The sequence below is a fragment of the Amblyomma americanum genome, chromosome 5 (genome assembly GCF_052857255.1).
Source record: "Amblyomma americanum isolate KBUSLIRL-KWMA chromosome 5, ASM5285725v1, whole genome shotgun sequence".
Classification (NCBI taxonomy): Eukaryota; Metazoa; Arthropoda; class Arachnida; order Ixodida; family Ixodidae; genus Amblyomma; species Amblyomma americanum.
Genome location: NC_135501.1, coordinates 179,201,655 through 179,345,833, shown reverse-complemented (window position 1 = coordinate 179,345,833; position 144,179 = coordinate 179,201,655). Strand labels below are relative to the sequence as shown.

The window sequence follows — 144,179 nt, the reverse complement described above, 5'->3', positions numbered from 1 at the left end:
GCTTCAAGATCCGCTTTCTAGGCTCTGAAGCTCATGCAGGCCGCGGAACAAGTTGCGCGCGCTGACCGGGCTGACAAATTCGGTTCGTGTACATAGAGGGTGTTCCACCTAAGACTTCCCACAATTTTTAGAAATAGTCTTTTTGAGTTAGAAGAACGATAATTTTTCCATAGCATTGTTAACGGTGTTGTACATCAGAAAACATCTTGAATGTGCTAACTAGCAGGCTGGTTAACTAATATTGAATTGTTAAGTTTTTTACTATTACTGATAGGCTCCTTAATTATTGAGCGACGTCAAGCAGACAGTAAGTAATATCCATATCAGTTTATAGAATTTCGAAAACGCGCTTACCCTCGGCGCTGCGGCCTTACAAAATCTAGCTGCATCGCGCCAAAATGCATGCGCTTTCGAGAATATTGCAAGCAAAGCAAACTTTCCAATCCACGGAACTCTTTATAAGGCCACAGCGCCAAGGGTAAGCGCTTTATCGAAATTCTGAAAACTATACCGCGTGATACACGCCTCTTGATAATTAAGGAGCCTAAAATAATTAAAACGTTAACTATACAAAATTAGTTTAACAGCCTTCTAGTCAGCACGTCTTAGCTGAATTCGGGTATACGACAACGCTTGCAATGCAATGCCGAAAAAGCGCGCTTTTAACTCAAAGCCTATTTTTAAAAATTGTGTTAAATTTTAGGTGAAACACCCTGTATATTGTATCGTGCTCTAAAACAAAATGAACCAACTTTTTACTCCTATACCGTGAATAATACCCAGGGTACTACGCAGCCCACCAACCCTTGCCCCTCTAGGTTCATTGAAAGGAAAAAGAAACCGAAATGCAGCTCACAATTTTCAAAGCCGAGTATTTTTGAAGGACTGAAAAGAAACGGTACGAAAGCAAACTGACGGACGAAAAAAAAAAAAGACGCCACATATATAAAAAAAACGTGAAAGAAGCGAAGTAAAGCAAAAAAATAATAAAGCAGCTTGAGAGACCGTCAGATTCTAAGCCCACGATGGGAAGTCGGAAGGACGCAATTCTTTTGATCTACCCACGCACTGCACACAGCTGCGGAATTCGGCTCGCCTGACTGGAACAGCCGTCTGTTCTGAAAGGACACGAGTTTGAGATGCCCGATGCAATTCCTTCCCGTCTTCTTTTTCCTTTAATTCTGCCTGCATGCTTTTTTTTTTTTGCAGGGGACGTTTTTCATTGCTGTTCTTTTCTAGTGATCCACTTTTCTTACCCCTCGGAACTTCTTCGCGTCAGAGTCCTGAAAAGACCGCGGCAGCGTCAAAAAGCCTACGTACTTGTGGCACGGGTGGACGAAAGGGTGAGACCGGAAGCGAAATTGACCTTTTCGAAAATTAGGTTAGCCCTGCGTGCGCAGAATGTCGCCCCAGGCGTCGTCGGACGCGCCGAGTGTGTTGAAAGGAACGCTTATTAAGTTGTTGTTAAACTCATTTGCCGCTAGCGGAAACTTGAAACGACGGACCAAGCGGTATACGAGATGCGTTCAACGAAGGGAAGTGCGACTTTGGACAGGACGTAATTAAGGGTAAGGGCGGGTTAAGAGCTGCTATACTCGGGGTAAGCGTTTTGTGGCACTGAAGCAGAGGCTAGGCAAGAAAGGGAAGGAGACGCGAATTTACAGTAAACGAGGTAGCCAACTCTCCATGGAGTTGGGTAAGGTAGCCAAAATTACACCAATTTCATTGTCTCATTTGAATTATGGTGCCACATACGTGTTACACGTGTCAAAAATGTGTCTCGTATGAACTCGTATATATGTGTCAAATATGTCGAGAAATATGCCTGGTATGAACAAAACGCTTCATACGAGTTCGAATATGTCATAAAAGCATCTCTTATGAACTCGTATAGGCTGCATTGGAGTTCATTCGCGTTACAAGTTTCTCGAATGAATACACATGTCCTGCTCAAGAGTGCATGCGTTTCAAATAAAAAAAATGACTTGCGAATTCGTATTTGCCCCATACACCTTCACAAGCGTCACAAATGGGTCTTTATGGACATATACAGGGCGCTTCACCTAAGACGCTACACAATTTCTAAAGATAGGCTTTTTTAGTTATAAGGGCGCTTTTTTCGGCATAGCATTGTCAGCGGGGAAGTACATCAGAATAGAGCGATGCATGCTATCTAGCAGGTTGGTTAACTAATATTGAATAGTTAACTTTAAACTATTACTGTTAGGCTCCTTAATCATTGCGAGGCGTGTAGCCCAGCGTAAACAATATCCATATCAGTTATTAGAATTTCGAAAACGAGGTCACCCTCGGCACTGTGGCCCAACAAATTGTGGCTATTTCGACGGGTAACGTGCACTGGATAGGTTGCTTTGGTTGCAAGCTTCTCGAAAACGCATAACCGTTGCGCAGACACCGTTGCTCCACAGTTTCTATGTGAAGTGCTATGTGCTATGTTGCTACAGTTGCTATGTGAAGTGCGATGCGATATATTATTCTGAAACTGGTAAAATACCACGCTTATATGAAACTCGGTATTGACACGCAAGAAGCATTGATGGTAGCTTCAGAAGCTACCATTTACCCGCAGTGTTCACGAAGCCGACGGTGAGAATAGTATTCGGAAGGAATTCAGAATATTGTCCATAGCGCCAACAAACATCCGATTTCGAAAAGCTTGCAGGCAAAGCAACCTCTCCAGTGTACGTAACTCGTCGAAATAGCCAAAATGTGTTGGGCCACACCGCCGACGGTAAATGTGTGTTCGAAATTGCAAAAAACTGATATCAATATTAATTACGTTGCGCTACACGCCTCTCAATAAATAAGAATCCTAAGATTAAAAGCTGAAAACATATATTATTAGTTAACTTATATTAGGTAACTTATACTAATAGTTATATTAGTTATTAGTCAATATTAGTTAACCAGCCTGCTGGTTAGCGCGTCTTAGCAGTAGTCTGATGTACTAGACTACTTACAATTCTATGCTGAAAAAAGCGGTCTTCCAACTCTGCAATACTATTTTTAAAAATTGTCTAAAGTCTTAGGGGAAACACTCTGTATATACGACACACATATCATACATATACACGAGATTTTTCGATAGGGCAGTGGCCCCGTCTCTCTAACTATACCCCCTTGATCCTAACGCACTCGTAGCCCGAGTGCAGGACAAAGGCCTGTCTTCTTTTCTCTCTTGCCTAGCCTCTGCTGCGGTTCCACAGAAAGTTGACCCCGAGTATAGCAACTGGGAAGTTTCAAAATCATGCCGCAGCTGACAACTTCGCGCCGGCGCATGACATCGCGACTAGAGAAAAGTCAACTCAAGAAAACTGGCTCGTGCGACATTTATAAATTAAATGAAAATGAATGAAACAACAAAGGTCAGAAAGAAAACTTGCTAAAATTAGTCATCTCGATGTCGAAAAAAAAAGGCTTTTTTATCGATAAATGCCGCCGAAGGCTTCCGTATGCATGAGTCATGCCAGATTTTTTTAATGGCCGCAGCTTCCAAGATCGCTCTGTCGAGTCTTGCCTGCCCCCTGCCAATGACCACAGCTTTCCCGGGTAGCACTCCGGGTAGCACGTGCTTTCCTTGCAGGTCTTACAATGCCGTGCAAGACTGGCGCCAACATTCGGTTTCAATGAACAGTAGTACTCCTATCGCAATTTAACGTTAAGGCACAGGCCTGTCTGTCCAATGCAAACGCTACCAAAACTGAGCGGCTATACTTTTAAACCACTGCCGTGCCACAAGGGTCATACTAACTAGACAATTTTTAATGTTTTGCCTTGAAGCTTCCGATGACCTAAACTTTTGTTCGATTTTGCTTTCCCGCCTTTTAATTTATAGTATGTACATGTATTCTATTAAGAAAGCCAGCTAATGAACATTAAAGGACTCTGAGAACGAAATGAAGTCTGCAGATTATTGATCTATTATCGCGTTCTAATGACAGAAGCTTCTTTCACTGAAAATGAAGCTTTTGTGAGCTGAAAAATAACCCAAAAATCACAAGCCTGCATCGCCGCCTCCGACCCCTTTCCTAAACAGACTGCAATGACGTCCAGGCGCGGTTTTAAAGCCTCCATTATTCTTATTTTACATTAACGACATTACAAGTAATCTGTATTTCACAGTGTGTTTGTTCGCCGACGAATGCGTCATTTACCGGAGCATCACTAATAATAGACACACTTACCATCTGCAATTCGACATGAAACTTGTGGAAGATTGGTGCGCAAACTGGCTTATGTCCTTAAACGTTAATAAAAGAACTAATCTCATTTCATCGCCGTCAGACGTATCCTGCTCCTAACTACACCCTTCGCGGTTCCACGATCTCCCACGCATCTTCATATAAATACTTAGGAATCAGCCTAACGCAGGATTTATCTTGGACCACTCACATAATGAACATAATCAAAGAAGCTAACCGTATTCTTGGTTATCTAAACCGCAACTTCCGTTTAGCACCTGCTTCCGTAAAACTGTCCGCCAATTTAACTCTTGTCTGTCCTAAACGTGAATATTGATGCTCAATCTGGGACCCCCAACAAAGTAATCTAGCCAAAACCCTTGAGTCCGTCCAGAGCCGCGCGATACGACTCCTATATTCCGAGTATTCATCATACGAGCGTAATAGCATTGAAAACAAAAGCTAACCTCCCCAGCCTTGAATCCCGTCGGAAAATAACCAGACTCTGAACTTTCCACAGGTTTTATCATTCCCTTTTGAGTCATTCCGTTATCACCCCTGCACACCGCCTATCACTTCGCATCAGTCATCCGAAAGCTGTTCATGCACCTCGAGCATCCACTTCTGCGCATCTGAAATCATTCTTCGCCCAGACCGCTAGAGGCTGGAACAACCTGCCCGCTGAAGCTTCCATCCGTCCTGGCCTGGAATCTTTCAAATCATTCATCAATGACCTAATTAAATGATATGTTAGCCCACCGCTCATGTAATGCGCCTAGTGGGCCTGTGAGGTACTAATAAATAAATAAAAAATAATAATAAATGAATAAATAAATAGGGTTGTAACTCGGATCTTTGAGGCTACGTCACACCGCCACCTACAACTTCGAGACACTGATCACAGAGTTCATTGTAGCCTCGATGTCATTATCTGCAAGGAGAACTCTAGTTTGGGCTATTTGGTTCACGATTCAGAAAGAAAACGGCGCGAAGTACGGGGAAAAAGAGAAACAAACACGACAGGACCAGCGCCTACGCAAGGTGTTGCAACAGAGTGGCGAGAAAGTCAAATCTCGTTATAACGAAACACTTTATGAAGAAATAATGGATATAACGAAGGAATGATTACCCTTAGAAGCTCGGTAAACACGGGCTATAACGAATTTACGACTACAACGAAGCAAGCGTCAAGCCCCTTCAACTTCGTTTTAACGTGGTTCAACCTATCCATCTTTTTTTTTCTAATTGTAATGAGGAATAAATACGTCTTTCGCTGTTAAGCTAACGTGAACAATGGCTAAACGGCTGACAGCAACACATTCCGCCATTGCCGTGCCCTAACGTGAACAGGGGAACACCGAAAATCTGTCTTTGGGGCGGGAAAAGGCGGGAGCCCCGACATTCCCGAGCAGTATAGTACGGATGGCCTGTAAATGGCTCTGCATGCACATCTACCTCCCGGCGTCCTATAGCATGCCTTGCTCCTGTCCTAAAAATAGCCCTCCCGGGCTGCCGGCCGGGAAAGGCGACGAGACGCAATTCTGTCTCGGAATCTCCCCTCTATTGGGGGGAGCCTGGAATGCTTCGGGCGCACGGCAGCTCTAGCCGGCTCGGAGCTCCATACAAATGGGAGAACAGCGGGCCTCTACTAGTTGGGTCTGCTCTGGTGCCTAATATCACTCGGACATCTTATAAAATAGTGAAAGGAACGAACATGCTTTATCCCAGCGCGGCAATTACATTAGGCATCGGTGGCATTTAAAGAATCCCTGACGTTCCGGCTAAGCGATAAATGAAGCGGACACGCGTAGAGAAACGCTGGTCTGGACGCCCCACCTTGTGATGAAGATTACTACTAAAAAGTTCCATCTTACTGAAAAATGCAGCCTAGCAGTAAACAGAGCTAGAGCGAGGTGCTCAGGCACGAAGCTGTTTTCACGCTAGATTTCAGATTGACCTCCGAGTTGGCCATCGCATTGTTGGTTGTTGCAGGGCTTGCTACATTGCTATCTGCCAATAACGATGATGGCAGGCAGACATAGGCATGTATCAATATGGCTTGGCTCGCCATGTATCATGGAAGAAGGGGAAGGGGGGGGGGGGGGGAAGTGAAGACGAAAAGTGAAAGCAGCACAAGTGCACTGATCTGTGGATTGGTTAAAATAAATACGTTTTGTTGACAGCCCTGGATTTTTGAAGCCTGTTTTGTACATTAGTTTCGTTTGAAATGTTAAACTAGATCTAAAGTAAGGAAAGCCCCTCGCCACGAGACAAGGTGCTCGTTATGTTCGCAAGTAGTATGAAGAGAGAGCAAGTCGCTGGGTGCACAATGCAATTTATTAAGCACAGGTGCAGAATTTTTCCAGCCATTCTGCTCCATTCTTTTCCACGAGCTCCATGGAGGAAGTTTTCAATTTACTTTCTGATAAACGTCCATTCCAATGATTCAAGAAAAGGTCAGCCTCTTTGCCAATGCAATAAATCGACCGGCCGTCCCAACCGAGGGGCTGACTGCAAAATATTGTCAAAGTCCTTATTCTAGGACGACCCCAAACGGCCACTGGTGACCGCAGATGAATCACCGTTTCTTCGTTAGCAGGGAATCCCAGTGGTTCAACAGAAGCGACCGCGGGGAGTCGCTGAGTGACCAGAAGTTATCTGGGTGCGAGCAACCTTTGCGCTGACCAGCAACCCTCGAGTAGGCGGGCAGGGTGGTCAGTGCGCGACGTCCTCGACCGCCCTGAGCCCCGACACGTCCTTGATGTCTCCGAACATGCTCAGGTGGGTGACCTCGTTCACCGGGAACCGGTGCTTGACCTCGTAACCCTCGGCGTTGGAATCCGAAGTAAATGTGTTTACCCAAACCTGAAGAAAAGAAGCGCGCCTCGTGCTAGTAAAGAGAACGTGCCAAAACTGAAAGATTTTCACAGCGATACCTGCGCTAAGAAGGCTCCCCATTGTGTAAGACCTGGTGGCGTCAAAAAATAATACTGACGCCATGAAATCACAGGACCAACATCGGGCTGGTAGAAGTGATGAACACCAGTAAAAGTAGAAGGAACGTACGAAAAAGTGATTTTCTATCACTTGCGGCATCAAATAAATGTTCATTCATCTCGTAACATATTTGGGCCAATGACAGTAGGGACGCAGTATTAATGACAGAACAAAGAACACAGGACACAACAAAATTTCCCACAGCGCTTACGGCGCCACTGCCGCAAGCTACTAAATAAAGTTGTCGTTATAACACCACGTGGGCGCCTTCCTGCCACTGCTAGTGATGATACAGCATCTGAGAAAAGGACACAAAGGCCACAATACGGTAGAGCTGTGTATTGTGTTCCCTGTAGTTGAAACTTGCGCTTTAGTGCGCTACCCACATGTCCCAGCCGGTCTCTATCTCCGCAAAGTAGGAAAATGAGTAATAGTTCAAACAAGTCCATGATTTTTGGACAACAATTTTGAATATTGGGATATTGTAAGGTGCTTTTATGGAAATATTCAAGGCTATGGTCTATTCTCCCGACTCGCAGCAAAACATTTCTTTTAAAGTTTTTCCATCCTTCGCATTGAGCAGTTAGGGCTGCCTTACGAAACCAATGGGAAACGATTTTGACGCTACCAAAAACGTTAATACAAGAAAAACGCAAGGCTGCCGAGAGTATATTTCGTAAATATTGATTGTTATAGTGAAATCTTACAATATATGAAAACTTGCGCTCATAAATTACATCCGGTTGAAGAATGCTTTTGTATACAATTATTGGATATGTGGCATCACGAGTTCAGGTCAGAGCGGCGTACCTTAAAGCTGTCGGCGTGACAATCAGCTCGGCAAGAGAAGAGGCGATTGACCTTGACCTTGATCTGGTACCCGGCTCCCTTGTTGGCATCCTGGCCATCGTAAACGAACACCAAGCCCTGCGGGATCTGCACGTGGATCACCAGCAGAGCGTCCGATGTCGGCTCGCCGCCCTTTGCCAGCATGACCTTGAACCTGCGGGCGAAAGGACGCGGGTGAGAGTAGTGTCTTAAACAGAATAGGTGCGAGTGGTATATGCTTTTTTAAAGGGAACAGCCTGGTAACAGGGCAACGTAGACGACAGAAAAAGGCACTTAACGAAGCTGCGCACAATGTCTGCCGGCTTTCACCTTTCTATTGCAAGGGGTACAGTTAGTTAGGTTTCCGTTTTTTTTTTAGTGAGGGGCGCCACGATCATCGCCACAGCAAGTTGTGAGTTTTAAAGCGCCACGACTCTGAAATGTACTTTTATATTCATTATGAATCTCTCGCTGGGTTTAATTAGGAGACTTTTACATCCCATATTTAAATGTTCTGTATCAGACGAGCAAAATTATCTATAGGAAAACGATTTCTGCGTGCCCTGGAAGATATGCACAAATTTGTATGTTCTTTTTTTTCGCGTTGTATCCGTGTGCTCGCCGTGCTGTTCCAGCATGGTTCCCCTATTTTGCGCATGAGTAATGCATTAGACATTCGGAATCCGCATAAAATTCAATATGACGCATGAAAAAAACTTTCCGAATTACAAAAATCTTCGCGCAGGGCTTGTCGCTAGGCCTGCTCAATTATTTGCAGATTTCACAACCTTTAATGCATTTACCCTCGTTACTAACATGCTTACTCCTCAAACATCGCTAACAGCGTTCTTTGGCCCAATAACCTTCGGAGCTTTAACCAGACAGGTTGCACACTTGGAGAATCACAACATAGAGAGGACAGGATTTGCAGCAGGCCCCTAATTCTGCTGAAGCACCTTTGTGTGGTATAAATCTCATCATTAACAATACGGTTTTTAGCTCACATGCATTACCCGACCATGCATCGCACAACTTGAAGCTTTTTTCAGATTCGTCGTGTAAAGTTCTCGCAACGTTTTGTGGACTACTCCTGGAACTCTCCCGGGAATAACCTACGTACAAGCAACAATAAAAGCCGATCAAGCGAATCACCGGCAATATTTCACGATGAAAATAATGATCTAGGACACACCTCTCGTGCTGTAAATTTCCTGGCAGTAAATTTCGAGTATATTGCAGAGTTTACAATGCGCAGTGTTAAAATCTTTTTTTTTAGCATAGCTTCACTTCCGCGCCCACTTTGCTACACCCTGTCCTTGATGAATCGCTAAAGCCAACGGAGAGGAAATATCACCATAACTTACGACAACTTGTAATCCTGACATAACATCTCATCAATTTATTGCCCGTAATGGAATCTGTCCGCGCATAATGGTCGGAGTGTCGAGCATTTCAGGTTTCACACTCACTTGTAAGTGCGCATAATTAAGCTGCGTGCAACAAAGCTACTGGCCCAGCGAGAGCAGCAGCAAAAAATTTCCGGGACTAGGGCTAAATATTTTACTCACTCCTTGGCATGCGGCAGCGGCGTTCCCTGCACGTAGAAGCAGTTGTTTGGTTCGAGTGTGATGGACCCCGACACTGGAGGTTGCTGCAAACGGCAAAACGGTGTTTCAAAGCGATATCTACCCGAAAGATGCTCTCCGATATCAACGGCGTATACGATGCGGTATGCATAACAAAAACAAAAAAAACACCCCATGTACATTTGATGTATACAGACTACATTTCACACCTGGGCCAGAGTACCGCATACCTCTAACAATAAGCCACACGGACGACAATGCGTCGAAGCAGTGTTTCATACATTCCTTAACACCTACGCATTTTACAAGGATAGCAAGTCGTCCTCACTGCGTGCGAGTCGCTACGCAGCAAAAAAAAAAAAAATCATTTATTTCATTCTCGAGTAAAGGAAGCTTTACTCTGAAAACTCGATAACGGCATAGCCATGCCGGAATGAAACACGAACATGCATATGCCATACTTTTCAACTCTGCAGCCAGACATTCCTTTACAATTTGTTTATGATATATTTCAATTGACTTTTTTGCCTTTAAACATGATTCAGGCTAGTTTTATACTGCAGCTGAAAGCACGATGTTGAAGTTTTTAATTTTTTTGCCACGCGCCGTTCGCGTTTCATTCCGGCCTGACTATACGTCCCCTAAGGAAACCCCCAACGCAGCGTTTGATACAATAAACTGTAAAGCTGACATTTAGGCGAATCGGTATGTATTCATATTTCCTCAAACGCTCGACAAGGACGGTACGAAACGGAAACCACAGACAGCGCTTGTCTGTTGCTTCCGTTTCGTAAAGTTCTTGTTGTTCTGTCAAGGCTATATGAGGAAACCGGGAAACCTTGAAGTGTAAATAATAATAATAATAATAATAATAATAATAATAATAATAATAATAATAATAATAATAATAATAATAATAATAATAATAATAATAATAATAGATTGCTAAGTGCCAGAGCTAGGCTGTAGGCTCCTAACTACGTCGCAGTCGAGGGCTCCGATTTACGTTCCACTGCGTAAGCTCTCTAACGCCCACCAAAACCTTACGGTTACATTTACAATGTTTTGAGGGTTTTGAATGCGGACTTCGCGGCCTGTATTGGAACTGACTACCTAGTCGCCTGGCAACAGCCCGTGTCCACGGGATCCACCCCAGCTGTGGCAGTTGAATTTAGACAGAGGAAAGGCAAAAATACTGGTATACGCTTAAGTTTCTGGGCACGTGAACGAAGTACAAGCGGCCAAAATCGATTGCGTTATCATGATCGAATATATGTGTAATGAATTCAGGTGTGCCGCCGGGTGCCCATTTGTGATACAATGGGCACCACCGTTCCCCTTGCCTGGTGCTCCGCTTATCTGAGTTGAAATGCTTTGAAAGTGGATAACTGGCCCAATTTTGTGTAACGAAAAAAACCTTACGCCATGACGCTCTTCGGCCAAAGCTGCCCTTGCGTCATTAAAATTTGGCGTCATGATCATCAATAAATTCAAGTGGAAAGCACAGGGCAGAAACACGTCTTCAGTAGGTGGAGCGGTTATAGCGAAAAAAGTAGATCTCTGGGCGCTTTCAGCATCGTTGTACAAATCGACTGGCATGGTGCTCTTCGGCCAAAACTGGCCTTGCGTCATAAAATTTGGTGTCATGATCATCCATAAATTCAAGTGGTGAGCACAGGGCACAGACACGCCTTGAGTAGGTGGAGCGGTTATAGCGAAAACAAGTAGATCTCTGGGCACTTTCAGCATCGTTGTACAAATCGACTGGCTGTGAATAGTTCCGAAGCCTCGGCTGCAAAAACTCACCATGTTATGGTACAGAAGTGTTGCTTTCTGCACGTTAGGCGGCTTGTTGTTCCAGTGCTTGGGATGCTGCAAAAGAGAAGGGCCGGCGGAAACCTCATTGAAACCACATGGACAGCGAAGATCACGCAATCCCGTGTCTGACGCAGTCAATCTGAGCACATATACAACGGATCGAGTTGTAGGTATCAATAGAGGCGCTACGCGCCCACTGTTTCTATGTGTTATAGTGTGGTCACGTGGTAACTGTTTTGGTCAATTTGATCTTCATTGCAGACAGACGCGTTCCTGACAAACGTTAGTAAGAGCTGACGCTTTTAAAAACGCTTTGCTCGCAAAGCTATTATGCAGCAGCACTTGCAAATGTCACTGTACGCCACGCACAGCGCAAAAAGCATAACGCAAAGCAGGAAATCCGGTCACGTTTACATTAAAATAACAAATTCAGCCCTTCCAACCAAATTTCCTCCGGTTTTTATCTTTTGATTGTTCTTCCTGCGCTTTGTTCTTTGCACCATTCCGCACATACCGCAAAACTGCTCCTTGTTTTCGCTACAGTTTTAGCGCAACAAGTTCGTCGTCACGCTAAAAGTGCTTTCTTCACCTATAGGCTACTTGGTTCTTTATGATGTTCGCGAGGTGTTCCGAACCTATTTAATCAATGACCCACAGTAGGCTCGTGAACAACAAGCAATGTTGTCTAATTGCCATCTCGCCTTCCAACGCAGCCTTAATTCTCGTGCTGCTAAGAAGTGACCTGTGAGCACTCGGGCCGCGACTCAGGGGCAGCGACTTACGCTGATGGAGCAGACGTGAAGGCTCTTGAACTTGACGTTCTTCTCGAGGCACAGGTTGTGGCCGATGCCGTAGAAGACCTTGTGCTTGTACGGCGGGAGCAGCTTGCCGTTGACGCTCATCTGGAAGTCCTCTTCGGCCACCGAGATGTCCACGACGAAGGGCTGGCCCTGCTCGAAGGGGAGTTCCTGGTCCACCTGGTCCTCGAGCCAGACGCCCTCCTGCTTGGTGCGACGCACGAGCTGACGCTGCTCGGCGAATTGCGCCACGACGCCCAGCAGAACGTCGTCGTGGACGTCGTGGGAACGCAGGATGTTGATGATCATCCTGCGGAAGCGGCCATCCCGCGTGTACAACGTATGCAAGTGTAGCAGTGAACGGTGCCCAGCTTCACGCTATGTTGGACGTCGCGCATAACACTTCATGGTATTTAGTTGATGATTGCTGTTAGAGTTGTAGTTCTGGAGCACAGCTCTTTGGCGCCCGTTCATGCGTTCCCCGTAATCAGAGTAGGCGTATTACGGCGCGGTTCAGGTGTCCAACCATATATGAGATAGATACTGCGCCATTTCCTTTCCCCCAAAACCTATTATTATTATTATTATTATTATTACTACTACTACTACTACTATTATTATTATTATTATTATTATTATTATTATTATTATTATTATTATTATTATTATTATTATTATTATTATTATTATTATTATTATTATTATTATTATTATTATTATTATTATTATTATTATTATTATTATCTAATAATAATCCACCAGAGAAGGTGTACAGTATCTTCTGCGACCAAATAAAAAAGTTAGAAAATAATTCAAAGCACGTCGTAATAAACAAGCGCAGGAAGGATTACAACTGGTTGACTGCAGATATAATGCGGGCCATTTCCTATAGAGACATGCTCTGGAAACGGTGTAAGCATGCCTCAAAAAATAAACACCTACGTCTTGAGTACAAAACCGCACGAAATAGGGTAGTTGCCTTAATAAGATGCACGAAGCGCCAGTACTTTTTAGAAAAATTTCATCAGTCGTCAAGGAATCCCGCAAAAACATGGTCACTGATAAATTATCTTCGTGGCAAGAACGCTGCATACATTTCCCCAATCTCGTTTTTTCCAGGCGACTCGGTCGAGGTTGCAGATAAGTTCAATCAACTGTTTGCACTGGCTTCCGAGAATGCATCTTCTTGCCAGGCCGTCCAATACACGCTTAAGGAATCAATTTCCGAGCGTCCGCTTTCCTACCTAGATTTTCAGAAAATGAACTTTTCCAAATAATTTTCAGCTTTAAGCGCAATAAGCCTCCTGGAATCGACGGCTTATCTGCGAACCTGCTACAAAGGAACTTTGCAGCATTATCCAATATCCTGCTCTTCATGTTAAACAGTTTTCTTGATACCCCGCTTATCCCCAAGGAGCTTAAAACTGCGATTGTTAAGCCCTTTTATAAAGGAGGAAAAAGGGATGACATCAAAAACTATCGGCCTATTTCAATCCTACCCATACTGTCTCATATTCTTGAGAAATTCCTTTTGAAATCCATGGCGTCTTTCGTTGAGAAATTTTCAATTCTGTCGACTCGACAGTTTGGTTTTGTGTCCGGTCGTGGTACGATAACCCTTCTAGAAGAGTTCTCTGATGAACTGTTTTCGGCTTTTGACCAAAATTTGTTTAGCGTTGCTTTATTCCTGGACATATCAAAAGCTTTCGAGACAGTTCATCACGGGATTCTTTTACAAAAATTATATTCCGGTGGTTTTAGAGGGCCATTTTACGATGTCCTTAAAAGCTATCTCGCCGAACGATCACAAGTAGTTGTCTTAGACGAAATTAAAAACGCAAGTGGTAAACTTCCACTGAAGGCCGGAGTTCCTCAGGGTTCTATATTATCACCTGTTCTTTTCAATATATTTATTAATGATTTATCTAGGGTTGTTTCAAAAGGTTTAATATTTCAATACGCTGACGACACTGTTCTGCTCTCAAAACATATTTCTTACAGCATGGCTGTCTCGAATCTCCAAGGTAATATACACAAAACAATGACTTGGTTCGCTGATAACCATTTAAAGGTTAACACCTCAAAAATCCAACTCGTTTGCTTTAGATCCCCTTTAAAATTAACCGCTATAAACGCGTTAGTTTTTCTACACAGTCGCAACTGCCATTCCTGTCGATGCGTGCCAACTACCTACGTGAACTCGGTAAAATACCTGGGAGTATTCTTCGACAGTGATATGTCGTGGCACACTCAGCTATCACATGTTTGCGATAAGCTCAGGAGCGCTGCATGGTTGTTTTTCAACATCAAGTCTCTCGTACCGTTTCCAGTAAAAAAAATGACAGCACATGCTTTGGTCTACAGCACCCTTCGATATGGGATTACCGTCTTTGCTTTTTGCCCTACCCGATGGCAAAACCGCGTGGATTCTTTGTTAACGAACATACTGAGAAATCTAGCCTACAATAATCCGTCACTCAAAAATCATAACATCTTCTCGGCGCTTGGCTTGCCTTGCTTCTGGTCTTTGTTTGTACAAACTGTGGTGCTACGGCATTTTTGGTTCAGGGATTTTAAAACGTGCTATACAGCCCCCCGAGGCCTTCGTAATAGTGTTCGCTATGTAGTGCCGCGATCCTCAACAAGATATGGTGAAGCTAGACGCTTTGTTTACGTGCCGAAAATTCTGAACGATTTGCCAAATGAGGCATTCTCGATTCAGTCAAAAAAGGCATTGAAGAAGATTATTTGTTCACTCTAACGCGGTTTCAAGACCTGTAAAAAGTATTGGTCTTCACCTCTGAAATATGTTCATCTTATCTTATGTGTATTGCTTCTTGTCTCGTGATTTGCTCCTTGTTTGTGTTTAGCCTCTTAACTGTTAATACCCCTGCATTCACCCTGTTATGCGTCGAGTGAATATTGCACACTCGTCCGCTGATTTTGCCGGGCCAAGTCCTTCAAGCCATTGGTGGCTTTGACAGGCCCGTTTCTTGTACTTTGAATTCTTTTGTGCAATAAAATTATTATTATTATTATTATTATTATTATTATTATTATTATTATTATTATTATTATTATTATTATTATTATTATTATTATTATTATTATTATTATTATTATTATTATTATTATTATTATTTAGAGGCCCGTGTGCTGTGCGATGTCAGTGCACTTTAAAGAACCCCAGGTGGTCGAAATTTCCGGAGCCCTTCACTACGGCGTCTCTCATAGCCTGAGTCGCTTTGGGACGTTAAAGCCCCATAAACGAAACCAAGCTATTATTAATTATTATTATTAATTATTATTATAATTGTCGGCCTAACCGGTTGTCCAAGTAGCAGAGCGAAACGTCACATGGAAAGTGGGTGTCACCTGACAGGTGACATGTGACAGGTAGCAGCAGAGCGACTGCATGGTCAAAGGAAATGAGACTTGGCCTCTGTGACCGAACTAAAGACTGAGAATTCAGGGCCCAGCCCGCGATCAGACTTACACAACTAATTCCGATTCTCTTGGAGAGACTAATCTCCACTGCCTTTGATTCGTGAAACAATCGAGATATTTGATGGTGTAGATATAACAGTTTACTTCATCATTATTAGCCACAACATCATCAATCCATTACATCAAGCATCCATGTCCCAATAGCCTTATTTGGCGCCAGCGGTAGTGGCCTTCCTAGGCCTACAAATGGCCTAATATCGGCTCACCAGTTCAGTCGGTTCAGCCACCAGACGCGGTTCCCCCTCTTGATTACTAACTCTCAAATAAACAGATATTGCCTACTGGCATTACAATCAATAAATCTTTGCGTGCTGTCCAAACACAGCTTGTCTGTAATGCTCGCTGTACTGGACAAGCTGCAACCATTTTCGACCACTAGTATTTTCATTTCTAATTGCACCGAAGTATAAGAACACAAGCATTTCTGCGTTTCGCCTCCATGGGAATGCGGCTACCGCTGCCTGGATTGAATCTGAGTTGTGATACAGTAGTGTAAACTGCTCTGCTGAATACTTGTCATATGGAAATCGCGGAAAGGCGCGCGAAGACTCTAGAGTAAAAAAAAAACGAGATTACAAAGCACACAAGAGTAGAGCTCGAGCTCTGCGAGCCTGGGAAAAACCACACCCGTCAACTTCAACTCGTGTAGTGAATGCTGCTGCTGGATTAACGCTGTGCGCTGTTTGCTCCCCGTGCATAAGTTCTTCGCAAGGCGCGTGTTTGAACAGGCTGACAGGTTTTGCCATTCTCATCGGTTTCTAAGTAGCTTTATGAAAAAGCAATGAAGCATTAAAATTAGAACATTTTTGTGCAGTATAATTAAACAAGGCTCTGTACTCTATATAAATTTTATATTGCGTAGATATGAATTTCTAGACCTCAATTATGAAGAATTGGTTGAGAAGCTCGACATGAGCATAGGTACCAGTTTCAGGAATTTACTGTCGCATTTTAGCAATCACGCCCGTGTTCTCAGGTGAGCGAGGACTGTTAGGGAAAACTAAATTTATCACTGAGGCATGGCGCTCTCTCATTTTTGGGTTTGCCTGTATTGTCAAAACAAGCTGTGTACTTGGCTGCTAAGGTGAAAAGAGCTGCGGTAAAAAGAGTGGGGACACGAAAGAACAGCACATATGTCCGCCGTGGTGGCCTAGTGGTTATGGCGCTCGGCTGTTGGCCCGAAAGACGCGGGTTCGATCCCGGCCGCGGCGGTCGAATTTCGATGGAGGCGAAATTCTAGAGGCCCGTGTGCTGTGCGATGTCGGTGCACGTTAAAGAACCCCAGGTGGTCGAAATTTCCGGGGACCTTCAATACGGTGTCCCTCATAGCCTGAGTCGCTTTGGGACGTTAAACCCCCATAAACCAAACCAAACCAAACCAAAGAACAACACACATAAGTACAGCACGCGTCAAAACAGCTCGCCAGAAAAAACGGCACAGCGACAAAACAGCACAGTGTGCCGTTTGTTCCCTGTGCAGTTGTGTCGCTGTGTTATTTTTGTGTGCCGTTTTGACGCATGTTTTTTGTAGTATGCTGTTCTTTCATGGCGCCCAAAAGAGTGAATATACGCGCACTAAGTGGAGAAAAGCCCACTTGTATGATAGCACGTAACCTTGAAATACATGTAAGAGCTGAATCTTCCTTCCATGTGAAGCTTTGAAATTTCCCGAGATCTTTGTGATAAGCCAAAATTGATATCATATCTAGCCCGTAGTGAAGACAAAGTTATTTGCAGAAAACTTCATTTCTACTCGTTTAAAAGTGCCCTATGCAATATGCGCTCATTTAAAGGTGCCCTTAAAGTGCATTGCAAGGTTGATTTCTTTTTTCATTAGTAGAGTATATCATCACCAACTTATTTAAGCGTTCAAAATTAACTGATGCTTTATTTCGCTCCTCAGTTCACGACACGAATCGCTTACTGTCTTGCATACGTTTACTTTTCGTGACATTCGCACACATGCATGCCCTTGTATAATCTGAGCTTGACACATGATAGCTTTTGATGCTTATGTACTAATAAACTCAACGCAACAACACTTTTTATTTATGCTTGCAAAATCTTCGGCAGATCCTTTTTTTGTGATAATGAGTGACATAGAGACGGCTTCGTCCTGCGGTGTTTTAATTTTTTGGTTTCTATTTGCATGTTGATAATGTTGACGCGCGAGGTAAGTTAGTCATATATGCCGATAATACTAGCATTTTTTTTTGTTTCGGACAACAGTACAGAACTGTTTCAGCACTTAAAACTGACAACAAACGCTGTCATTTTTCGCGCCAATAAAGACGGGATTCTTTCACAGCTATGACCTACTCTAAAGAATTAGAGAGTAGAAGCACTTAGCGATTTTAGAACACTGGGAATCATTTACAGGATTCATTTTTACAGAAACAATGTCAGAGGGACGGCAAAAAGAAAACATATCGTCAAGACATGCAACGGTGAATATTATGGTATCCTTACATATCTCTCGCTTTCTGTCTGATTTAAATTATTGCAAACTTGTTTTGGATGCAACCACAGCGCCTAATATGCAAAAACTCGGTAGGTTAAAGAGAAATGTTATGGAGTTGTTATTCATCCTGCATGGAGTTCTAACATAGAACCACCAATAAGAAAACCCTGGCTTTTTTACGTGTGCAAGACACGTGTGAATAAAATCTGTCTGAGATTAAAGAAAATAGTAGAACAGAAACATACTATCGAATTTAGTAAAATTAGCTATTACAAAGCCTTCAAGACATTATACACGAGAGCCAGAAGACTGTAAAGTTGATTTCTGCGGAGCAAATTATACATTTAGAACACTATAACACGGTATTCATTTCCTCTTAAAATATCTATTTGTCCAATAACACGTAAACTTAGAGCTAACTACATGGAAGCTAAAGGACATTTTTCTAACAGGATAACACATGCCTTTCATTTTAGTAGATTTGCTTTTTGGATGTTTTATTCTCTCATTTACTACTATCACTGATGTGTTTTGTTGTTATTGCATGCTACTCTTATGATTCTTTAATAATACTTGCCTTCTGACTTCATATTTGAACGCATTCTTTTATTTCCTGCAAATCATTTTCTTCTGAAGCGAGCCTTGTTCATTGTCTTTGACAATGGCTATGTGAATTGTTAATTTCAAGTTTTGAATTCTGTTGCAGAGCATCTAATTTTGTCCATATTTTCACTTTTGATTAGCTGTTTTGGCACACGTGTGCTGCCATGTGACATTTGCCGTTTTCATGTAGAAGGCAAAGACCAGGCAAGCTACTCCTACAGCTTTTATCCTAGCCTCCTCATCGTTCATAGAAACTAAAACACCTATCTTCAATAATTTTTTTTATTTAATCCGGGCGCTCCATGAATGGTGCTAAAAACAAAGGAGAGGTTATCTAAAACCAGCAGCCTATGAAGAACAAAATATTAAATATATAAAAGTCTGCAATACTTTCATGCGCTAGCGAAAAATAAAACAAAGTTTACAACACGTCCAACACCAAATCTAAACAAAATTTACTAATGCGAAGTAACCACAGTTTAAGAACTGTTCAATCTCAGTGAAATTCAGTGTGAAATAAGCACTAGATGGCAATGGTTACTGCCGATTTGAAATTGTGATGTGCGGAAGCCTTTACATGGTTTAGTATTGCCTGAATTTTGTAGTAATACAGTAATAATAACAATAATAATAATAATAATTGGTTTCTGGGGAAATGAATAGGCGCACTATCTGTCTCATATATCGTTGGACACCTGAACCGCGCCATAAGGGAAGGGATAAAGGAGGGAGTGAAAGAAGAAAGGAAGTGAGAGGTGCCGTAGTGGAGGGCTCCGGAATAATTTCGACCACCTGGGGATCTTTAACGTGCACTGACATAGTAATACAGTCCAAAGTGAAATTCTAGCTGCAGAAGCATACGCTAAAGTAGGAACCTAGAACGACTTGGGAAGCTAATCTTAAGCATAGTTTAGGAATTCGTTGGCTTGGTTGTCGGCCTCCTTAAGGCACGCAGGTTGACCAAGAACGCCCCTTTCCTATTGAAAACGCATTCACCATTGAAGACAGTTTCAGGAAAACAGAAAACTGGGTTAGCTGTTCATTTTCTACTTTGCAAACAAAACAGGCCCGCAAGCCAGGAGGCATCCAGTTTTAAAGTTTCAACCCTTCCATCCTGCCATAAAATCACTCTTCTGGATCAAAGAATTTGTGACGTGATTCTCTGTCGGAGAAACTCATTCTCTCTGCCCTCATATTTTATCCCGATTATAACAGGCTTTCAAATATGCCATTCAAAAATATTACTGATCACAATCACTACAAGAAAACCTCAGCCGACATCTTACAATGAGGACGCCTTCTGCTTTGCTTGATTTCATGCTATCATTCACTTCCTTCGTATTTTTGTTTGTCTTTTATTGCCCTCCAGCCACTCGTCTCTAGAGCCAGGAAACTTGAGTGTGTGCTAGATAAATAACTTCTTTATTCATCATAAATAAATATATTAGCAAGTAAACTTTTATTTGCCAGGAAAAACTATTCGTGCAATAAATATGGCATTCAGGGAATTATTTTATTAAGGGAATATTCTAGTTTAAATAATTATGTAAAACTATTTCATTATTGTACTGAATATCTTAATAAATGCTCCATTCCATTACTGTGGTAGTGCATAGGGTATAAAGTATTTCCACCTAAATATTTTATATTACATCGTTCTTTAATTGCGATAAATATGTCTGTATAGATTAATAAGAAATGAATACATACAACTGAGTTGTGCAGTGGGAACGCAGACGTTCTGCCCGAAAATTGCGGACGCACAAGTGAGTTATACTTTGGAGTGAAAACCATAAAAGTCATTTACGCAATAAAGGGATAAAGAGCACCCCTTGGAAATGAATGTTGAGGACTCACTTATCGGCATCGGCCGCGACGCTGCCTTCCAATGTGAACTGATAGCCGGCCGAGATCTGATGGCCGAGGGTCACGTGCAAGTGGTCTGGCTGCGAGAAGGAAAAAATGGGGGGCGATTGAAATTATTAGGATTTAAAAAAGCAGATTCCTGAAAAGCCTTTAAAAATCTACTACACCTGTTGCCAATAAAAAATTGCAGTAAAACATTATCACGTAATATTCTGTAAATGAACATTATCATGCACTGATTATGGCAAAATCTTTATGAACGAGGAAGTTGTGGAAAGGTTATTAGCGGAAAATAATCACCGTTAACTTCTAACCTGCAGCGACAGGGCCCACACTATGGGATTTTATGTCTCAGAAAAACAGCCCCAGTTTTCGGCACCGCATTTTAACGATTTGTTGTCTTAATGCTTAGTTGCGGAGAGGATTCTTAATTTAGTTCAGAGCCGACAACCCTCTCTGCATGCATCAATTCTACATGTGAATAAAGATTCATTCAAATTCTGAGCCCAGGTGAAGGCGTTTGCACATGAACCTTGCCTTGTAAAGATGACCTTTTCATATAACCCATCGTTGGCGCATACGGCCTTTGCCAACATGGCCTTATATGATGTTAACAAGTGGTGGTCGATAACGTTGTCTAAGAACACGCTCCATGACATCGACTCCTTGCTCACATTTGCGGTCATATCTCGGGCCCAGCTCGATGTAGTCGGATACAAGTCCTTCACTGGACCCCCTCAAAGGACCCCCTTCCAATCGAAGAAACCCCTTCCAGTCAATAGCTTCACCGGATTCTGTTGAACCTGCTGGTGGGACAATGCAGGGAGTGGCATGGCAATGCAGAGAGGGGGCTATGCCATGAAATGCAGGGAGGGTACTATGCCCTTCCATCTGCCACTCCCTGCGTTGTCACTCCAGCGAGTTTATGAGAACCGGCCGACGCCATTGGCTAGAAGGTGGCCCTTTGACGCTGAAAGGCATCTTTTTACTTGACTTGTATCGATTTCATTTAGGAAGGCTACGAATAATGGGGCTCCCGGTTAGGATATGAGACAGGAATGCCGATTGTACGTAAGAAAGCTACTCAGATAACAACCGTTTCAGACAGGTTCCCGTCCTCACGAACATGGGCTCGGTGCAATAAACACACGCTCAACGCCACTAATGATCCTTGACTCACACACTTTACAGAGTTTTCTGCGGCACGTAAGAACGTGAAAGTGTTCGCGTTGCTCACCCAGGCTTTCTTGAACACGCTGACCGAGCCGGTGAAGAAGTCCCCATGCAGAGAGAAGTACATGACCTTGTCCAGGGGAAAGCCGTCGCGCGGTGGGAAGGTCAAAACCCGTTCGTTCACGATCACCTACAGCGATGGGAGAGAGTAAGGAGAGAATCTGTACACCCTTTCGCGGAGAGGTAAGAGGTAGCCGCCATATTGACCAATTAACTGTGGTAGACACCTGCCAACACCTGCTTGTTGAAGAAGGCGTTGAGGTACAGACCTCGCTCTGGGCCCACAGCCCCAAAGCCAACACCTCAGAGTGTCATGAATATGATCAAATACTTCTCCATTTGTTTTTTACAGACAGAGCACAAAAAACACAAGAATGGCAAAGAACAAGACCACACTGGCGCTTACTTTCAACTACACGCTTGACTACACGCTGACGTCAGGAACCCTGCTCATTGACATGTCACGAAGAGGTAAAGAGCTTCCGCTTCCACAGTGCTCGCATGAGGTGCACGCCATAGGCCAAAGAGAAATAAGGTAACTTTTTTTTAAAGACCTATAGGCTTGCATTCATCTTTCAGGTCTCAGCTATCGCAAGCCTGGAAACGTGCAAGAATTATTTCATTCAAGAGGACTCCGGTCCGGAGACGTGTTTTGTTTAATGGTATAGCGTTTACAGGGTCAACTCTCACTTTCCTAATAACAATGTTATGTGCAACCTCTGTAGAGACGCCCTAAAGAGGGAGTTGCATCCAAGTAGTGAACTGAGAGCGAAAGTTCTGGTTACGCGCTAATGTTTTCTGCTTCCGTGAGAATAGGAGGTGATGGAATCTTTGCTCGTTGTTTCTTCATGGCTGATGCGTTTCATTACTTGTTTCATTCAATGCCTGTTCTGAAGTCTACCTTACTGATTCACTTGTTTAATGAATGTATTTGTAATGTGCAGCTTGTATCCTTCAATGCTCGTTCTGCAGTCTACTTTACTGATTCACTTCATTAATGTATGCATATGTAATGTGCCCCTTGTTTCCTTCAATGCCCGTTTTGCAGTCTACCTCTCTGATTCACTTGTTTAATGTATGCATGTGTAATTCGTAGCTTGTTTTCTTCAGCGCCCGTTCTGCAGTCTACCTTACCGATTCACTTGTTTAATGGATCCATGTGCAATGTGCAGCTTGTTTCCTTCAATGTCCGTTCTGCAGTCTACCTTATTGATTCACTTGTTTAATCTATGCATGTGTAATGTGCAGCTTAGTAAGGCGCCGGCTTTGTCAAACGTAACCAGGCAACGCGGTTTGCTCCCCAGCCGTATATTGATGCCCTCAGGGTTTTATAAAAGAGGCGCTGCCTCAGGGCTCCCCTAAAAGTAAAAAGGGTCTCGAAAGGCTGAGACAACGGTCCTCAATGCCTAACCCAGATATAGACCTTAAAATAGGTGTCAAAAGGTGCTCCGCGACGCGGGTAAGAATCAAACCCCGTTGTCTGGTAACATTTTACAAAGATGGTACAGTAAAGGACAAAAGTTTAAGGGGTGTGCATTTGCGGAAAATTTTCAGCTTAGTCAGGCAAAGTGGCTCATCGAAAAGCCTTGAATCATGAGAGCACTTGCATGCTTCATCTGGTAAAAATAATACTAAGTAGGCGGAGAGGAAGTGCAGAAAAAAATACTTTCCGAGAAACCGCGCACGGTAAACTTTTGACGAAGACTACGGAATTTTGTTCGTATATTCGTGGTAAATCTATAGTTCTGTATTAGCTAGACAATACCTTTAACTGCCAGACACTGATGGTCAGCCTCGATTTTGGTTTCATTAAGCAAATTTATTTACGCGCTCACACACCATCGTTTACCAATGGAAGCTCTACAAGAACCTTAACTTCGTACACACGTACACACAAAACAAACAAGCTGTTCATAATTGCAACACACAAAAAATAAACTCTGCATAAAAACTCTCCTCTTCGGGACCATGTAACGGCAATGGTCAAAGGTTCTTACTCCCAGGATTTTTAATGTAACCACGTTTTTAGGCCTCTGGTCAACTGATTATGACGTGTTCTGCCCTTTATTACATGATTGTGGGCGACATTTCACTTTCCAGTAGATATCATAGCCGAAAGCAGATAACATAATTCCTTGTGACGTTACTTATTTGTTCCGCCCGGTACTAACACTATGACGGGAACCCACTATTAACTTCCGATAACTCCTGATGTGTCTAGCACATCACTAAGATGCAAAACTTCGAGCTCGTCTTTGCAGGGCAGCCCGGCAACTGCACAAATCAGAATGCCGTCTGCTACTCTAGGCCTAACCTAGTGAGGCTCTAACGCAAAGTGCAGGTTACGGCATTGGAACTCTGCCAGTGAAGGTGCGGTAAAAGCTTAGCGGACCAAAAACTCGCGCGCACTAACCATGACTGCGCGCTACTTCAGTGACTTCAATGTCACAAAAAGGAAAGAATTTAACGTTAGGTTAGAAAAAAAATAATGAAGTCACATGTTAGCTTTACCGTCCACGGAGTTTGTCATCGCACAACGTAGCTTGTGATGAGCGTTACCTGTTGAAGCAAGGCAGTTCATTTTTAGACGGCCAATATGGCGCCTTCGATTTCAGTTCTTTCGTTGTCATTACCGTCAGCAGAGTGGACTGATGACACTGCCGCACGCGCTTAAATCGATACGGCTCATGGTACACGCAAGCTCCATGCATGGTTGAAAGAGCCGCGAAGAAACCACGCACTGCATGGTGGTGTTTCTAGACCCCTAAAAAAACACCCAGCAACAAAAATTAAAAAAAAAGAAATTCATTAGGACCCCGGGATGCTAATATAAGTCGCAGGGGGCACGCTGTTTTGTAAAACACTAGTCCATAGATGGTTTTGCGATTGACTCATTAAACTACGGAGAACCTTTCCATCAAATTCATTAAGCTACGAAGCATCAGCTGTTGCTTCTGCCCCGTTGATTTGTATATTTTACATTCGCTGGTTATCTGCTGCGTCAGCGAAAAGATAGGGCTGCTTTTGGTTGCCTGGTAGCATTTTTCAAGTTTAACTTATCTTTCTTCTCTATCCTCCGTGACCGCCTGTCCCTCATCCCACCCTCTGGTCCGCCCCCGGGAACAAGGCGACGCCGCTGCCACTAATGGTTTTCGGCTGCCGAGTTATCAATAGCTCGGACATCGGCGTCGTACATTTCCGCGAATTGATCGCGTCCTGTTCCCCAATCCTGGCGCTCGCATTTTTAGCAGCCGTTCTTTTTCCCTTCGTTATCCCTTTTCCTGCGTCTATCGACCTACCGAAATGAGTACTTAATACCGCGACGAAAGAAAAAAAAATGAAAAGGAGCAAGAAAGCCGTGGATCGATTTATAACCGCATAAGAGTTCTCGAGCTTTCTTTTATTCGGTCCCTGAACAGAATGTTGGAAGGAAGACGAAAATGTCGTCTGAAAGAGGAGGTTGAAAGGAAAAGGACAACTCAGCAGGCAAATGCCGGGGAAAGAGGCAGAGGGGGAAACGCATGGCGCAGACGACGGCAGCCATATTGCTTAACAAATCGTGCCTGACGAAGTGCAATCCCTTCCGAGTCATTAACCGGGCTCTCTCGCGTGCACTGATTGCGAAGAATGGAGGAGGAAGGGGGGGGGGGGGGAGCGACTGCGGGGGGAGAGAGGGCCGACGGAGTTTGAAGCAGGTTATTTCTTGATTTCTGGAATGGGCCTAGGTTCTAGGCTTCGCGAAGTGCACGTGCATTCCAGGCGAAAGCCAGTACATCTTTCAGTCACTCGTAGCCTCTTATTGCATTGTCCGCTTCGCCTGCCTGGGCTGTGACGTCACTGCGACGGCGTTAAATCCGCAATCGCCGTTAGTATCGCGATAATCTGCCTTTGCCCAGTACTCCCCTCAATTTATCACGTGTCTTTATTATAACAGTTGGACGCGAACAGAAACCAGCTGTCCGATTATATCGATTAAAATATCGCTGCATTGCTAGAAGTAAAACCAGGGAGGTTTAGCATTGTGCAGGGATCATTGAATGAAGCACTTCCTATGCAGGAAGAAAAAATCGCCGTTGTACGTCGTGGCAAGGTCCCGTGAATACTTGTGAGTGATCAACTGAACCACCAGGCACATGGATCCATGTGTTTTTCTACCCCAAACCCCTTTACACATACCGCTGAGGCTACCTTTGTTACATAACACGAACCCTTCAGGTTTTCTTTTCCGCTTTTGCACATTCGGCAAGTATAGCCCCCAACGTTATGCAACGTTTACTGTAGTGAGATGCCACAGAAGTAGTAGACATCACTGGAAAAACCTACATCAGCAGATAAAAGTTTGTGTAACGGCGGATGTACTACAATGGACCATCGCGTCATTTTCGGCTCAGAGAGAAATATACTGTGCCAACGATTTGTCCATACATAAACCTTAGATATTGCCTGCAAGGCGGATCTATAGCTGGTCTTGTTTCGTTGTCGAAAACGCTAGAAACAAGTTATGTTCAGCAAACGCAAGCGTTGCGGTGCAACGGGCGTTCAGCATTTCGATTCAAACTAATTTATCTAATCCTTCTTTTCAGCAACTGAATCTGTGATGCTCTTCAAACGCTTCACTTCATTTATGGCGAAAATTTGGTCGTCACCATATTATAACGTTCCAATAATTTTTTACCTAAGGGACCTCGCGGACACTGCCTGCGGAGGGAGGAATGGTTATTAAAGGGGTTCAGACACAAAGTTTTTTGGTGTCCGTTTTTTTTTTTTGCCTCAAAAGAGGCCTACGAGAAAGTGATCACGAAAATGAGCTGAAAACACCAGTGCGCAAAGTCAATAATTAATTACAAACGATTTCGTACCCGCAGTTATTGTCTCGGTCGGCACCGGCGCTGGCGTCACTCGATGTGGGTGGAAGTCAGAATCAGAATCATGTTTATTTATACAAGAAAGAAATACTGCCTTGATAAATGTGTGCAGAAGGTGGTCCCGTAGTCAGCGACTGTACTTTGACCTCCTTGGCGAGCGGCACGCGGACAACATTCGAAATCAGCAAATTATGTTCCACCCAACGCATGCAATTGAAACTTGCTAGAAGGCATCTCGTTACGCCCACGAAATGATTCATGTCGTTTGTTCCCTTTCAAAATTTTACATTTGTACCCCTGTAACAAAAATATACAACTATGAGCTTGAATCGAAATATTTTCAAACTTGCATGGGACAAAAAAAATGGAAAAGTATAAACGCTAATTTAAGGAACAAACTATCTTTAAAAACAAAAACTTCGTAAACAAACACAAGTTTATTATGTATTCACAGAATATTCCAAAACATGAACGCTATTAGAACTGCAGTGTGTGTGTAAACGTACGAACTAATGATATCTGCCCGATCATTATTTTCAGGATTCTTCCCGCCTAAGTTGTGCCGAATTTTTCTGTCAATTGATATTTCTTTCGAGTTTCGATTGTTACAAAACCGAAACATTTTTTCGTCCTATGGATAATTACAACATATATTCCTGATTACTTTTTAAAAAATAACCGTGCGGAAAACGGGGACTTCAAGGTTAGAAAACACAGGACCAGCGCTAGATAATATATAATATACAAAAATATTAAAAATCTCGCGCGTGGAGACAAAGATTCGTTGTCAGCAGATAAGGCACCATGTTTACGTTTCGCGCCCTCTATTTGAGTTGCTTAATTGCAACTGTTCGCGTCTCCCGTAAACTACAGAACAATGAGCTCTCGTTAGCTGAAGCTCGCGTTCTTTCAAAAAACTCCGAGATCAGACTGAGCCAGCATAACCTCATAACGGAGAAACGCGAGGTTGCAATCTACAGAACGAGCAGTGAAAGAACAAACGCCTTTCATGCCGAAGGGCGGAACAGAACAATAAAACCTTCGCGTTAGCCGCCAATCGATTCATGCGGAAGGCAGCTATGTAGTAGCTTCATTCTGCCGCAGACTGATGCGCCCCCACTCGGCAACGCTGTCCATCTCACTTCATCCTCTTCCTTTCCTGCCCTGACTTCCCTGACTGAACTGCGCGTCCGGAGCTTGATTTATCACCCGACTGCTTCCTGTTTACATCGCATTTCCTTTCTACAGATTACGCCGGGCTGTTTGCTTCTTTTCCTGCTTCTTATGACTTGCTCCCTGCGCCGTTCGCGTTGTGGATGACCGATTCTTGGCGCTCTTTGTTCCTATAGTTTCGTATTCCTTTGTTGCTACGCTGCAGGCGCTGCCAGCATTGTTCGACTGAGCACTGCCGCCTGCTTCCAGTGTTCAGTAAATGCATGCAGTGTTATTAAAACTACAGCTGTTGCCGTCTAAATTGGACGGAGGAGGAGAGTGTCAATTTGCAGATATGTAAGCAATTCATAACCGGCTCGCGCCTGTCTTGTTCATGTAACACGTTTTTGTACATGGCAATTATGAAGACCTTTCTATCCAACAGGTCAGTACGGGAGAGGACGGTACATTTTCAGAGCGTTTCATTCTTGAGAAAGCCGAGCACACAGGAGTGGTAGGGAGTGTAAGTCCAGCGTGACTCTAATTTGTCCTTAGTGGTAGTGGGACCCCAATTCAGTGCTTCCAGGGTCGGAGGAGGACGCTGTTCTACTGGACATGACATCGATGTCAGCAATGTCACATAAGGGCGCAAAATACGCTTCACAATTTCTTTCAGGCTCGGCGCGAACTCAGTGAGGGCATGATCGCTTGTCAGTGCGCTAATATGGATAGCAGACCAACCGCATTGGGAAACAACCTTTCCCGATTGGCACGCACTGATTGGCTGGCCGATCACAACAGCACAAACGAGGTGGCCGCCGCGATGGTTGCTAGCGATATTTCACGTAGTACGCATCAACAGATTGGCGAGTTTGATGGCTGCTTAACACAACAGAACCCACGTCTACCAATCCCTGCATTGCACCGTTTTTTTCTCAGGGGATAATGCACAAAAAAGAGACAGTGCCGCGGCTCGAGCGTCTAGCCACTAACGGGACAATGAATTAGTTTTCTATGGCGCTACGCCAGATCCGTCCTGGTTTGTTGCGACTGGAGGCACACAATGAAGCTGTCACTGTCCACACTGAATGTGATGCAGTGCAGAGCGCTGCGATGGATGGAACCGTCTTGAAAGTTGAAAGACGCTTCGAGCTGCGCTTTTCCTTTGTGCTATGCGGTACTAGACAGTGGTGACAACACTGCTATAAATATATCGCCGCGAAGCTAGAGAGGCAATGGTGAATTGTTTGTGCCACCGCTCTCTGGTAGCGTATAGACAGCGCCAATGCACAGCAGATTTGTTCTAGCTTTCTTTAAATGTCGAAGTAATACCGCATTTTATTTATTTATTTATTTATTTATTTATTTGTTTATTTGGTGCGTTATTAGATATTTTTTACTGCGAGCTAACAGTCAGTCACGCGACTTAAATTTTAACGCCTTCGACAATGAGCAGTTTCTATGGCTGGAAATTAAGCGAGGAAGAAGAGCGACCTGATTAATATTGTACGTCAAAAATCTCAACTAATTAAAGCTTTATTTGGTCGCTATAAGGATTCTGTGTGTCTGTCTGGGTGCGGCGCCTAGCCTGTTCTTCGCCAAGGAATCAATAATGTCTTCATTTTTCACCTCTGTTGGGGAACTTTACTGTGCGGTAGTCAAAGGCAGTAAAGCTTCGATATCTCAGAACCGTGCCATACCTGCTTCTTCTGCGGCGCTACGGCTGTAAGCACACTGCCCCGTTCCCTAGAGTTGCTTATTATGTTGTTGACAAATCAGGGGATGTTTGATCACTGATTACGTGTGATAATACGATAGCACGCGCTGGCGCTGGCTGGCGCTCTTGTGTGTCTTCTGTCCATGCGGCACAGGGTTGGCAGGCGGCAGGTGGAGACTTAGGAGGAGGGGTGAAGAAAACGGTTAGAAGGTGTGGCCGGTGTCGCGTCACGTGTCCTGGGGACCTGACGATCTTATCCAACAATTAGCGATTTTTATGACAGACCACAAGGTGAACAATCATCAATTTTCATGACAGACCACAATGCCGGTTGTTATTCATGATGAGGTTGCTAATGCGGATAGGGAGAAGAGGTGCTGGCAGGTGGCAGCTGGCAGGTGTGGCTCGACCAATCAGAGCATTTACGACAGGCGACGCGACCAACCAGCTAGTTTTATGAGAGACCACAATACTGGGTTTTTTTTTCCATGATGAGGCGTTAACGCTATCACCTTAAAACATAAAATATGGTCATGTCGTGCGGGCAGTACCTTGATGTTAGCAGGCACTGGCGACGCCTATGAGACGGGCAGTCAGTAATGGTGGCGCCCCTGGGCAGTTAAGGAAGTTGCCGCGACTGAAGCGATATTTAAGCTAACTTCGGACCAGACTGCAGGATTTTACGCATGGGCCATCAGGGGAGTCACATAACATCACCTTGGCGCTTCCGTCTCCGTAGGCCTTGACGCGGCAGCAGAGGGCGCCGCCGGCCGCCAACGAGGCGTCCGAGTTGGCCACGTCCTCGCTGGCTTTGTTCTGGTACGTCTTCAGCACCACGTTGGGAGCCGGTTGCAGTGAGGCGTGTATGAGCAGCGACACCTTCTCCAGCGTCTTCGCCTCGCGAAACTTTATCTCCAGGCTGCGGAGAAAAAGTGTGCGTGAACACCTGATGATGATGATGAATAATTTAAATAGTGCAAGGGTAGATTTGATCAATGAGCACCACGAAACGATCAATTTTCTTTGCACAAGGTGGGGTCAAAGGCCCACTTTCAAGTATTTGAGCTCGTAAAAGCCGAGCACCTTGCCAAGCGAAAGCTTGTATACCCATTGTATTACCGGTGCATGCCCGGTGGCGCTGGAGATCGAACCCAGCCAAATATCGCGTGGTATGGGTAAACAAAGGGCATATGTACACGGAAAAGCACCAACAGTCTCTCATAGAAAAAGGGCGAAGAGATGTCGGGATAATGAAACATAGGGCATTGTGGGGTACAAAAGGTTTGAAGTCCTCAGAGGTATTTGGAAAGGAATAATGGTGCCGGGGCTTACTTTCGGGAATGCCGTTCTATGCTTAAGGGCTGAAGTTCAGTCGCGATTGAAAGTAAATCAGAGAACTGTTGGAAGATTAGCACTAGGTACCCACAGTAAAACCACAAACGAGTCAGTACAGAGGGATATGGACTGGGCAACGTTAGAAGCACGGGAAGCTCAGAGTAAAGTACTATACGAAGAACACCTGGGGAAATTGGACGATGACAGGTGTGTAGCTAAGATATTTAAATACCTGTAGAGAAAGAGCGTTGACACACAGTGGCGGAAACGAACTAAAAAGCTGGCCAGTAAGTTTGCCAGAGACGTGGACGGAGAAAGAAAGAGCATTAAACGACAGGTTAAAAACTTCGAAGGTAAAAATTGGATAGATTCAATAGAAAAGAAGCATAGTGTAGAACTATATCGATGCTGGAAAAGGCAGATCAGGAAGGAAACGTTTTATGATGACTCAAGAGGCAGTGCCCTCCTCTTTGAAGCTAGTTCAGGGTGTCTTAGAACGCGCAGATACAAAAAGAAATTAAACGAAGAAGACGACACATGTGCTGTGTGTGGTAAATCTGTAGAAAGAATTGAACACCTCATTCTAAAATGTGATGGTATCCATCCCGATGTCGATGCAGGCACAGTCACTCTTCCTGAGGCCTTAGGGTTTGGAGATAAAAATAGTCATGTAAATAAATCTGCAGTGGAAATTAGAAAAAAAGCGATTGGGGGATTGGTGGCTCAAAAGCAGAGAGGTGACATAAGTTTTAAAGTGTAGGAAGACGTATTTTAAAGAAAATGGCGAATTTTATTAACAACTTAGAGAAGGGTTAAACAAAACTAAAGGAAAAAACTGAGCATGGTGGCAACTACCACTGCCCCGTTTCAAAGGGGACACTCCTACCTTCCATCCATCCATCCAGCCCCTTCAGCATGCGAGGCGGATGCTCAAACTATTAGGCCACCGATACGATGAGAATGGGTCATATGCGGTATATGGGACCTAAAGGGACACTTATGAGAACTTTAAAATTCTGGTCCCCCGTGTCTACTGCCCTTTCTGGCTACGCTCATGTTTGTCCTGCAGAAAAACACGCACGTATTACTCAGAAAATTGAACTAGAATTTTCCCGCCACACACTCAAATTCGGGAAAACTCGCAGCAAGCGTAAACCTGGAGGTTTATGTTGGCGGCTCCATCTCAGCCGATACTTAGGAAACTGGGGTGGCCCCCGCTGTCTGAATGCTTAAAAATTGTATTCTGAGCTCCACAGCGAAAGTCTAGTTCCATGGAAAACGTCGCGTGCGTTAGATCAAAAGGAGACAATGAGGGATTAGCATTACATCTCTACGCTCAATACGTAACTTGAGAGTTCTTGTTCAAGAGGCGCTCTTTCCTTTACCTGTGTCTTATCTTCTCCTTTTGGACGTACCAATGAGACTGCAGGTTTTTGCATTTTTTTCCAGTCTCACTAGGACTGAACTCTGTTTCGTGACGAGAGGCTCACCTCTGAGCCTGCGGAGCCAGCAGTCCGAAGATATACACCTCAGTGCCCTCAGTCATGTTGCCCGGGATGAGGAAGTGATCGGGCGTCACCTAGAGGACAATTGACGGTAAATAAATCAAATGTTGCTACTGAAAGGCATGAGGAAAGTTCGCTGCATCATCAGGAAATATACAATCTCGGAACAAGGAAAAGAACAAAGTTTAGCGTGAACTCACTGGAACGCGGTAGTGAATACCGTCAACTTGTCGAACCTTATTCAGCATCTGCACAGCGTCCATCGAGGGAGTCTGGCCGCTTGCCAGGAGACCTATGGGAACAAGGGACAAAACGAAAAATTCATTTCGAGGACCCAAAATTTGTCATTTTTTCCTCTCGCAAAGATTTTTAAACGCCGAGGGTTTTTTGCGATGATATACTCCAGATTTTCAATAAATTTGTATCTTTGCGATGTTAGATTGCTAGGTTTACAATGTTAGATTGAAAGTAAATGCATCACCTAAGCTCTGTGCTACGCACACGCTAAAATATTTATTGCTTAATAACACGGCGCTTAACGTCATATTAGTTAACCTGACCATTTTTAGCAGGTACACCCGAACTCGCTTATTCAACGTCGATAATCGTCATGGCGATGATCATGATAAAGACAGAAAACAGTTCAAAAATTTACTCGGATAATAAAATTCGTTTGAGCGCAATAATAAGCTCAGTATTATTGGTATGCCATGTTTAAAATATTTTGTAGAAAATATTGTCTCTGCTTCTGAAAAGTGCAACTACGAGTGTAACCAGAAAATCACATACTAACACACAAACCGAAGTCCTTATAGGGTATCGGTAAAAACGTCGCCTGCTGCTTCAGAAGTGGTAGAGAGACGCCCCATGCAACCAGTAAAAAATTCGATGGCATCTGTGTGAACAAGAATTTTCTTGACTTTCTTTAATTGGTCGACCGTAAAGTCAATAAGGTTTCCATGTACTCAGTTTCCGTGACTGTGCTGTACTTTATCCCTGGGACGATGTTAAATTCATCACATTTACATATTCTGCTAAGCTTGTCATTTTGCATATAGCGGACAGGATTCTCTTCAAGCTCAGTCAATCGCGAATGCATTTGCCCCAAAACTATATCGGTTACAAACCGATCACATTTTCTTCACTTGTTTCAGGGTACGAGCTCCTCTAAGAAAGGGTTGCTTTTTTTTCTTTAACCAAAATGCTCTTTGTTCTACAGGAATGGCAGTAAGCATCGCGTAAGTTCGGAAGGAAACGTAATCGCCAGAAGCATTCAAGAGCTGTAATTACATTTTAACGCTTTTCCATTTCATTTCGTAGTAAACAGGAAGCAGATCTTAACGCCTCTCATGAAGAGAGATCTATGGCGAACAAGTTGACTACGCGACTGAAGCGGCCGTTGCCATTATGGAGTGTATCCCTCCGTCGCCCTTCAAAGCGCATTGCGTTATGAAGACGTCGGTGCTTTTTTCGTCCTGTGTTGACACTGAGCTGCATGGTGCAAGCATCGGCCGAAACAGCTGCATCGGCAGCTTGAGTTTCGTAAGCGGGGTATGACGCGCTTTCGACGGGACGGCGATACGCTTCTAAGATGACAGCAGATAACTGACAGCGCCACCACGATCTTTCCGCATTGAACCGTTGGCATCACTCAGCCTTCACTATAGTCACTGCACGTGCAGAAATCCGGATGTTGTCTTAAGGGAGGCCTTCGAGCAGTACTCTTGAAAAATTCAGGAGCCCGGGTGAATATCTTAAAGCTCCAATACTGTACTAAAGCGACCGCTCAGGTTTTGATCGGTGCTGTTTCAGATATGCAATAACCGCAATCGTCGTGCAGCTTTCGTCTTCGGCACAACACTAGCTAAGCCAAATGCAAAGCCAGCACTTCCAAGTCTTCTCAAGGTGGATAAGCACGCATTAACAACGGGGAAAAATTTGGTTTTGAGGAAAGGAAAGGCGCAGTAGTTCACTTCTTTTTGGGCACCTCAATCACGCCGTGAGGGAAGGAATGAAGAAGGTTAGTCAAAGAGCGCAAGAGGTAATTTCGACCACCTGGGGATCTTTAACGTGCACTGACACCGCGCAGCACACGGGCGCCTTTTGCGTTTCGCCCTAATTGAAACGCGGCCGCCGAGGTCGGGTTCGAACCCGGGTTCTTCGGGTTAGTAGCCGAGCGCCCTACTGGTACTTCTGGTACTTCTTTCTATGCAAAGCCCCATTGAGAATGAGACAGGGCCCATTTTCCATTCTCAATGGGACTTTGCATGGAAAGCTGAGGTGCCAGTGTTTATCCCGCCGTGGTAGCTTAGACAGTTAGGGCCCATTTCCCGCGGGTTCGAACCCGACCCCGGCGGCAGCGTTTTGATGGTGGCGAAATGTACAGCCGCCCGTGGGCTGTGCGATGTTAGTGCACGTTAAAGGTGCCCAGGTGGTCGAAATTATTGCGGAGCCCTCCACTACGGCACCTCTTTCTTCCTTTCTTCTTTCACTCTCTCCTTTATCTCCTCCCTCACGGCGCGGTTCATGTGTCCGCCGAGATGCGAGACACTGCGTAATTTCCGCCCCCCCCCCCCCCCTGAAAAATAAACACTTTTGCAATTGTCCATTTCCTTTCTTCACCACCTCGACCTGTTCGGCAGTACTCACTCTCGGCGCTGGCCTTCCTAGGCGGAGCCGCCTCCGGAGGTGGCTGTTCTCCGGCAGGGGGAGCTTCTGCTGCCGGAGGAGGTTGTTCCCCTGCAGGAGGAGTCTGTGCTCCTGGAGCAGGCTGTTCCGGAGGTGGCTGCTCCGGCGGCGGCTGGTCCGAAGCTGGCGGAGCGCCTTCTTCTTTGGGGGTGTGGGAACCGCTCTCCGGCTGTGGCGGCGGAGGCATCTCCGTTGCCGTCCCTCCTTCCTCAGCCATTGTTTTGCCGCTTTATCCGGGTTTCTAAAGGACCTGAGAAGAAAAGGTTGAGAGAGTTAACACCCTAGTATCTCTTGGGCTGCACTTTGGCGCGCCAGGCGAGTTTTATACCTGCCAGTCAAGCCCTCTGAAGCTTTGGCTGGCATTTTACGTATATTGTGTTTTTGATTGCGCAGAATAAATATTGTATTGTATTGTAATATACCTGAGCAAAGTGCGGAGACCATTTTTCTCTGTGTGTTTAGTTTCTCCTTTGCAGCGACCTCTGGTGTGAGCGCAGGAGTGTTGGCAAAAACCAAATACTACCACAGTTCCCAACCTCTGTCGCGGGGAAGGAGTGAGGGAAATAGGTGCAGGTCTCTCTGCACTAAATGAGTACTCGAACCTAAAACCCCTAGATCATACGACCACATAGACCACATCCCTGAAAGTGTCCTCTCCATGAACAAGTCGGCAAGCACTTTAGACTGCCATGTTCAGCACATCATTCGACTAACCGGAGTTTGCAGCTCACACATATGACGGCGACGCCGTTTTCTGCGGGGAAAGACATACTGTTGTGATCGGATGCAAACGATCGAGACTGACGTACCGTTGAAATATAAATGTGTGATATGCATATCTTACTGAATGAGAATAAATTTTTTGCGGAGTTGGTCTTGAGCTCTGCTTCCATTGCTGTATGCGCTGTGGGGTGGTGTACGCAAGCACCGGCTCGACTAGTTGCTAAATGCGCAAACACACGGGGCTGCAACAGGCGGCTTTGAGCACCGGCAAAAGGAACATTTAGAACTTGGAAAGAAAGAGCAACAGGACGCTGGATACCTTTATCAGCGTATGACTGCATTTTTGGCTCTAGAGTTTAAGTATAGTTGAATCTGGTCTTCGCGGTTCTCTTTATTCGCTGGTAGTACACGGCGCTGCACGACGCAGTGTGTAGTAAAATTTTTCTGGATGAGTTGGTGCATATTCTTCGGTAAACGTTAGCACAACATAAAAAAATTTACGTGAAAGGAAGCCAGGATGACGCGCCAGGGCGAGCGCGTCGTCCTATCTTTCCTTTCACCAGATTTTTTTTAAGCTGCGCTAACGTTTACTGTAGAATATAAATACATATTTTAAGAAACTTTGAACAAGGAACAAAACAGGTACTTTAACGGGGCAAGGTGGCGCTCGCCACCGCCACGAATCAAAGGGGATGCCAATACAGTCCATCCATCAATGCCTCCTTGGACTTACTGTACTGGTCACGCGCCAAAACTGCATTTCCGGAATACGTTATCTGCTGCTGGCAGTTCTGGCGACAGATGGCGTCGTCATTTTGTCGAGGAAGAATGGAATAGAGCGATATTCTGGTCATGCCTTCCGCCATACGCAACATGCGGTATAGATACTGACATACGGCTCAACCTCTGCAGCTGCCGTATACGCTAATTATCTTTCTGTAGGCAGAAACGTGTATGTAGAGCTACTACACTAGGCTTGATCTGATTTCCCCGCACAGTATTAACGTCAAATATGCAGTGTCACGTAATGTGTACATACCGTCCTCGTTTCAAGAGTCCAATTCGCGTTTTTTGTCACGGCGCTTAGCCACCTGCATTTAATTTGGAATTGGGTTAAATTGAAATGGTAGCAGTGCGTAACAAGACAAGTACACTATAGTCGCATACAACTTAAGCCTGCAGTGAAGCTCCGCCCACATTCGGGACTGGCGCACAGAATTCCTCCGCCACAAAAAAGTAGTCCGCTTGTTAAAAATTTTTCTCGTTTCCTAAACAAGAAACTAATTACAATAAAAAATTAAAAGCTCTAGATTTTTTATACCTGGATCGTTTAATAAAGTAAAACATTAAAAGCCCATTTCGTTTACTGCTGTGATTAGCAAGCGGAGCAATACAGGGCGCCGCGGACCGTGGCCCAGTGTTAGCAACTGCCGTTTTTTAAGTTGTATCTTAATGTAGATGCTCTTCCGTTCAATATTTATTGTGTTTGCATAGTGTTTTGCGACCGTTGCTCTGATACCTAGCGTCCAAGTCGGTGTTTACCTCTTGAAGAGGAAGTAGTGTCGCCTCAAGGCAGTGAACGCTGGAGCTGAGTCAGCACATAGTGGCGCTAACGAGCACAGTGAAGAACTTAAGCCTTTTGTACTTGTGTCGAAGAGTCAGAAAAAGCGCACTTGTATATCTCACTGCACAAGCAATGAAGAAATGCACGTGAAGCGAGCGTCTGTCGTCGCCGATGCCAAACAAATGTTAAGGGTCGCAAGGAACGTGCTGACGGCAGCCTCATTAGACCCAGAGCTCGCTAGTTTCAGGCTCGTTAGTAGTACGGCAGGTCATGCGGAAGTAATCAGCGCAGTGAAGGGCGCACTTAGGGGGATGTCAGCGAAAAATTATAGAAGGTTGAAATTGCATCGATGAACGAAGTGACCGGAGGAAACTGCGCCTTGTTCTGACATACTCAGCCGCTAGATGGCAACACCGCACTAAAGTCTGCCCGGGTTACCGTGGTATACATTGAGGGAGCGCCAGTTCCTCACTGCGTCCTAATATCCGCTGGGCTGAGAAATTAACTGAATAGAGAGGCAGTGTAAGTCATTACGGATGACTGGCGACGTTGTTCTATGCATACACTATAAGCTCTACTCCAAGCGAACTATGCTGCATGCATTTCAGTGAGTTAAGCGTGTCTTAAATGTTAGCATAAGCACGTGTACCTAAAGAGGACGTGTACCTAAAGGGTATTTGGAAAATCACTTGAAAATTAAAGACATCAAAGACTGCTTACAGCATCAGCCACTAAGTGCCTCATTTGTGACGAAAGCTACAGTGAACTATAGCATAGACAGGAGTACATGGTAGAGAGAAGGTGGTCAGATGGTTCTTGATAAACAAAAAGCGAAGAAGGGAGGGGAAATCCTCAGGGTGCTTGCCAACGTTTCGACAAGAGGAGCCAGACGCGGACAAGTCCTCTTGTCGATACGTTGGCAAGCACCCTGAGGATTTCCCCTCAATCGTTCACTTTTTGATAATAGCATAGACAGTGTAACGGGCAGGGGTCGCCGCCTGATCCCAGTGGCGTCCACGGCCCACTTTCAAGAGGACTCAATCATAGCACCGCCAGAAGCGCATGGTTTCGCCACGGCATTCGAGTCATCAATCTTTGCACCCAAATCACCTTTGGTCCATTGTATGCGTAACTGAAAAAGAAAGGTTTAGTCTTTTTATGCGTCCGCCACGCGGCGAGACGGCCGTTACCAATTGTTTGTAGACGGGGTCGGCAAGACATTCAAACGCGGTCCAGAGTGGGCGATTGCAGCGCCGCCGCTTCGTTCGCCAGTGGTGGGTTCAACTGCCCCAATGCTAACCATTGCAGTACAATACGCTGTGTCTTCTAGTACACTGTACATAGGTTAAATGTTTGGGGATCAATGTCATGGATCCAAGATTGTCGCCAAAACGCGTGTAAGACAGAGCGAAGCGTCAGCTTGGCTCAGCATGTAAGACCTGCTCAAAAGAAGCGGAGTGGATGAAGAGACAAGATACTGCCACCGATCGCAAGCATTACCGTCTAGCTTTTCGTCCGGTCTCTGTTGAGCCAACGATGCTTGAACTGTAGCCCCAGCTTTGCCAGGAAAAGGCCTTAATGGCGTATAAGCAAGCTTTACTAACGTGACAATTGAAGAAATGATTCGAGAAAGCTATCACACAACGTGGAATCAAAATGGAGCTTTTAGCGAGGCAATCTTCTCGTCTTTAATTCCAAGCGCAAGTTCTTTAGTGTCTGTGTTTAAAAAGTGATTAATTCGTAATTTAGATTCAGATGCGTGCATCACTATTATTGTATCTGATTTAAAGATACGAGAATGCCTTCGTTATATTGGCCGATTATTCAAGGAGGCATTTTTCCTCAATGCGGCACCTTCTATTGAGGCGCTGATATCAACGTAACGAAAGCCGGCAGCTGAAATGATATTTCGACAGACAAAACCTCCACTCCATATGCACAACTCAGATTTTCATAGCGATGCCCGCTCTGCAAAGGCGTCAGACTCTCAGCACAGCAGTTAGTAGGCTTGGACGAGCTTTGATTAGCTCTGAACTGATCAGCACTTGGTACAACTTCTGCAGTGACTCCGGGACCGGAGTATTTTTTTATGATACAGCATTTGACTTAATATCGTGGTATTTCGCGTCCTGATTCTGTCATACCTTGTGATGTCATAACAACCTGCCCACAATGAAATTATTGCGATTAAATTCAATTTCTACCTACCCATCATGGCACGATAATTTAAAACTTAAAAGCAAGTAGGGAGCGCGCTAGCGTGAAATGCCGAGACAATCATTTTTGAACAAGTTCTCTGCGCACTTACTCACCGCATGATTAGGTGTGTGCAAATAAAGGTACGATGACAGAGACAACATTGTGTATGTGGCGAAAGAACTGAGACACAGAAAGTTGTACCAGCAACATTTCTTCTAATGTCGCATTCCACTCTTAAGGTGTCTTAAGTCTCCCCGTAATTTCTTTCCAAAGTGCCTTGAGTAACTCAGCTACTTCAGATATTAAGCCGAAATTCAGCTATAACGCAAATATTTTCCTGCGAAGAAACTTAGAATTCTAAACAGCAGTAAACTAAAATTACGAATCCAGCGGTCTTCACAGCAGTGCTGCTGTATAAGAAATGCTTTTCAAGCCTATATGAGTCAATCTATGCTTTCCCTCCATGGCACAGAGCAAACTATGGCCACAACGATAAACCACGAATTTAAGAAAGGAAATTAATTCGACCGCATTGCACTAACAAAGACTAGATGGTTATACATGACTTAAGGGTGAACGCTGTATTTGGGGAACACGACTTAATGCCACTTTAACCGCAATGCATTACGGGGTCTTCCCCAAAATTACAAGCCCCCGCGGTGGCTGAGTGGTTATGGCGCTCGGCTGCCGGCCCGAAAGACTTGGGTTCGATCCCGGCCGTCCCAGAGTGTGGCTCATTTAAGCTTCGCGCTCTTGCCATTGTGTCATCTATGTTTTGTGGCACGACATCCACTGAGGTACCCCAACCTCAAACTACCAGCAAGCTATGAAACAGTTTGTATCAAACATTCGAACTCTACCAGCGCCATGCCTAGTTCCACACAGCCCGGCAACGCTAGGAAGGGCCCTTGAAAGGGAAACGATCATTGAATGAATCGCCAGTCACACTTGCCTTCACGTCAACGACGCTGACAAGCCGACCAACTATCCCGAAGTCGCCGGGGATCCAGGCTGGCTCAGCGTCGGGTGGCAGCCGTGAGCGGCAGGGCTAGCAGCAGTCTCGGAAGGGCTGCACCACAGGCACAGACGTGGTCCAGGCCGGCCCCTTGTCTTAGCGGGGCCGTGGCCTCGCTGCACAAGGCTTGGGCTCCGGGACCGTCCCGGCCGAAGGCGGGTCAAAGCCTGAGAAAGCCTCGACTCTGAGCCCGCTTCCGAGGAGCGCGATGCGACGGGCGCTCGTGCACCTGCTGTCTCCTCGCCGTCGGCTTCGTCTTTCTCAACTCTCCTAATTGCCGTCGGAAAATCTTCGGCTTCGCAAGGTGCCATCAAGTGAAGACTCTTCCCGTCAAACTTTCTTTCAGCCTGAAAGCAAGGAAACTGTGCGCCATTTTCAGAAAAGTATTTTTGTTGCGGTTGGGGGTGTTATAAAGTGGTGAATAGTTCGTAACGATGATGGAGGCATCATCATCATCATCAGCCTGACTACGCCCACTGCAGGGCAAATGCTTCTCCTATGTCGCTCCAACTGAACCTGTCCTGTGCCAGCCGCTGCAACCTGTATCCCCACAAACTTCTCGATCTTGTTTTTCTCACCTGACTCTGCCCCCGTGCTACAATAACACCAATTCGCCTATATGGGAGTGAAAAGGGAGTAAGATGTCCTGTATCACACTCCCTTCAATAAAATGTATTGCGCTAGAAGACAGCATACTCTCTTTCTACTCCTTTATGTTCAGAGTGTAGACTTACGTTTCTAGGAATCAACTTCGTTGCCGGCCCTAAGGGACCATTCGTTATTTTCTCTTCGCATCACATGGCCTGCCTATGTAAATTGGTTGATCTTGGCTTTGAGCTATGATATCATTAACTCGCGTTTGTTCCTTGGCCCACTTTGCTTGCTTCCTCTCTCTCAAAGTTACACCTGTCACTTTCTTTTCCGCAAGGAACCTGCACTGCCGAGGTGGCAGTCTGAATCTGACACGAAGCGCCGTCTGGTAATAAGATGAGCTATCACACAGTAGGACTGAGCAGGACAGCCAATGGAGGTTGGTTAACGTGATCGCAGGATTGTCACAGTTGTCTTGCGTTTGCTTTCGCTGCTACGAAGAGCAGCTTTTTAGAGATTGGTTCAATAGCACAACTTGACCGCCACGGCTTCCCGCCCACGACGAGTCACTAAAGCAGCCGCACTTTGATATGCTGAAGGGAAAATTGTCAGCAGATGCCGAGCACTAGATTACGTGCCGCTTCGCACTGCCAGCTGAATACTTGCTGCATGTTCTGGCGTCGCACAATTGGATACCATGATCGCTGTTACTTCGCCCCGCAGAAGGACCTAAGGTCGGGAGTTGTTTTAGAGCGAAAGCCCTACTCCTCCCGTCCAAAGCTGAAGGTCATATGGCTACGAAATTTGACCTTCAAACCAAGAGGAGCGGAGGCTTGGCTCTGACGTCATGCCACGTGACTCGCCATGCCTCGCCACAGCTGCGCTCGCTCACCTCGCAGCTATCGAATCACGTGACTCGCTGCGCCTCGCCACAGCTGCGTATGCGGAGCCTACGGCACTGTCGCAACTGCCGGAAATCGTGTGGCGCTATATAAAAGCGTCTGGCATGGGCTTACCTTCACACAAAGTCATGGATGAGCAGCGTGCCGAAACTAGAACTTCTATGATATACCGTTGCCGTCCAAGCCAAACCCCTGATATGCTATAAATCTCAACCAAAATACCGCAGCGGTGGCCAAGGGGTTGAGCATCCGCCTCGCATGCGGGAGGTGCGGGGTTCGATCCCCAGTGCCGCCGGGTACCCACCTGTGATACATTGGGTACAAGCTTTTCCCTGGTCTGTTACTCGGCTTATTTTCGGGTGAAATGCTTGGGAAATGGGTCTTCGACCCTGGAGAATTTGAAAATATCTTGTGCCATGGCGCTCTTTGGCCATAGATGCTCATGCGCCATAAAAATTCATCATCATCAGTTTAACCGAAGTTGAACCATGTCTAACCATGCTTAAAAGAGCTTTCGCTCGTCTTGCTATGTTCAGCAGGGTTGAAACGCCGCTATTTTTTTAATGAATCGTGAACAAAGATTTGCCTTACCTTTAAAAGCGCGCGCAATGCATACCACCGAGTAGCATAGGCATGCCGAGTACTAAGGAGAATATTTGGTCTGTATTATCCAGTTCCGTTTGGAAATAAAACAAGGTGATGAAGAGGAAGAAATTGAAGACAAAACCAAATACGATGGTCACAATATTTGTTTTACTCGACGAGTTTGCCATTTAGGAGAGGTTTAGAAAATGAGTTGTGAAGGTAGAATACATTTTAGTCCACTGTAAACAAGAAGCCCGCTGTGAGAGGAAGCAGAAATTCGTTAAGACATCATAATCTACTCCGTTTATGGCGGACTGCTCATTCCTCCATAGTTGCTCTCACTTTCGACGTGAGCTTTCTATTTGCCCTGAACTTCAAGCAACCTCTTCTTCCGGCACTCTTTCTAGATTCCATACTTGCCTTCGCATGGAATAAGCTTGGCTTCTATACGATGTCGAAACTGCGTCGTCTCAGCCAAGCTGCTCTTCATTCCGCAGTAGCTCCCGCGAACCTCGGGGGCAATAAAGCTCATTCAACGATCGCGAAAGACAACAAAATACAAAAAAACAACCGATGAATGAGGTGAAATAAACGAATCATCGTACCCCCCAATCACCGAAATGCATAGCGATTTCTTTGAGCCCATAACGCAAGCGTGTCCAGAGGGGCTTCACAAGGAAAGCCATCCGAAACGACGAGTAGGACGACAACAACAACCTCGACGTCTTCCTAATTCGTGAAGCGCCCTCTCGCAATAAGTGAAGGCCCCGCAGAGTTATGTCTGCTGCTGCGCGCGCTGCGGACGACGGGCGAATTTACGTTATTCTTCCACACTAGTACGCCTCGTATCTTCCTTTCATGCCGCATCTGCGAGGCAAATGTAGAGGGCGCCACGAGATGTCCTTCGCTTGCTTATTCCTCGCCACTGAGTAACGGAGAACACTCAAGCCACGCTGGCCAGCGTGCAACATCATCCTTTCTTTTTTTATTTTTTACACTCATATTCTGAAGGTTAGATACTGCGTGTCCGTCCTTGAGTGCGTCGCGAGTATTATTCTTGCTTTTACTCTGTTTTACTTTTTAGGGCGAATGGTGCGCACTTTACCCGAGCAAGCCACCCGTCCATCACGGACTGGGACACTGTGGCCTTGAGTGGCGTCCCGCAAAAAGTGCCCTCTAGGATTTGTTACGAGATTTTCAATTCGTTCCTTAATGCAGCCATAGCTTTTGTGCTCGTCTATTAAGGATATCGGAGTGTAAACACTATGTCTGTTAGCTGTGGCGACGGTTACGACGGTTTTGATGACGGCGCTAAACGATAACGAAATTGGCTTTCAAATCATTTTGTGAATACCCCTGTCATTGTTGTTGTGCGTAATCGCTTTCTTCCGTTGGATACTCGGCCGCTGTCCTAAAGCAACACTGAGGAAAACTCTATTCAACTTTTCTTTTAAGTAAAGATCTAATCTGCGCCTCTTTCTGATTATGTTGACGGTCGAGCGGCAAAAGATGCATTTATTGCCCATAAAATAGGCTATAGTATTTCCCCGCCGCTCGATTCAAACTCATGACGTAAAGGCCGAAAGGAATTCTGGGGTTGCCGTTTGGAAGTGAATGGCGGTGTAACCTATTCTGAGCTTTACAAGAATCAATAACTGCCTTGACGCATAGCAGTCCGCTTCGTGAAACGGCATGTGGCGCCACCTGTGTTTAACTTTTTTACCTTTTCTAGCTCATAGACACTCGTTGTTAGTGAAATCAGATTCTATTTCATTAGAACGCGATGATGCACCTATACAGGTGAACTTCAATTTGCCTTCAGTGTTTTTTAAAGAGGATTATATGCATTTTATGTAATCCATGAAGCCTGAACGACTTTAAAACCACGCAATAGATACAGTTGATATTTAAGCGCAGCCAGGGGAGTTTTATTTTTGTTGCGCCCTTGGAAAATGGAGCATGCCCACGGGGGGCTCTGACCTCGCAGAAAAGAATTCAAGGCAAGAATTCAAAGAATTAATTACACTCTAAAATAAAGGATAAAAAACGGATCCCTTTTATATAAAGAGGAGTGCGCTAGAGGCTAGCTTACTTCCTTTTTGATCCCATACAACTGTGTTCCTATTTAAGGTGTAGCTAGAAGATTTTCGGAGCAGATGACCGTAGAAGATACCACTGGGGCCTACTAGAGGCTCAGAGTGTTTTGGTTTATTCATCCCAAAGACGCGCGCTCAATACAAGAGCCGCTTTTCCATGACATTGTGCGGAGCTCATATGAGGGATTTTTAGGGCCGTTATTATCCCATTGATGTCTAAAGAGAGTGATTTAAAGAAGTTCTTGTCACATGACGTGCAGATATAAGCAACATAAAAGGAAGTGCTGTTTTAGCATGCTGTCAACGACTGAATCCAATAAGAGTTAGAAGAGAAATTATTTTTCCTCATGTAGTTATCATATGTGGACGCATCATCTCTTTAATGCCTCTTCAAGGTTTAATTCAGAAATAAAAATAAAACTCAATCTTTAGCGCCATCTATCTCCGTTAACTGTTCTTATCGCTGTTCGTGTTTTATTTTTTTGTGCATGCAGATGCGGAGCAGACATCCTCGCTGTAGTCTCCCTCTCTGCGATCAGCTTTCAATGTGAATAGACATGATCCTTTTAATTTTTCCATTTTGATACGCAGGCACGCTTCATGGGAGCAGGGAAGCACTTTCCAGAGCGCCTTTCCTGTGTAAATTACTTTTTTTTCTGTTTTCCTCGAAACTTCACAAGGACTGGCTCTCTAAAACTTCGTCTTAAACTCTCAAGTCGTCAGCTGTCTGTGCTGAGACTTGTGCGAGCCTAAATCATATTAGGAGTTCAATGAGTGCGTTGTTCTAACCTTGACAGGGAAATAAACGAAGTGTACAAGGCGATCTGAAGGTCCATATTGCAAAGTTTTTAGTTTAAAGTGTTAGTCGTTTAAGTGTACATTGCTTTAAACGAGAGCAGTTATGCTGTCCGCTTAATTCGACTGGTTGTTAGAATCTCGTTATTATTATTATTCAGAAAAACGCCTGTCTTTTCTCAACCCCTGCAGGTAGAATGGAAGAATGTTGTGCAATTTTTAGGTCTCAAAAACTTTTGAAAATGTAAGGTCTTACAAGCATAATCTAAGACCATTCTGGTGTTCTTCTTCAGCTGAAAACATTAAAGCCGTGATTATGAATCTAAATTCTTGCAACGAATTAAGGGACCTCGCCCATTAACCTGAGCCATGAATGTAAAAATAATTTGAAACAAAAATTAGCTTCAATATTTCCTTCACTTTTAAATCTCGATGTTCTTGACAGTACTATGACGGTTTTACATTTCCAAGTGCCTGAGCAAGCAAAAATAACTGTACTGGTGGTGTACATTATATGAGGCACTTAGTCCGGATTACGTAAACAGGGTGCCGCTGGTTGGAAAGTTTACGTGGTTCTTAACAAAGTAGCATATATCATACGAGATAGCAGGAAGAGAAAATATATTGCACAAAACTTGTATTCTGAAGATTTTTCTTTCCCTAGTGAATAAAACACGTAATCTCAAGGTCCAAGTGAAAAACATTACGCAGCGAAATAGCGGTCATGAAACGATTTCCCCTTAGGAAATCTCCCTCCCGAACCACCCCCCCCCCCAAAAAAAAAAAAAAAAACGCCTGAAAACAGTCTAGCTCTGATGGGCACTGGAACTCAGACGTTCTCGCATTCATAGACTCGTGTGCACGCAGATATGTCAGGACACACTTGAGCACTGAAGTGCGTTAATTAGACAGCTATCGTGTCTCTAATAAGCGAGCATGTGGGGAATGCTCAGAGACCGCCACTCCGGTTTCTATGGAGTAATCTTCATTTTCGTCTGCGAAACGAAAAGTTTCGTTTGCTCCTTCCCGTTCATCGTCTGCTAAAAGTTCTTTGCACGCAGACAGCTCCTTGCGTCACACGTCAGCAGACGAACGCATCGGCGAGCACGGCAAACATCCGCCGGAAATGGACGCGTGAAAGGAATGCGAACGAGAAAGGAAAACAAAAAATGTAAAGAGAAAAAAAATAGTGCAGGAAGATGGGAAGAATGGCGCGGAAGCGAGACTTGGGGCAATTTTAGTAATTGCATTGCGTCAGGAGAGAGGCGTACGCCGGGAATATCGCTGGTTCCGAAGTTGCTTCGCCACTACTCTGAGTCCAAGTGCGAGTGTGAGTCGGCAGCGTGTACTATGCCTTGGCGTAGATTAAACGTAAGCAGCCGAGTGGCACTAACCCGTCCACTCTTATTCGGGCGGAGTCTTCCGAGTGCGGATTGCCGTTGGGTCCAATTAGTCTTGGAAGTCGCAGCATCAGACCCTGCGTTCGCTTCCTTTGTGCTCTTACCGTTTTAGTTACTGTGATGGCGATGTTTTAATCTTTTTACTCGTAGATATAAAGCACATGTTATAGTTAGCTATATGTTTTCGGGGTAGAAAAATATTTTCTTCCGTGCAGTAATATCAGTGGTCGGGGATATTCGGAAACAGGTGAAAGGCGTTAAATAGTAAAATGGTTAAGAAAGCTCTACTAAATAGCTTTCCAACTTTTGCAGCGACGTCCTTGTTACCGGCTGCTGTTACTGTAATTGTTTCTATACATTCTCACGGCCACCTTCAATGCTGGCTATTACTAAAAGTCATATTAGTGATGGATTTTTCAAAAACGCGATTCTGCTCGGCGCTACGATACAAAAATTTTTGCCCCCCCCCCCCCCCACTTCCCCACTTTTTCCTGTATGTCAACATCTCTGCTATTTCACGCCGCCAGCCATATATTTCGCTCCACAATGGAAACCGTCTGCTCACAGTGTTCAGTTTTTCGTCGCGATGTGGCGCCATTAATGGGGAGCGGTGGCTGACGTCACAGCGCCAGCTGCTGGCATGGCTCTCGAACTTTATAAAGCGATGGCTTTATAGATGAAAGTACCACCACATGTCTCACCAGCTCTTCTCGAGGGACATCTTCCCCAGCTCTCTCTGCCTTTTTCATTTTCTGTAGCAGGCTTTCGGCAACAGCCGTCACAAGCGAACCAGGGAACTCAGCTGAAGACAGCCAAGCCATTTGGTTCTGAATACTTACCTTATACTTAACTTATCTGAAAACTTATCTTATAAAGCATCGTGTAAATGAGGGCATGATTTCCTGATGGTGAATTCTAGGCAAAGAAAACGTTTTCATATCCAAGACGAAAGGCGAAAAATGTTATTCCTAATCTTTGCTTATTGATGTGGCATATTTAATGAAACACTTTAGCGCCTAATTTACAGCCTTTGTCAAAAGTATAGAGGCCAAAGGATTTGCTGTTGGGTCTTGCAGTGTGGCTCACTATGCATCACCAGCTTTCCAAATCTCTTTAAAGTTGGGGATTTAACAGATACTGCAAGAGCTCCACTACATGGCTTAGAAGGGAGCCTTTCGAGCTCTTTATTTCTAACAAAGGCCGCAGGTAATGCATAATGACTACGTTACAGCATGGTAATGGTGCAGCAGAAGAGACATCAGTCGAAGTTGTTGCTTTTGGGAACTTGGGAAGGCAGTCAAGGACGCGTCGAATGCGGGAAGCTGAAGATATACTGCCGCCTAGCCTGAAGGCCTAACCATTGATCGTTAGTCAGCGAAGTCGTCTGTCTGCATTTGTGTCCTGTGTTCAAAGTGCTGTTGTCTGCATTTTGATAACAGAGATCTCAGTGTACCTTCGCAGTTATCATTCGCCCCAATTAAAGCACAGATTAAGACTCCTACGAAAATTAACCTCGTTCCTGTAACATTGCCTCCTAATGAAATATTCTGCGACCACTCCGCAAATGGCTACCACCTAAGAGTTTAGTACAGTGCCCTTTTGCATGTGTAGTGCTATCTGTGTAGTGCATTCTTGTATTTTTATTCATAGCTGTTTGTTTATTTTTTATTTTATTCTTGCAATACTTCTATTTAAAATTATGCTTTCAATATTATTTCGATTCAGGTAACCCTTAGTTTCCTGCTATTTTTGTTTACTATCTTTTCTCTTGAGTTATTTGCTTTATTACATGATTTTAATTAATATGTACAAATGTGTTATCGTTGCTGCCATCTTACTCTGCATTCTACCTAGTAAAAGCGATTCGGCTGCAGTGCTTCACTATAGGACCTCTTTCTGTGCGTACTTAATATGAATGTACTAATCTTATGTGGCCAAGAAACCTGAAACCACAGTTAACGTAATTTCAAACTTTGTTCTTCACGCAACTAATAAAACATTTCGTATTCGCCGCTATTAGGCCAGCACAAAAATGACAGTAAAACTGTATTAACGACCAAAAAATAACTTTATTCATTCTTCATGTATACATAAGAAGGTCATTACCATGTTTAGATTAATCTCATCGGGGCAGGGCATTTTTACGCCCACTTTCTTTATTGTCTTCATTGCCGCTGTCCACATTATTGCGATAAGCTGTAATGTCTGCGCTTGAAACGGGCCATCGCGTTGCTTTAGTGTAGACACTATATATGTACTGGTATAGTAAATGCAGATTTCGCCATCGGCCTTTATGCGCACGATAAACTCCTACTACGAACGTTAACAACAGCGGGTGCTTGAAACAACGCATATCAATACACTCAAAAGCACACGTCCACTTAACACTTCGAGGTGTTGCAGTTTAACAGGCTGCCTTTCTAAAGCAACACTCAAGATAAAGAATAACTCAGCTTAGTTTATGAGATGGCCCATGCAGCACAGAATATCGACCCAATATTGGAGATGTATTGGCAAATACCGGCCCTACCAAGGACTACCAGTTGACAATATATTCCAAATGTTAGGCCAGTGCATGTGCTGCTAGGGGTGTCGACAACGTTCCCGATTTTATTTTTTTTTGGTAAGACCAAAACTCGGCACATGTTCGGAGGTCAGGATGCCTCGATGCCTCAATGTTCTCCTCAAAAAGACCCCGATTGTTAACGAAAGACTGTTAACGATGTTAAGATGTGGCAGCCAGTATCGATCGCTGAAGAAAACTCCCCCCCCCCCCCCCCCCACCACCTCTTGTCTTGTGCGGCGTCCTCTATGGTAGCAGTCTAGTGTCATTCACTAAGCAATACTATTCCGCATTATTAACAGTGTGCAAACAATAATATATGAGCGCGTGGGCACGCATTAAATATAAATATGGCGGCGTCCGTATAGCGTACAACAGTAACATTACTTCACATTTAAGTTCCCGGAGGTAACGACCCAAGCTAAAAAGTAGCAGTTCAGACGTCTTTCTTGATTGCTGACGATGAGGGAATATTCGTTTTCTAAGCCATAACAGATAATACGTCTACGCAACAAAATACGAAGAACAGATTTGTCCTGTATACGACCTAAAATCCAAGGTTCCGTCTGAAACAAATTCAGAGCACGTTCTTTTTTTATGTTTTTGCCCTCTCATGTAGAAATATTAATCAAAGGGCATCCTGCGTTCAGCCACTCCAGTGTCTAAGGCCAAGCAATCGCACAAGTGCCATCAAGTTAATTTTTAAACACTGACGGCTGATGCGGAGCGTTCCGGTTTGAAAATTTTCTCATTTCCATCGAACAACGAACTGCATACCACATTCAGACACCAGCCTGCATTAGCCATATGTTCACCCGTCCTGGTTCATCTTAAGTAATGAATTTGCTGTAGCTCCAGTTTCTAGTCAAAATCCACAAAACTGCGGAGCACATTCCAAAATATTCCTGCTTTCCCACGGCGATGTCGATGCTGTACAATACCAGCGCCTTGCCCTAACACCTACCGGAGGCATTTTATTCCGCTGTACCCCATAAACATTATTTACGGTTTACCGGATTTCTCTGACTGTGTTCGATTCTTCTTTCATCACCCCACAGCACCGGTGTACAGTCTCTGTCAAATGTATAGAGCTCAAGGGGTCTGCTTCTGAGCCCTGTAGCGCGGCTCCGCTTGCATACACAGGAACCCAAACCTCACGAAGGCGGGAGGAACTTGAGTCCTCAACCCCCCCATGCTGATGGTTGTCAAATGTGCTCAACGTGCCCGCTACACGGCTTGGAAGCAAAGCATTTGGGCTTTGGGCTATATACCTTATGACAAAGACTACACGTTTTGTACTCAGCATGCTTGAACAAAAAATTAATTGAATGTTCCCGCATCCCCAGCTGCTTAAAGACGTCTGCCTGCGCGCCGAGCAGCTTATACAACTACGCGCCACAGTGCAGTGTACAAAATTCGCAGCGTCAGCAGCGACGGCGAATGACATCAGGCGAAGACGACGCGGTCGACGATGAGCGAGCCGTCGACGCACACGTAGTCGATGCGCGAACAGTCGAGCCGGTGCGGGAAGTCGGCCAGGAAGCCGCCGTTGACCAGCACCCGGTACTTTTCGGGCTGGCAGTGAACCTGCGCGAAAGAACACCACAAGAACCAATCAACCACGTGTTAGCTTTCTGCTGGTGCACACTGCAGCGGGCCTGGTCTGAAAAGGGCCCCGACAAGTTTCAAACTCGAACATAGGCCCGAATAATGCTACTGTTTCGCTCTTATTCTATCAAGTTTTAAAGATATCTATTCTTGCGGTGAACGTTAAGGGGACAAAACTGAGAAAGGGATTCTTAGTCATACCAGGGTCTTTTGACGTTTTCCAACTGGCCATTACACTTAGGCATTATGCTAAGAGTCTGACATATGAGCCTTCCCAGAATGACCGCGCCTTGGCGCAGCGTCGATGAAGAGCGTTCTATTTGGGAGTTGCATACCCAGAAATTCTGGACAAAGGCAATTCTTAAATGAGTTGTTCGTGAACAATTTTTTCGCATATCCTAAGACTGCATGATAACAATCAGTATAACGGCAGTTTCCCCTCAGGATTCTTGTAGTTTTCTGACTTCTTCGGTCACGAAACTTTTGCGGTCGTAGTAGTTTTGCGACCGCAGTAGTTTCCCGACCGTAGAACTACTACGGCCGCAAAACCGCTACAGTAGCAAAACTTCTGCGGCCGCAAATCTAATCTACTACAGTAGCAAAACTCCTACGGTAGCAAAACGTCTACAGTCACAAAAACTTATACGATCACAAAGCTTCTACGGTCGCAAAAACTTCTAGTCACAACACTTCGAGCGAAATTTTAATGACCACTCAAAGCACCAGAGGAGCCTCTTATATCTAGTTAAAGTACTTCTTTTTCCCGCCATCACAAGTTCCCTCTATTAATAGGAACCGGGCTGCGTGCCTCGTGCCGCACCTGTATTTCGAAGGGCGACCCCTCAGTGAAGGGGAACTTGTCTCCGGTGACCTGCACCTCTTCCTGCCACTGGTCCCGGTCGCGGGAGTTGAGCACCACGCTCCGCGGTTTGGTGTCGAAGCGCGGGTTCAGGTGCAGCCCTACGTCCGCGGTGTCGCCCACGTCGGTCTGCAGGTTCACGTAGAACCTGACGACGGTGATAGAAGAAAAAGAGGTGGTGGACGTGAGGAACAGGGGAGTTCGGAGACAGGCATCAGAGCCGCACGGCCGAATTGAGTATGATCTGTAAGACCGTTAAATTTGTTCTTTTACCAAAGATTACCCTAATTGCATTTAGTGTTAAAGGTAGTCGCGTTAAATTTAAACATTATTGAAATCGTTTTAAAACTAATTAATGCTGAGATAATTCGAAGATTTTTTTTAGGTGTAAGCGGAAGGTTGTGATGGCTTGCCTTGAATTACTCGATGTCATAAAGCCAATTGATTTACTGTAATTTCGTTAAACTTATGTCGTAAAAGTTGTGTTCATTACAAAAGCTAGGCGGGCGAGTTGGTGATACACATTCAAAAATAACACCGCGAAAAACGGATGTCCTGTGTTTGTCTACCATTCCTCCCCGTTTTTCGCGCTATTATTTTTGAAAATGCTCATTAGATCTCTGCGGCATAGTGTACGAAGATGACCTTCATACTGATGGAAACAAAATTTTGTGCTTGAAAATATTTCCATTTATGCTTCATGACCTCCATAATTCCAATCATCGCTTTGAAGCCTTGGCTCAAAATAAGTGTCATATATACGAATATGATACATGTCAACGGTGTTTTATAGTTGTATTTCAGGGATCATAACGCTAGGGCACCGAACCAGCAATTGCAGACTTTATCAAAAGCTTCTACGCCTCTCTACGCCCGTGAGTGAAGATGTCGCCATGCCACGTAGTGATATAAAGAGTGCCCGTATAGTCATGAAAAATGTTTGTCAGATAACGATGAGACTGTTCCAAACGGACATACCTGTCAGGTTTCGGTTCAACCACACCGGTCACGATGACCAGCCGGCCAGGAGCCATCACTTCGGGGAGTCTCTGGCACACCGGTTTCTCCTGCGACGCAAAGAGACTTATTCACTGCAGGCACAAATCATCTTAGGCTGTCTCCCACCTGCCGTACGTATATGATAGCCAACAGAAGGCATTGCTTCATGTAAATTCTCTTTGCTTTCAACCAAGGTTGCTGTATGTTGAATTAAAATAAGGTAAGCATCGCTCCACAAAAGAGTGCATTGCGTAACAGAAGACGCACGGATCTCTACAGCACATCTGTTGTCATTTGTTCAACGCGAAAAGAGGGCAAAATCTCCGTTCTGTTTTCTTCTTTCGCACTGAAGTAATGAGTGCTCAAGGTTACTTGATTATTTCTAAAGGATGACCTCGCTGTCTGTACACTCTAATGAATGCAAAATCTTATAGTCACCTTCATATTCTACTCCTAAGGGAACCTACAAGGTCTGTGAAAATGAATAAATCTGTTTTTTTTTAATTGGTTTTGAGGGAAAGGAAATGACGCAGTATCTGTCTCATATATTGTTGGACACCCGAACCGCGCCGTAAGGAAATGGATAAAGGAGAGAGTGAAAGAAGAAAGGAAGAGAGAGGTGCCGAAGTGAAGGGCTCCGGAAAAATTTCGACCACCTGGGGATCTTTAACGTGCACTGACATCGAACAGCACACAGGCCCCTTAGCGTTTTGCATCCATCAAAACGCAGCCGCCGCAGTGTGTTTTGTTCAGGCAGCTCCACTTATACCGTTGTTTATTAGGCACGACAACTTGAATAACGGTTCAAGGTTGAACTTACCGGGCATTCTAGCTGCATCTTGGGCTCGTAGTAGGTCATGGCCTCGGACATTAGTTCCGGCACCACGTCACCCTGCGGGAGGCATTAACTATGCGTCAGACAAAACTGAAGAGGAAAGAGTGAAAAATTCTCCGTAATAGTATTGATGTTTTAAATTCAATATGTTTCGCCTCCGGTGTGATTGGAACCACTTCTCATAAGCAAGCACGAGTGCAAGAGCGGTGCAAGAAAAAGGGTGCAGCTATTTTAATTCTATTGATAGTTTTATACTTAACGAATGCTTTTAGGTGGAATCGACTAAGCAAAAAGTAATTGAACCAGCTGCAGATTCCAACAACAAGGAATCATGAATAGAGGCAATATTAAGTGCAGGAGAATAGTTGTAGCTAGCTATTTAGACAGAGCTGCATGAGTGCAAAACAAGCAAAGAATTCAAAGCATGTCTTTACACAACGCCCACAAAATGTACATTGAACATCTTTCATAGTGGCAAATTCACTTGTATTTCAGCCCTCGATCGGTATCACAGCGGGGAAAATAGTTGTGTGAGTCCGGAGTAAGTTAGAAAAGTGAAAGCACGGTGATCTGGCAGAAGCATTCACTCGTCTTATCTCTCATCTAATACTTTCAGCAGACCGAACGTATTTAACGTTGCTCATGCAGAAAGCGTACTTAAACCTCACTGATGTTCATTTAGGGCCGCACACAAAGAATTCGAAGAGCACTGCTCATCTCATAAAAGACGTTAAAGTGTAAGGATTGGCAAACTAGAGTGTGTTCCGCAGACAGTACTCACCACTTGCAAGACTTCCTTGGGCGGTTCCGGAGGCTGGTACAACGACCAGTTGTCCGCCGCTTGCCGCAGAAGCTCAACCTGCAGGGAAAAGAAAATACAGTCGGCGTGAGCATTTTCTTCCTGCGCCTGGTCTAGATAGTCTTGAGCTGAACAGCGAAATACAGAAAGAAACGTTCGTATAAATATGGTAAGTAGGCAGACAAAGCCAAGACACTCAGCTCATCGTCATCTTGGCAAACAAAGAAGCATTTTTATTTATTTCGAAATGTACAGGAATGTGGAAGCAGAGCGTCGAACAAGAAAATGAAATTAATGCAGAGACGCGATCAAAGAAGTGACGGGCTTATACCTAAACTAGTGATTATTATGGTACTGCTTAAGAATGAGTCCTTTTCAGTGCTTCTCAGTTCTTCCCTTCTTTAATTTCGTAGTACTCCCTTTTAAGCCTTTTATAGTATTTATTTCCTTATTATATTTTTCATGTCACATAACTTTCTCTTCGAAATTATCTCGGCGCTATTGGATACTAATTTAAAAGTATGTTCATTAGAAGCCCCATGGAGCCAGACTGCGTCGTCGGTCATAAAATACGCCCATTGGCTGGATGGAAGTGAAGTTACCACTTCCCACTGACTGCAAATAAGTGACGTTACCAGACGGGAATTGACGTCATCAAAACGGACAAGTCAATTCCGGTAAAGGCTTCAACAGCTGCTAATACTATCGCATTACCAAGTAATTAAAGCGTCGTTTACCGCTCGCTCCTTCCATCATCGTATTAAAGAATACTTAATTGATTTTCCGTGTAGTTCACATGCTTGAACATTAACAACACGCGTAATGTTTTACTTTGTATTATGCACTTAAGTTGACACTGCTATTACATTTTGTTGAGTTTTTATTGATATATTATTGGTACCGTTGATTTTTTGTTGGTTGCATGTTTTATACTATTTACTTGATAAACTGCTCGCCACTGTCCGCGAATTCACCCCGATTTCTTTGCTCTAGGAAGTCCCCCCAGCAGTCGTGTACTATGGGACCTCGTTTTGTACTGATTTTTTTGTATTCGCTATTATTTTTGTACGCTACCAGATAAACTTGATCTTGAACACAATGAATTGGGTGTCTGTAATTTTTTCTGGCTTTTTTTCCCACTGCGAGCGATGGAGCGGCGGCGCGTGAAGGCAGCAAGCCTCCTCCCACTAACCTCATTAAACATATTGACCATTCGAAGCCTGTGAAAGCGAGAACCCCGACCTCTACAGGTCGGAGGTCAGCCGGGAAGAGAAAGGAGAGGAAGAGAAGTGGGAGCAGCACTCACGTCGTCCGCCTCGATGTGCACGTCGTTGACGACCACGTCGCCTTCAACCACGAGGTACTTGACCTTCTTGAGCACAATCCGGTGGCCGTAGTCGGCCACGTGGTTGCCGTCGATGCTGATGCGGAAGCCCCCTTCCAGCGCGTGCACGGTGAGCTCGAAGGCGCTGCCCGGGACGAGGGGGAAGGGGCCCTCGCGTTCCTCCTCGCCCCACGAACCCCCGCGTCGGGTGTTGCGCACCAGGGCGCTTTCGCCGAAGCGGGGGTTCAGGTGCAGCGCAAGGTCGTCCTCCGGGCCCAGACCCGTGGCGAGGTTTAGTACAAATCTGATGCGCGGAAAAGAGGGGAAAAAAGATGAGAGAGGCGTGAACATGGGCCATGTAGATTTAGACCTCCCTACAAAGTTTACAATAACACAGCTAGCGCAAAGACAAACACGGACAAGTAAGGAAATACCACAAAGCGCTGACTTCAACAAGACTGAACATGACTTCAACAAAGTTTTGTTGAAGTCAGCGCTTTGTGGTGTTTCCTTACTTGTCCGTGTTTGTCTTTGCGCTGTGATATTGTAAGCATGTAAACAATTTGTAAGCAATTTGTAATATTGTAGGCAATTTTACTTCAACAATAAACGAATTAATTTAAACACCCTCACAAGCCAGACGAAGGGGAGTTGAAAAGGTAAAGGGGCTTTGAATTTGACTTCCACAATAAACGGATTAATTTAAACATCCTCACAAGGCAGTCGAAAGGGAGTTTAAAACGTAAAGGGGTGTTTAATTTGACTTAAACAGTAAAAAGATGACTTCAAACCTCCTCACAAGTCAGTTGAATGGGAATTGAAACGGTAAAAATGTGTTGAATTTGGCTCAAACAACAAAATAATTAATTTAAACCTCCTCACAAACATGTTCAAGGGGAGTTGAAAATGAACGAATGAATGAATGAATATAAACCTTATTACAAGCGAATTAAACCGCCTCTTTTCTCCTGAAGCGGTTGCGCTGAAGAAAGCGGAACTATGTGTAGTACAGTGAATATTCGTCATATTTGAGCTTGATGAAATTATACTAAATTCTAATTCGGACATAAAAACTCCGACTAGCCGACTAAAAATCTCATATGCATGCTGCGGGAACATTCCGTGAATGACGCTCTTTTCTGAATGGGAGCGCAATATTCATAAACCTCGTGCGCCCGAAGTTGTGTGGATTCGCTGGCGGCACAACTCGGCGACTTTCTCGATTAAGCACGCTCGGCATACTATACGGTGCTTCACATCTCATACGACTGGCGAAACCCCACAAACCTTTCTTCTTAAGGACATCCCCATTTACACTGGCTCGCTCATGACCTTTACGCATTCCTAATGCGGTAATCAGATGATAAAGAAGCGCATAACGCGTTTTAATCTCAAAGCATTCTGGAAAGCCCCGTACATGACGCTGTCCTCTCCTGGGTTTAACGCACACAGTATGACTTCGTCTCGCGTGAAACCAGGGCAGCCGTGTCTTAAACGGCACTGAAGCAAACGGCAACAAACATTTGCTCGCGTGGACCCGTCGTAACGAGTCTGGACTTTGGACTGCCTCAAGACACGCAAGGTCCACTGTCGAAACCCTGCCGACGAAAAGAAGCGGCAAAGCGGGCTCAGGGACATTTTTCGGAGTACCTTTTGCAGCGGCCACCGATGTTCTTTGGCATTAAACGAGGTGGCTTCTAAATATGAGCTTCGCGCTATACTGGCGCGCGTCTGTTTACATACTGTAAAGTTCATCCCAGACTAGCGGGTAAAGGCCAGCAGCCTCCCCTTCTGGCTCAGTAATGGAGCGAAGGTAATTCTAAGTTTCTTTAATTTTTTCTCTTTTGTACTAGACACATGTTTTAAAGTTTCGTGGACATCATCCGCCCTCTATATGCCGTCTCCTGTCGCTCGTCGTAAGATAACGAGACAGTTTCGTTTTCCGGTTTTTGGGACATGTCGGTGTTTTATCAAAAGAGCGTCCACGTGCAGCTAATTAAAAACTTTAATCTCCTTCACAATTTTTCTTGCGTTTTTCGCATCAACAACTTTCTCTTCCATCTTAGTCCTAAAATGGAGAGCGAGCCAAACATGCTGTAGGCTCCCTTTTTTAGCACAGCCAACCTTTTTTGCTGCATTTTCCCCCAGGTTCGCTGAAGTGTTTGATTAAAGATGTTTCACGCAGGAGTGAAGGTGACTGCTTACGCTGCGGTGATTTCTAATCTCGGAAGCGGTATCGTGATTTGCGGCTTCAGTGACGACAGGTGTGTGGGCGATGTGATGCTCCACTTCTGGCCTCCTTTAAGTCTGCTTTACTGCCAATTAAACTAGTTTGATTTACTTTGAACTAAAGATATTAGGGAGAACTTTTCGGCCTTGTTGATATAGATGGCGGAACGCGTGGGTGAGTAAAGTAAATCCTAGGGTTTCCCAAGGGCAGAGGCATAAAATGACGTCAAGGACGCCTGAACGACTGAAGATGGAGTGCAATGACCAAATGTGATGACGCCAGCCGCATACCGCGACACGCATGAGAGAAAGAAGGCATACTCACTTCTCGGCCCACGGCGATACCTGCCCTCTAAGTGTGAAAAGGTCTCCAATCTTAGCCTGTTCTGGTATAAGGCAGCGTACGCACTTTGGCTGAAATAAAAACAAAAAACAGTCAGGAATTGTAAGCGAAAGCACATTACGTCCTACATGCTGATGAAAAGGGCATTCGCGCCTAACTCATATTTTTGCATTGTATGGAAAGTCGTCAAATGCAGTGTATTGATATCAAAAATTGGGAATCGGTCAAATGTTTTAAGAGAACCCTCCAAGGTGGAGTAGAATTCGTAATAACGGAGTAATTACTCATTGGAATCCACCCCAGTGCAGCCGTACGGCTGGTAGAGCGACTGCTCCGGTGAAGCGGTGGTCCCGGATTCGAACCCCTGACCAGGGGAATTTTTCTTTAACTGCGAAGTTTCTGACAAATCTGTTAGCCTTTCTTTGTAGCCGTATGGCTGCGCTTGGGTAGATTCCAATAAGTAATTACTCCCTTATTACAAATTAGGAATCTGCTTCTGAATTTCGTAGCAACTTTGAATAATCTGAACGTTCGTGTGTCTCGCCGAAGCAAATCGGGTTCCCTTGATCCGTGGTGCAGATGAGTGAGTGTTAAAACGCACTTAACGCATCAATTCCATCAACTTTTTTTGCATAATCCATGCACATTTTTTTGTCTAAAATACTATCCTTCAGACATCTGCCCCCTATACGTAGAGAACACGTGCCCGTTTATTTTCAAGCATATTCTTTCCCTCACTGACGAACAGGTTCATAATTATTGATTGAAGAGTCATTTAGTAAGAACACTGTCGGTGTATCCGCAGAAAGCAAGCCATGCACCTGTATCGTGTCAGTACATGCAGCGCCCGGTTCGTGGCGCGCGGTCTCTCAGAGTTTCCGAGCGTGGCGCCCTCTCGCGTCGTATACACCAACTAACCATGGCGGAGCACATCTGCTAACGGCGCCTCTACGTTTTCTTTCACCTGTCAGTAGCAGAGCTGGACAGTAGTGCACCAGGGGCAGGGGGCGCGATTGCGAATGTCCTGCAGAATGCGGCAGCTCTCATGGGGCGACGGTGAGACGGGATCTCGCAGCAGGCCCATCTTGAGCAACTCGCGGGCCTCAACCATGTTTCGGTAGACGCTCTCGCCCCTACGCGCAAGGCCAGAGCCGGGATTGTTTCCACTCTCCGCCTCAGTCTCTCTTTATCTCTTTAAGAGCGGTACAGTGATGACCGGCATTAGGCCCGGTTGGACACTCATGCAAGTACTTCGCCTACGGTTGAGCGCAACTTTTATTTGCATACTGAACTTTGACCTCACGGTTGAAAGCGACTTTTATCTGTCTAGAGAAATTCAGAGCAAAAAAAGTGAACATGTGAATATACAGACTTAGCATTCTTTGTCCCAATGTCACTCACATCCACCCTCACAGAGAGACAGACAGAGGAACAGGTAGCTTTGTGCCTGCTTCTATTTTCACGTGTGCATTTTTTTGTGCGCTAAATTTCGCAGTGAATTTTCACGAAGAAGCCCTTCAGCGCATATCACTGAACATGCATAGTCATTACTAAGTGCCAAAGGGGTGGAACGCTTGGTACACTGGGTAGTTCAGCCTATCGGACAAAGACTACCGGAAAGAATGAGGTTTGCTTTTGTCCTCCAAGTGACGAGAGCATGGATTCTTCCCCGGTGCACTGCTGACAAGCACGAGTAGAGGTTAAAGTTTTCAAACCAGGACGCTTTTACTAATATATCTGCTGCTGGTGCTCAATCACTGCTTGAAGGCGCTTAGTCGACACATGGCGGATCTTCGGGGATGCTTGGTCAGCAACTAAGGACGTTTGTAGAGAGCCGCTGGAACTAACCGCAGATTAATGCTAGAAGTCCCTCCCGGCGGGAACAGAATCTGGCGGATAATGACAGTGACTGCGATTGTGACGGTGATGTCGGTGATGAAACGATCACTCGTGCTTAGCCGACCACCACTCAGCGATATGAGGGAGAGATGGCTATCCATATGTTGGCGCTGTTTTTTTTATTGCAGATGATATAAATTATCAAGATTTTCTCTCTTGGCACACGTCAAGTATCTCTGTTGCTACGACATTCTGGCGCAACCGTGAGACGCAGCGCATACTTTCAGGGGAATGGCTTTAGACGTGGTCATTGGAAAGATGGCTCGAGTTTTCAAACAGTCAACCGTTTGTCAGACAGGCCAGTTGATGAAGCGAATGAATGATGGTTCCACTTGCAGGCTTACAAGTCTTTTGACTGAAGAATTCATCAACATAATGATAGGTTAACTGATTTATTTTCATTGCTAACCAGTCCGCTCTGAGATACACAAAAGCAATAACCATCACGCTCAGACGCGCTGACATTAATACGCAAGTTCGGTACAGCGCATGTGAGGCTCTTAGAAAGCATCAATGATTGCGAAGCGTACTCACCATCTCCGAAACAGGTATGTGCACAGAACGGAGGATGACGTCCCCGCATATTGAGAGGTGAGTGATATCGGCAAGAGCCAGTCCTTGTCGATAATCGAACGTCGCGAAAGGAAGCCCATTAACCGCCAGCTGCGCGCGAGGTGAGGGAGGGGTTGAAAGATAAAAACGGGTCATGAACGTCGAAAAAGGAACTGGAGAGTTTGTAGACATTATTTGCAACACACGCTGTAGGGAGATAACGTAGACGTTGGAGCCCTCTGGACTGCCGATAGTAAGAGCCATTACTATGCTTTTTCTCAAGGCTTGAGTAAACTAGTGTTCCAATATACGCTCCTGCAGGGTGCATATACAGGACCACTAGAGTAAGACCACTAGGCTACTAGAGTGCAACGCATTTTGCTGACAAAATGCATTGCACGTCCATGATGCTGCGTACGACAGGAATAAGCTTAAGTACAGTTAAAATCAGGGGTCGTGACTGGAGGGATTGCGTCACTTGGGCGAGATCTTATTGAGACGCCTGTGAAAGAAAATGCCTTGTGCAAATATACGTACAAGGCAAACGTGATCCTAAGTAACAACGTTTATACAGGCATTCTGCCAAGCTCTAAACGTTTACATCCGGATAGCCCACATTCTATGCGCTTAGGACTTCAGGGCCAACGCGAGTCTGTCTACGAAAGAGAAATCTCTGAAGGCGCCTGGCTACAAATTTTGCCTTTCATCTTGAGCCTGTGATAACTATACCCCTTAGTTATATCTGAAGTCTTAAGGCAGCATGGTGCTGTAAAGCAACAATAGCTCGCTGCAGCTTTCAATCATGCTGCAAGCAAAGCTCAGCTTTTTGTAGTTCGGCGCACATGCAGCACAGTTTGCTTGCACACCTCACAGGTAATTCGTATGTCGTTCACACTTAGACGCCATCTGTACACATAGAAGGTGCTAGCAGTTTTACATTCCGCAGAGATGTCCCTTGTTTTCGGGGACAATGCCAGTAACCGGCATTCGAGCAGTTGACAGTAGAATATGTCCCACAACTGTAAATACTGAAGGTGCGAACACAGGAACCACAAAAAACAGGCACATGAACCCAACTACGTCTAACATTCTTGGACACAATTTTTGAAGATTAGAAATATGTGAGATACTATTACAGAAATATTGAAGACAATGTTCTGATCTTCCGAAGCGTAGCAAAATATTTCTTCTAATGTTTTTCCATCGCTTGCATCGAGTAAAAAAGACTGCTACAAAAAAACAATAAGAAACGTTTTGGACGATCGCAAAACCGATCACAAAAAATGCAAGCCTGCTGAGTGAAGATATGCGGATATAATGATTGTGTGTAGTAAATTTTTACAATACATGAAAAAATTGCGTTCATAAACTCTTTCGCTTTGAAAAATGCTTTCATCCAGATTTTCAGGGTATGCAGCGGCTGCAACATGAGGCATCTGAGAATGAAAGCATGATTTTTTTATTAATGCCGCACCATACAGCCTGAGGCATCCCATTGTTACAATGCAGCCGGTAATAGACCGAACTTTGTGTGCAACATTCTAGCCACAGTGACAGACAATGATTCGGGCAGGGTTGGGGTGTACACGAGACTACTCACTTCATAGCCCTGGGTGGCGGCAGTGATGACGAGTAGAAAGGGTCGTCCTTTGGCGAAAGGCGATGGGCCCTCACGTTCCTCACTACCCCACGATTTGCCCTCGCGGCTGTTGCGGACAACAACCGGTCCCTCCGGTTCAAAGCGCGGGTTAAAATGGAGGTGTATGGAATCTGCCTCCCCAGTTCCTCTCTGAAGGTTAACGGAAAACCTGAAACGGCGGTGCATGAAAGACAAGGCGTCAGAGGTGGCAGAGACAAAGCCGAAACGGAAAGAACGAAACAATGACAGAAATGACAGGCTGGGTCTACTTACGCGACGGTCTCTTGTTTGGGACTGTCAGTCCGAACGCAGCATGCAACATGCAAACAACACACAGTGAGCACACAAACCTGAGTAGGTGCAACCCAACCACAACGTGCAGAAATGGTCTATGCAACAATCGACGAATCTAGACGATGAATACACTGGACATGCATTAGGATCTCATCGAAATTCATAAAATTATTACAGAGAAAAGCTGTCTATATAGAGATAAGAAATTTGCTCTCGTGAACTGTTTGCGAGCATTGACAAGGTATTTTTCTCTTCCAGCATACGGCCCCCTCTCCATCTAAAGGGCACTACATAAGTTGTATGAGCACTACATAAGTTATCCTGCCGCATCAAATCCTGTTTAACTACAACCGATGCTTAACATATACAGAGTAAGAGCCCAGATGATTCTTAGTCATGACGATGAACATTTCTTTCCCACTTTTGGATGGAACTCTGCTGTAACAACTGTACTTATTCTGACAACGGTTTCTGTCGTCAGACAGGAACGCCTGCCTTCATGAGATAGCTGCTTATTGTAACTGCTGTACTCCCTGTCGTGCAACAACTGATTTTGGGAAAAAATATTTATCGCACTTTCAGTAACAGCTCGGATGTCTGTCTGCAAAAGAAATTGATGTTGCTGAGACGAAACTAGGCAAGCTTTTCGTACGCCATTGACGTTTCTTACAAGGGAAGAACGCTGCAGGTTTGATAAACCATTAAAACTTGGTGCGCAAAGACCAAAAGTAACATGCAAGTAACAACACAGGGAGTAGTAGACGACGCCAGACAAGATCAATACGAAATCTATTATTCTTGTGCACTTAAGAATATTTTACGCTACGCGAACGTATATATACCATAAAATCTGTCAGCATGCACCTTCCAGCAAACGGCAAACCATGCACAAGCAACAGCAACTGCGGCCAACAACTTACCGTACGGATACCTCAGGTACCAATCCTTGTACGTAGATTTGGGACCCGACGGTAAGGCTGACGGGTAGAGGACAGGCATATGGAACCGGCTGCACATACAAAAAAAGGGTAATGGTAAATACATATAGCCGTTGACAGCCACAACGTTTTTTTTTACATATCTAGCGTTGCGTCATTTGCGTCACGTTTGCGTCGCCACATTACACAATTTCAAACGGCGTTGCCAAGGCATACATGCAAATTTGTTTATTGTTTCATACCCATCTGAGGTCTTGGGAACGCGGGGCACAAAATGCAGATACGCCAAGAAGTGCGAAAGATATATGGGAGAAGATAGTTGGGAAACAAAGATAAATAATACGATGGAATATGCTAAAAAAATGCTAGAGTGGAATCTTGTTCATTTAAAATCGTTTATTTTGAACTGTTGGTTTACTTGAAAGGATGCACCGGTTCCGTTCGAACGAGTGTACAAAAATGCTTTCTCTAATTCTAACTTCGCGAAATGCGGACAAATTAAAAAAAGAAAGCCGACTGCCTTTATTCAGGTCTGGCACAAATATCATTAGTCACGCCACTCTAGTCGCTTGTTGGTGTGGGAATAAGTACACACTGAAAACTACAGTGTCTTGTCAACAAATGGTGTAATGCCTCAAGCCAGTAGCATATTCAGATACCAAAACCATCAGCACAACTATGTTTGTGGTAATCCAAAGAGTGCTATCTATGCAGTACGTTTCAGGAAAGCATTGACGTTCAAGAAATCTCGTGAGGCGCGTTTATTCGAAAGCGTGCTTATAAACTACGGCGTTGCTGCCTCATCGAAAAAAGTAGGCAAGTTTTACTAAGCATAACAAGCCTCGCCGCGTAAGAATGTTGTTTTCGTTAAATAATTTCCTTTTCTTGTACAAAAGCGCGTACGAAAAAGAACCGGTTAGAAACCAGCTATGAATTCTAAATTAATTATTTCTTAGTTATGTCACAGGCACTCACTTTTCTTTGCAGTGTCTTTTCTTGGGACAGCCTTCGGCCAGCACACCAATAATGAATGTTCCCAATTTAATTTTTCTATTTCAAATTTAACACACGAGACGGCATTATTCGCTGCCTTGTCCTGATTCTGATTCTGCGGCATACGTGCCAAGCGAATGAATGACTTCTCGGCGGTTACGAACTATCAAAAGTTCTGAAACACACTCAACCACGGCAAAGTAAACTTCGGAAATGTTCATTTTCCTTTTTAAGCCATTTCATTCAGCATAGACGCGAGCGTCCACCAAGATCTCACCAAGTAACCCACGCGTTGCGTACACAAAGAAAATGAAGACAAAAAAGAAACCGTGGCACATTAAATAAAAAATTATTCGCACACTTCGTCGCTTCAACGCCAGAACCGACAGCAAAGGAAGCAGACTGTCTCCTACAGCTTGGTTAGAGGCACTGAAGAGATATGATCCTACAAGACTGCGAAGTTGGGCTTGTTGGTGGCCGATAATTTTTCAAACTGCACGAAGAATAGGGCAAGTAGACAGCACAAATCGACCAGGAGCGCTGGTTGTCTCTTTGCTATCATCTCAATAAAGGTAAAGTTTCACAGCGCCCGCCATGTCTATCGTCCATCTCTGCGTCCGTCTTTCTTTGCCGCTGTAAAACCTTTACTTTATTAATAGTGACCCAACTAGAACCTACCACTGGTCTATTGCTATCCTCTTGTTTGCGTTGCTTCAACAAATCTTTCCTGGCTCACAGCTAGACTTGCCAAAATTAATTGAAAGCTCCCGCTCCTGTGTCCTCACTTCTTTTTGTTGACACTCTATGTTCACCTTGGCAGCCAGAGAGGTTAAAAGACATGAAAAAAAAACAAGAAACTGTTTTTCAAAAGTGGCACTGAGCCCGCAGATCTACGTTGGCCCCACAGCTAACCGCGCAGTAGGCGCGAATGCCAGAGGGAGCTATTAAGGGCCGCCATCGGCGAGCCAGCAGCTCCCCTCTGATCCGTCGCTCCCAATAGGGCTCCGCGCTGCAACTTTCCTTTGATATCGAAGCACGCACATGTGATAACACCGAGGGAAAACGCTTCGCTGTGGCCCCCCGAGGAGCAACAAGCAGCCAGGTCGCCAAGGACCAGCGGTGACCTAGCGGAATCTTCCTCGGGGGTATCCCGCAGCGTAGAAAGTTTGGAAGCGTTGCAGTTGGCTGCCGTCTCGCTGTCAGTGCACACAAGAGGAATACACACATAGCAGACAGGGCAGGGGGTGAGGACGATGGCTTGGCTGGTGCGAATCAGGCAGGGTTGCGCAGCTCGCGGTCCCCGGGCACATTCTGGGCCGGGCGCCCAAGGTTTCGGCCTGGAGTCGTAGGGGGCAAGGTGGCCCGTTACGCAAGCGATGACTGTTTTGCAGCCGTGTCGCCTACCCCTCCCCCCCCCTCCACCTCCACGTCTGAAGTAACAGTTTCGAGAGTCTGTCACACTGCATAGGTGTCGGTTACGGCATCGCTTTAGAAAGAGAAATCACTGCATAGCCTGTCTGGAATGGACCTGTCTAGACTCATTTCGGCTTCTTTTCGACTACTCTGACAAGCGGTTGTCTCTATAAAGCATTTTTTCGAGTGATGGCTTCCACCCCGATGATTTGTCCTATCCTTTCAGTTTTTTTTTCAGTCACCGACCACCGAAGTGAAGTTTTTGAGCTCCTGTTCCAGGGGGCTTATGTACGGTCTAAAATTGAGACGTCATAGACAAATGACAAGCGTCATCTGTGCATCTGCGCGAAGCTAATGATTACGCCACGTTACGCCGATGATGTTGTGCAGAGTGGGCTGTGTTTAGACTGTAACCGGTAACGACGCACTTTAGAAAAGTAAATGGCTCAAAGAAGGTCGACGCAATATTCCAATATTCCCCAACTCTAGCAAGCGCACAGACGCATAAACAAAAAGAAAATTATCTGTCGTTACAAAAGATTTTTTGCATTACACTCAGACACCACCTTGTAGTGAAAACAGGAAGTTTGTAGTCACAACAGAATTTTCTTTAGTATTGCGCTGTCCCGTGTCGTAGCCACGGAACAACAGAAAAATTCTACAGTGCTAAAGTAAAATCCCCACAACACTACCGAAAAGCCTCGTTAAGACAGGTCGACAAAACGTTTTTTCGCATTTTGGGTACGACTATGTCGTGTTTTTCGGCTCAATGACGTCATTTGAATACATGCAGTTAAGGCATTTAGGAGAGCGAACATAGCCTTAGTTTTACGAAGGTGTCAGCCGAGACGTCACACTAATCGTCCCCCGTAAAAAATGACCTCTGCCCCTTTCCTTTCCGCAAGTCTCTGTTATTTTGGTATAAAACGCCGCGCACTAATGGCTTCTGCTGCAACAGCCGTGGAATGTAACGGGGATCCGATCATACTTGTTTCGCCATTCGGTGACAAGTGGATGATGATGACTAAACGCGTTTATTTTCTTCAATAAGAAGCTTGTCTCCTCCGGGAGGGGCCCTCATCTATGGCCGCCAGCCTGGTTCGTGTTCTGAGTGCACTGTGTGCCCTTGTTGTTTTACCTAAAGCCCGAGAAAAAAAATTGAGAACTTTTGGTGGTTTCCTCTGCTTGCTGCCAGCATTTCTGTTACAGAACTTAATAACCTTTGTCCAGCGTAATGCGGTAAAAAGCGGGAGACCTGATGTACATGAAAATCTTCCGTGCACCGAGAATGTCCAAGTGAGCGCTAATGTATACCCGAGGCGGAATAAGCGAATCTAAGCTAGTCACATAGACCAGCGTTAGGAAGTCGCAGCATCAGGCAATTTCAGCCCCGGCTCAGAGACCGGTCGTTCTGATTTTCTCAGTAGTTCTCATCAGCATTCACTCAGGTGCTCTAGCTGAGTGCGTCACCTTCCTATCAACTATTCATGTGCCCATACACGCGCACGGCATAGCGCGCTTTTATACTGAGCGAACCAGCACGATTCACACAAGAATGGGTGGGGGCAGCTCAATGAGTGCGCTCATCTCATCACGTGTGAGCCATAGCAAGTACGCGTTTACTTAACAGCTGCATATGATGCTGCTGTTTCGGGGCACCGTTAGTGGACCGCCGTCCAAGTCTCGTTCAGAGATTTGTAGATGCCTACCGCCAAATACAAAACGCAAGTATGAACCGTCTATATGTGTGAACAATTTGTAATATACCAGGTGTTTCAGGGAAGAGTTTTAAAAAATTATCAGAAATAGGCTTTCTTGGGTAAAAATATGGCTTTTGCGGCATAGTATTATGAGTGTTGGCGGACATCAGAAAACTGGTGAATCGTCTTTAGTAAGCTGGTTAGCAAATATTTAATAATTCTCTTTTTGATTGGTAGAGTTAGGCGCCTAGTTGCAGTTACATATTTGTAGCCGGTCGTTAGTAATAGCCATATCAGTTTTAGAATTTCGAAAACGAGATTATCCTCGGCGCTGTGATTAAACAAAATTTGTCTACATCGGGCCAAAATACATGCGCTTTCGAAAAGGATGCAGGGAAACCAACCGTGGCAGTGCACGTAACTAGTTAAAATAGCCAAATTTTGTTGACGCCACACCGCCGAGGATAATCTCGTTTTCGAAATTCTAAAAAATGATATGGCTCTTATCAATTACCGGCAACAAGTCTCTAATTGCAACCAGGTGCTTAAATCTACTAGTTAAATAGTTAATTATTGAAAATTAGTTAACCAGTTTACTACTTGAGACGATGCACCCGTTTTCTGATGTCCGCGAGCACTGGTAATACTATGCCGCAGAAGTCATAATTTTGCCCCAAAGCGCCTATTTAAAAAAAAATTTTGAAAGTGCTCTCTGAAACACCTGGTATGTAATCCATATGTTCTTCTCATTAATGCACAGTTGAGCTCGCCTGAACGAACGTCTGTCGGAAAAAAGTATGCATTCAAGCTTCGAAACAGCTGGGCAAAAGAATAGACACCAAAGCAGCACGATGGCACGAGCTAGTACGACAAGAAGACCTGATTATATCAAGTAGAGACGAGTCCAGCGTATCAGTCCTTCATATAGCTGGCGTCCCAAAATACCATTCCCGCGCACCATCTCACTGGCAAGCCCCAGACATCGCTCTTTTTCAGACATCTCTTCTCGCTCGTTCTACGCTGCAGTGTCCCATATTCAAAGACTGCGACATTAGGCACCTCCTTACTACGCGCCTGAAGCGAAAGAACTGCCTGAGGCCTTTAAACATGCAATGCCTAGGTATGCCCTTGTCGTCTTTATTTTCGTTCTTTCTTTCTTTCTGGATATCCACCGTTCCAGGCGCTAATGAAGAATTCAAGAGTCGGCCTACACGTCGACGCCGTCTCTATGGCAGGGGAGAGAATAAAGCAGCAAGAGAAGGGCAGCTCCATGCCCACGTGCAGAGGAGCTATCGCGGAATCTCGCGCCGAATGAGACAGCCACCTGCCAGTCGTCCAGTCCAGCCGTTCGAGCAAAAAAAATAAGGAACGTGGAGTAGAGAGTTTTGCACGGAGGGGAAGTAGGCCCGTTTTCACTTCTAGCATCTCTTGCGTTTGGCTGTAGGCATAATGATGCGTCACCTCCGAACACCGCCGTAAAGCGACAGGTGAAAGGTCAGTGCAAAAATGATGATGAGATTAGTGACAGGTTGTTGTCACCACAAATGTCCGTATTTAAACGAAGCACACTAGAAAACGATATTGCTGGTAGGTTGTCCGATCACGTTCTTCGACCCGCCGCGGATGCTCAGTGGTTATGGCGCTCGGCTGCTGACCCGAAATACACGAGTTAGATCCCGGCCGCGGCGGCCAAATTTTGATGGAGGCGAAATTCTAGTGGCCCATGTACTGCGCGATATCAGAGGAAGTTTAAAAAAAACAAATTTGTCGAAATATCCGGAGCCGTTCACTACGGCGTCACTCATAGCCTGAGTCGCTTTCGGACATTACACCCTCACTCCCAATAATAGCATTGTTCACAAATCGGAGCATCAACATGAGATATTTGCGGGGTAAAATTTTTGTCGACAGGCTTAAAGCTAAAATCGGTAAAAGCGTCCTCGCATATTAAGGCGGTTTCTCAGTAAAGCTGTGCCGAAATAAACTTAACGTGCAGAACTAACACTCCAGGGATTCGACCGTAGTGTACGAACATTTCCTTCAAGTTTTAAACTTACCGAACAAATCCGTGCGTTCGTTCCCCGATGACAGCCGGAATTCTGTGAAAGTGGAATACTAACATGCCCCTGTACTCAGATTTCCGCGAATGTTAAAGAACCCCACGTGGTCGAAGTTAATGTGAAGCCTTCCGCTGTACGGTGCGCCTTGTATCCCGAGGTATTGCTTCAGCAGATAAGGACCCAATAACTATCAACTAAATGCCACTCTTGCCTTATCTCCCATTCTTGCTTTATGCAAATGCAAGATGCAATTACATGTAGCTGCTGTCGCGTGATTAGAAGATGGTAAAAGCAAAAGCAGGAAATCAGTATTAGTAATTAGAGGCGGCAGCCATTAATAAGCGCGTGCCCAATGGAAACGCGTTCTCGTTCACGCTAGGCACGCTGTTTCATTAACGGCAAGCACCCGTCCCCGGTCGATCGCACCGGGCCCGGAAAGAGAAGAAAAACCCATCATTACCCCCCGTTTCCTCAAGCACGTAGGAAACCATGTATAACGATGCTGCTACTTCCCTCCTCCTCCCCTACCCCCTTGTGTTACCCTCGCACCGTCCTACATCTGGCACAAGCGGGTGATCTTAACCAGCCCACGCAGTTTGCACATAAGCAGCATGCCGTGCGCTCAGCACTTCTGACGGCCGCTTCACCAGACGTACACTGTCCTCGTATAGTACACGGGGCCAATATTGGTGTAGGCGCTCGCCGCGTCGGCTTTGGCCCTAGACAAGGCGGAGGCGAGCTGGTGAACCCGTCGATCCGGATCGCACTGGCGCGGCCGGATATGGAGCTGCATCAAGCTGCAATGAACGGAGAGGAGCGGGGCATCACTAGGCCTCGCCGCAGGAAACCGACGCTCATCGGTCAGGGGTCGACTGGCTGGCCGGCTGGCCGGCGCTTCTAATCTCGTAATGGGAGAAGTAAAAGAGGCAGAGATCGTAAGACACGTCAGTTAAACACCGGGCTCCCGTTCCTATGCCACGTATCGCCCCCTCTCTCCTCTTCCACTCCGTCCAGACGCCATCTTAGGTCCGTTTCCGTGTGCCGTCCTTTACGCCCACTCCTTGCCTACGCCGTGGATATGTGATTGCACTCCGTGACGGCAGCAGCAGTAATTGCGTGCATTGCTTGTGAGGGAGGTGAGGGCGTGCACCCCTGGAGCAGGCGTATCGCTGTACGCCACTGTACCGTAATGCACTCTGCTCTTCTGAATTACATGTAATGTACCATACTTCAATTCTACTGAATTGTGTGTAATGTACCATACTCTACTGCACTGCACTGTAGCGGCCATACTCTACTGTATTTTACTGTAGCGACCATACTCATGTAATAGCTGTAGCGTATTCTACTGTACTATATTGTACCGTATTGTACCCTATTCTACTGTATTGTACCGCAATGTACTCTACAATGTTGTACCGTATTGTACTCCGCAGTATTGTACCGTACTGTAGCTTACTTTATTGTAGCGTTTGTAATCTACTGCACTGCACTATAGTGTACAATGCTTTATTGTAGTGTACTCCACCTTATTATAGCGTTTGTAATCTACTGCATTGTACTATAGTGCACTATATCGTATCGTACTGTACTGTATTGTACCGTAGCACGGTCCATTGATCACAGGATGGTACAGTGGAGCCTCGATAATTTGAACTCAAAGGGAGTTAAAACTTTATTCTAATTATAACTTAATACACGTAGCACCGGCAAGATCAAAGCGCCAGTTGAAATAAAGCGGGGGTTCGAATTAAGCGAGTTCGAATTATATTATTCCAATTCTATCGTAGTTGTTTAAGTCCTTTTGAGAGCACAAAATCATGATGACGACTGCATTCCGTTCGTGGCAGATCTGAAGCGCGAAAAGTTTAAAAATAAAATCAACGCTTGAAACCATAAAAGAGGTTAGCGCGCTACCAGATTATGGCGCTCGTGAGCTTCATAAAGTTTACTGCCGAACCTTCAAAGCGGCAGCCGCTTCTGCTCCCGCCGAACTATGGGGCTGCAAGTAGCTTAGAAAAACCGATCAAACAAAGAAAACAAAAATGGACAGGAATCTTCGGAGGAAATGGAGAGTATGGAGCCTGAAGAAACCTGAGCAGAGGCGCTGGACTGGCTCAGTTGTTTAGCGTGTTAATAATAATAATAATAATAATAATAATAATAATAATAATAATAATAATAATAATAATAATTGTTTTTTGTGGAAAGGAAATGGCGCAGTATCTGTCTCATATATCGTTGGACACCTGAACCGCGCCGTAAGGGAAGGGATAAAGGAGGGGCTGAAAGAAGAAAGGAAGAGAGAGGTGCCGTAGTGGAGGGCTCCGGAATAATTTCGACCACCTGGGGATCTTTAACGTGCACTGACATCGCACAGCACACGGGCGCCTTAGCGTTTTTCCTCCATAAAAACGCAGCCGCCGCGGTCTGGTTCGTTCTCAGTGCGCTCTCTGCAAGAGCCACAGCCCCTGTCAGCGCAGTATTATTCACCGATTAAGAAAAAGTGAGTTTGATAAACGCTAATCGATGCGATTGTAAGCCAGTAACGAAGGGAAAACAAGCGGAGATTAAGTCGTGTGCTCCGCATACAGTTGAAAGCGATGTGCGAATCTGAGATGCAATGTATACTCAGCATAGAATGTATATCCGAATGCGTTGTCTCAGATGTTTCATCTTTTGGAGCGTTGTTTCTCAAGAGAACTGTTTACTGCTACCACGTACACACTGTGGGTGACATCAACCCCCCCTTCCCCCATTTCCACCGTCAAAGTAGGCAAACTGCATCTGATATAGTTTCCGCGCATAAATTGCACTTTTGTCTCGCCTCCATCCATTTACGGCCACGTTTAGTCGTCACTGTTGACATCATCGTAGAGAATTTTTACTGGCGCCCCATAAAGACACAGCGTTAACCCACATAAGGATATAAGAAAACATTGCCATAAAGAAAGGTGACCAAAGACTTGACAGAAAGTGTGAAACATGTCCATTGAAAATAAATGAAACACTAAATGGCGCGACTGCTGGCAATAAAGCTGGTATGGCTGGTCGTCAGGCAAACTGCAGCGTTATCTTTTCTCCATAAACGCTGGCTAAGTGAAATCGCCCAAACTGGGCGAGCTACTATTAATAGTAAAGAGATAAAAGAGCGATGAAGCCTCTAGCGTACTACACTACGCGGTTAGTTTTTTAAATATTAGACGCATTAAAAAAACAATCTTGCTCCTCTGCAAGTGCGATGTCTGACAACTTGGTGTTGTAACGGAAAACAGAAATGCACGTACCCATAAACTTATAACTTTGCGCGCTGCCAAAAGCCCCCCCCCCCCAGAAAAATTAAAACCTGAACAGCGCAAAACGGTTCAGAATGACAGGACAACATTTCTAGGCACCGAAAGTAAAATGTGTATGCCCCTTGAATGTGCAGAAAGCTAAAACTTTAGTCTTCGCAAACATCCACAGAGTCAAGTGCAGGAACCATCTATTTGTTCGTAAATTAATAATGGCCTAGCATCTTTCCAAAGTCTTCAAAAGGCGTAGTCTTTTTTGGCTAGCAGTAAGAAGCCGGCAATTTTCCGTCAAGCGAAAATGAGTAGGAACTGATTTTGGCCCATGCCTGCCATTCTGGAATCACCAGCCATCTCGTATTTTAGCCCACTGCGCGTTCAGTCTCTCCGTCATCCCGATGCTACCAGGCACACTGTCTTGGACCATCAATTATCCTAACAAAATCAGGACTGAAACATTTTCAAGCCGAATAGGACACGGAAGCTTCAATACGGACTTTGAGAAAGTACCACATCATCACTTCAAGTCGCAGACTTTTCCCAAGCAACTCCTATTGCTCTTGTTTGTAGGCTAGCCGCCAGCCAACCTATGCCAGCAATCTTCCTATCTTCGTCAGCTAATTTAAGCACCTGACGCCCTTGACTATGTTCTCTTTCTCTCGGTATACAGTGTTTTGCCTCAAGAGACCACCGGTTACTTGTGCGCACTGCACATCCAGTCCTGACTCGATTCACTCCCCTAAACAAAGCAAATAACAAAGATCACATTCTTTAGTTTGCTTTCTTTAATCAGACTACTCTGTTTGACTCTCAAGACTACACCTGTCGCTTTCCTTTCCCCAGCTATCCTTAATCCTTAATCTAATTTGCTATCCTTAATCTAATTTGAAGCATGTTCGTTAACATCAAATTTTCAACCTCATAGGTTGTCACAAGCAACGTACATCGATTATGTGTTTTTGCGTTTTGTTTGAGTGATATCGCCAGAGTGCAGTTAACGACTTTGGGTCACCTGCCTAACGGACTCCAACCCATTCTTACTCTCCAGCTAATTTCTTCCCCACGGTTTCGTTCAAAAGACTTAGCTTAGACTTACTTTCCCACTAAAAGTGCAGCAATATCTATAACAAGCTGCTGTCCCGTCGTTAAAGTGCACAGCATTGATTTTTTTTTCTAGATGTATAATAAATTTTAACTCCAACTTTGAACTCTGCTTGTTTAAACCCTAAATCGCAGCCTGCGATTCACGTCCAGAGTTTAAACCAAGTGAAAAGGGAGATTACAGGTATAGAAGGCTTACCTTTAAGGGTGATACACCCTTTCCGAGTCACAAACAAGAGATGTCGAAGGCGGAAAACGCCCTTATTCCCCCACACTCGGAGGCCCGAAAGGCCGGCGAGGCGTCGTTTCGAGCGCGGACGTAGCTTAGAGACGGCACTCCGGGCGGCGCGGGCTGCGGGTGCTTCCAGCACTCGAGGTCGTCTGATACCGGCGCTGGGGCTGGCTCCGAGGTCTACGGTTTTCACTTGGCTTCGGACTCAGAGAGAGAGTGCGAGGAGAGAGGGAAAGAACCTAGTACAAATATAACACCCTCATCCTCTTTTCAACACCCTCGCCTACTTCAAGTTGGCTCGAGGAGTTGTTTCTTCCACTGAGTCGCGGGTCGCCTGGTGGGGAACGGTTAACACCCACAGGGCGAAAGTGACAAGCAAAAATCTGGTTCGCGGCAGGGTCACTGGGACACGTGACGTCTTTGTTTTTCTCTCTCCCCCTCCTCCTTCTCTCGTTCTCTGTTTTTCGATTGTTTTTTTGTATATTTTTGTGGTTGCCATGCGTCGAAACAAACGCCTTCTCTGTTCTGTGATAAGCAGAAAGGGATCACGTTGTTTGGGTTCCATGAAAAAGCGTCACTTTCCCTCTCTCTCTCTTCTCACCTCTTTCTTCACTGGCATCCCCATGGACGACCCTCAGAGAAGCCCGATTTTTGTTTACGTTCCGAATTTTCTGCAAAGCTCGCACTTTCGGTGGACGGTGGTTGTGTAAACGAACCTCATCTACCACCGTTCACGTATACACGCGAGCACAATAGCTGTCTCTGTTTCACTCGAGACCGCGCCTTCATTGCTTTTACTTTTTGTTTATATTTTTGCCTCCCGAATTTAGCACTCATCTCAGATGCACTCAACCGAATGGTCGTAAGAGGCTTTTCTTTTCAGGTATGAGAGCTTCAGCTCCGAATAAGTACGCATAAAAAAGGTGCATTATAGCACTTGTCCGTAATTGCTCTCCTATCCTATTATCCGCGACCTCAGCTTTCATCAACACAGAGGGCCACTGACGTCGTAGTGTGATATTAGAAAGGTGCAGGCTTAAGCAAGAGGCTGTAGGTGGACTGTTAGCGTTTTGTTTTGTTCTTCCTATCTTTACTGGACACGGTGGACTCATGAGCATTGCCTAGAAGCATGCATGGATACGATAAGATAAACTTCATGCCCTTCCTATTTTCTTTCGGGCATAAATAACAGGTAATTATATATGCTTAATCTCCCTGTTCTTCCTTTCTTCAACCTTCAATTTTCTGTCTATTCTGTACGACTTGCCACATTTATCTTCAACGAGCCGCCTATAAGCGTCTTTCAAACGTGTAAACATCGCTGTCCATCGAGTGAAATAAAGATGACAATCAGAATACTTGGAAACATCCTTATAATGAATGGTTAAAGATTCAGGGCTGAATAGGCAGTGAACAAAGCAAAAGGTAAATACTACGCGCGCACTGTCTCGCGGCTGCAATTTTTATTCTGGAAAGTAGAGAGGTATACGAGAAAAGATGTCACATGATTCAATAATAATTACAAAATATGATCGACTCGGGAATCATCACAGCAGCGCAGCTGTTTATGATTGCTTCGCATACCTTCCTCACACATGAGGCTACAATTTGCTCATTCACGGATTCAATCCCGGCCGTGGAGGCCGCGTTTCGATAAAAGCGAAACGCAAAAGGCTCCCGTGTGCTGTGCGATGTCAGCGCACGTTAAAGAACCTAATGCAGTCTAAATAAAAATCCAGAGCCTTCCACTACGGTGTCCCTCATAGTCCATCTGCCACTTCTGGACGTTAATCCCACAAATTACCATTTTACAAGCTATCAACCAGTGAGCACGTTGTTTCTCAACCTGGTCAAAACAAGACGCAGTTGAGAAATATTCGCAACTACCGTAATTAAAGGGCTAGTTGGCCGTCTGCATCTTGCAGAAGAATGCGTATGAGTCGACCGCCGTCTGCTTGAAACGACCAACAAAGAGATAAGCGCTTGCGTTGACATCCTTCTATTTTTGTTATTTATTAACTTTGCATCCGCAGTCGAGAAGGAAAAACCGCTTGAGCAACTGGCGGGTCGCTCTCGTATGCCTTAACTCGGCGCGAAGATCTGCGCGGGACGCGCCACGTGGGAAGGAGTCTTTAAAAATAGACCTTTAGTCAGCCTTCCCTCCCTCCTCTCTTCACGCGCACCCTCCCTTCCACCCGAGTCTTCCCAGGGCGTTGTATATTGGTCCCAATTCGTAACACAGCCAGCCAGCCAGTGCATGAGGGCATCGCAGGAAAGACCGCTGGCATCTGGACTTGGCAACACCTCGACCCCCAACACACACACGTCACGCAAGTGTCGCGCGACCCGCTTCTCGAGATTGCGTCAGTAAACAAGGGGTCGAGGCTTTTGGCGTACTTATAGGTCCAAACGCGTCTCGCACAGGTTCTTGGGAAAACCTCTTTACCTAGACGTGTTAACGAGCACTGGATGCCCCAGAAAACGGTAGATGGGCCTTTTGGTTTTCTACAAGCAGTCAAGCAAAATGAAACAGTTGTTGACTGACGGTGACCTTCAATGTCTTCTGCGCTCAGGGGCCTGTCATGCACGACTGCTGTTTTACACCGTCGTTACACTTGTATGACTAGCTTTCGGAAACTTGCGGACAGTTCTGAAATCATGCGCAAAGCCGAATATAATTATACGGTCGTGGATATACGGTCGAACCTCGTTATAACGAAACGGTCTATAACGAAACAATGGATATAACGAAGGAATGTCGATTCCCCTTGGAAGCTCGATAAACACAGGCTATAACGAAGCTACGGCTATAGCGAAGAAATCGCCGGGACTGTTCAACTTCGTTACAACGGGGTTCAACTTTACGTCACGGTTCCTCGTGTTTATTCGTGTGCATACACAGAAGTTGCAAACGCAGGTTCTATGTAAGCGACGATGTATGCTACTGTCGTAATTTCTCACTAGTTGTGCATCCTCTAAAATCGGATACGAGAAGTCTCGGATGTTGCACGTTACTATCAACCCTAGCATTTTCTGAAGGTGAACAAAGGCTGACTTCTTCAGCCTGGTGGTAATAGAACAGAGGTAGAGTCGCGGACTCAAGGCCTGCGAACAGTCTTTGAATACTGCTGCTCTCCTTGAATTTCCAGGGCGCCTTCAAGTCAGAGCGAAGGACTGGAATAACAGTGCCCCTCTCTTGCCAAAAAAGAAGAAAAGTACAGCCTTTAGCAGTTCATTCTTGATTTTAAGGGTGCTGAAAATCGGCACGAAGCACTTGAAGTGCTTGAAGCACTTGACAACCGGCGCTTCGTCCTGTCACCTCCATTAGTGTTCCGCCCCGCTTTTTGGAGTCCTTAAAATCAAGAATGAATAAAAATAAACAAGCCCAACCGCAAGTTCCGTTCAGCCTTCAGCAGGTCTCAAATCCTCGGAAGGAATTAATGTTACAATTGCTGGTCCTCACCAGTGCATCTACTGAGGTTTTGGGCGCTTCTTATAGCCACCGTCGATGCGATCCCATCGGAAGGGAGTGTGTACGTACAGTACTCACGGATTGAAATAGGACATTCGGAGGGCTAGCCTTGCAGTGCCACGCAGGCATGTGGTAAACCACAGGCCGGCTCATTGGCTACTGGAAGGAACAATTCTGCTTTGTAGATGTTCTCCCTCTCGCGCCATACCACAATGCACCGCCTTGGTTCCATGAGCGTCTACGGGCGGCGCTCCATGAAGCGACGGCCACGCGCTCCGAATGTCCTATTTCAATCCGTGAGTACTGTACATACGTGCTTTGCTGTATAACGTACTTAAACACTCACGGGGAGACTTTGTTTTGGGCACCTGTCTGAGATCCATTTGTAAGGCGGAGTGCAGTCACGGTCTGATATGGCGCCTCTTAACGTTCCCGTTTCGCTTTGAGGGCTGACACGAAGTAATAAGATTAAAAGAAAGGACGCAACACCAGTTTCGTAGAAAGCGCTTTACTCGGGAACTCGGGCAAATCTAATAGTGAAATGTATATGTGCGTTTGTTATTATTAGTGAACGTCAACAGTGCTTATTATAGGCTGTAGGTTGGTCCAGTTCGCACAGGAGGATAAGTGGCCGGTGTCATTAACTTCGGTCGCATCCTTTATCATCACCATCATCATCTGGGCCCACATTCGCATGGGATAAACACGATAAAGCAAGTTCGCTGCAAGTGTTGCTACAGGCAGCCGTAACATGTCGACAAAAAGCCGTTTTCTTTCAAAGAATTTAAGGCTCTTCTTTTCATGGTTAGCCTGTTATTCACCAGTCTGAAATTCGTAGCCATACTGCTGCGACATTTTGCATTTGGCGTGTGTTGTACCCCAAAAAATTCGCCACTTGTATACGCATTTCTATACTTCTCAGTGCACAGACTTTGGCTCAGTTTCCTTGGCGTTCGGCTGATCCGCGGCGGCCATGTTTTGATGGAGGCGAAATAGAAAAATGCCCATGTGCTGCGCTATGTCGGCGCACGTTAAAGAACCCTAGGTGGTCTAAAATAATCTGGAGCCCTCCACTAAGGCGTCCCTCACCGCTCATGTCCTGCTTAGAGCCGTTAACCCCCCCCCCCCCACACACAAAAAAAAAATATCACCGATTTATGGGAATAGTGAATAATAATTAAAAATTGGCAGTGGCTTACCATAGCTAGCCCTAGAATTTAGCGAAAAGCTTATGCACACATGGTTACTCATAACATGGCTTCACATCAGCCCATCAGATGTTCTTAAGGTCAAAGGTCAACCCAGAGGTCACCCAATGTTAAAGGTCATCTAAATGTCATGGGTCAAGGTCAGGGGTCAAGGATTCGACACCATAACTGTACCACATATAGTCATACACGGCTATCCTCGGTTGGGCTCAAGGTCGTTGTGCTGCCTAACTGAAGACTGCTTGACCTAGCGTAGTGAAGCTTTTCGCTTCAATAAAATGAGTGTTCCCCCTTTCTTGGATTACGCAGCCATGCGTTCAATAATAATAATAATAATAATAATAATAATAATAATAATAATAATTGGTTTTTGGTGGAAAGGAAATGGCGCAGTATCTGTCTCATATATCGTTGGACACCTGAACCGCGCCGTAAGGGACGGGATAAAGGAGGGAGTGAAGGAAGAGAGGAACAAATAGGTCCGTAGTGGAGGGCTCCGGAATAATTTCGACCACCTGGGGATCTTTAACGTGCACTGACATCGCACAGCACACGGGCGCCTTAGCGTTTTTCCTCCATAAAAACGCAGCCGCCGCGGTCGGGTTCGAACCCGGGAACTCCGGATCAGTAGTCGAGCGCCCTAACCACTGAGCCACCGCGGCGGGGCAGATGCGGCATCTGTGAAATTCGTACCGTCACGCGCTACCTCCGTGCCGCATTTTGGGATAAGTAAGAAAGCGCGCCTAAAGGAATAAAACTAAGACAAAAAAATTAAGATCATGCTTCGGAGTGCAACGCGAATAAAGCTTCGCTATATCTTACGCCACTGTAGGGCCACGGTCGCAACGCGGATATGCCGCTGTGTGTGTGTATATATATGTGTGCGGGCATTGATTTCCAGCCAGCAGCCTTGCGTGCGGTGGAATCATGAAGCAGCCAGAGAGGAACCGCGCTGGTTTCGCATGAGCAGTCACGTATACACGCAAAGGGAGGGCCACGTTTCTTTCATTTCAAACTCCCATTTCTCACAAAGTGAGTTTTCTGCATTGCTAAACCACCCCCTCTTCACTTTCATTTTTTTTCTTACCTCTCATCATCCTTTTTCGTGGCCGGTGTTTTTGGCAGACGCCACGTGTGCCTTCTTGAATTAATTTTGTTCTTAGTACTCGTCTACTGGAAACATTTTCTGCCGATTAGAAAAATTCATTCTTGTCTCACTCTTTTGATTCTTTAGTACGCTCTTGTGTTTTTTTTTTTCATTCCCTTCGGGTTCTTCCAAACGGGGAACATTAAGAAAGAAAGAAGCACTGTTTCGAAAGTGCAGTGGAGCATTCGAGCGCCTGTGCGCAAGCGACATGATCCAGTGAAACGCAAACGTGCGTAACCAAGTGAATGAAGAAATTAGTGAAGGGATGCACGCGCCAGTGAATGGGGTAAGATGGGATCGGCCAATGCGATCGACTGGTAGAAGGGGTAGAGAGAAATGAGACAATGCGTCAGCAGCTATAGCTGAATGCTAACCCGAACTTATAAGGAAAACATATTTGCAGAACGCTGAGCAAAGGCTGTAGAGCAGTAGAAGGTCGCACAAAAACACAATTTTCTGTGAAACATAAAATCAACCCAAACACCGAAGAATGCGTTTCTGGGGGGGAAAGAAGAAAATCCAAACAAAACTGCAGAGGGACAACTAATCCCATAGGGAACCCAGCTTAAAGTTCAGCTGCGCGACGACAGCGCCACGCTCTTCCCCTAGTGGCGAAATTCTGAGGCGTTCATCGGGCACGACGTTGCCACAGAGCTTTGACTGACAGTGTTCGCGTGCCGCGCACGCTTTCTCTCGTGAATATCGCAAGGTAAAAATGAGAGCTGCACCCGTGCAGTGAGTTTAAGACTCAGCACCCAACTGCCCGTCTACACAGCTGAGCAGCAAACTCCGTGGACTAGTTCTCGGCCGGAGAAGGTGTATGGTGGTTCAGACGTTTGTGGACAGAACGGGAGAGTCAAGATAAACAAGAAAAAGAAGCCGCTAAATACAGCTTTTTGAAGCGAAAAGCTTTTTGAGCCGTCAGCGAGGCCGCAAGTTTGATCTTGGACGTAGCTAGAGGTCAAACAAGGCAATGACGCCTGTTTCACATATCTCGGTGGACACCCGAACAGCGTCGTAAGGAAAGGAAAGCGAAATAACGTTGGCTTTAGGTAAAAGGAAATGACGCTTGCCTCATATATCTCGGTGGACACCCGAACCGCGCCGTAAGGGAAGTAAAATGAGTTGGTTTTAAGGAAAGGAAATTACGCCTGTCTGCCATATCTCGGTGGGCACCCGAACCGCGCCGTAAGCGAAGGAAAATGGAAGTCAGTTTTAAGAAAATGAAACCATGCCTATCTCAAATTGCGCCATTCCCCCCCCCCCCAAAAAAAAAAGAAACCATTTCTTTTTCAATTTGTCTTTCTGCAATTATCTGTATGGTTTGCACGTCGTTTTGAACCGGATTTAGTTCCATATCTCCGCATACAGCGAGCAATAATACGGTTGTAAATGTCACCGAAGCTATATAAAGTATATACTGTCTTGTGTGAGCGCCTATAATGTCGTTTCGAAGAAAGAAAGATGTTTAACAATTAAAAAAAATGCCCACTACTGTGTTTGTGTCAGTATGGCTATCTATGGAAACCGTCAGTCGCTTGACCCCAAACGTGGCCAGGGAGATGCAGCTTTTCGCTTTCGACCAGGGTTAAGCAGAGCTATACCGCCAGCAATTTTTTTCTTTCTCTTTCTTCACAGTGGACACTCAGCTTCTATGCTCCGTAAGAACTAATGCGCACGTGCACAAGGCCTGTGAGTGCATTAACCCACTGGGTTTTGTGGTGTCTTGTAGTGTTCCAGCCAAAACCATCTCGACAGCGAGGGAGCCATAATGTCTGCAGATGAGGACCTCGATCGAAGCAACACGCAAAGCTGAGCGCACAGGAATCGGCATGGACAGCGAAACACTTGGCCGCAGCGAACAGCTTAAGCACTATGTTTCGGCGTGTTTTCTATCTCTCGAAAGAAATGTACAGTCTTTGTAAAAATTATACAACCCAAGGGGTCTGCTTCTGAGTCCGGCTCCTCTTGCATACTCAGGGACCCTGACCTCACGAAGGTGGGAGGAACTGAAGTCCTCAACCCTCCCAAGCTTAGGACTGTGAAGTGTGCATAAAGACCTCCGCCACACGGCTTGGAAGCAATCCCCTTGGCCTGTATATTTTTGACATAGACTACAAAAAATTACGGCGTGCAGACAAGATTACGAAATGCGACATGTCGGAATAGACAACGCTGTGCTTGTGATAGCTCCTACAGTTCTCATATAATAATAATAATAGTAATAATAATAATAATAATAATAATAATAATAATAATAATAATAATAATAATAATAATAATAATAATAATAATAATAATAATAATAATATTAATAATAATAATAATATTAATAATAATAATAATAATAATAACTGGTTTTTTGGGGGAAAGGAAATGGCTCAGTATCTGTCTCATATATCATTGGACACCTGAACCGCGCCATAAGGGAAGGGGAAATGAGGGAGTGAAAGAAGAAAGGAAGGAAGAGGTGCCGCAGTGGAGGGCTCCGGAATAATTTCGACCACCTGGGGATCTTTAACGTGCACTGACATCGCACAGCACATGGGCGCCTTAGCGTTTTTCCTCCATAAAAACGCAGCCGCGGTGGCTCAGTGGTTAGGGCGCTCGACTACTGATCCGGAGTTCCCGGGTTCGAACCCGACCGCGGCGGCTGCGTTTTTATAAAGGAAAAACGCTAAGGCTCCCGTGTGCTGTGCGATGTCAGTGCACGTTAAAGATCCCCAGGTGGTCGAAATTATTCCGGAGCCCTCCACTACGGCACCTAATTCTTCCTTTCTTCTTTCACTCCCTCTCTTATCCCTCCCCTTACGGCGCGGTTCAGGTGTCCAACGATATATGAGACAGATACTGCGCCATTTCCTTTCCCCAAAAAAACAATTATTATTATTAAACGTAGCCGCCGCTGTCGGGTTCGAACCCGGGAACTCCGGATCAGTAGTCGAGCGCCCTAACCACTGAGCCACGGCGGCGGGTTCTCATATTCTTCGCGAATAAGAAATTGTACGACAGAAAACAAACGACTGCCCGCGTTCTGCCCAGGCAGTTCTCTGGCGCTGTTCAAAAATAGAAGACCGTTTGTCACGTTGCGCACCCAAACCACGGAGGCAATGTAATTCATGCTCTACGCCACAGCCTGTATAGTGATATTTAACTTGTTTTCCAGGTAAGTTTCTTTTCTTTTCCTTTTCTTTAAGCATCGGCGCGCTCAAATGGCCAGCATAGAGAACATTAGAAAGAAAATGGAGAAAAAAAATTCGTTTTACACCAGCTGTTTTCATGCCTCCTGCGCGCTGCTCGTTTCCAGGGATGGAAGTAGACTGGCGATTTATGGTTCGAAACCTGCCTAATGGAAGTTCTTTTTCTTGTGTGGCGCAAGCTATACGTCACTGACTGCTGCCTTTTTCCACGGTGCTTGTCCTTTTTGAGGCACCCAGCCTATGTTATTTTTCATACTTAATCACTGCGAACGTTGTTCTACGATTACATCATGAAGCTGCAAACCGCTGGGGTGTCAAGTTTATTAGTGCCCACAACAAGAGGCCTCGGAGTTACAAAACTGTTTGGGGAGCTTCCCACAAGTTGCAATGCAGAGTATTTAACGACGAACCGGGCAAAAAATTCGTGTCCTGATATTTTAATATATTCTTACACAAGAAAGTCAAGCATTCATTCATATGGCATTTGTGTAGGCCACCGCGGATTAGGGCAAACGTGGCGCGTAACTATACACGTGACAGATCTTGCTTGGTTGAGCTGTGGCTGCTAGACGGCTTGCTGGGCTGACCCACAAGGATAAAAATGGCTTCCCCCCCCCCCCCACAAAAAAAAAAAACTTCTTCCCTTCTCCCGACGGTTCAAGTGCCAGTATGTAACCGAGAAGTGCGTTTCATTGCACACACATGTACAGGAGTGCCATGCGGTTTCCTGCATAAGAGATTGGAAATTGCAAGATAATTCCCCATGCTCTCAAGTGCGCTAAGCTCATGAAAAACTAATTGGCTCTGTCAGCAATGTTAAAAAAATTTGCTTACTATCTTTGTCGAACACATACCCCGATGTGTTGCTCATGTCCGCACACATTTTGTGCGTATAAGAGAACATTGTTTTGCGCCCGTGTGCATCTGTGTCCAATATTACTTATTTCCTTGGAAAAACCCCGCTGTTTCTAAGGTGAAGTTTTTTTTTTTGTCGGCCCTGCGTTTCGCCCTTCTTCTCAACCGACACGCGGATGTATAGCGCTGACGTCATATCCGGTGTCCACACACGTCATTCAGAGCACGCGCCAAACCGGCCAGATTCCAGTGGGAGGTTCAAGCATGCGTGGAAAACAATAGCTCCAAAGAAGCTGAGCAGTTCCAGTCACGTTCTTTGCGTCAATCGCGTGCAGCGGTTTAGTTCCTCGTGCACGCAAAGGCATCGCATCGGTGCTCAGCGCTTAGAAGCAGACGACGGGTGGAAAATGGAAAGACAATGGGCCTCATCCTCGTTTAAATGATTTGAAGAGAAAATACTGGTAATACCAACAATGAACGCTGCAAAGCCGAAAATGCACACCGACAGTGTTTTTCAAACTGTCCGAGGCGGAATTCAACATCAAAAAGCCCAACAAAAGCTTTTATAATCAATTTACCCTTACAAAAATTTCTTTAGACGGTCTATAGACTCTACATATACTTGTGTCTAGAAAGTCTAAAGACTCTCTAAAGACATACCCCAGAGAACAATCTGTAGGCAATACATATCCTATAGACAGTCTATAGGACAATCTATATATTTATGGCCATACACTTTTAGTAGACTCGTCTATAGACAGGCTATAGACTATCAATAGACAAAAAGAAATATCTATAGGAAGGCAGTAGTGTTAATAAGATGTCTGTAGACTGTCCGTAGAACATTTTTGTAAGGGTAGGATCAAAACATAAAATAATCCGATTAAACCAGAACTTAAGACGGCATTTACACGAATACGTAATGCCGCTACGTCATATATTGAGGCCTAACGCCATTTGTTCACCATTACATGCCATTACCCAGAGCTTGGCTGCCATTCGCACAAGTGCGTATGCAAGCTAAGCAATTCCGTTTGAGGCTCGTGAAAGGGTCGCAAATAGCACGCAGAATTTACTTCCGGAAACTGTCTACTAACATGAAGACAGCGGTCCCAGTGCGGGAGGTATAATTAGGGACATAAAAATTTTCAGTGACGAGTTATCATTACCGCGTGCTGGCAGTGCATGGGACGGCTCCCGGCCTGACTGCAAGCTCACGAAAGTCTTAGCGCCCGTTTCCGAAGCAACATTTACTGTTGCGGAACTTGAGAACGTTTACTGCTTGTTCATATACAATTTGCTCGGACTATAGTGCGATACAACTCAAGAACGCGGCGGCGGCTTTTCCCCGTTTTTGAATCGGCCAGTTTGACCTTGGCCGATTTGAACCAAAACCGATGTCCAGCCATAACTGGGCGCGACCGACACGATGTCGACCTCCAAACCTGGCCCAGGTCATTTCCAAAAATTTGGTCCGGGCCACCCCCGCAAAAGCTGTTCGCGGATTTCAGATTTGCGCCTTCTCGTTGCTATGGTGTCGCTTGTGGCATCACCATTTACGTCACCGCACATTAGCACGTCACAAGTCGGTTTAAGCGGATTTGAACCCCGCATAATCTTTTTCCCGTGAATTCTTAAAAGGGATTTAAAAAAAAAAACATTGTTCACGGCAACATCCTTCGCTTAGATCTATAAGCTATTGGTTGTCACATGTACGATACTGATGTGTTATTTACGTTATGTTGATTTTTTGCCTTATCTCATTACTCCTTGTGTCAATTTTTATAACCTCTTAGTCCTTCTACACTATCTCGTTAAGCGTTGATGTTCAAGTTGTTGCACGTTCTACTGCCTATCTTGTCAGTCAAGTCGCCACTGCAGTCTCTGACGTGAAATAAGAGATACTACTCTAGTTGCCGCATTGTATAAACGTTTATATTACAGGCGAGTGCCTTGGCTATTACACTGTCAGCTCTCATAACTAGATTATTATTGGGTACTGTTACTGATCACGAGTTTCACGAAAAACTCACGAATTCAGTACATGGTCGCCTAATGGGAACACCGTAACAACCTATATTTTGTCAATACTTAAGCGAATCCCCCAAGGGGCAGTAGATTTGTAATAAGGGCGTAATTACTCATTAGCTTAAACCAAAGCGTAGCCACACGGCTGCAAAAAGAAACTAAACTATACAAGTTTCACAGAAACTTCGCCAGACGAACATTTGTTGAATGTGAAGTTTCTGTGAAATCTGTAGCTTTACTTTGCTTCCGTATGGCAGCACTTGGGAGGATGCAAAGAATAATTACTCCCTTATTAATAACCCACATCTAATCCACGTTCGAGTCTTCCAGTGCTCCTCGAGGTCCAACGATTGGCGCGCCACCTCTGAGAAGCTGGAGCGGGGGTGCGCACTACGAACAGATCCCGACTAGTAGGGCCATCTAGCGAGCGCTCTTTGAGCCACTTAACAAAACGGGCGAACTTTTGTCTTTGATTCCGTTCCGGCTGTTCCTCCTTTCAACCTTATTTTGCATTGCGTCGACTGTTAGGAGCTAGCAGCTAGCTAGGAGCTAGCTGTTAGGAGCTAGCTAGCAGACTTGGCATATGTCCAGCGCTCTAACTATATCCGCGTACGCATCGTCAGCGACGAGGACGGAGCGAGACGCACTCAGCAGTGAGGGCAAAAACAATGCGACACCGGACAGCTGTCTCGACCCGCTGAGCGGCACGCGGCAGACAGAGCCATCTATCGCAAGGATGACGCCTCTCGGGGCACGCCTCATTGCGCCATTGAAGCAGTCGTGGGCCGCTAACACCGCTGCATGCGAACACTACCTTCATGGGACTGCACTTCCCTAAGAGAGGTTTTCCCACAGTTTACGGAGCTGTTTTTCCGGACTTAGTGGTGTCACCGCTGACCAGTGAGTAATCGAACTCGGTGGTCAGTCCGATGTGAATGTTCCGCTTGTGAAAATTAGTCCGCTTTAGGCCATGTGCATTGGCCACGACCCTGTTGGCACAAAAGCATGGATGATGTCCAGGCTGCACGATAGCTGAAGCAAAACAGCCGCCCTCATTTCTGTACGACGGTACGTGCACAGAGTGGTGAACCGGTGTGGGAAGTTTGTCTATTGGCCGGGACAACATCGAAAAGTGCCGAGGTCGCGGGGTAGCAGACCACGTCAAAGTCATTCGAAATTTGTCACCATCATCAGCCTGACTATGTTTACGGCTGAACAAAGGCCTCTCCGAATGACGTATGATATAACCATATCGTGCGCCAGTTGCAGCCACCCTCTTTCACCTGTCTCTCTCCCGCTCTTGCGAAGTGCGCCCCTTCTTGGAGCACATTCCGTTACTATTAAAGAACCGTCGTATATCTCATGAAACAAAACAACACGGGACGACAGAATTAGACATCAAATGTGTTCTGACAACTGTTGTTGCGGTTCTTTGTTTCATAATTTCTTACCAACTGGCACCTAGCATCTACCGCACCTCCCAGAACCTCCGAAATACGAGGAGGTTACTCTTAACATTTCGCCGCCGCTGCTGTATCCCAGTGGTCAGCGCATTCGCTATTGCATATTATTTATAATATTTCCGCATTTCTTCGCGATCACAAGCCAGCTAAAGCTGGATCATCAGCGTCAGACTCGCAACCGTCCTTTGATTTTTGGTCTCAATCACCTCCCGCTTGAACGCGATAAGTTTAATTTCCAGATTCCAGGTTAAGAAGCTACATTAGTTACTTAGAGGACCCGCCGCGATGGCTCAGTGGTTAGGGCGCTCGGCTACTGATCCAGAGTTCCCGGGCTCGAACCCGACCGCGGCGGCTGCGTTTTTTATGGAGGAAAAACGCCAAAGACGCCCGTGTGCTGTGCGATGTCAGTGCACGTTAATGATCCCCTGTTAGGCGAAATTATTCCGGAGCCCTCCGCTACGGCACCTCTTTCTTCTTTCACCCTTTCCTTTATCCCTTCCCTTACGGCGCGGTTCAGGTGTCCAACGATATGAGACAGGTACTGCGTCATTTCCTTTCCCCAAAAACCACGGAACCTCTTTCTTCCATTCTTCTTTCACCCCTACTTTTATCCCTTCCCTTACGGCGCGGTTCAGGTGTCCAACGATATATGAGACAGGTACTGCGTCATTTCCTTTCCCCAAAAACCAATTATTATTATTATTACTTAGAGGAGGTAAAACTAATTCAGCACTCCTCACAGCTTTCCTTCATATCCGTTCGGCTTGCCTAGGGTGTATTATTTTATTAATTTTTTTATTTATTTATTTCCTCAAAGGTCTCGGTTGAGACATTACATGAAGGAGTGGACGGTATCTGGCAAACAATGGTAAAAAATGTTAAGATGAAAGGTTGGCGACGCTCCGCTTGAATTCTAGTGGGTTGGTGATAATGGCAACTTCGGTGGGCAGGTCATTCCAGTCTCGTGCAGTACGCTGAAAAAATGACTGCTGAAATGTCACAGTATGGGCTTGTATAGTTTGGGCTTGTATGGTATGGGCTTGTATAGTATAGTTTGCATAGTTCCTATCCTAAATGAAAAAGAAATACCTCAAAGCAACGCGAGTCAGGCAGCCTCCAGAGAGCCATTCAGGCATGACGCGCGTGCGCCATACCTCACCGATCGTGCGACCTTGCCCGCTCGCCCGCGCATCTGCGTGTATGCTGATTACACACGGACAAGGGCGGCACCGTCACGTGCTGGAAAGGGAACCTCGCTTGCTTCCCCTCTCTATTCCTCCGTATAGTTGTTTGAATTGTATTAGGCTCGCGTTCGGGCAGATCCTCGACGCGTCAATTTCGAGACAGCGGGAGTAAAGACGTGCTTTTCTCGCATCCGGTTTTGGATGCGGCTGTTATTCAAGGAGCTGGTATGTTTTCCTCCTGCACATAGCACTCTTCGTCTTAGCGACAGTGACTCATATCATCACGATGACCAGATCGGATAGAACCATCATAATTATCAGCTTGGCTACGCCCACTGCAGGGCAAAGGCCTCTCCCATGTCTCTCTAATTAACCCTATCCTTTGCCGTCTGTGGCCACCGTATGAAGTAGCACGGTGGATTGGGCTAGTTGGTTGCTATTCATAATGCAGACAAGTTTCGCAGCATGTATAAAACGCACAAAGAAGACAAGGAACAAACAAGACAGGACTGCGCAGCACAGTCCTGTCTTGTTTGTTCCTGGTCTTCTCTGTGCGTTTTATTCATGCTGCGAAACTTGTCTTCATTATGAATGACCACCGTATCCCCGCAAACTTGCTAATCTCATCCGCCCACTTCACTTTCTGCCGCACCCTGCTACGCTTGCTTTCCCTTGGAATCCACACTGTTACCCTTACGGGCCAGCGGTTATCTTGCCTTCAAATTACATGCTCTGCCCAAGCCCATTTCTTCCTCTTGATTACGACTAGTATGTCATTAACCTGCGTTTGTTCCCTCACCCACTCTGCCCTCTTCCTGTCTCTTAACGTTACACCTATCATTTTTCTTTCTTAGCTTGCTCCGCTCTCCTTAAATTAAGTTGAACCCTTTTCGTTAACCTCCACGCCTCCGCCCCATAAGTGAGTCTAATGAAACACCTGTTATCTGTTCTCGTCCCTTACATGGCCTGCCCATTTCCATTTGCGCCTCTTGATTTCAGCAAGGATGTCATTAACTGCAGAAGTCTCCACACTGTTCTTTCTCCATTTCTTACCGTATACTCTTGCCGTTTTTCTTTCCATAGCTCACACTGGGCTGTTCTATATTCAGCTTCGCACCTTTTTGTCAGAGCCTTCAAGTTTCAGCCTGCTCCTATATTCTCTTCTCTTGCAAAAAGTCACGCACATATTTCCCCCAGCACAGTTATGTAGCAGATCTCGTAGAAGCCGCCCAATAGGCCGTGACATGCGTTTACCCATTGGAATATTTGTAACGTGCCCGACGGTACTGATATTCGGGACAAGTGCGTACTGCACGCGAGTCGAATGCTATACAAATGAATAGGCCACCGCTGTGGTTCAGGTCTTTTTCCAGCAGCAGCACTACCTTCGTCAACTCCCTGAGATGGCTTATTTATTTTATGTATTTATTTATGTTCTTGTTAATTTATTTCTGAAAAACAGCGGAAATACGCAACCTGCATAGAGTGTCACAGTGAGCTTTCTATGACAAGCAGCGGGACACACCACTGTAGCGTTTTAGGAGTGAATGGGTCATTGCAGTGGTTTCTATAGCGCCTGGCGTAAGTTAATCAGCACTTAAATGTATGAACTCCTGCCTATTCGGTGAAGCTGACACCCGGCGCTCATTTTTCACAGAGATACAACGCGATTCTTGAAAAGGTGACTAGCTGGGGGAGCATGGAGTATGGAGTGATTTATAACCGCATTTAGGCTCCAGAAATGGCCTACTTTTCTAAACGACAGAACTACTGCGGCCATTCATACTTAGTGGGAACTCTTGAGCTCGGGGTTCTGCGGCTCCCGCATCGTAAGTTGCGCGCACCTCGCATGGATAGTGTGACCATACGATGTGAAAGTGACCACACAATGTGACATTGCGAGCCGTAGAACCACGCGCTCAACTGTTCCCGCTAAGTGTGACCGGCACTGTACAAAAGCAGTGATCACCTTGCAGAGCAAAAAAAATTGGGCCTTGCTGCCAATAGAAAGAGGGGAATGTTGGGCCAGTTGGAGACATATTCTTAAAAAAGTTTTAGAGCAGAAACACTGTCTGCCTTGTGTTTCTGAATAGCTAAAACTCTTTAGGGGGGGGGGGGGGGGGGGCTTTTTGAGAAGCTAAACATTTTCTCGACCCTTCTTCACCACTTTCGTCGCTTCCTTTACTGCATGGCTCAGATGTCCGCACAGAGCAAGCTATGGTGCCTTTCCCTTGATATCCTCCCGCTCCTGTATAACGTCGCATTCAAACACTCTTAAGCCAAAATTTCAGAGCGGTCTCCGCGGCGACGTTTCAAGTAATACAGAACGCCACTGTAACGCTACGTATTTAAAAAGTTTATGAAGGCAAGCGTTAAAAAACCGGATAAATTTATGCAATGCAACTTCACCCCCTTGTCCGCCAGACCCACAACGCGCTCACCCCAACACTGAAAAGACAATGCTAACAGCGACAGACGCATCCATCCTGGCATGCAAAGCATCGCATTCTTCCGCAAGCCTTGTGTAAGCAACACAGAGAGAAAAAAATACCAGCCCGAGTGCATTAGGTGGAAAAGGCTCTCTCGAATTGTCGGAAACGGTTTTACAAGACTATGCCCAACGGGGGACGGGACGCGCCCACGATGCAGTGATGGCGGTGACAGGTGCGCTGCCAAGAGGGAAGACAGGGAATGTTGCGCGCGTGCATGGATGGGCGTAGGTGTGCTTGAATTTCACGGAGGTACATGCCTGTCTTTCTTTAGCTATGTTTTCCCTGTGTCGTGTAGCAACATTGGATGACTGCTCGGGACAGGAGCAACGAGCGGTGTGCGGACACTGGTAGCGACAGGCGAATCAGTGAGGGCGAATGGCTGCGACGGGTTATACTTGAGAAAGGAAAGATGCGACGCGTTTCAGCGCAAAGAAACAAGATTTAACTTTGTGCGTCCCGCCGCGGTGGCTCAGTGGTTAGGGCGCTCGGCTACTGATCCGGAGTTCCAGGGCTCGAACCCGACCGCGGCGGCTGCGTTTTTATGGAGGAAAAACGCTAAGGCGCCCGTGTGCTGTTCGATGTCAGTGCACGTTAAAGATCCCCAGGTGGTCGAAATTATTCCGGAGCCCTCCACTACGGCACCTCTCTCTTCCTTTCTTCTTTCACTGCCTCCTTTATCCCTTCCCTTACGGCGCGGTTCAGGTGTCCAACGATATATGAGACAGATACTGCGCCATTTTCTTTCCCCAAAACCAATTGTTATTATTATTGTGCGTCCACGCTTCGCAAGACAGTATAAGATGCCACCTGATGCCTCGAGCAATGCTAACGCAGAGGGGGCTATACTTCTGGCCTCGCAAAGACAGCGTACGCTGCAATAGCACTATTTTCCTTAATACGCATAATGAAAGCTATATTTCCCAGCATATCTTGTAATACTGAACACATTCATGAAACCCGTACGTTTGAAAGCGATGAGTAATATACATGTACACTTTTTTCTGTTTCATCCGTTTTAACCACGGCGGCTGCGTTTTTATGGAGGAAAAACGCTAAGGCGCCCGTGTGTTGTGCGATGTCAGTGCACGTTAAAGATCCCCAGGTGGTCGAAATTATTCCGGAGCCCTCCACTACGGCACCTAATTCTTCCTTTCTTCTTTCACTCCCTCTCTTATCCCTTCCCTTACGGCGCGGTTCAGGTGTCCAACGATATATGAGACAGATACTGCGCCATTTCCTTTCCCCAAAAAAAACCAATTATTATTATTATTTAACCACCTTCCTGCCTCTACCAAGGCGCGGTTGGCGTGTTCAACTGAGGGACGGTTATAGCACTTTTCCTTTTTTCATGACCAAACCTAACGTGAGCTAGCTAACCCAAGCAGACAGCTCAGACGCGTCTCGCTACAATTTCTGACGGAACCTATATTATTATCTTACATATATACATTAAAAAAAGCTTTATTTCCCAGCAGATCGTGTAATACTGAACACATTCCTGGAACCCGGAAGTTTGAATGCGATGCGTGATATAAACATACACTTTTTTTCTGTTTCCTCCGTTTTAGCCTGTTTCACGCCTCTGCCAAGCCGCGGCTGGAGTGCGCAACTGAGAGACGGTTTTCGCATTTTTCCTTTTTTTTCATGACCAAACCTAACGTGAGCTAACCTAGGCAGACAGCTCAGACGCATCTCTCTACAATTTCTGGCGCTGAATTGTGCGCAACTCCCAGCGCTGGAAACATATCAGCATCAAAGCTGGTGACTGGCAGTGTATTCCAATCCCGCAGGTGCACAAGTGTTACGTTTTACCAATTGTCTTTTTCATGGGGCGGATGCCGCGGAAACTTCGGTGTTTGCAATGCGTGAAAAGATGTCAGAAGAGCTTTCTATTTCGCGTGCACAGACATTGTGCATTTTGACAATAGGTATACACCGGCAGAGTTGTGTGTCTGTGTGTGTTTGTCTGTGCGTTGCGTTCGTTTGTTATGTTCGTGGGTTGTGTTCGTGTGTTGTGTTCGTGTGTTGTGTTCGTTTGTTGCGTTCGTTTGTTGTGTCCGTGTGTCCATGCGTTCATGCGTCCATGCATTCGTGTGTCATTGTCTATGAGTCCGTGTCTGTGCCCTGAATAAAGTATAAGTTCGCTCATGAATTGTACATGTACGCAATCATGCATGTTTTCGTTGCAGAATGTCGTGTTCGTCTTGCTGCTGCCATCAGACGTTGATACTTAGTGAAACCTAAGGCACCTTTTTTGTAGCGCGAACCTATAGGTCAATTTTGAGAGTGAAATAACACTCAAATCCAATTAAATCATGGTGCTTGGTGACAGCACACTGCCGCCTGCTTTCTATCGTGCCTTCTTTTTTTCCCCTTATTTTACCTTAATAGCCATATCTACGTACCAGTATACACGCTGTTCAACACAACCAATCCCAAAGGTTTTAACGAAGAGTGGTATATGTGTTCCGGGGACGAATCTGAAGCAAACATGGCTAAAGGTTGTTGAAAGAAATTAAGAGATTTTATTTAATGACAATTTAGTTAATTATAAATAACTATTCAACAAACTGCCAGAGTTGCGCGAAATGATTGAACTGGGAGGCGGCGGAACGTCAACAAAAAACGCAAATGACAATTTTTGTACCGGTACACGTTGCAGCATAGCATAGCGCTCTAAACATTACGCGCCAAATATGCAATATATCTGCGCGAAAATACCAAGTCTTTAAAAGCGTACACTGCCACGCAAGTAGAGGGATAGGTTATTCATGTTGTCCAGGTGTTCTTGGAAAACATGAAGAACGGACCGACGAAGAAAATAGCCTCGACAAAATACAAAAGCGTCTATGGGCAAGATGTGGAAACGCGTCTCTACAACAGCTGTACCATTACGCCTGGTTATCTTTGCAGACGAGCGTGGGATGGTCTCGCTCATGAGCTGCTGCTCATCGCCAAATAAGCTAGCTTAATCAGCCTAGTAGTACGCATCTTCCGGACGCCCCATCTCTGCTCTGTAGCCGGCTGTTGTGGCGTTCTCTAGGGCCCCGAAGTACCTTGACATCATTTCGGGGGACGGGAGTTAATTAGAAAACTGCGCCCTCCACGGCCATTTATTTAGGCAGCCCGCACGGCGTTTCGCACGCCGTGTGACTACGCCATGGCCAAGGCGTGGCTTTTCTCTGCACGGCCAAGCGCTTACGCGGGGACACGGATCCTGTGAGTCATCCAGGAGTGAAGCGCTTGTAAAAGGGAGACCGTATTAGGCAACCGGTATCAGGAAAAAAAAAATCTGGTTTGCGTCTGTTCGCAAGAAACCCAGCTATCGCCTGTATGCAAATACTTGGCGGTGATCTAACATACGTCGTATTTAGTTTACGGCCACGCTTTAAGACGATTGGTCCAGTTGTGGCAGCTTTCGCTTTACAAAGCGCGCTAGCTTCTCCTGCATACGCCGTTATAGGAGTGCTCCCGTTACACGCTGTTCCGCACATGCCTTAGTAAGACGTTTTATCCGCTAACTATTAATTATTAAAGTTGAAAGCCCATCTGTGCTTCCTCTGACCGATTTACCCGCTCGATTTTGATCACTGCCACAAGAGGGAGTTTCAAAGTGAACCCGGTAGCCACGAGACAGCGCAAAACTGTGTGTCCATGACGACGATAATGATGGTGATGATGATTATAGCGGTCTTTATCAGGAGCTATTACTCATTAGTATCCACCGAAACACATCCATGTGGTTAAAAAGCCGGTATTAAAGCTTTCCTTTGTAGCAGCACGGCTGCGCTTGTGGGATGCTAATGAGTAAATGCTCCCTTACTATGAATTTACTCCACCTTGGAGGATTACCCTAGACACATAGGACTGACAATGGTTTTACTTGTATTTCAGCTCCCTTAGGGTGTAAAAAATGCTGTACTCCCTTTTTAACACCACCCGCCGCGGTGGCTCAGTGGTTATTACGCTCGGCTACTCATCCGGAGTTCCCGGGTTCGAACCCGACCGCGGCGGCTGCGTATCGAGGGAGGCGAAACGCTAAGGCGCCCGTGTGCTGTGCGATGTCAGTGCACGTTAAAGATCCCCTTTCTTCCTTCACACCCTCCTTTATACCTTCCCTTAATAATAATAATAATAATTGGTATTTTTGGGGAAAGGAAATGGCGCAGTATCTGTCTCATATATCTTTGGACACCTGAACCGCGCCGTAAGGGAAGGGATAAAGGAGGGAGTGAAAGAAGAAAGGAAGAATAGGTGCCGTAGTGGAGGGCTCCGGAATAATTTCGACCACCTGGGGATCTTTAACGTGCACTGACATCGCACAGCACACGGGCGCCTTAGCGTTTTTCCTCCATAAAAACGCAGCCGCCGCGGTCGGGTTCGAACCCGGGAACTCCGCATCAGTAGTCGAGCGCCCTTCCCTTCCTTCCCTTACGGCGCGGTTCAGGTGTCAGCCGAGATGTGAGGCAGATACTACGCCATTTCCTTTCCCAATAATAATAATAATAATTGGTTTTTAGGGAAAGGAAATGGCGCAGTATCTGTCTCACATCTCGGCGGACACCCGAACCGCGCCGTAAGGGAAGGGATAAAGGAGGGAGTGAAAGAAGAAAGGAAGAAAGAGGTGCCGTAGTGGAGGGCTCCGGAATAATTTCGACCCCCTGGGGATCTTTAACGTGCACTGACATCGCACAGCACACGGGCGTCTTAGCATTTTTCCTCCATTAAAACGCAGCCGCCGCGGTCGGGTTCGAACCCGGGAACTCCGGATCAGTAGTCGAGCGCCGTAACCACTGAGCCACCGCGGCGGGGCTTTCCCCAAAAATCAATTTTTGATTTCTTTTTAACACCAGTAAAAGGGCATAGTGTAGGAGTTGCTTTCCTTTTCTTGGCCGCGCAGCGAGGAAGCCTCCTACTCTTGTGGAAGAGAGCTCAGGCTCAAGGATGCTCGGTCTAGGAAGCAGTATGCCATACACATAGAAGCGTCCCATACTTCTCTGTAGACGATCTTTTCGTTGACCGTGAGCTTCTCCACGGTCCGCCTGTGTCGATTTCACGTGCAACTTGCTGCGGCGAGGTGCAACGCATGCAGTCTTAAGCCTTCAGGTGCGCCGAATTAGCCACGCTAGTTGAGAAAAGCACTGCAATACTGCCTCGAAGTCGGGCACAATTATTGGCCCAGAATTTGAAGGCCTATACACTACCTACAGCAGCCTACGGCCGCCTTCCTGCATCTGATCACAAAGGGGGTGCTTTGACCATCAGTCTTCCTCGTGCACTTGGCGTTTTTCTTTTTTTTTCTTACGCTTACTCTCACTAGGCTATCAACATTGGCGACCGCCCGCACCGCCTGCAATCAGTCATCAGATTGGTACACACGCCACAAAATGTGCCTATAAAACGCTGAACTGCAACCTCAATAAAACTAGCGCGCCCTGTGGACGGAAACCAACATGGCCACTTCTTTGTCTCATCTTCCGCTCGTCAGAGCGAGCCTCAGAACTCTAATCCGCTGCGCGCGCAGACGCAGCCAACCAAAGTGGCGCGCTTTTTTTTTTTTCCCGCGCGTTCTCTCTCGCGCGGATCCGGGCCCAAAATAGAACGAGGCCTGCCCCCTACAGTGGATGCGCGGTGCCTCCGCTTCCTGCCATCACCTTTATGCACGCCGCGTGCGCCAGTCCTCCCTCAATGGGAGGCAATAACACAGACGTGCCGTCCGCCCGGTTCGATATGTACGGTGTCCGCGTATAAACACGGCCGACCTTGACGAGGCAACCCCGTCGTCCCTGGCGCCGAGTGTATAGGAAACGCCGCGTTCGATGTGGGAGAAACGGTCGTCCCGCTGAGAGCATTCAGAGAGCGCGCTCTGCGTGTCTGGGAAATGCGCTTCCTGATGCAAAGGCATCGTGACGCGGGTGCGGACGCAGCCAACGTGGCTGCGGCACTCACGGGTTAACAACTCCGCTGGTCGGCTGCCTCGTCAATTAGTTACATTCGTGCACTAACTGATCAACAGTCCGGTTGAGTTAAGAAAGATAATAATAATAATAATAATAATAATAATAATAATAATAATAATAATAATAATAATAATAATAATAATAATAATTGGTTTTGGGGGAAAGGAAATGACGCAGTATCTGTCTCATATATCGTTGGACACCTGAACCGCGCCGTAAGGGAAGGGATAAAGGAGGGAGTGAAAGAAGAAAGGAAGAAGAGGTGCCGTAGTGGTGGGCTCCGGAATAATTTCGACCACCTGGGGATCTTTAACGTGCACTGACCTCGCACAGCTAGAACACGGACGCCTTTGCGTTTTTCCTCCATAAAAACGCAGCCGCCGCGGTCGGGTTCGAACCCGGGAACTCCGGATCAGTAGTCGAGCGTCCTAACCACTGAGCCACCGCGGCGGGTAGAAAGATCAGAAAACTTGCAATAACGATAATGAAATTCCACTTGTAACATCATTGACACTTCCTGTCGTGCGAGTTGGTAGTTAATCTTGATGTAGGGGGTTTATAGAGCAAAGACAAGGACAAGAGAGGCGACACACACAGACAGGCACTCTCTCTTGTCTTCGCGCTATAAACCGCTCTATGCCAGTTGCAACAGTTCGCCTGTAATTAGTGTCAGTGGGTCCGCACGACCTTATTTCGTCGGGGCCTTTCGTCTCTACATCGCCCCCACATTCCCTTTCTCCCATTCCATTCCATAGTGCTACACACTGGGGACACCAGCAGTTGATTAGTTTTGTAGGGGATTGTGTGCTTGCCGACAGATCTGGTCACATATCTGCGCCGCAAAATCCCGATTTTAATGATAGCCGCCGCGGTGGCTGAGTGGTTATGGCGCTCGGCTACCAGCCCGAAAGACGCAGGTTCGATCCCGGCCGCGGTGGTCGAATTTCGATGGAGGCGAAATTCTAGAGGCCCGTGTGCTGTGCGATGTCAGTGCACGTTAAAGAACCCCAGGCGGTCGAAAATTCCGGAGCCCTTCACTACGGCGTCCCTCATAGCCTCAGTCGCTTTGGGACGTTAAACCCCCATAAACCAACCATTTTAATGAACATCTAAGCGCCGCTACGGTGGAACAATTGTCGACTGAGTAACCGCAAGGCTAATCCGACCAGTAGCTTACAACAATCTCAACTCTTCGATTCCCGCCTTCTCTATTCATCTACTCTTCGCTTTTCCAAATGGTTATTTGCGGTTGGATCCAAGCGAGGGTTTGGGGACGAGCCGGATAGAGTTAAACCGAACTGCGGTCGTTGGCATAGTGAGACAATGCCATCATCATCTCAGCTGAGTCCACTGGAAGGAATCACCCACTGACTTCCAGTTGACCCTGTTCTGGTCCTACCTCATATCCTCGCAAACTTTCTAATCTCATCATCCCCACTGACACTGTTGCACCCTTACCTGTTAGCCTACCCTTGCAGTCTACGCCGTTACCCTAACGCACATTCGATTGCCTTGCCTTCGCATTGCGTGTCCTGCCCGTGCTCAATTCCTTTTCTTGATTTCAGGTGCACTCCAAATAAAAAGGAGTTAAAGGGGTGTAATCTGTCCCCTTGCGCACTCCCTTTTATGAAAGTGTGTGCGCTAGATGAGAGTTTACTCCCTTTTTACTTGTTATTGTTTAGAGTGTAGGATCCCATTTACTCCCATTTGTTCTGCAACCCACTCGATCTGCTCTCTAAACTTTGTCCCTATCAGTTTGCTTTGCATAGCTCGCGGCTTCTTCCAAAGTCCAATTCCAAGCTTTTTCCTTACAGCCTTCAAGCTTGTACCTCACAGGCGAGTACGACTGGAGAGATACAACGCTTATACCGGGTGATATCTTTTCACCGTTAACAGATTTTTATTCTAAAAAAAAAAAAGATACGTCGGTGCGGTCTGTGCAGGTGTGTTTTACAGCGTGGCGCATATTGTCTATGAGATAGAGCTCAATGACGAGACGAATATTTACCTTAACTGTTAAACATTTGTTAATTTTTTATTTCAGGAGGCAAGTTTATATTGCAAAAACTGCGCATTTTATCGTAGTCGAAACCTAGAGGAAAGGGGGAGGTTTCGGCGATGATACTACGCGTAGTGCATGACACTATTTTATAAATATGTAAGCGAGAATTACAACTCAGCGAACTTTAAGATGCGTAATCTTGACATTCGATATTTCGAACCACATTGCCGATAAAGAAAAGTTTAAAACTGGGCTCATCATCGACGTTGCCGGCCTCCGATTTCGCATCATAATCTTGTTTGCCAAAATAAAGAACAAAAAATTTTCGCTCTAATCGTTTAATTATTCAGCTTTATCGCGAACATTATTTCCACTTTTCTGCTAACTATATCGACAGAGACCGCACCGACGTATCTCTCAAAGTTTTTAAAAGAAAAATCTTTAAACGTTAAAAAAAACACCCTGTGTACATACGATTCATTGAAGGATATCGGTACCCTACTATTCATGACTTGAGATTATTTGCCAAATACACTCCACTGCATTCTTATCACCTTGCTATTTCACCGCCATGGTCCTCATCGGCGATCATTATCTGCCCAAGCCAGAAGTATTCGCTTATCACTTCGAACGCTTCGCTGTCCATCGTAAACTGTTGTTGCCGCCCTATAATGTTCAACAGTACTTCAGTTTTCTTATCAATCTCATTACTCTGCTTTCAGTGCTTATGTTATGCGTTGCAATTTCTCCATTGAGTTAGTTAACGTAACAATGCCGTAAAATTGGGAATTGCTGAGGTGTTCTCCGCTAACACTGAGACATCAGCTGTTTCCAAACCAACCATCTGGATACGTCTTGCGAACACGTGGTGGGTAGCACCGGATAAATCTTGTTTCCCAGTCTGACAGCTTTGCCGATTGGTATCTTCTTAACTTTTCCTGCGGACTACTACGATTGCTGTGAAATCATTACAGTACGTTTTATAACCTTTACGAATACCCCCCCCCCCCCGCCCTCGTTATAAAATTCCAGCGTGTGTACAATGCAGCGCAGGAAAATATTGCAGACATCTTTAGAGGGGAATTGGCTATCTGGGAAGAGTTCATGATTTGAGGAAAGGCGCTGCAGCAGTCGAGCTCTGTCGTTTGTAACCGCTGCGAGATTGAGGAAGGGGTTACAAGCACTGCAGGGAAGGCGCATTAATTTTTTCAGTAGCCTGTTCCAGAGTTCATACAGACGGCTGCGTTTCTTCTCATTTCACTGCGTCCGGAGCCCAAAGTTGACAGAGCTTTTGTCACTACACTGATCCAATGAACAATGTTTTAGCCAGTGCGGACATGTATATAGAGACGCTTAACTCACCTCAAGATTGGAATGCATTAGCATTATATTTCATATTTGTCTCTGTAATTTGATCTCTAATCCTATCTAGGTTGCTATCTAGAAACCATGTTGCTCACAACCCGGTGATAATTAATAATAATTGTTTTTTGTGGGGAAAGGAAATGGCGCAGTACCTGTCTCATATATCTTTGGACACCTGAACCTCGCCGTAAGGGAAGGGATAAAGGCGGGAGTGAAAAAAGAAAGGAAGAGATGCCGTAGTGGAGCGCTCCGGAATAATTTCGACCAGGTGGGCAGATTGTGATAACGTTACAAAGTCACTTGACCCCTCTCGACCAACCATTAATTTAAATGCGATCTGCTTCGGTGGCCAGGTTGCTCACAATCCAGTGGCCAGTTTGACGCCTGCCATATCGGGCAGGTTGTGATGACTTCACAAGGACACGTAATCACTTTCGACAAAACAAAGTGGCCCATCAGGACAGGTTGTGGTGACGCGCCACAAAGCCACTTGACCTCTCTCAGCCAATCAGCGAATTTTATGCCATTAGACGGCAGATTTAGCTCCTGACGTGAGCTATAATGCTATCGCATTAGAACGCAGAAGCTTCCTACCGACACGATCATTCGTTCGGCACATGTGTGTTAGACTAGAGCAGTCGTTTGCAGCGGTAACGAAATGAGTCACCTCCAAGGTGGTTGCACCCGTCGAGGGAAACGAACGCTGCGGAAAGCCACATACGCGCCTCTTCCTCTTCAAAAGTGATGTCAACCGGCGCACTGCTGGTGATAAATCATGTACACCCCGCGGCGCAGCTGAACGGAACAATGTGGAAAAAAGATTGCTACAGAGGTTTATCCAGAACATTTTCAGAGCATTTTGTGCAGTTATACAGCCGAACCTGGATACATCGAACACGAAGGGGATGGCGAAGTAGTTTGATGTATCGACAATTCGGTGTATGAAAATGGCAACAAATAAGCTTTTCTGCACCCTGGAAGCTCAATAAACAGCCCCCACGCTAGTTACGCATTTCTTGCAGTGAGGCGCCACCCAACGGTGCGCTGGGAGCTCTCTCGACGTTGTTAGGCCTAGCTTGTTTCCTACCTAAGCCGTAGCGGACTGTGCCTATCATAAGGTGTCTAATCTTGCTACCACTAGGCTTAAAATAGAATAATTTCATTAAAGTTAACGAGCAGTAGGTTTTCGCAATGCCCTCGGCAGCGAAGCACGCTACACTCTAAATACGAATGCGTATATATGGGGGTAAAAAGGAGCTCACTCCCTTTCATAAAAGGGTGTGCGCTATAGGGGACCCCTTACTCCCCTTTTTACTCCTTTCTGTTTAGACTGTATAGGCGAGTGCCGCCCTTATGCGTTAGTTATATATCGTAGTTAGGTAGGTTCATGATAGCGATCTGGCGTAGAAAATGAGTTCGAGAGATCGAAGTTAGCGATCGAAGTTAGAGATCGAAGCGCTAGCGTTGCCAGCAGATGCCCTAATCAGTCACCGAAATGACTGAAGAGCGCTGTTAGGAGAAGTGCATTTGCAGGAGCGCGCGGCTTGCCGTTCGATATATCGAATGTTCCGCTGTATCGAGAGTTCCGTAAATCTGAATAGCGTTAAACTTTTGCATAGGGTTTTCAAGGAAATGTTGTGACTGTTCGATATAAGCAATAATGCGATATATCCGGCCTCGATTACCAGGATATGACATCGCTTGCGCGATATTTATGACAGTGTAGGAGTCAATAGGACACATCTGCATATCATTATGATCATCATCAGCCTGACTACGCCCACTGCAATGAAAAGACCTTTCCGATGTCTCTCCAATTAACCCTGTCCTTTGCCAGCTGGGCCCACCGTATATACGCAAACTTCTTAATCTCATCCACCATTTTCTCTCTAATTTTCCTTTTTCCTAATTCCGGTATTTATAAATTATTATTTCGATCCTCTCATGTCGTATTGTGAAAGATCTGGTTTGATTACAATTTTGGCCTTCCTTCAGATTTTGTCATTTACGGTCTTACTTCAAATTTTCATGCTTTGTGTTTTTTCCGGGGGCTGCTGGAGGTGAAGAAGGTGTTGAAGGGAAGGGGATGGGCGTGGCTTTATTTGCACAATCTAATTCTCTAAGTTTATTAGTCAAAAAATCAGGACCAACGCGATTTTTTTCACGTGACGGTCACCCCTCCTCCGCTCTCAATTTCTTTTAAACCTGCAGTGCCATCGTCCCCACTCCTAATTTTTCCAAAAATTTTCCTTAAATACGCGAAAACCTCTGCAAAGAGAAAAAGAATTCGAAAAAGAGCCAGCTAGATTTCTTTTCCTGTCGCATTCCTTACGATAGTTTTACTGCCATTAAAAACAGCCCGCACGGGGAATAATAAACTAAAAGGGGAAAGTACAGCAGTCTCAAGGAATAATAACCGCCATTGTCCCAGATGCTTGCACTGCCAAAAGGCATGCAGGTTCTTTGTGCTCTGCCATTGTCTACCGGTCTGCAACCTCTGGCCGCGCGACTACAGTGCTGGTGAGACAGATGTGTGAAACCCGCGCGCACAGCATTCTTCTCGGCTGAATGTGCTACAACATAAAAAAGAAAAGCGGAGGAAACTCGTTGGGAAGAAGTTTCTCAAGCGACTGCCGAGGTGCTTTCTGCGAGTCGTGCCGCAAACGGAAATCCTGAAATAAGCGCTCGGCGGCCGCTGCTGACGCGAGGCGCTTGCAGTTCCAGTCTAGCAGTCAGATATCCTAAAAATAACCGCCTCCTGTCCAGTGAATCGTCTCTCTTATAAGCAGCGACGCATGTCACATCTGAGCGGTCGGCCTCGACAAGTCTTGTTGCAAATAAAAATGAAAAGAGTGTATGACAGGATATGTGTTTGGTTGATTTTTAAATTTAATTAACCTGATGGGAGACAGTTGGGCGGAGAGGGAATTGAGTGGGTGTGGTCATGAGGAATTATAATATAGAAATCAGGCGCAGTAGTAGTGTGTCATATAGAATTATAATCATAAAGCGAAAATAACAGCTCAGATTTATATCATGGCAATAGCAGATGAACCATCACCACGCCAACGAGCCTGCTTTGAATAATTTAGCAACAGAAATGAATACATAAACTAGCGCATTAATTGGTTACTGCAGCAAAAAGACGCATATACAATCGGTGACTATGCAAAGTGCGAACTCTAAAACGTAAGTTTAATTTGCGTATATATTTACTCACTCAATTACTCTACGAACCTAAGCCATACAATTATACCAGAGAGGGACCGAAAATGCACCCCAGGTCCTACTGGCGATACAGTTGGTACGTAAACATGGTGCACATTGGGGGGGTGGGGGGTATACTACCGTCATAATTATGGCGGTGGTATAAAGTGTCAATAAAAGCTGCCGAAGTAATGCAGCCAAAGCAGAATAAAACGATCACGTACCGTACAGCGCACTGGCACAAAATCACTGCCATCCCGTCAACGTGACGCGCATAATACGCAAGCGCACGCAGCAAGCTGCTCACCGGATTCTTGTAGTGCAGGCCACCGGTTACTTCGGCCTGCTCGACCAGGTGCCTCACGTTGTCCTCCATGCCTGGAAAGCTGATGGCGTTGCCAAATGCACGCACTTCCTGAAGTCGCAACTTCACTCGAGGTGGTCCTGGACGTTGTAGCGTTAGCCGGTGACGCTGTGGTCAAAACGGCGTTTGTCGCTCACCGATGTAGCGCGAATGACACGCTCGCTGTCGAATACGTCGCCTGGTAAGGGCGTAGGCTCGCTCAGTGGGTGTGCCGGCCTGTACTCAAGGTAAAACAAACAATACGAAACGAGGCGGAGGCGTCTGCTATGGTGCCTGCGTCGGTTATTTCACGGACGACAGAAGCGCCCCCTTCCGTACGAATGTTTTGCAGTTACGGTTTCGTTTTCAACAACTTCTGCATTACAAACCTTCCGCACTGCTTGCACAATGTGTTCAGCAAAAGTTACTTTGCAATATGGCAGTGTATTTTTACAAGTTTATCATTTATGCCTGATTTTTCGCATTAAAACTGTTAAAGCACAAAACTTCGAAACCCTTGTCGTTTCAATCGCTGTATGCATCAATCCTGCGTCTCTTGTTATTGTGCGATGCGTAGATAGCGTGGAGCATCGTTGGCGTCCTGAAGTGTTTTGCGTGTCAAGATGTTTTACCACGTGAGTATTTCAGTGGGATATGTGCAGACCTCTTGCGGAGTGAAAGCTGAAAATTTTAGTATGCTTCATTTGTGTTCATTACGCGCGGTTATTTGCCGAGATTCATCGGGAAGAACAGTGCGCGCTGTCTCTCAGTGGCATTTGTGTTGCATGATCGTTTCGCTTGCGTTTCACGTGTTTCAGATCTCGCTGGACCACGAAATCCTGCTGCACCCCCGATACTTCGGGCCGCAGCTAGTCGAGACCGTGAAGCAGAAGCTGTACGCCGAGGTTGAGGGCACCTGCACGGGCAAGTGAGTACGGAGACGTGGTTCAGAAGAGTCGTGAATATGCGACGCATTTTGAGCGGTCCGAGCGGTGCTTCGTTCAGAGTGGTTGTGGAGAAGTTGTGCTTAGAAGCTGTGATACATACAGTGCATTGCTTCGCAGGCTGCTGGTTTGACGTCACCGCAGCGGACCATACAGACGTCCCGTGCACGACTTTTATGTTTTCTGGCATGAATAAATTCTTCACTTTAGTGGCTGAATCAGATTCATTGCTGGAAACGCACAGTACCACAGTAATGTTATCCCGGCTGGCACTCATTACCTAACAGGGGAAAAGTTTTAATATCTTTGTGACGAGCATGAAGGCCAAAATTGCACGGAAAAAGTGTAATTGTGCATTTTTTTTCGACTTTTCCTGCGACCATTTCGTGGCCACAACGCTGTTTTCAGAGTCTGCTATATTTTATATTTTTTTACTCATTCTTGTTGTATGAGGTAATTATGTAAATAAATCAGCATATTTTAGGCACTTTAAATCAAAGCACTCATGCTTACAATAAAAAGGAAACTGGAATGCACACACACTTGAGCCATACAAAAGGTACCATGAAATGTGGAAGAATACATTTTAAGAAACTAATATCTGTGTTCATTTCGCACACCTGTCTTAAAATGGTGCTCTATGTTGTTTTCGATTTCACCCTAGTCTTGTTGCATCCACATTAGGGGACCTTATGGCTTTTATGTCAGAATTTGTTAGCGTTCAGGTTTTCTCAAGAAGTGTGGATGCAGCCCCCAGAAAGCATGTGGTCTAAGCAGTGTTTGGTATCAAGTGGCGCAGAATGTGTCTGTGTACAATGAAAAAACTGCACCGGTATTCAGACTTGAATTTTGTGTTCCATGGAAATGTCCTGTTAGGTGTGGAGCTTTTGTAGTTCGCTAGGCAGTGCTTTGTTGTGCCAAGATTGTGGAGGCAACTGTGTCAAAGCATGTTCTCATTTATTGTGCATTGCAATCTGGCACTAGGTATGGCTTCGTGGTTGCTGTCACAACCATCGACAACATTGGTGGCGGCCTGATACAGCCTGGCAGGGGCTTTGTCGTGTATCCTGTCCGGTACAAGGCCATCGTCTTCAGGCCGTTCAAGGGGGAAGTGCTTGATGCTGTAGTCACACAAGTCAATAAGGTATGTTGTATAAAGAGATATGTGCTGGTTAGTTGTTACAGTTGTTCCTTTTTGATTGAGAATTCACTGCTACATTTTTGTGTGCTTAGTACAACCGAAATTAGTGTTTTAATGGAGATACCACTCACAGAGCTTGACATGACCTCTCTGGAACTTTCATGTGTTCATAATTGTGGATATCTGTACTCTGTGCTACTTTATTTAGAGGCAGCCTTTCTATATTTGTGCAGAATAAGTTTGTGTATTGTCAGTACGTTTATTGTTGTCGCCACATGGCAGTTCATTGAACAACATGTACTTATTCATAGTAACCTGCAAATGTATATAGTGTAAACTTGGCACTAGTAATTCTCCCACCACCAACATTGGTGCTATCTACGTATCGTGGAATGACATCAATATGTTTCGAAAGAAGTGGTTCAGAAAAATGCATTGTTCAGGAGAGCGTGCAATCACAAGCCTCCTAGAAAAAAAAAATTCACACGCAATCATAAGGTGTCATGCGACAAATCTGTGTAAGCAGTATTAGTTATATGTTTTGCTTTCACAGTGATCACCTTCGCACTGTGCCTTTGAGTTTGATTTCAGCATTGCTTTTTTGTTCCCATGCTGTATGGGTCTCTGGTGGGTAGCAGCTCATATTTGGAAGGTGTATTTTTACTAGTGGGTGCTCAAAGGTGCACCCACTGCAGAGTTTGCCTCTGTAGGGTAGAGGCTACACACATACACTCAGACAGGTGGGGTAGTTAGGTGTGGTGTGGAGGACTTCTGGATGTGGGTAGCGGTTCTAGAGGGCAGAGGTCGGTGATAGGTGAAGGCTTGCGTTTTGGAGATCAATTTTTACCGTTAAAAGGGTGCTTCTTCGGGATACACACACAGCTTTTTATCAAAAAGTACTGTACTGCTAATGCAGGGAAAGAAAGGAGTAGGAGCTGGGCACCCAGAGGGCACACACTCACCATGGCTTTTTGCTGAACTGAAAAACAAAGAACTACCCAAGATTTCACCGAAAAAGTGCAATGCATCCGTGATGCCTTTAGCTTTGAAAAACCAGTCTTTCTATGATCTGGACCTGCTGTTAAACATTGGTATGCCACCGAACTCGAGTGTTGCCATGGCATAGTCCTGGCAGTCACTTCCTGGAGAGTCTATAAGCCCCATGTCAGCCTTGTTTACAGGTATTATGTGAGTACATTGTAGGCTGACGGCAAGATATTTAATGAAGATTCTCAGATGTCCGCGCAGGTGAACAGCAGGTGCCGTTGCATGAAATGTGGTAAGGTACAGCAATCCCATGCAGTGTGCTCATACAGAATGCGATCGAATGCGCAGCTGTATTCCGCTTTGTCTGCTAGGCATACATAACAGATAGCATGGCATGAGTTCTTTCCTCTACTCTTCCACAAGATAACAGGTTGTCATATCAAGGGATATGTGTCTTATGTAGTGAAAAAGATGGCCACAATCTTCAAGCACCCCTAGAGAAACTAGGATGTGTTGCAAACACATACAGTCAAATCTTGATATAACGAACACGGTTATTCTGAATTATTGGCTATATCAAACTCTTCTTAAACATTGTTAATAAACACATGTAATTTTCACTTAATATTTCGAACATGGTTGGCCCTAAAACAAATATATCGAACCCCCCCAGCAACACGTGACACCCGCTCGGATGGCAGGTGTCAGGCTTCACCGCACTATACAAGTGACTGATGATGGTGCCGCAAGCATTTGTGCCAAGATTCGCACATTTATCTCCTGCTGGTGTTCAGATCTCGTACTCACCAACAACGCCATGGAAGTTAGAATGGCATAGAGTGTTGGTGGCCAGGCGGTCAGCATGCGTTACGCCTCTCGCAGCTGTTGACAACACCCCAGAAGCAGCGGCATGGACGGTTGTACCATTGCAGTGACCATACTACGCTCATACCGACTGTCTCTGAAGTGGTAAAACACCGATAGCTTTTGCTCTGACATACCATTATCCATGCTACTCTGTTGTGAAGCAGGGAAGCCACCCTAGCTAGCTCTTGACACGCTGGTGGTGCAGTGCGGGGAAGACAACCTAACGGGCATTAATTTTGTTTTTTGTGGTCTCTAGAATCGCCACGAGCATCTTCATAAGCCTCGCTAAAACATGAGAAAAGATCTCCCCGTTTCTTTAGTAAACATCGCCTGAGTTGTCGTCACTTCGTTTACTAAAATGCACTGCTCTTTGGTGCATTGTTGACGATATTTAGTATAACGAATTTCGGCTATATCAAACTGTTTTCGTTTTTTTACGTCTTCACTATAATGAGGTTTGACTGTATGCAATTGAAAGCAAAAGTGATGCACACTAATCGAGCTTGGGTAGAGTTCATCACTCTACTGTCATACAGCAGGGCCTGCTGTTGAGACATGCGAGGAGGGGACCATTTTTATCTACAGACGTGTCAGTTGTTTGCTTCAACGCATGGCACTCCTGCTGAGTGGAAATGCCATAATGCATCTCAAGAGTCGCAAGCAATGCAGGGGTGCAGGTGGTGGGTGCTCTTCCAGGTTCCGTGGCAGTGATTTTGACTTTGTGCGTGCCATAACTTGTGGTTTGTAAAAAGTTGATTGAATGTCCCACTCCACTGCATGCAGCTAGCTTGCTCTGATCGCGGCATTTATTTCCTAATGCTAAGATGGAGTGAATTAGTTCAGGGATCCTGTATACAAGCAAGGTTTAATAGGTTTTGCTTTCTGGGCTGTACCCTTTAAATGATTGATGAAATAAAAAAGAAATGTTTGTTCTCTAAATAGTGATGAGGATGATCCTCTTTGAGGTGAGCACCTCAATTTTGGATGCAGTCCCACCATTGGCTATGCCCTTCCATCACCTGTGCACTGGCCTGTGCCCACTGTCATCTAGAAGAAGGAGGGCATCTATTGACGACATGCGTTCAGGTGGAGTGTCCACATTTGTGTGCGTAACATAAAATACTGTCAAAGCATCTTGCACAAGGTGCAGTGCAAACAAATGAGAGCACTGTGACAACGGCTGAAGCATGCAAAATCATCCATATTTGGAGGTCATGGGTTTGGATCCCACCGGCGGCATGCGGTTGTGTTTTCTTCTGCTTTTTTATCAATTATCTTCAAGTGATTGAATATGTACACTATTAATCTCCAATTAATTAATACCACAGTTTAAAAAACGAAAAACATCTCCTATGGTCCCTGGTTTTGGGGACTGTTGTCTTCCGTCATGCATTTCAAGCCAGTCATGTGAAATTAATGTGAAAAATTACTTTCAAGATTGATGCCCGTGCGTTTTGTGGTAGCACAGGTATGAATGCGTGGTCAGTGCACATTTTCTTTAGCTTGTTTTACACAGGTAAGTGTTTTAAATTTCTTAAAGTGGGCTTATTTGTTTGTCTAATAAGTTCTTCTGACAAAAATATGGAGAAAGCTGGGAGGATGGGGATTTCCGCTATGCAATCAGAGCATGCTCCTGGATAATATCTAAAGCTTTTTACATTTTTCTGCGCTAGCATTATAGCTTCCACTCTGCCGGAAAGGTGGTGTCCGTTTGTCTGTCTGCTCCCTCCGCAACCTCGAAGAGCTGGGTGGCAGGTGGACCACCTAGGTCATGTGACTGTGATGTCATCTCAACCTAACCACAGAACTGTGGGCAAACTGCCCACCGTGGCAGGGGGTAATTAAATTAATGATTAGTCAAAAAGAGGTTTCTTGGAGAAGAGCAAGCTGGGTCTGGGAAAAGGCTGGGAAAAGAACTGCCTTTGGGGGGGCACTATGTCTAGAACTGCAATGATGACTGTGAGTGTTCTGTTATTCCGGTAGTTGACTGAGTGAGCTACAGCGGTAGTATGTATTGTGTGTCTTGCAGGTGGGGCTCTTCACGGAGATTGGCCCCCTGTCCTGCTTCATCTCTAGACATGTGAGTGGCTGTTCTCATCGCTTACCTGGTCTTTTCACTGGAATGAATAAAAGTGCCGGATTCTTTTCATGTTTTTGTCATAATAGTGAGTTTTTGTCATGTTTTTTGGCTGCATTTGTGAATAGAAACGAAGAAGACATGTCACTGTTTGATGTCTTCGTGCATGCAGAGAGTACAAAATGCAGAGGATTATTTTGTTTCTAGTGCAGTAGATCTCAATTATATTGAACCCAGTTAGGTTGTACTACTGTTTATATCGAACAGTGAAAGCATCCTCTTGAAAATTCCATGCAAAAGTGCAGCACTACTGTTCGTGTTCATCGAACTCTCGTTCAGCAGTCTTTGGATATACAGTAGAATCTCAACGATACGACCTGGTTGATGTGAATTTCGGAATGATATGAATTCTGGCCAGAGTGTATTGCGTGCAGTGGGCAGAAATTTGGATTTTGCGAACAACCTCGCCTGCCTCACTGCAAGCGTGCAAGCTGCGACCGTGCCCTCGAGCACGAAGTACTTGTCTGTACATAGCAGATGCTGCAGTCATCAGTCGCACATGACCAGCATAGCACTGACATCGCGAGTCAGTGGTAGCACGCAGCCATAAGTAAACCCTGTTAGCTGAAAACACATCTGCGTAAATTCTGCATATGAATTTTGTTCTTTGTTCATTCTGGATGACAGAAATATTTTTCGTGACCCCATGACATTCGTATCATAGAGATTCTACCGTATCGAACTGTGCGCTGCGCCCCTGCAAGTAGCACTTCTTGTAACAGCCCTCCCGTGGTAACTTTTTGCACGCTGACCTGTGTTGGCAACACAGCCATGGGCAGGTGCTGGCATCACCAGCCATGTGAATGCGTTGTGAAACAGCATGATGAGAGGAATGTGGGGTGTGGTTGCGAATAGCCTTCGGTCCGGTGTACTTAGTTTCAACTCAACACTGCTGTCATTTCAGAAAGCTGGCATTCAGTGCTCTAGTTGTTGTGGAGTTAAGTCAACTTTTACCAAAGGCCTGTGGAAGCTCTCGCATTGCCTGCTTTGCTTCTGAAGGCATTGCGGATATCAACTGTGCCTAAATTTTTTCGGGATACTGTGTTTGTGGTGTGCTGGTAACACTATTAAATCTGCTATGATAGGTGATGATTAGTTCCAAAGCACCATTCACTACGGCTTTGGTGCATACATTAGCAAGTGGCGCGCTTTATGTTCTAGTGTGCTCGCGAGTGGCAGGAAGCATGCCGATAGCATGGATGCATGCTTCTAGGTTAGACATAAGCTTAGCTACTGCCATGTTTTATATATCAAATTATTTATTATCAAACTTTTTCATGATCCCTTTTGAGTTTGATATATCTGGGATCAACTGTACATGCATGAGGTGACATACAAATAATTTAGCTTCTGTGGTGGCCTAGTCATCATCATCAGCATCATCATTTATTTACCCTTGAAGGCCCTTAGGCTAGGGCTATGGAATTTGGCTGCTGGGAGCAAGGCTGCAGTTATTAAATCCCAAATGTGGTTGCTGCACTTTGATGGAGACGAAATGCAAAATTCACCTTTGTGCTGTGCATTGTGAGTGTACGTTAAAGTACCCCACTTGGTTGAAATGTCTGAAGCCCTCCACTGTGGAGTTCCTTGCAGCTCCTGTGCAACTCTGGCATGTTGCGCCCCACATGTTGCATGGCCATGTGGTGCTTTTCAAATAGTTTGTTGTATTCAGAAGAAGGCAGCTTCTTGCAGCTGTGCTTTTCTATTTGCCTAGAAGAAAACTGTGCACTGTTTAACCACTATGCACCGAAGGGTTTGTTGGCCATGTTGAAAGTGCTTGGGAGCTGTTGCAGGCTGCTTGATTAGTCTCATAGCAACACATATAATAAAAAGACCACCCATGTCATTCATGTGCATTTTATTCATCTGTCACCAAGACCATTCTCAGCAACGTTTTGGGTAACATTCAGGAACACTGATTGGATATAATGAATGAATAACACATTTTTTGTGTACGGCCAGGGATGATGGGTGGCTCCGTTGTTCCAAGAAGCCATTGGATAGAAAAAAAAAAACAGTTTCTTGTCAGTTTCATCTCATACAGTGTGAGTCTCGAAATGAACTTTACGAGGTGCTCTGCCTGAAAGAAGGGTCCAAACAGGTAGGTATGTCGCTATAGGAATTTTAATGCTGATCCTCCAATACCAACCGCAGAAATACATATCATGGCATGACTCAATGACATTGCTGCTGTAAGACAGAAAGAAAAGTAGGAAGGAGACATTAAGCCTGGACTCCATGTACGCGAAAACTCACGCGAACGCGAAGGCGACGGCGGCAAGCGACGAGCGACGCCGTCGCGTGAAGCAAAATGCATGTGTCGCTTGCCGTGTCGCTCGGATCTGCACCCACAGAAAATTTCGCTCGTCGCCCGGAAGTCCCCCACGTGACTGGCCAATCAGAGCCCCCCAAAGCCGTTTCCGGTTTGTCCACGGTTTCTCACGGGCACATCTCACGAAACCAGCTTGTCGTCATGGTCATCGCCACCGTCGAGAAAATATTTGGTTTTGTAGCTGAGAGGCAGACCCGCACGATTTAAATAATTAAAACAATCTACTTGTTGGGTGCGGAGGGCTAACAGTATTTGGAGCGGGCTACGCGAGCGGGCGTACTGCAGGGAGAGATGCGTGTCGAGCCGCGGGTACCGGCGCTCGATCCACCGTGCCGCTGCGCTCCAACTGTGCAGAAACACTTGCGGCGCGCATTCTCAGTGGTATATTATAGTTTGCTCACTTAGTCAGGTTGCGGTGACAGTTTATGGGAGTGTTTTTACTAAGCTGGAGTGCACAGGCGCCGAACGAAAGCACACCTCCCCCGTGAAACCGTGATGTGACTTCGTCTCCGCAAGCACGCCTTTGGTTATCTCCACTGCCGCTACACCGCTGCTGTAGAGGAAATATTCCTTTGGCCCTGACTATGAGGCACACTCACAAAGTTTTAAGAGAGAGAACAGGTTACGGGCGTGTTTCTAAGCTTGAGTGCGCAAAGCACGGAATCCGCTGCGCACGTCGCGGGTTCGCGTCGCCTGCCGCCTTCGCTTGCATGGAGGTTGCCCACAAGCGACGGAGCGAACGCCAGCCGTCGCCTTCGCCTTCGCGTTCGCGTACATGGAGTCCAGGCTTTACTTTTGCAGTCTGGTAACTCTGGCGGCTAAATAGGACCATGCACTGTGGTGGAGACGTCCTCATCTCTCATGCTTTGAGTATGTGAACTTGCCAAAATGTGAACAGTCCACGGCTCCGTTCGCATTTTTATTTATTAGTGTATCATAGATAGAGAGCTATTTGAAAACCCACTTTATCATGGCCGTTGCATTACCGCCAGCTGTTAACCCTTTGGCTAGAGGGCAGCCCAGAATTCTGGGACGCGACGGATTACCGTATTTACTCGCATAATGCTCGCACTCGCGTAATGCTCGCACGCCCCACATTGGCTATCAAAAATTGGGAAATTTTTTTTTCTACGCATAATCATCGCACCCCCAAAATTAATGCCGCGAGCCGTCTGCTTGTCGTAGCGATCGCCATCTATTGATTGCGGCCACAACTAACTGCCATGGTTGGGCACGCGTGCTACTAGGCGGCGGTACTGTGCTATCATCCGCTGCCACCGCCGCTACTGCTCATCCACTCACCACCGCTATGCAATTTTGCGAAGGTGTCTCCAGCTCTCCGGTGTCTCGTAGGCCTCGTTTGCCTTGTTTGCGTGTTGCACCGTGCTCTTTGTGCCGCTTCGCCATGGGACGCTACACAAGCTACACAGCTGCTTTTAAGCTAAAAGCTATTGAGTATGCGTTGGAACATGGCAACCACGCCGCCAGCAGACACTTCAGCGTCAACGAGTTTTGCGTCCGGTATTGGAGACGGCAGCACGATGAACTCAAGACGACTAGTAAGACGCGCCGGGCCTTCCGTGGACCGAAGACTGGGAAATTTCCTGCCGTTGAATCCTCTTTACTGGAATATATCAAGGCTCGACGAGCGGATGGCTGTGCTGTGTCGATTGATTTGATACGGTACCAGGCGCTCGTAATCGCAAGAAAGGAGGGCATCCCGGTGCAAGACTTTAGCGCTAGTAACGGGTGGGCCACACGATTTATGCGGTGCAATGGACTCTCGCTCAGGAGGCGAACGACTCTTTGCAAGCGCCTGCCCGCAGCCTATGAAGAGAAAATAGTGGACTTCCATCGATTCGTTATCAGGATCAGGCAGGAGAAAAACTTGCTCTCACAGATAGGGAACGCGGACCAAACTCCGCTGAATTTCGATATGCCCAGCAGCAGGACAGTCGAACAGGCGCTCGGACTGTGCACGTCAGGACTACAGGTGCCGAAAAACAGAGGTGCACGGTCATGCTAGGCGTGACGGTGGACGGGCGGAAGCTCCCACCGTACGTCATTTTCAAGCAGAAGACCCTCCCGAAAGGAAAGCTCCCCCCTGGTATACACGTGCGCGTCCAAGAAAAGGGGTGGATGACCGCGGACCTTATGGTGGACTGGGTGAAGACTGTGTGGGGGCGGCGACCGGGAGCGCTTCTTTTTCCGTGGCTCCTCGTCCTTGATAGCTTTCGAGGCCATCTTCAAGAGTCGGTTCGGGTGAAGTTCAAGGAACTGCGCACGGACCTGGCTGTTATACCCGGCGGCCTCACATCAATGCTACAGCCTCTTGACGTATCTTTGAACAAGCCATTTAAAGATACCGTCCGGAGGCTGTACGCAGAATGGATGGCCGAAGGTGAACATGCTCTGACGCCGGGTGGCAAGATCAAAAGACCGTCCGTGGAGCTGCTGTGCAGCTGGGTATCATAGGCATGGGGGATGATTGATGTAAACATGGTGGCCAGAAGCTCCAAGAAAACAGGAATTTCGAACGCCCTGGATGCGACCGAGGACCACCTGGTGTGGGACGACGAAGAAGCGTCGGAAGATGAAGAAACCATCGATTCCAGTGTCGACACAGACTCTGATGAAGAGTAGAATTGCCTGCAGGACGTACGCAACGCGAGTAGTGACGGGGAGGTTGCGCGCGGCAAATAAAGTGCTTTAGCAGCTTGAGCTTACGTTCACCCTATACTTTCATAATGAAGGTAAGTTACGCTTGAAAGTAATGTTTTCGTTATATTTACAATTGCAGACTTGACAATCCTGATCTTGCACCCATTCATCTTTGCATTTAACACTCTGAAACATTTGCTTGAAAATTTTCCCCGCATAATTATCGCCCCCCCCAAACTTCGCGTTGATTTTCAGGGAAAAAAAGTGCGAGGATTACGCGAGTAAATACGGTATATCATTTCAGTCCATCTTGACAGCATTAGTATCTTGGCAGCATCCTAGGGCACTTCATATAGTAGTGATTTTTGGCTTGTACTGGGACCAGTACTGGGACCTTTTTTGTGGCAGTGCAGCAGTGTGCTCATATTTCTTTTTTTTAATTTAAATACGAACTGTGGGTTACATTTTTCATAACTGCTCTTTTCTTAACCCTCTACCCCGTTCACAATTGGTCTGGCCCTCTATCTGCAACCGTAGTAAGTTTGCACAGCCTAGTTGCAAGCCGAAAGTGGTAGGCAATGTTTTGAATAGGGGAGGAAAAAGAGAAACTTAACTTTATTGCACACAGTTGCCCTGAGGACCGCAACCCCCGTGGATAATCCGGTGCTATGTAGGCTTCAAGAGGAAATTCATTTGTCATTGTAAAACATAAAGCAAGAAGTGGCTATCCACTGCTATCAGATAGTAGTATGACTTGCTTGCGAGTGATAAAACCCTGACAGAACCTGAACCTTGCTTGCTATAATATGGGGCCAGTGTACAGTCTTGGACAAAAGTTCACGGGGTGCAGATGTGTGGGAAAAAATTTGTAAGCATGAGAGAACAGACTCTCTTCATGCACTGGAATGAACATTAGCTGATTGGGTGGCAAGGCAGTGCTGCAGAAACATCTTTTTCTATACTCCCACGTGCCATGAATTTTTTTATTTGTTTTTTGCGACTGCACATTCCTTACCAAGGCTGGGTCCTTGTCATGCTCATTTCATCTGGTTTGCTTGTCGGAACAGCCAGCAGTAAGTCACATACTTAATGGTGCATATCCGAAAAGCCATAATGCACGACTGGTCTCCCTGGCACATTTGTCTACTGTATAAGTGAGAATTTTTTGCAGCCCCTTACCTGTTGCCAAATAAACAGTTGCAAACAAAATACGGGTGCTTCCATTTGGTAGCACTTCACTTCTATTTCTGCGGATGTAAACAATCTGCAATTAATAAGAATGGTACGCTGGCTGAGTTAGGCTGCAAAGAGCGTACGAGTCAGTACGGCCTACTTAACTGTCCGTAGCCTGACAACAAGTTGTTCGGATAATGTGTGTCCACCGCTGCGTGACATGGGTGCTGTCCCTGCTTGCTCGTAGAGCTGCGTGATTGCGTCAGTTTGATTGCAAATTTCTGATGCTATGTAACCTTGAGCATTCTCGTTGTGATAGCAGCTGGCTTTTTCTATGTTCCTTTTATTTCCCTGCCACGGTTATTCCTAGCCGTTTATTTTTTCTTTTCTATTCATATTTTAAAAGTGAGTAGAAGCTCAACAATTCTCCTTAATGTTACTGATGTTTTGTCTTGAATGACCTTTCAGTTTCTTTCAGTTTTCGAAGCATTTATAAATTGTGAAATGAAGGGTTTGGCGGATGTACGTTGTGTTCTTATCCTGTTCGAATTTGTTCTTGTGTTCATATCTTTATTCCTTTCTTTGCACTTAGGCTGCAAGAAATGAAGGGCACTTTTGCTTATGACTGTAATTTTGGCTGTCTATGGGTGTCCTTATTTCGATTGTTTATGAGTTCTGATTCTGATCCTTTTCTTGCTTGTGACCTGTGGTGTGTTCGTTCGTTTCCTTACATCCTTTTCTGTTTTCATTTTTCTAAATTACAGTCCATCCCATCAGATATGCAGTTTGACCCGAACTCGAACCCACCATGCTACAGGACACAAGACGAGGTGAGCTGGACGGGTTTCAGATGACAGTTTGTGGACACATAAAGTGCTGGAGTTCTCGAAATTTTTAGCCTAGGGAAACTCTCATGGCTTTCAAAAGCTGCTGAAGAACCTCCACATGTCTTGGCTGCCATCCATTCCTCCTGACATGCATGCGGAAACCGTGGGCTTCCTGGTACCCAGTTGGAGAAATCACGGCTGAACTCATTATACTGCAGATCAGCCGTGCAGGTTGTGTATTGCAGTTGAGTGAGATGGAGAACTCCTAGTTTGTGTTGAACAGCCACTAAAACTGCCACTTGTTCATTTGACCACATGGTGTCGAGTAAAACGAACTGCAGATTGGAAGAGAGTCTTTATTTGTCATTACACTCTCGCAATGAACTCTACCAGAATTCTAGACTGAGCATGGACTATGCTTCCGTTGATGAAGTAAGCTTAACACTCTTCTCTGTGGAATTAGTAAGTGCTTGGCTAATTTTATGCAGTAGACCCTTGGTAACATGGAAATGCACGTCTCAAAAATATGGGCCATCTGAACTTTTCTTGTGTTGCACAACGAACTCAGTTTAGCAGCTTGTGTTTTTCATTGCATATCTTGAAAGTTTGTCGTGATGAAATTTGGATGTCCTGAAATATGGCCCGTGAAAACTCGGGAGGAGGGCAGTTAGATAGATTTGCCATGACCCATGGGTGCGAGACACAGGCATGACGCAAATCTGTTTCTCATGGCAGCAACAACTGGGCAAACTGAAAGAGGGGACATTAGGGAAGGACTGGGGGTGCTGGTCTCACTCTTCCAAATTTTCAGGGGCAGTGGATGCTGTGCAGTCGTTTGCCCTTTTTTTCCAACTGTGTTTCCTGTGCTGCTGTTCTGTTGCATGCAACTCTATTTAATATAATTTAAGTGCTTTGTTTCCATAGTGAACCTTTTCTAGCAAAATAGGGCTGCATATGTGGCTTAAGTTTCGGCAATGGGTGATCAGCATGCTGAAATTTGTTTTCCACTTCGGTTATGTCCAAACTTTGTTGAGCTCTAGTTCTTTTTCTCCACTGTGGTAGCACAGTTATTGCTGAGCCCAAAGTTCTAGATCTACTCCTGACCACAGCAGGTGCATTTCGATGGAGGTGAAATGCATAAACATCCATGTGCTGTGGGAGGTTAGCACATGTTAAGGAACCCCATGTGGCCAAATCGATCCAGAGCCCTTTATGACGGCGTCTCTCATAGATCAGGTGCAGCTTAGTGACTTGGGATGCATGTACCACACTTGACACAGTTTGTGAACAGCTTTAGCTTTGCCTATATTCTTGAATCGAGGTCCTTACTCAAGGTGTTGTGCTTTCCTGAGTAGGAACAATTTATGTGCCGGAACTGCGCAGCAGTTTGATCATTCAATCTGGGTGGTGAGAACAGAGAGCAGTAATTGACTTATTCTTTGGTGATAATTGGGGTTTGTGCAATGTTCCAGACTTATTTAGGGAATTATCGCACACCTCAGAGAACCATGTAGATATTCTTAACGGATATATCACACTGTGTAGAGCCTGAAAGTTTTATTTTCAGGTTGTGAGCGGGCATCACTGCTGCTATCGAGTTGACTTTTTGCCATCAAGGAATGCACCATTCTGGATTCGGTGTGCAGATGGATTGGCTTGGATAGGCGTGACAATTTAAGTGCTGCGTTGTTGCCACTGGAGGAAACAAGGCATGCTATTCTTTATGCGGCATTGTGCACCATGGTCCTTTATAGCAGCAATGCAAGAAACACAGCCTATGAAGATACGTGCTTGTTCATGCTGATAATGTGATAGTGGGGGTATCCATTGTGGCTCAGATGCCACCGCCACGCCGTGCAGAAGGGGGAGGGGAGGGGGGTGTTGTCAGGGTCCTCCACTTTGTGAACTTTGCCTGTCTTGGTTCTCTCAGCCATAATTGCACTGGAAATAGACTCTGTTCTTGCATGGCACAGCATGCATCTGCTGAAATTGCAAAAAATATGTGCCTGTAGGAAAGGGGTGGGCATGCACTGTGTTAGTGCAGAACTACCATGTGTGATGGTCAGGGGCGTTGGCACTCGTCAGGTGAGCCCATGGTGGTGGGGCTGAATCCCGGCCACGGCAGCAGCACTTTGATGGAGGCAAAAAACAAAAGGGTCCCATGTGCTGTACGGCGTCAGTGTACGTGTGCGACGTCAGGAACCCGAGGTGGTCTGAGTTAATCCGGAGCCTTCCACCATGCCATCCCTCGTAGCTCATGGGCAGATTCACATTAGTAAAGGATGTCAGTAAAGGGATTTCTTGAAGTTCATGGATTTTTTGTACTGTTTGACTAGGGGCTGTGATGAAAATGAGCACTGCTTTGGACTTGTGTTATATTCAAACGAAAACTGTTTGAGGCTATGCTAGATTGCATAGCTTCAAGTACTTGCAGAAAATGACTTTGGATTCTCATGTACTAATCTAACCATGCACTTGGCGCATGATAGTCTGATGTGAAGCAAGTCCAAAATTTGTAGTATCCAGCAATCTTCTTTTTTACACTGTTACGAGGAGGCTGTTATGGCATGTGTCTCATGCTACATATGTTCACCATGTGGATAGACTGAATGTCTTAAAGGTGATAGTATTTGCGGGGCCCAACAGTATTGGCACGCACTGCTCTGTCATCATTTATCATGATCTCTCACTTCCAATTCTTCTGCCATGCTCACAGCATAACAGACTTCTGTATCTAATTGCACGGCATGAATTGCTTTTGCTTAGTGCTGTGGGCAGTTATTAGAGCATATGATGAGTAAAAGATAAGTAGCAAGGTGTTATATCAGTTATAGAAAGTACATAATATGTTGTTATGTACAGTGCAGTCCACTTAAAATGATAATGAGAAAACCGCAAAATCCGATCGTCATAACCGATTATCGTTACATCTGGACGAGCCAAAAAAGCTCCGTGCTCCTTACAGTGGTGATCGCTGTCACAGCTCTCCGCACCGCCACAGTTCTTGAAACGGCGAGATTAGTCTGCTGGTCATTGTTGTCATAAGCGCCTGCAGCACCGAATTTTCGAAGCGGCAATATTGTGAGTAATGTGGACAGAGCACTCAAGCACATCTACAGCATGCAGAACTTCTTTCACGTGTTGCATATTTGTTGCACATTTCAAAATACCTTGTGATACTCTTTGCTTTCAAGATGCATTTCCTTATCCTTTACTCTCTTTTTCTTTTTCAACCCCTCCCTGTTGCTCTCTACTGCTTTTCACTCTAGTTTACTCTAGAACTGGAGTCCTGGATAGGAGAGTTTTTCTTCAACATCAAACTTTTTGTATTGACTTACATTTTGCTCTTCCTGCTTTCAGGACATCATCATCCAGCAAGATGACGAGATCAGGCTAAAGATTGTAGGCACTCGGGTGGATGCGTCAGACATCGTGAGTACTCCCTCAATGACTTGCTTAATTCGGTGTCTAGTTTTACAATTACGATTTTCACGATTACGTATTTGAGAACAGATATGCTTGAGACTTCGATGTGGCTGTAGGTGAACCACGTTTGTGGGGCAATAAAAAAACACCGGTGGAGCGCTTCAAAAACAAAAATTTATTGCATAGATGGGCTATTCATCTTCACTTGAGTCATCTTCAGTGGTACTGCTGTCGTCGTCATCGCCACTACGATCCCACAGCACATCGTCCTCCATGGAAAGCCCGCACTTCCTAAATGACCGCACCACGACGTCGCGTGGAACGGCCGCCCAAGCGGAAATCACCCACCCTCACACAGCCGCCAGGGAGGCTCTCTTCACGCGCCCCGTTGGCGTAAGTTCCCACCCTTCTGCCGCCAGCCACTCGTTGTACTCACGCCGGAGCAAGTCCTTGAATGGCTTGTTAATGCCAACGTCTAGCAGCTGCAGCTGCCCCGTCAGACCGCCGGGAATCACCAGCATATCTGTATCTTCTTTTCGGAGCTCTGCCTTCACTGTCGCGGTAAGGTGGGCACGAAATGAGTCCAGCACGAGGAGGTTCGGATTGCGATTTTTGAGGGATGCCCCTGGCCTCAAAAGCCACACCCGACGGTACCAATCAATAACTAAGTCGTCCGTCATAAAGCCTTTTTCGTTCACTCGCACAATCACACCTTTCGGGAACATTTCCTTTGGCATAGTTTTTCTTTTGAAGACGATGTACGGTCGGAGCTTTGTGCCATCTGCCAAGCATGATAGCATAACAGTGAACCGATGTTTCTCGTTTCCTGTCGTGAGAAGCTTAACCTCGCGAGCTTCCCTCACGCTCACTGTTGTGTTGCTCGTCATGTCGAAGTAGACTGGTGACTGGTCCGCATTGCCGATTTGGCCGAGCAGGTATCGCCGCGAGTCGCGGAGCTTGAGGTAGTGCCTATGGAAGGCGAGAACATTCTCCTCGTAAGCAGCAGGCAGCTTCTGGCATACACTAGTACGCCGACGAAGAGAGAAGCCAGCCCTCTTCATAAATTTCGAAGCCCAAGCCCTGCTGGCTTTGAAGTCTGTTCGGAGTATTCCATATTCCAGCTTCCGCAGCAAAGACCCGGGCTTGTTGCGTGATCATTTCGCATGTCACTGGAAGGAACCGATCACGTATTTCGGTGACATACGCTGCAAGCTTGACCTCCAGCTCCAGAAAGCGTCCCGACTTCGGCCCGTGGAAGCCTCTTCGCTTGGAGTCGCAATCGAAAATCGAAAATCCTGGCCAAAAAGCCCGCGGAATACCTGAATGCTACGCTTGGAGCCGTAGAGCAAACAAAAACTTCTAACAATGCAGTAGCGTCCCTGATAGATTGTTTTTTTTGCTTTTATTGGCAGTTCAAGGTTTCGTTTCGATTGTAAGTCGAGCCGCCCACTTCGGAATTTTAAATTTAAAAAAAAAGGGGTCGACTTACAATCGTGTAAATACGGTATATATATATATATATATCTTTATCGAGAGCGCGAAAGAGACACTACAACGACAGAATGAAGCGAGGAAGAGACAACGCGCTCCAGAGATGCCAGAAGAGCGTGCTGCACAATCTGAGAAGCGTCGTAACGAAGATGCGGCCAAAAGAAGTCGTGCCACGTCCCGGAGTGACTCTTTAACTGCGGAAGAGACCGGTTTGAGTTGTCGAGAGCATCGGAATGAGGCGTTGCGTAGACGACGTGCCGAGGAAACGAAGCTTTCGCAATTCAGCTATGGTTAACCAGAGCTAAACCACAGCCAATTCTTTTTTTTTGTCTTGGCTTCACTCCGCTAGCTTGGAGGTGCGGCCCACTCTTTCAGTTGCCATACATGCATGCTATGCTATCTGCTGACTAGGAACAGAAGTGAAAAGGCAGGCTGATCATTAGGAGGCTGAGCTGAGGTTTATTGCAAAACGAGAGATGTAGTGTTGCCGCTGCCAATGCTGTGCCCTGTCTGGCCGGTCCAACATGCGAGATACTTTATTAGCTTTTCAAAGTTATGGTATCATAAAAACGAGTGTTAACAAACAAGACGCTGTTTCATCTGCACGTGGCCGTAAGAAGTACACCATAAAATGGGGACAGGCCAGTGTGGGTGCTCGCAGAACAGAAAAAAGCAGCCCGCAAAACTCGGTTTGGGAACCCCTGCCCTGAAGAATCATCAGTTCTGTGTTCTCCACAATGCATTGTCTCACCCAAATCTATTTCCTCCTCTTAAGATTTAATAAATGAGTTTTGTTCCCTAACCCACCGTGGTATCTTCCTGTCTCTTAAAGTTACCCCCATCATTTGCGCTTTCCGTACCTCACAGTGCAGTCGGCAATCCGTTCACCTCTAGGTTTTAGTTCTGTACATGTGTACTGGCTTGATGCAGCTGTTCAATACTTTTCTTTTGAGAAATACTGGTAAGTTGCTGTTCACAGGTTGAGAGTACCTGCCATATGCACTCCAACCTAATATAGTTCACGTTATAATTTTCTATCTTGTTTTGGAACTGCGGTTACTTCTTGGTCTAGAAAGATGCACATCCTTACTACGTCTTTTACCTCTCCTCCTGTCATGAACTGTTGTTCCCATCCCACATCGTTGAACATTATTTCTGTCTTCTTCATATGTTAGCTTTAAAGGCTTGCTGTTCTACTTAAACCGGGCGGGGGAGGGGAGCCACGGTGCGCTGGGAGCCAGTGCGAACACCGGGCGAGAGGAGGGGAGCCTCGGTGAAGGGTTCGGTTGCTGAGTCAGGTGTTGCAATTCCTCCCCAGAGTTACTTAACCAGACGAAATCAAAGATTACTAAGGCATTCTTTTTTAAACAGTAAAATGTCATTGGCTCGACCCCTGCAAATTTGGCCAGCTGATTTGGACTGCCGTCATGATCCTGGCTAGCACCCACGTGTGTTGCTGAGCATCCATTAATTCAGACGCAGCTGTGCTCGCGCTGATTAATTTGGGTGGGCCTCAGGCAGAGGACTGTGTTGGCGCGGCAAGTGATCATCAAAATATCACTAAGGTGACAGTTTGGGCTAGTTGATGTAACATAGCAGTGAGCATACAACACTGAAGAAACAGGACACAAGTGACAAACATGGAGGATAAGCGCTCATTCATGTCTCCACTTGTGTCCTGTTTTTTCATTGCTATATACCTGTTACTATTTGGAAGTGACCCTGAATAGCATGATGTGCTGTTGCCCATGCACTCTGATATGCATGCAGTTGCAGGTGTTGCACCATTCGTGGAGCTGAGAAATTGTCTGGCTGCATAGTTTTGACGCCAGTTTTCAATGTTTTTAGCACAGGTGCGCTGCGTTTTGGACACTGATTGGCGTTTTGCACGTCTTTAGAAGTCGCCTTCCACTGCTGACAAGTGTTTCCCTCGCTTCCGTCAAAGTGGCTCTTTGTCTATTTCTTCCAGTGCACTGAAAAGTGTGCACCCATCACATGCCATTTGCCAATAATGCTGTGGAGCCTCCTCACATGCGACGCTGCCACAGGTGATGAGGAGGCTGCACTGCTACCACGTTTAACCTGTGAAGGAGGCCGCAAAGGCTTTTACCATGGAGGAGCTGCTCTTCTTTGATATTCCTGAAAGTGCGCACGCATTAAAGCATCAGATTGAATCACGGAAAATCGTTATTGCCGTGCAGTTTTCGTTCCAGAAGCAGGCGACCATTTCCCAGCTTCATGATTGTATTCATGATAGGAATGTTTTTCGCAGTTTTTTTTTGGAGGGGTGCGGGATATTCAATAAATAAAATAATTTTCCAGATTCTTGAAGCCCCAATTAATGAGCATTTACTACATGAAGGACTGGAAGGTATAACATTTAGGATAGGGCATAGGATGCAGGCTATGGGATAGCATTGGCATTTGTAGATTCTTTGTCCTGTAGTTTTTAAAAGAGTCTTAAAGTAGTAACGCTTGCTTTACATTCGACTTCCATCTAACTCAAAGGGGCCTTGAAGTCTGTTAAATTATGCAGAGCATTTTTAATACTCCTGGTTTTGAAGGCAAGTACCATGGTGCCAATTTTAATAAATTGAAGTTCAAATTAGTTCGAGGCACACAGGTCTCAGACATTCCTTGTACACCGCAGCACACTGCAGTGCTGTCACTTACTTTTCTCCTTAATTGTAAACTAGGGTGTCATGGAAGTCGATGCTATCCTGGCTGAAATTAAAAGGAAGAAAGAAGTTTGGGCAAGGCATAGAGCAGACATCGAGTGGTATTTTGTGCCAATTTTCAGTCATGAGTCTGGAACATTGCTTTTATTCTGCAAAGAAGCATGAAATCTACTTCAGTATACAGGCTTTTCAGCACCGTATTATGGAGGCTGCCATCTTTGATCACGTGATCACGCCGCCATTACACGCCTCCCGACTGCTCGGCGCGCGCCTCTTCACGACGGCTGCTGCGTGTGACGGTTCGGTTCCGAGAGGCAGTGTTTCGGCTGATACGATTGTAAACGAGTGGGCAGACGACACTATGGTTTGGCCAAAGCTTCAAAGGACATGTGATATCCCTAATTTGATCACTTGAGGCGTGAAAACGTGATCAGGCTTCATGTTGCGGAGAGCCGCTCAGCTCTCCCATTTCGAGCCAAGGGTTGGATCGCCTGAATGCTTGTCTTTGCATCCGCTGAACGGTTTGCTGAATGTTTTTTATTGTTATTATCTAAAACGGCAAGGTTTAATGTTCCTGCGGCAGCGCAGGTCGTCGTCGGGTTGTGGCATGCATGCAGACACCGCTAAAACGCTCGCATGCACGTCGTACGCATTCATTTGCAACCTGTTAGCGGTGCTTAGGAAACATAAAATATTTTCTACTGGTTTGTTAAACACAGAAACACGAAAAAAAATAAATAGACACAAAAATATTAACTATCATGGTCGCTCGCAGTGCCATGCATAAAGCAGTCTTCACGAGCTGGCGTGCGTTTCCAAGGATTCCGCAATATTATTGTTAGAATGCGCGCATGAAAACGCTTTAATACTACATGAAGTTTACAATTATGTCAGCCTCACATATAATATTGTGGTACGCACTCTGCTCGATATGCGGACATGAAAATGCTCGAGGTCTCGTTGGTGGAAAGTAATCAGCCTCTCTCTTAGCGATAGCCTGCGGAGTCACTTTTAGTGACTGTCTCACGAGGAAGTGAGAACCACCCAGCAGACCAGCCGTAATGCAAATGCTTTATTCCGAATATGGTCACGAAAACCGCGCTACTTGGGCCGAAGTTCAACAGTAGCTGATTGTGTGCCACGATTGGCACAGTGGAAGAGGCATTTGCCCCATTGTGGATGTGACATACCTTTATAGTGCCTATCTCTTGATCTCTTGAGATATGCATTGTGCAGTGGATGATTACTACATTAAGCTCACTTAATTGAATTTGCACGGCCAGTTTTTTCAGTCCTGCACTAAAAATGCGCTCCTTTTAATTTAAATGCTATATAATTTGTATAATTGAAACAGTTTTGGTCTCTTTTGAGTTAGAATGAAACGGTGCACTTATACAATCGTGGCTGTGTATGTGTTTCGATTGTCTAAGACCGAAGAAACAAGTCTCGGCATCTTAATGGTAGTTCATCATGGCTATCCTGCTACGTGCCTTGCCTTTTTTTTTCTTTCTGTATTTAACCCTTGGCTCTGTGTTGTAGACTGGAATTATGATCACTGCAAAAGGTGTCCTAACTCAATTATCCAATTGTCAGATCACTGAAGATATTTATAATACTTGTCAAGTCGACAGATACATTGATCGACTCAAGTACTGTCTGACTGTTTAGTCAGCCATTGATAACTGGCATGAACTTAAATAAGTTAATCTTCCAAACTTGGCAGTCTGCATTGAAATGGAGTGTCCCAGTTCTAGTATATAAGAAGCACAAGTCAGCCATAACCACTTATTTTCTTTTTGAAGTGTCACTTTGGGAGACAGGGATAAAAATTTTGTTTTGTTTTTATTCAATCAGGCTGAAGTTAAACAGTAAAAGTGTACTTAATGGAGTGCAGATGTGATCTGTGTACTGTTCCTTGGCTCTTAACTCCACCTATAATTAGATATCTGGGCAACCGGTCATTTGACATGCCCTCGACATGACTGCTCATGCTGAAACCCCAGTTAATGTGAAGTGACTGTGTGTACGTGTGCAAATGTGAAACCGCATCTTTGGTATAGTTTGTATATTTAGTTTTTTAACTGTGATTTTAGTTGCAGAGTTGCCACCTAGATTATTAGTTGTTCGGGTCATTTAGTTTCTTAGTTTTCTTTGCTTTCTTGTTCTTCTGTTCTGGCTCTTCTGTTTATACTAGTTTTTTTGTCATTACTTTCTTCTGTTTGCTTTAGTTTCCTGTGCTTTAGTTTTCCTGTGTTGTGTGTAGAACTCATCTACATAGGAAAAAATAGTGTTTATTTAATGTCTGTCGGGCAATATGCAGGTATGTAGATAAGCAAACAAGTTTCTTTTTTTTTTTGCAGTTTGCCATTGGCACGCTTATGGATGACTATCTCGGTAAGTAAGCAAACCAACAAATAAAATCTTCCTCTGACTCGGGAGATATCTCTTATTTTTTACCATTTGTTGTCATTGGTTACATGTTTGTTCATGTTCATCCTGTAGTTGCTAACGGTTCTGATGCATTGTAAAATGCTAGGTTGAACAAATTGAACAGAATTGATGAGTAAAGTAATGGCTTCTGTAACAAAATTCTCACATACAAAAACAGTGCTCATTTTAGACATATTTTCAGTGTCTGAAATCTCTTCACAACTGCCGCGACTGGATAAGTTGGTGGTGGTGGTGGTAAACACAAGAAATAGTTGCTGCTTGACCTGGCTTTTCTGAGGTTGTCTGTAGAACAGGCTCGACTTAGGTGGACTGCAATAAATTGCTGGTCTATATCTCTTTCAACAGTGTCAGCAGTGTACCTATCAGCAAAGGGAGGTGATTTGCAAAGGATGATAAGGGGACAGCGCAGTCCAGTTCAGAGCAGTGATCAAGCTATCCAGCTTACTTAGTTAATCCTTCGTGGGATAGGCCATGAATTCGATATACACCTAAAGCTGTTCTATCACTTGTGCATCCATTGGGGTGCATGGAAGCGATTTCATTTGTCGGAAATGTGTGTTTGAGGGCAGTGAGCATCATTGCACTGTGTGGCTTGTAGTGCTGCATTTCTCAAAGTATAGCATACTTTCTTTTCAGCCTGGTTGGAAGGGAACACATGAAAGCTGATTGGTGATTGCAGTTGAACTGCCTGTATCTATTCTTGAACTCTCATGCTTAAGTCAGTATTCAGACAGTTGGCCAGTCAGTTGTCCACATAGTTAAGCACGTCTTAAGACATGCCATGTGCTTCGGAATATAATTGCATACCCCACTTGCAGCTTTTGCAGCAGCACGCTTTGAATCAGTTTGCAGGTTGTTATTTTTGTTTCATGCCACAAACCTATGGAGCAAGCTACCAGAACTGTTGCCTTATTTACATCATTTCTTTCATCTGAATAGGTGCCTTATTTAAGCTTGAACTTCATACTGGCGTTGGAAAGATCTACAGCTTGAACATATTGTTTTTTATCTTGTTATTGAACTCAACTTTGTGCTTTTTTCTTTTAAGCTTTGTGCTTGAACAGCGAAGGTATCACTCACAATTTCTTCACTCACATAATATATATATATATTTACTCCAGCATTTGACGCATGATAGGCTTAGTTGCTTGTTCACCAGCAAACCCAGTTATAACTGATCAACTTATCTAACGGTAGGCCTTCACAAACTACTGCACTGGGTGCTGGGATTCAGGGTTTGTATACTTAGTTTTACCTTGGGACTGTCAGCAAAAACTTTTTCATTCCATTTGCAGGTGCCTAGCTAGTTAAACATTAGCCAATACTTCTTGCTTTGGTAACCAGTTTGCTTTGTAAAATGAACCCTTTAGGTTACTAAGATCAGTAAAAGGGTTACTGTAAACGTTCTTGCTGTACTAATACCACGTGTGTGCTGTCTACGGCAAAAGTAACCAGGCCGCCATGAACACAGCTGGGGCAGGCTTGTAGCATGGCAATGGTGCTGTGTTCGGCAGCATTCGCTGGCACTTGCCGGCTGCCAGGGTAACCTGAGCCTGCACCCTCGGCTTATTGCTCTGGGTGATAAAAAGTTGCCTGGTAGCATGGGCGGCATCCACTTTCACGCATTGAGAGCATAGCACAGTTGGTCGATTCCGCTGTGCAGTGCAAAGGGTGCTTCTTCACTTTCTCAGGCCGACACCGTGAAGTTAGCGCACGTTACGTTCTTGGCTACAAAACCTAGCGCATTTAACTTCAGCCCCCCGAAATGCACAACAAGTTGCTTTTCTGTGCATTGAGGCTGTCTTCGGAGTAAAATTGGGAGTGGCTGCCGATATTACAATGCACTTCTCTCCACGACGCCTACTGTGTCCATTCTGTTTTGCAGCCCGAATGCACAGAAATGAAGCAGACTTTAGATCATTTGGAGTGTGCTTCTCATTGCCAACAGGTGTTGTAGGCAAGGCATTATTATTATTATTGAACAGCAGCTTAGGGAGCTCATTGGCTCGTCAAGTTGACGTGTGCCGTAGCGCTTGGGCTAGTGTCGCTGGCCTGGCAACGTATAACAGCTGCATCAGTGTTCTGCCGCGAAGTTTAGCGGGCATGGTGGTGCCACCATAGGCTTAGTGGGCCCTCCACAAACTACTGGCACGCATCAAATTAAAGCGTCGAGGCATGAAACATCACAATGAATTAATTCGATTTATGTGTGGAACATTTGTGGTTGTGCTAGTTCATGCTTGGCAAGCCCGGTGAGGTCCTTGTGCTATCCCCAAACCAGGCTGAGCACGGTTTATGTCTCCGCAATTTTTTTTTGTCTGGCCTTCCTATTGTATGTGTCTTCCAATCACGGTCTTGTCTTCCGGATGTTTTAATTTCGCACTGGCTAAAGCTGCATGATATTTCTGCTATTTTTTGCTTTGCACTGTCACTTTAAGTGAACTGATAATTTCAGGAGGAACAGTTTCTCACCGTTGCTGCAAAACTCGTTTGGTTTTTCTTAGCACAGCAAACACTGCCCTTCATTTCCAGGCAACAGGGTGTCGCTAATCTGTTCAACCAGTACCTCACAGAAAAGTGATGAGCAGTCATGAAGCGTTAAAAGCGTGCTGAAATTGGTTAATAGCCTGCTTCATTGCCGTACACTGCAGCTGCATTAAGTGGATGGGCAGAACAGAAGCATTCATGGAGAAAAGTGCCCTGAATTTTCGACAGCCGGTCCTGAATTTATTTTGCAGACATTCCATGTATGCAGAAAAGCAGTTCCTTGCCCATTTCTTTAACGGCAGGAGCAGTGGGCTGAAATTGAATGTGCAATTTTGTAGCTAGAACGCAAAGCTTTTGAGCTTCGCAGTGCTTGCCTGAGAGCAGTGAAATGGCACATTTTGCAGTGTGCAACGCCCTCGCCCAGCATTACTGCACTTGAAAAGCATGTGAGCGCATGATCGGGTGACATTTTATCATCCAGAGGAAGAAAATGAAGGCGCAAACATTTGTCACCAAGGTTATTCTCGTAGCTCGCAAGCGCCGACGAGGGCGATCTACTGCAGTACGGCTGCTTGGCTGTGAGCCTACTGCGGCTTTGTTCGTGGCTGCCTGGCTATTTTTTGACAAAAGACAGTGCACGCAACAATCAGCAATACATGTTGTGGTGTAGCATGTTTGCTGTGGCTACAGGGAGAAGAAATTCAATGTTATTTTTTTTAATTATGAACACAAGGCACTCATCACAGGACTGGCGCATATGCCGGCTGTGTTTACACGCCCCTTTATATGCTTGTGACAAAGACCCTATGCATGTGCGCAAGCATGGCGGTGCAAACAAAAACAAAAACTGCTTTAGTTGAGGAGCAAAAATTATTCTTTGTCACCTACATTCTAGCATCTTTCCTTCACCAGCTAGCAAGGAGACTAATGTACAGTGGCAGTGGCCTAGCGGTTTGAGCATCCGCTTTGCATGTGGCAGGCTGTGGGGTTTGATCCCCAGTGCTGCCTTGTACAGTCGGGGACAAAAGTCTCTGGACCACATGTTCCTCAAACTAAGCCGATAGTGTTACTATTACATGGCGGCTGGAGACCAGACTTGTGTAGATTTTTTTTTTTTAATTGGTTTTTGGTGGAAAGGAAATGGCACAGTATCTGTCTCATATATCGTTGGACACCTGAACCGTGCCGTAATGGAAGGGATAAAGGTGGGAGTGAAAGAAGAGAGGAACAAATAGGTCCGTAATGGAGGGCTCCGGAATAATCGCACAGCACACGGGCGCCTTAGCGTTTTTCCTCCATAAAAACGCAGCCGCCGCGGTCGGGTTCGAACCCGGGAACTCCGGATCAGTAGTCGAGCGCCCTAACCACTGAGCCACCGCGGCGGGGCACTTGTGTAGATGAAAGAACAAAATTTCGACTTTCACCTCAACAAGTGTGACCTCCAGCCGTCGGCTAATAGCAGAGCTACCGGCTTCGTTTGAGAAACACGTGGTCCAGAGACTTTTGTCCCCGACTGTACACACTGGTGATACAAAGTGCACAAGCTTTCCCCTGACCTGCTGCTTGGCTTCTGAATGTGTGGAAAATGAGTTTGATCCCACCTTGTAGGGACAAAAATACCTTTTGCCATGGCACTCTTTTGCCTAGCTTCACTTGTGCCATTAAAATTCAACACCATTTAAAAGTCTGACTAGTTAATCAAGCCTTCATTCGTACGCATCACACCTGTGCACCTGGACTGCCATTCGCATGTCCTGAAGAGTTTTATCCTTGATAGTGCATGTAGTTGATGTGTGGTTTTAAGATTAGTCACTGGAGGCAGAGTAGAGCTTAAAATTTTGTGTACTCTGTCATGGTGAGTTTGGCTGAGCTCTGTGTATTGACCAAGATTTTTTTTTGTCTTTTTCAAATCATTTTTGTAGGTCTCAGCTGAACAGGTGGAGCTTGATTCGTCACCTTATTCCACACCAGTCACTCATCGTGGGCCTGCCATTTGCCGAGGAGTGGAGAAACACGTTTGCGTACATTTAATGTGCAATCTGCGCAGAGGTTGCAAAAATCATAATCCACTTTCACGTCGTGCTCAGTGAAGGTCATATTGAGTTCCTCGTTGAACGTGCTCTATTGTTCAGAAAACAAATAGAAAAAGATATGTGAATTGTTCATTTGTCTCTTGAAATTGGTGTGCATTCTTTTCCTGTGCAGAAATTTATGCGAGGTCTGGGTTTCATCTGTGTTTTTCATGTGGCTGCTGGCTTGTGCTTGTTTTGAAGTTTGTTGTACAGAGCGATAAGTAAAAACCTTTGTGAGTTTTATGGCTTGCCCTTAAATTGATCTACTTTGAAGACAAAGCGGATCGCAATTATACTGCTTGTGCAAAAGCTGCTTTGCTCCAAAGAGCTGCAGTCCGTAGTTAACACTTCTTTTTTTTCTGCACCAGTAACATGTAGTAGCAGCAGTTAAACTGTTTCTATGGCCTTTGAAATTTCGTATTATTACCATTGCTGCTACTGAAGTGGTGCAGGCATTCCAGTCTCAAAACTTGGGCTTGGTATCTGGGAATATTTTATGGCCAGCGTTGGGAGCTTCACAGAAAGACGCCAGCAATGAAGTGTGGCGTTGGCTTTTGTGGTGCCTTGCAACTTTTTTTAATTGATGAGTAATCCTGAACTGTTCTGCCTGACCGCCATACAGGGCGAGATTGTCTGCTGATTTTTAAATTTCAGTCCAGTTCACTTGTATTTTCTCTCGTGGATAGTCATAGGCGGTCTCGGTTAGTTAGACATGGGTAGTTTCACGTGTGATGTGACAATGAAACTGCACAGCGGATGTCAGTTGGAACTACTACTATTAATTGGAAAGCTTCTTTGCACTGCATTAAGGAACATCCCAAATCGGCATTCCTTTGACATAATGGCCAAAATACTAGGTTTTTATATAGCTATTGTATCTCAGTTTTGTGTCCTACAACATCCAGCACCATGTCTGCAGACTCTTAGCCGTATAGTCGACAAGTGGTAACAGTGCACTAGCTTTATATCCACGGAGAATCTAAGCCACTTTAGATGTTTGAGACTTGCCTGAGTGCTGACAGTTTCATGAGATAAAAATGATTCACATGCCTTTCACATGACTTTCACAGGGTTGTTTCATCTCGCAGTTAGTAGCTTCGCTCAGCAAGCTTCATCTCGGGGTAACAAACGGCTGTCGTTCCTCTCGAAAGGATGAAAAATTGCTTAGAGTGTATAGGCAATCGTATGATGTGGTGCAATAAATCTGAGTTAGGAATATTCATTGCATATTTCGCGTTTACATCCATCACCTTTCCATTGCTTTTTTTAATTTTATTTCACCTTTTTCGTATGGATAAGTAGGTGGGCTTTAGGTAGGTGAGGCTTTTGGAGGAAGGAAAGTATAGTTGGGTGAGTGGGAGGTGGTTGGAAGCTTGTCGGTCACAAACACGCACAGTGGCTTTTTTGCCAAAAGAGGGCTATATACTGCTGGTTCAGTAAAAGTAATGCCAAGTACACGACATGCTTTTTAGGTCTTCATGCTTCCGTGTTACTGCAGGTGCTGTTTTGTCTGCATGTGCATGAATGTGGGTTGTCGGTGACATTGGAGCACATGTCTCGCTTGCTGAGCATACGTGTGCTCTCATTTTCGCACCAAAACAACTGGTCAAGACGCTTGCAAGTAGTTTTAATGCGACTGCATTAGAAGCCTCATAGGGTCAAAATTTGTAGGTCGTAACTTCGCACATTTGGTTGTGGAAAGGAACGCCACCTGAAGGGAAACGACCTTGCTTGTGCTAATGGCATCGACAGCTTCTAATGCTGTTAACACACAATTGGCAACACACAATGTAAATATGTGTCCTTGTGAATTTTTTTTCATCAACCACTCGAGAACCAGTAACCCAGTAACGTAAAAATTGGCTTTAAGGAGAAAAAATGATGCAGTCGAGAGAAAGGAGGAAGGTGGGAGTGAAAGAGAAAGGTTATCAGAAAGTTAAACGCACTAATTGTCTCACTTCTCGGTGGACACCTCAACCTCGCGTGCCTATGCAGACTGCTGCAAAGGTGCGGTGTGGAGGGTTCCAGGATAATACCAGAGTGGAAGCTTGGGCGAGTTGGTGACGGTTCACTTGCCACATAGCACTAAACAGACACAGACGCAGGGAGGATAATGTCGACCACCTGGAGATCTTTAACGTGCACTGACAACTAGCAGCACACGGGCGGGCGCCATATGCATTTCGCCTCCATCGAAATTCGCCTGCCACAGCCGGGTTCCAACCCAGGTGGCGAAAAAGGAGAGAAAGGTGAGCTGCAGTGGAGGGCTCCGGAAATATTACAGAAGGCACTTAAGACAACATACGTTCTGTGAATGCGAAAGCATGCACATGGGGTGTTCGGCTGTGGTGACGGCGTCCTGTAATGCATTGGCCAGCGAAGCTGCTCTGTTCGCTTCGCTTGAATGGACGTTCATGAAGACGACACCCAAACTGAGCACGAGTGACTGGCGGTGATCGGTTCGCACCGGCCTAGGCTTGAAACCCTCTTGGGGAGAAATATTGAGTAATTTTTCTTTCTTGATATAGGCACTGCCGTTGACGTCATGAGGTGATGTGGGTTTTGGGTCCGTTGTGGACTGAATGCCGGATTTTCTGACTGATCGGCCATAAAATGCTTTGGCATTAATTTCGACCACCTAACGCGCCTTAAGGAAAGTTGGAGTACAAGAAGAAAAGGAGAATGATGTGCCATAGTGGAGGGCTCCGGATTAATTTCAACCACCCGAGTACAGTGAACTGTACTTCCAGTTCACCGTAACGTGAGGAACTTTAGAATCGCTTAACGTGCACAGGCATCGCAAAGTACATGTATGCCTTTGCGTTTCGCCTCCATCTAAACACGGCCGCGCGGCCAGGTTGGAAAAGGAATGCCAACAAGCCATCAGCAGAATCCGCTGAAGGGCCCGGTGACTCCAAGAATGAAAAAAAAAAAGGAAATTGCACAAGACCTCGCAAAATGCCACAGAAAGAAGGGTGGCGGCAGCACGAGAGGAGAATGCAGAATAGGACATCAAAAAAATCAGAAGTTACTAATCGAGCCGTACACGAGCCACAAAAAACAGAAAACACAAAAAAGACAAGGTCAACACAAAACTAACCTGAAAGCAACTGCAGTGAGCCACAGGTACAATATAACGCAAGACAAATAAAACAGCAGAACTATTCAGGGTAAGACAAAGGTACAGTTCCACTGCGCGTGAGCATGCTCAGAGCAGCACACCAGCTACATCACGTGTATGATGAGAAGAGAGACATAACAGCATAAATAGCAATAAAAAGGGGGCAGAAAAGGGGAAAAACTAGCGAAATAAGAATCAGTGCACACTCTGCTTTCTGCCGCATGTTCTGTATCAATGATCTCCACTCTCAATGCGGGACAAGACGAGTGACATTAAAAAAAAACAACGGGACCAGTGCATATATACTATTTTCTGCTGCATTTTCTGTCAGTCACCGTTCCCAATATGTCTGGCATCATCAGCCTGACTACATCTTTCTGCCGCATGTTCTGTATCAATGATCTCCACTCTCAATGCGGGACAAGACGAGTGACATTAAAGAAAAAAAAACGTCGGGACCAGTGCATATATACTATTTCCTGCTGCATTTTCTGTCAGTCACCGTTCCCAATATGTCTGGCATCATCAGCCTGACTACACCCGCATCCCCTGCTAACTTCTTAATCTCCTAACTTCGTGATCACCTAATCGGCCTGCCGCTGCTGCGGGTCCGGCGAGTCAAGGCTGCAGCCTGCAGGTGATTTCGTTTGCTCAAACCACGCTTTAGAGCAGCGCGATCGTGGCGCGCGAATGGGTCATGTGGTTTATTTTTGTATTTCGCGGGCTTTTTTCGAGCTGGGAACAAAAAAACTCGTGAGGGTTTCCTGATCGTAAATGATGGAATGGGGGTTTTGAAGGTGCCCTACAACTCTTCAGATGCGGTTTGCTGTCTAAAACCATTATTTTTAAATTTAGATAATTAAACTTAATTAAAAAACCAAGGAAAGAAAGTGATAGGCGTAACGTTGAGACCGGAAGCGAGCAGGTGGTGGTGGTGGTGAAAAGCCTTTATTGAATGAAAGAGGTGAGGCTCTTTAAAGAGCCCCGCAATGGGTGGAGTCCTTATTCCGGGACCCCATTGGTCGAAGCCACCAGCTCAGCCCTCTTGACCGAAGCCTTTTGGTCTTGAAGGTCCGAACAGCCAAGCAGGGCCGCCTCCCATTCCTCTCTGGTAGAATTGGGGGTGAGCTGAGTTGCGCTGGCAAGCCCAACCCATGTGGTAGGTGTCAGCCACCTCCCCACAATGTTTGCACCTGCCAGTGAACGCGGGATCGAAGTGTTTTAGTACTGCCGGGCACAGCATTGTGTTCGTGAATAATCGGAGTAGAACGCGATCGTTTGCTTTCCCCAGTCCTTTGCAGGGGCCGGGTAGAGGCGATGCCTATCCTTATAACGTCCGGTGTATGAGTGCTCGGGCCGCCGCGTCTGCAGCTTCGTTTCCTTCTAGGCCCTGATGGCCCGGAGTCCAAACCAGGCAGCGGGGAGTAGGATCGGTATCCCGGCTGCAGTTCCTTGGTATTCGTTCGGCTAGGGGAGTTATCCAGCCAGCCTCATAATTTCGACATGCCGAACGCGAGTCTGTTATGTGTTTGGATTTTGAATCAGAAGCAGCTAGGGCGATGGCAACCTCTTCAGCTTGTGTTGTGCCTGGGGCTCGAAAGGAAAGCACATCCACCTGTATTTCTTGATGTATGACGGCGGCCGTGTACCACCCCCCGTCGGTCGGCCCAGCTACATCTACGTAAAAGGCACCATGTTTGTTGCGATAGTGGTGCGCTAAGGCTTCCGCCTTAGCCTGACGACGACCACTATGATCCTCCTTGTCCATCTTAGTGGGGAGGGGTCGAACTCTGACGACGCGTCTCCAGAGTTCGGGCACTCTGACCCGCTCCTGATTGTGAAAATCATGTTGGATGTGAAGGCGGGCTAGCAAGTGCCGACACAACTTCGTTTGGGCTAGCCTCGTGTATTGATTTGTGAGATGGGCTTCCTTGAGCTCTTGAAAAGTGTTCACCACTCCTAATGCAAGAATTCTCGCATTGGATTGGGACACAGGAAGGTCAAGTGCCCTCCATCATTTTGCGGGCAGAGTGGGTGAGGGAACAAACGCGGGTTAATGACATCCTAGCCGAAATCAAGAGGAAGAAATGGGCTTGGGCAGGGCATGTAATGAATGCTAAGGCAAGATAACCGCTGGTCTTTAAGGGTAACGGAGTGGATTTGAAGAGAAGGCAAGCGTAGCATGGGGCGGCAGAAGGTTAGGTGGGTGGATAAGATTAAGAAGTTAGCAGGCAAAGGGTTGATGCAGCTGGCAAAGGACAGGGTTAATTGGAGAGACGTGGGATAGGCCTTTGCCTTGCAGTGGGTGTAGTCAGGCTGACGATGATGATGAAATTATTAATTGCGAAACAAAACTTGCCTGTGGTGCGCAAGATGGCTGTCACCAATATGCAACTGGTTTCAGTCGCCTGTCTAATATTTTAACCCTTGGCTCAAGTTAGCTGGGACACCCGGTATATCTGCTGCCGTTTTGTGTATGTGTGTGCGTGCGTGCGTGTGTGTGTGTGAGAGAGAGGGAGAGAACTCATAGCAGTGTTCTTCACCCAAAGTAAATTAGTCTAGTCTTGTTCTTGTGGAAGCAGAACTAATCTTTTAACGCAGTTTTTTTTCCTGGCGCATCCGATAGATCACATTCGTTATGGGTGGTGAAGGTTCTAGTTTTACTACATATATGCTTAGCTACGCGCTTCCGGAGAAAAGACAGCAATTAAGGTCATGTACACCTTGGCTAAGGCAGCTCACAAAACCACTTAAGCGCAGATACATGCGTCCCACTGGTCAAAAAACACTTTCACTACAACATAAGGCAATCAACGGCGGCTCGCATATTGGTTACGGTGGTTTATTTCGGATGCCTTCACTATTTTTCTGTTCAGCTCATTCGTCCTTTCGAAACACAGCGGCTGTCTTCACCTTCCTTACTGCCACTATCACCATCTCCGAGGAAGCCACGAGTGCACGCTCTCACAAAGAACCGTGGCACGAGGCAGCACGCCCTTCCACGTCCGCCATACGAAGGCTCTAAACGGCCTCTTGCTTTTCGTATGTCCTTATCCTAGCCTTCGCGAATCCCCTCGACCAACCCAGCACCTTGGTCTCCACCGCCATGTCGCGCGCCGGCAGTCCGAGGTCGGGCACGCCATCCGCGTCTGTCAGTTTCTCCGCGGTGCCCGCCACCAGCGTAGCATCGACCGACGAAGTGCAGACTGGCGGACCGTACGGCCACGGCAGCTACCAACGGCGGACGCTCTCCTTCGGCATCGCCGCCATGGTGGTCCTGCTCTGCCACAGCCAGTCATTCGCCCTCATCTCGGGCCCCGTGGACCACTGGTGCAAGCCCCCACCGCAGTTCTCCCATCTGTCGGTCGAGACCTGGAAAAACGTGGGCATACCTCTGGACGAAGAAGGCGGCTACAGCCAGTGCTACGCCTACGTCCATCTCACAGTCGGTAACGGCAGCGGCCCCACGGAGACATTTGCATGCGATGCGTGGGACTACGATCAAAGAATGGCCAGGCGGACTGTCCGCAGCTTCTGGAACATGGTCTGCCACCGGTCGTGGCTGCGGGCCCTGGCCGACGCAGTCTACATGAGTGGAGCACTGGTCCTCGTTCCCTTGACCGGGTACGTGGCTGACATGTCGGGCCGGCAGCCCGTAATCACCGCAGCTGTGATGGCTGTGCTCTTCAGCGCTCTGGGCAGCTGTTGCGCGGACACGTACTTCGTCTACGTGGCCACACGGTTCGTCAGCTCAGGAAGTGCGAGCACCATCTTTGTAATCACGTTTATTCTCATCTACGAGGTGACTCCGTTCAAGTACCAGGCATCGTACCTAGTCCTCATGAACTCCATCCCGTTCGTCTGCACCAATATGTTTATCCTCGTCATGGTCCGCCTTGATTTGCCCTGGTTTTGGCTGCAGACAGTCGTCTTGAGTCCCACGCTCCTCCTGCTCTCCGCTTTCGGCGTCATCAGCGAGTCGCCCCTTTGGCTCATCACGATGTCCCGATTCCGCGAAGCGGAGGAAGTCATGAAGCGAGCTGCCAAGGCAAACGGCGTGAAGCTCGAAGCAGCCCAGCAGTCGGTGCGCAGACTGCGGTCGCAGCTAAAAGGTCGGGAGGGCAGTCACACCGCCGTCTCACCGGCTGTTGTCGTGAGCGCTGGGCAACTTCGCGAGCGAGCCGCTATCGTCGTCTTCGTGAACTTCGTCGTCATGCTCGCCTTCTACCGCTTGGTGTGGGCCATGTTGGAGCACCAAGACTCCGAGATGGTAATGGTCACGGACTTGTGCGTGGGAATACCCTGCTACACAGCCCTCTACATCGCCATCAACGTCGCCGGCAGGAAGCAGCTTCTCTTGTTCATGCTGCCTCTGCTCGGAGGTCTGTGCAGTTTGTGCGGCGTGGCTGTGTACGCGCGTCCCTGGTACTTCCCGTACGTCCTCATGACCATCGCCAAGCAGTGCTCCATACTGACCACGATTGCGCACTTGGTCTTCACAGCGGAGCTGTTCCCGACGAGCGCTCGATGCGCGGTCATGTGCGCAGCGTACGCCTGTGGTCGCGTAGGGGGGATTGTCGCCTCTTCGCTCCGACTGCTCAAGGCGTACAGGCGCGAGGATGTGGGCTTTGCCATCGTCGGTAGCGCGGTATTTGTCTGCCTGGTATTTGTTCTGAGACTGCCGGAGACAAGCTGTGGACGCCAAGAGCACCCAAACATAGAGCAGAGGAAGGATCCGCTGTTTTTAATGCAAGAGTCTCTGAAGCCAATGCCACGCGCCAGTGGACACAGCAGTCCACGAGCAGCTCGCAGTGCTCGTCGATAATGTCGGCGTGTCGTGCGCGGAGCGTGAACAATGTGCTTCAAAGGCAGCCCGTATCCGAACTGCATGATATGTATACAGCCTGAACATGTCCCCTGAAGAACTTAACCGTTACTCTTCAAAACTGATATCGTCGTTTCGATAGAAAATGTGAAAAGCCTGCCGGTACTGTACTTCGTGCGCAGTACCGCACACCATGCAGCTCAGTGTATCGCTGTGCGCTGTCGTTTATCTCTGGTATAGCTTTCTTTTTTGTAAGTCTGGTAATTGCTTACTGGAAACAATGGAAAGTCATCTATACCTTGTTTGTGCCTGTATTCTCTGTCTATGGCTAAGCAGAATGAGTTGTCCACAAGCGTCGTAGTTTTTCTAAGTTGTTCCAATCGCTACTGGCCGCCTGCCTTGATTTTCTGCGTAATTTCCTCTGGGATCCGACATACAGCACATGACAGGTTTTAAATTTGGTTGGCTGCCGACGCTACAGTTTGCGCGGATGAACACAAAGCCTCGATCAGTCAGTAATAAATGCGCAGCATCCAATCCTCCCACTCAACTCTAGGCATTACACGAATCTTCGTTACGCATGCCGCAACCGCCAGAGCTCAGCGAACGGCAAAATTTCCGAAGTATCCTAGGTAATGTGGCGCCATCTTTGAGATGCAGCGCGAAGTCTAATTTTTTAATATAATTATAATTGGTTTTTGGGGAAAGGAAATGGCGCAGTATCTGTCTCATATATCGTTGGACACCTGAACCGCGCCGTAAGGGAAGGGATAAAGGAAGGAGTGAAAGAAGAAAGGAAGAATGAGGTGCCGTAGTGGAGGGCTCCGGAATAATTTTGACCACCTGGGGATCTTTAACGTGCACTGACATCGCACAGCACACGGGCGCCTTAGCGTTTTTCCTCCATAAAAACGCAGCCGCCGCGGTCGGGTTCGAACCCGGGAACTCCGGATCAGTAATAATTGGTTTTGGGTGCAAAGGAAATGGCGCAATATCTGTCTCATATATCGTTGGACACCTGAACCGCGCCGTAAGGGAAGGGTAAAGGAGGGAGTGAAAGAAGAAAGGAAGAGAGAGGTGCCGTAATGGAGGGCTCAGGAATAATTTCGACCACCTGGGGATCTTTAACGTGCATGCACTGACATCGCACAGCACACGGGCGCCCTAGCGTTTTTCCTCCATAAAAACGCAGCCACTGCGGTCGGGTTCGAACCCGGGAACTCCGGATCAGTAGTCCGGAGTTCCCGGGTTCGAACTCGACCGCGGCGGCTGCGTTTTTATGGAGGAAAAACGCTATTGGCGTTCGCAGCCTCTGCGTCATGGTTGAGTAGATATAGTAGCGTGTATAAAGGCAGCTTAAAGGGAGCCTGATGAGAAATTGAAGTTGGCATATATCAATAGAATGCCGGCTCCTAACCACAAAAAAGGCCACTCTTACTGAAAACAAGGCTCTTCTAAGGTAGAAATAAGCGACTACTAAAATACAGGATAGTCGCCACAGGTCATTTGCATGAGTACAAGGGCGATGACGAAATAACCGAAAGCCACATATCACTGAGGCTGTCAAAAGTGCATGAAGGCTATACGTATGGGTTCACCGCTAGTGCACTTTTATCAAGTGAGGAAAACGGGAAAAGAAGACAACATGAATATTAGATGAAAAAAAAAAAATTGCTGGTGGTTTAGCTCTGGTTAACCCTGGTCGAGTGCGAAAAGCTGCATCTCCCTGCCTACGTTTTTGGTCGAGCGATTGGCTGCAGTTTCCATAGATAGTCATACTGACACACACACGGTAATAGGCATTTTTTATTTGTTAAACATCTTGCTTTCTTAGAAACGACATAAACTTCGCGACCATGGCTTCTAGGCGCGCGACTACGGCAGGGTGCTCATCTTCTTCTATCGCCCCAGGCGTCTGGCAGTGAACGCGCACACATGCGCTTAATACCCCTCGACTTCTTGCTCCTCTTTTATACGACTTCAGCTACAGAAGCGACACCAGCGGCTATTACACCAACTGTCTCGACTTTGTCCTTTGACCTCGACCTTCTGGACCACCTTGGTGTCGAACCTGACTACCACCAGTTATGCTCATGGTTTGACCTCTAGCTACATTCAAGGTACAACTGGCAGCCCCGCTGCGTAGTGCTTTTCGCTTCAAAACTTATACTTGGCTCCGCAGCAGGCGGCCAGCTGAGTTTCTGTAGTTGAGTTGAGTTGAGTGGTTGTAAGCTACCGGTGGGATTAGCCTTGCAGTTGCTGCCGGCAATTGCTCCACCGTAGCGACACTTAAATAGAAATCACAGAAACACTGTCCGCAAAAACCCAAATAGACACTCCTGAGGTCACCATGTGGAGGCCAAATCCGTGTCCTGCAGGTAGTTATTGGTCGTGGTATTGGTGCGCCGCGGCAAGCGCGTTTCGTGCCCGCGTGGCTTCGTTTTTGGCGCGCCTCGATTTACAAGTGCGGAGCAGCAAAGGAGCTCCAAGTGCCCCTCTCGGCGCCCTGGGGATGAAGTTCATGCCACGGCATGCACCTGCAAAGAAGGAAACACCTCTGGCTAGCTTACGCTGCACGCGCCTCGTTGGCAATCCCACCGCCCGGTGTGTTCGCTTCTGCCAGTCTTTACTGATGAATCCTGACGCTAGCTCGGCGGTGACAGCTACCGCACCAGTAGCCTGGCTTGCCGCGGACGCAGGCGATTTCTCGGCGCTCGGACTATCCAGCCACACTCGCCCCCCCCAGCCTTCAAAAGTATCGCAGGCTGTGCGGGGTTGATGTCGGTGAAGGGCAGGCTGCAGTTCTTTGCGAGTACTTCGTTGTCGGAATCGGGATCCATCGTAACGCTGGCGCAAACGTAAACGAAGCGACGGTAGCGAAGGCTGTTGGAGGCCTTTACAAGAAAAGCTGTACAGTTTTCAGTGCTGGAGATTACAGACAAGCAGATGCTATTCTACCTATGTATGTCTTAACCTCGCTTTTCTATCTGCAGGTGATTGGAGCTAGCTGAGGTGCAACCGGTTCTCTTTGAGTTTGTATCGAGCATTTTTGGCTGCATTAGTATACAGTAGTGTCTTCGCTTACTTTCAAGATGAACAATGCGATCTGCGGGGCTGCAGTGGAAACAGGTTGTACTACATGGTCGCTATCCTTAGTCCGGGACACCGTGCGACGAGGCCCCGTCTCGCGCCCGCTTTAGCAGAGCCATTTGGGACTGGAGTATGCAGCAGTTGAGGGGGCAAGTCTCCCATGCCTCTCGGGTAGGGGTAGGGGGAAGGTGAGGATTCTGAGTACACCCCACCCCACGTGAAAGATATCGCAGATCACTCCACAGTGCGGGTAACGCCAATCTATGTTGGGATCAAAGTGTGTGAGGTGCACAAAAGATCCTCGGAGGATTTGTGAACACGGCGCGTCGACAGTGGTGCGTCGGACAGCGGAGCGTTGTGCGTGCCAGCCCAGCGTTGCGCGTGTGCGCGCGCGAATGGTGTGTGCGAGGCGACGGCGACAGAGAGCGTGGTGAGCACGAGGAGCGGAGAGCTTACGTGTCAGAAAACCGAGGTGTGAAGGGAGACAGTGCAGCGGAGGTCGTGTCATTAAAGCGTGGAGGTGGCAGCCGTCGGACGTTGGGTCTGTGCTGCCGTGACCTCCCTTGAATCGCCGACGTAAGCCTCCTGCGTCTCTTTCAAGCTTGGAGGTGGCAGGCGATGGACTGAGGGTCCGTGTTGCCGAAAGGCACTCTTGGATAGCCTGCTTTAAGCCTCTGGCGTTTCGTGATGCCGTCGACGGGACCTGGCTACGTTTTTCTTGCGGCTGCCAAGTTCTTCGTGCTGTTGGCGGGAGACCAGCGGCGTCTCCCTGTGTTCCTCTCCTCTCCTACTACCACCTGGCTCCCTTCCGCCGCTTCCTTCTACGCATCGCCAGTGACGCGT

At 45.9% G+C, this 144,179-nt stretch overlaps 4 protein-coding genes across 5 annotated transcripts; 2 read left to right on the top strand and 2 right to left on the bottom strand.

Moving 5' to 3' along the window:
* Positions 1–6,517: 6,517 nt before the first annotated feature.
* On the bottom strand, positions 6,518–41,008 carry LOC144133093 (uncharacterized). Its single transcript, XM_077665939.1, has 12 exons — positions 40,599–41,008; positions 35,122–35,410; positions 32,673–32,764; positions 32,458–32,546; positions 30,350–30,551; positions 21,903–22,028; positions 20,657–20,745; positions 12,214–12,538; positions 11,420–11,485; positions 9,596–9,678; positions 8,010–8,202; positions 6,518–7,067 (listed from the first exon to the last, which is right to left on the bottom strand). The coding sequence occupies exons 2-12, from the start codon at positions 35,375–35,377 to the stop codon at positions 6,918–6,920; spliced, it is 1,671 nt and encodes a 556-aa protein (XP_077522065.1). The 5' UTR covers positions 35,378–35,410; positions 40,599–41,008; the 3' UTR covers positions 6,518–6,917.
* Positions 41,009–49,079: 8,071 nt separating this feature from the next.
* On the bottom strand, positions 49,080–104,945 carry LOC144133092 (galectin-6-like). Of its 2 annotated transcripts, XM_077665937.1 has the most exons (12): positions 104,591–104,945; positions 63,894–63,982; positions 62,953–62,973; positions 62,641–62,848; positions 61,023–61,151; positions 58,572–58,660; positions 56,000–56,321; positions 54,676–54,753; positions 53,880–53,951; positions 53,039–53,127; positions 52,022–52,208; positions 49,080–51,180 (listed from the first exon to the last, which is right to left on the bottom strand). In XM_077665937.1, exons 1-12 carry the CDS (start codon positions 104,657–104,659, stop codon positions 51,040–51,042), a joined length of 1,494 nt encoding a protein of 497 aa, XP_077522063.1. In that variant the 5' UTR covers positions 104,660–104,945; the 3' UTR covers positions 49,080–51,039. The 2 variants fall into 2 exon arrangements, with proteins under 2 accessions (XP_077522063.1, XP_077522064.1); XM_077665938.1 differs by lacking the exon at positions 62,953–62,973 and having other exon boundaries at positions 104,591–104,895.
* A 225-nt stretch (positions 104,946–105,170) lies between these two features.
* Positions 105,171–132,543, top strand: LOC144133094 (DNA-directed RNA polymerase II subunit RPB7). Its single transcript, XM_077665940.1, has 8 exons — positions 105,171–105,261; positions 105,445–105,554; positions 106,555–106,714; positions 110,595–110,645; positions 117,633–117,698; positions 121,056–121,127; positions 127,651–127,684; positions 132,151–132,543. Exons 1-8 carry the CDS (start codon positions 105,250–105,252, stop codon positions 132,159–132,161), a joined length of 516 nt encoding a protein of 171 aa, XP_077522066.1. The 5' UTR covers positions 105,171–105,249; the 3' UTR covers positions 132,162–132,543.
* Positions 132,544–138,527: 5,984 nt separating this feature from the next.
* On the top strand, positions 138,528–140,246 carry LOC144134413 (organic cation transporter protein-like). The gene has a single exon (XM_077667333.1). The coding sequence runs from the start codon at positions 138,528–138,530 to the stop codon at positions 140,244–140,246; it is 1,719 nt and encodes a 572-aa protein (XP_077523459.1).
* Positions 140,247–144,179: the final 3,933 nt, after the last annotated feature.

Excerpts from the sequence above, each read along its gene's own strand:
- LOC144133094 (XM_077665940.1), top strand. Across the intron at positions 105,555-106,554 it reads GAGGGCACCTGCACGGGCAA|GTATGGCTTCGTGGTTGCTG; the intron begins GTGAGTACGGAG and ends ATCTGGCACTAG. Across the intron at positions 110,646-117,632 it reads CCTGCTTCATCTCTAGACAT|TCCATCCCATCAGATATGCA; the intron begins GTGAGTGGCTGT and ends TCTAAATTACAG.
- LOC144134413 (XM_077667333.1), top strand. The coding sequence starts at position 138,528 with ATGTCGCGCGCCGGCAGTCCGAGGTCGGGCACGCCATCCGCGTCTGTC.
- LOC144133093 (XM_077665939.1), bottom strand. The coding sequence starts at position 35,377 with ATGGCTGAGGAAGGAGGGACGGCAACGGAGATGCCTCCGCCGCCACAG. Across the intron at positions 32,765-35,121 it reads TAGGAAGGCCAGCGCCGAGA|GTCTCCTGGCAAGCGGCCAG; the intron begins GTGAGTACTGCC and ends TTGTTCCCATAG. Across the intron at positions 8,203-9,595 it reads CCGCTGCCGCATGCCAAGGA|GTTCAAGGTCATGCTGGCAA; the intron begins GTGAGTAAAATA and ends TTTCGCCCGCAG.
- LOC144133092 (XM_077665937.1), bottom strand. The coding sequence starts at position 104,659 with ATGGAGGACAACGTGAGGCACCTGGTCGAGCAGGCCGAAGTAACCGGT. Across the intron at positions 53,128-53,879 it reads AGATGCAGCTAGAATGCCCG|GAGAAACCGGTGTGCCAGAG; the intron begins GTAAGTTCAACC and ends TTTGCGTCGCAG. Across the intron at positions 51,181-52,021 it reads GGTCGCCCTTCGAAATACAG|GTTCACTGCCAGCCCGAAAA; the intron begins GTGCGGCACGAG and ends TCTTTCGCGCAG.